General features: G+C 36.0%; 6 protein-coding genes and 1 pseudogene across 14 annotated transcripts; 4 read left to right on the forward strand and 3 right to left on the reverse strand.

Annotated features, from left to right (window-relative positions):
• Window positions 1-14,280, forward strand: part of LOC109077110 — a 17,788-nt pseudogene extending 3,508 nt beyond the window's left edge.
• A 15,520-nt stretch (window positions 14,281-29,800) lies between these two features.
• LOC109084387 (proteasome 20S subunit beta 7) lies at window positions 29,801-34,483 on the forward strand. 2 transcript variants are annotated; one of them, XM_042748065.1, is made up of 9 exons: window positions 29,801-29,956; window positions 30,805-30,898; window positions 31,042-31,139; window positions 31,252-31,392; window positions 32,203-32,318; window positions 32,565-32,623; window positions 33,442-33,593; window positions 33,923-33,949; window positions 34,255-34,483. In XM_042748065.1, the coding sequence occupies exons 1-9, from the start codon at window positions 29,895-29,897 to the stop codon at window positions 34,364-34,366; spliced, it is 861 nt and encodes a 286-aa protein (XP_042603999.1). In that variant the 5' UTR covers window positions 29,801-29,894; the 3' UTR covers window positions 34,367-34,483. The 2 variants fall into 2 exon arrangements, with proteins under 2 accessions (XP_042603999.1, XP_042604000.1); XM_042748066.1 differs by lacking the exon at window positions 33,923-33,949.
• Window positions 34,484-35,142: 659 nt separating this feature from the next.
• LOC109084383 (serine/threonine-protein kinase Nek6-like) lies at window positions 35,143-45,324 on the reverse strand. 2 transcript variants are annotated; one of them, XM_042747983.1, is made up of 10 exons: window positions 45,171-45,324; window positions 39,626-39,703; window positions 39,295-39,435; window positions 38,981-39,043; window positions 38,785-38,895; window positions 37,984-38,092; window positions 37,778-37,885; window positions 37,533-37,627; window positions 36,713-36,826; window positions 35,143-35,868 (listed from the first exon to the last, which is right to left on the reverse strand). In XM_042747983.1, the coding sequence occupies exons 2-10, from the start codon at window positions 39,686-39,688 to the stop codon at window positions 35,758-35,760; spliced, it is 915 nt and encodes a 304-aa protein (XP_042603917.1). In that variant the 5' UTR covers window positions 39,689-39,703; window positions 45,171-45,324; the 3' UTR covers window positions 35,143-35,757. The 2 variants fall into 2 exon arrangements, with proteins under 2 accessions (XP_042603917.1, XP_042603916.1); XM_042747982.1 differs by lacking the exon at window positions 45,171-45,324 and adding an exon at window positions 44,930-45,070.
• A 6,393-nt stretch (window positions 45,325-51,717) lies between these two features.
• LOC109064730 (LIM/homeobox protein Lhx9-like) lies at window positions 51,718-53,957 on the reverse strand. Its single transcript, XM_042748120.1, is given in 5 exon segments — window positions 51,718-51,933; window positions 51,935-51,958; window positions 51,960-52,047; window positions 52,582-52,766; window positions 53,319-53,957. Coding segments are annotated over 5 exon segments (531 nt in total). The 5' UTR covers window positions 53,337-53,957.
• Window positions 53,958-54,756: 799 nt separating this feature from the next.
• Window positions 54,757-72,616, forward strand: dennd1a (DENN/MADD domain containing 1A). Of its 7 annotated transcripts, none has more exons than XM_042748404.1 (24): window positions 54,757-54,911; window positions 56,023-56,087; window positions 57,574-57,617; window positions 59,557-59,606; window positions 60,553-60,672; window positions 60,792-60,861; window positions 61,232-61,312; window positions 61,409-61,462; window positions 61,684-61,794; window positions 61,888-61,988; window positions 62,943-62,988; window positions 63,144-63,245; window positions 63,392-63,517; window positions 63,741-63,842; window positions 64,252-64,339; window positions 64,457-64,494; window positions 64,617-64,688; window positions 64,849-64,905; window positions 65,026-65,142; window positions 66,017-66,103; window positions 66,591-66,661; window positions 67,695-67,823; window positions 68,708-68,990; window positions 69,899-72,616. In XM_042748404.1, the coding sequence occupies exons 1-24, from the start codon at window positions 54,895-54,897 to the stop codon at window positions 70,886-70,888; spliced, it is 3,021 nt and encodes a 1,006-aa protein (XP_042604338.1). In that variant the 5' UTR covers window positions 54,757-54,894; the 3' UTR covers window positions 70,889-72,616. The 7 variants fall into 7 exon arrangements, with proteins under 7 accessions (XP_042604338.1, XP_042604342.1, XP_042604340.1 ...); XM_042748408.1 differs by lacking the exon at window positions 69,899-72,616 and having other exon boundaries at window positions 68,708-68,754; window positions 68,841-68,985; XM_042748406.1 differs by lacking the exon at window positions 67,695-67,823.
• A 611-nt stretch (window positions 72,617-73,227) lies between these two features.
• Window positions 73,228-93,323, reverse strand: LOC109064732 (protein crumbs homolog 2-like). Its single transcript, XM_042748403.1, has 13 exons — window positions 93,002-93,323; window positions 81,262-81,921; window positions 80,740-80,935; window positions 80,373-80,512; window positions 80,119-80,289; window positions 79,781-79,894; window positions 78,732-79,706; window positions 77,874-78,454; window positions 77,614-77,779; window positions 76,563-77,433; window positions 76,147-76,263; window positions 75,911-76,037; window positions 73,228-75,768 (listed from the first exon to the last, which is right to left on the reverse strand). Exons 1-13 carry the CDS (start codon window positions 93,069-93,071, stop codon window positions 75,547-75,549), a joined length of 4,410 nt encoding a protein of 1,469 aa, XP_042604337.1. The 5' UTR covers window positions 93,072-93,323; the 3' UTR covers window positions 73,228-75,546.
• A 4,633-nt stretch (window positions 93,324-97,956) lies between these two features.
• Window positions 97,957-100,387, forward strand: LOC109076849 (caspase-7-like). Its single transcript, XM_019092497.2, has 6 exons — window positions 97,957-98,319; window positions 98,408-98,493; window positions 99,238-99,372; window positions 99,450-99,628; window positions 99,717-99,840; window positions 99,944-100,387. The coding sequence occupies exons 1-6, from the start codon at window positions 98,291-98,293 to the stop codon at window positions 100,180-100,182; spliced, it is 792 nt and encodes a 263-aa protein (XP_018948042.1). The 5' UTR covers window positions 97,957-98,290; the 3' UTR covers window positions 100,183-100,387.
• Window positions 100,388-144,179: the final 43,792 nt, after the last annotated feature.

Here is a 144,179-nt window from a genome sequence, read left to right on the forward strand (position 1 = left end):
GCAGGAACAGAACTCTCGAAGCACGGTGGCCAATCAAGAACAGAACACACGTCTCGCTGCTAAACAGGAACGGCTCAGCACCTTCGGCCTGATGTGCCACATGGCCGATCAGACGCTCTTCTCTATAGTGGAGTGGGCGCGGAGCTGCATCTTCTTTAAGGAGCTCAAGGTAAGTGTGAACACAAGCGAAACTGAATTAAAGGGATAGTTCATCAAAACATGAAATTCTGCCATCATTTACCCCCCTCATGTTGTTCCAAACCTGTATGAGTTTCTTTGTTGTGCTGAGCTAAAAAAAAATCATATTGCATCATATTTGCTGAGCAAAATCCACAATTTGTATCCAACTAATTTTGGGGTGCTGATTCAAAAAATATAGTCTGTTTTGCTCAAGCACGTCCCACCTTCTCACAATATATGATGCGTTTTGTTGCATGTTTGGTTTTAACAATCATTTGTAAAGTGAAAAAGTCTTGTATTATCCCTAAATCACCAGAAAAACTGCCACAAAGATTCCTATCTTCCTGTAAACCAGGTTGCAACTATTTGTTTAGTTCTCAGCCATTTTCCACATGTGTAAATGATTTTGAAGACACTAGTCGATGCCTAATCCTGATTTCAAGCTCAGAGTTATGGCCAGCGACAAGAAAATGCAAACATGCCCCAGAGGTTTTCTGCTAAATCTGTGGGTGTTTTACATCCAAATGGTGATGTAAGATTACAGATTTTGTGAGGGGGGAAAAGATTATTTATTTACACACTTGTGTTCATGTCAAGTTATTTGACATTAAATGGAGCATTTGAGGCAAATAGAGCAAACTTTTTTATTTTTTTATTTTAAATACTTCCTTTTGTCATTTGTAACCTTTGAATTTTTGAGTTTTTGGCTATTTTAATAAGTGGAAAGCTGATACATATATATAAACTTAAAATTTAAAATCTTATTTTGTAAAAAAAACTTTACTTTATTGAAGTTTTTATTGATATTTTGGAATCCAGTATCATCAGATTAAGTAATATTAGGCCTTTTACACACATAAACACACATAAACACACACAAACACACACAATGTTTGCATGACCAGAGCGGATACGGTTGGCATGATGAAACGATGCTGACATGTACGAACAGGGAATGTGTGTGTGTGTGTGTGTGTGTGTGTGTGTTTCCAGATGAAGAGACCCGGCCTGCTGTGTTTGCTCTGGCTCACTGTCACGTTTATATCGGCTCTAACATGCGGACAGTGATGTCTGATGTGATTCAATCAACAGGTGTATTTGAGGAAATTATTAGCCGTCTGGTAATTTTATGAGGTTTTGTAGCATAAATGACTGCATTGTAATGATGCTTTGAGCTGGTCCTGAGCCTGTGAATAATGATAATGATATTATAATAATCATTATAAGGCATGTTTTGTGCACACTTATATAAATTACCATTCAAAAGATTGTGGTTGATAAGATTTATTCATGTTTTTGAACATAAGAAGTCTCTTTTGCTTAACGTGTCTGGTTTTATTTGATCAAAAATACAGTAAAAACAGTAATATTGTGAAATAACTGTTTTTTTTATTTGAATGTATTTTAAAATGTAATTTATTTCTCTGATACAAAGCTGAATTTTCAGCATCATTACTCCAGTCTTCAGTGTCACATGATCCTTCAGAAATCATAATTTGCTAATTTGCTGATCAGGAAACAGTTTTTATTATAATCAATGTTGAAAGCAGTTTATTTATTTATTTTTCTTTTTTTGTGGAAACAGTGATGCATTTCTTTCAGGATTCTTTGACGATTAGAGATTTAAATTTATTTGATTTAATTTATTTGAAATAGAAATATTTTGCAGTATTAAAAAATAGAATAGTCTTTACTGTCACTTTTGATTAATTTAATTCATGCTTGCTAAATAAAACTATGAATTTCATTAAAAAACAAATCTTACGGACCTCAAACTCTATTTCTTTTTTTGAATTAATACCGGATACTGAAATGAATTCATTTAATAGCAATTTTGCAATTATGACAAGATTATTAAAACTGTAGAATTTTCATGAATCTTGCATTAATACATTCTGACTTTTGCATATTTCAGCTGGAAGTCTGGATTTACTGTTAATCCGAAATGCTGAGATATATTTAAGATTCATTTCAAAAGGCTCATTAACTTTTTCAGAACAATCTTAAATTGAGAGCTCCTGCTATATTGTGTCCATTATAACCTGTGGCATTGAGGGGTCTTTACATAAAACACTTGAGTTTGGTGGTCCTGAAGAGCTCTTTAAATAAACTCAAGAGTGTTTGTTGTCTTAGAGGAAATAGAGGATACACTCCTTTCTTTTGTCCATTCTGAGCTGCTGTCACTTTCTGTAGTGTTTCCAAACCCTGCTGACAATGCGGCATAAACACAATCACACGTTACAACATTTCAATCACACACACAATATACATAGTAACACTAGCTGTTATTCACCCACACAGACACACACACACACACACACAGACAATGGTACTCTGTGAAATTACACACACATAACAGAATAACCTTCTCAACACACGCACACACATACACACAAATAGAGATAAAACGGAGGTAGGAAACAAAGGCTTAGTAAACAATAGGAAGGCCAATGTAAAATTTGAAAGATTATTATTAAAATCTGAAAGTGAATGAAAACATTTTTAGTTTCAATTAAAAATACAAGATTACAAAAAATACAAAAAACACATGATAGTCGCTTCTGAAACTGATTTAAAACAATTGTTAGTGTCTGCAACAAATATAACTGAATCTTTTCCTTTTAATTTCTTCATTTTTAGTGCAAACACCGCAATTTCCAGTCCTTTACTTCTCAGTACCTCTGTGTGTGTGTGTGTGTGTGTGTGTGTGTGTGTGTGTGTGTGTGTGTGTGTGTGTGTGTGTGTGTGTGTGTGTGTGTGTGTGTGTGTGTGTGTGTGTGTGTGTGTGTGTGTGTGGGGGGGGGTTTAGCAACAGCATTCCTCTCCAGATAAGGGGAGAATGTGAATGCTTCAGTGTCCGTGCACTCAGTCTGCCTGAAGATTTTTCTTATTCAACAAGTCTCACTCTTTTTAATTCATCAGATTCCTCCAGAAAATAGTTGTTATACTCAGCTGACTATTATTCGCTCCTGAAAAGATTCCAATTAGAAGCAAAGTAGTTTTTATATTCTGATGTAATAAGAAAACCAATATTAACCTCTGCTTTTCAATACTTTCTAGACAGTAAATGCATCTACTGTCAATGTTTAGTCTGAGCATTTAATGAATATTTATTTTGTTAATTTAAAATCCAGTAAATATGCTTCTCTGGTCCATCAGTTTGATCTAATCAATTGGCAGCACCTACAGGTCTAAAGTGTAAAGTCCTCATGGTATCAGTTAGTAATACCATAGTACTTTGATATATAGTCCTATTCCAAAATACAATATTCACAAACGCTTTAGTGAGACCATGGTATGTTTTGTAAGTGACATAACATACTGACTGACTAATAAAGCCACTGAGGCAGGATGCTGCAGTACTAATACCATCATCACTTCCTCTGTCTGTGCTGATGGATTGTTTCCACTTCACACTATTACCTGAACAGGTGTGTTCACACACACATATCACACCCACACATACGCCGGATGTGAACTGTTAGTTTATTAACCCTCTGAAGACAAACATATGCAGTGTATGTCTGACAGTTTGAAAGATGTTTAGGATGGTGTGTTTGCATCTCAATCTACAACCAGTCTCTCTAGTGGTGTTCAGTAAAGCATACTACCATACTTGCAGACAGTGTGTAGAATGCACGTGTGTGTGTGTGTGTGTGTGTGTCTGTGTGTGTGTGTGTGTGTGTGTGTGTGTAATACACTGATGATTTCAAAAGTTTGGGGTTGATATGCTTATTTTTTTATATTTCTAAGTCTTTTAGATTGACTAAGGCTGCATTTATTAATACAGAAAAATACAGTAAAATCAATAATATTTGAAAACATTATTACAGTTTCAAATAACAGTTTTATTTTTGAATATATTTTAAAATGTAATTTATTCCTGTGATGCAAAGCTGAATTTTCAGCATCATTTTTAGTCTTCAGTGTCACATGATCCTTCAGAAATCATTCGAAAATGCTGATTTTCTGCGCAAGAATTATTAGCATCAGTGTTGAAAATAGTTGTGCTGCTTTTGTGTATTTGTGCAAACCATGATACAGTTTTTTCAGCATTATTTGATGAACAGAAAGTTCAAAGAACAGCATTTTTAAAAAATCATTTATAACCCTATAAATGCCTTTATTGTCACTTTTGATCAGTTTAATGTGTCCTTGATGAATAAAAGTATTAATTTCTAAATAAATAAACCTGACCCTCAGCTGACATTAACAGTTTGATAATTAAACCTGCCATGATTTTTAACATTTCCTTTTAGATTTACTTAAAAACTGGCAAAGTTAAGACATTCTAACAAAAAAAAAAGTATGTAATTAAAAAAATATATTTTAAATGAATGATGGATACTTCTCAAATATTTAAACTTGAAGCCATGTGAAAAAGCAGCATATTAACATTTGCATATTGTCTGTTATTGCAAAATGCATTCTATTTAAAATAATTTAACGTTAACAAGAAAAGATAATTGACCATATTTATTTTCTTTATGCATGTTTCTGGTTATATTTGAATCAATTATTTGATCATGTTATTACATGGTCATTACATATATATGTATGCATATGTGTGTATACACACAGAAGTAAACGTCTGTATTGAGCAGTAATATAATATATAGTTTAAACAGTAAACAGCTATATTGAGCAGTAAGCAGTACACTAAAACTGAATTCTAAATGTAGCTTCTGTCCTCTGTGGTCTGTTTGTGAGTTGTACTTCCACATTCACACAGCTGGACATCTGTGTCCTTCTAGGTCAAAATCAAATTCCTGCAACACAAAAAGAGGCGGGTTTATTCTACAAAGATAAAACGGAGAGAGAAATAGCAACAAGAATAAAGCCTGTGTTGTGGAAGTCTGGGGCAGCGGGCAGGTATTATCGCCGATAAATGAGGGTTACAAAATATATAAAGCACTGACAGGGAAGTGTTGTGGCGTTCAAGTGTGGATGTGAATGTGTGCGCGTCTGTGTGTGATTTCAGAGTCAACAGCTACTGCTGAGAAATGGACAAGGGTCTTGTTTTACTCATAATCTTTTCAGAGTAAAGCTTTTTCTCTGTCCCATATAATAGCCCACACTGGGGTGCCAAGGGCATCTGACACTCTCCAAAAGCGGCCTCGCACAGCACTTATGGTGAGGACAAGCTGAAAAATGCTAGTACGCTAGTAATGGTAGTAAGTCACAGGTTCAGTATTCAAAAGGGAAGTTAGTTTTTCTCAGAGTCCTTATTGTAGCACTTAGTATCATTGATTGATTTGGTTTATTTATTTACGTTTTGTCACTTTAATTGATAAACCTTTTTTTCTTTACCTGTTTTGTCTTGTGAAAGTCATGTGAAAATAATGTAGCTATTAAAGGAATAGTTCAGTCACAAATAAATTTGCTGAAAATGTACTAACCCTCAGGCCATCCAAGATGTAGATGAATTTGTTTCTTCATCAGAACTTGAACTTGCATTAGCACTTGCTCAGCATTGCAGTGAATGGGTGCCATCAGAATGAGAGTCCAAACAGCTGATAGAAACATCACAATAATCCACACCACTCCAGTCCATCAGTTAACATCTTGCAAAATACATTTTTTTAACTTCAAACCATTGCTACCACACAAAACATGAATGTTTTATTCATAATAATGCTTCTTTCAGTGAAAATGTTCACCCCTTGTTGTCCTCTCACATCAAAATCAACCAATCAATTTATTTAAAACAGTTTTAGACTATTTTTTCTCGCTTGGTCTATGCATATTTTTCTCCTGATTCAGATGAGACCACTTTTTCACTGAAGAAAGCGATATTATAAATTATAGCTGATATTGATAGATTTATTATAATAGGATAGATTTGTTCCTTACAAACACTCTCCTTTTTTGCTGTTGATTGATGGACTGGAATGGTTTGGATAATTTGTAGATTTTTGTGATGTTTTTATCAGCTGTTTGGACTCTCATTCTGACGGCACCCATTCACTAAGAAACAAACTCATCTAAATCTTGAATGGCCTGAGGGTGAGGACATTTTCAGCAAATTTCTGGGTTAACTATTCCTTTCATATTTCCGTATGGTACATTGTTTCATACTATTTTCTTACAAATTTAGATTTATTCATTTGTTGAATTATTTGCATTCCAAATACAGTTTTAATGAGAATGATGCTTCTGGGTGACTAGTTTAGGAATAGGAAATATGGACATTTTAACACTGTTGGTCAGAGTGCATCTCTCCTGATTATCTATCGTTTACAATGCATCATTTTGTGGTGTTTTCAGAGAGTACATTCTGGTTGTCCAGTTTTGCGGTAGCACTTGTAATGTGATTCTGACCTTGTTGTAACGTTATTTCTGAACTTATTTCTACTTGAGCACTTTCATACTATCGTTTGAGCGTACCTTGATTCTCCAAAGTAATAGCTAGCATTGCTAACAATAGTTTGCAGCAGGTTCACTTCAAGTCAAATAAAACCGTGTTTCTATGTTTATTCATGAAAGCAGCTGTAAATGCAGAAAGTTGTTTTTCTTTTCAAGATTGAAATGACTTGCTTCAAAAGAGCTTTAGTCTGAAGCTTTTTCTTTAACTGTCATCAAAACATTCACTAGCTTTAGCTACTTCAGGAAGCTTAAATAAGCTAGCATTACTTTTTATTAAAAAAATATTCAAACACAAGGATAAAGGATATATAAAAAATGAAAAATCACCATTTACTCAGCCTCATGTCATTTCAAACCCTTATGTGTTTATTTCTCTTTTGCATTTTGAGTGAACTATATATGATTTTGATATTTAATAACACTAGTTGCTTGCGACTAGTTATCAGCTGATTACATAACTACAAAAAAAATTTCTTTTGAAATGATTTGTTTACAGTACGGTGAAATGGTATTTAATAACATTCACCTCAGTATTGATTTATTTATTTGCATAGAAACCTTTGCATGCTTGTTTTTGTCGATCGTGTAGCACATTGTGTACCTGTGTATCTACGGCAACAGACAGACTCCAGCTTCCTTCACTGTGTGCAGAATGTGCCGTATGATCTCTCGTCATGGCAACAGGAGCATGGCATAAAGGGAGTGATAGAGATGCCGTCCAATTCTATGCGCTTTAAAAAATAACTAGTGCATTCCTGCTGCAATTAACTGTTCCGCCCCGTGAGGCTCCTGAGGGGTCACGAATCTCATATGCAACAGTGAGCTGAAAGTTGTTTCATCCACATAATTGGCTATTTTCAATTCAATTCCACCTGCTTAATTGGAGTCTGAATATGCACAGTAGCAGCCGGCTATTGAATGAAGACTGAATCACATCTCTGCTAACCTGAATGATGGTTCAGTCCATTCTGTTCCATTTTTATACAGTGACTCAATGCTATTGTGTTGGTGGTAGAAAACTTGCAGCTTTCTGGAAATTTTGTGTGGGTGAGGCTCCTTTTAAACGTGCCTGAATGTACTGTATGTGTGTAGGCACAATGACATATTCACATTGTATTGCACCGAATATGAAAATATGTATGTATGTGTATGAGTATTTATTTATTATTTATCTATACATGAAATGAAAAATGAAAGAAATATCAAAAATAGGATCTCTTAATAATATAATTTTTTTTTTCTAAAAGCAAAAATAATTTCTGTCTCCTCTAGAGATTTAGAAGAAACTCAAATTTTCCACAATTTTCAAGAAATAAATAAATAAAAATTAAATACTTCTCATCAAATAATCTTTTCCTTTCATATTTATAAACCTCTATACTTTTATATTATATAACTGACTAATTTGTTTGCATCTATTTTTTAATCATTTATAGAGAAACAACTGAGATTCACTAATTAAATCAAATATAGCTAATATAAACACATACAAAATATACATATGATGTAATTATAAATAGTATTAAATAATAACAAATATCAATAGATATAGCTTAAGTTTCCTGGGCTATGAAAGAGCAACATTTGAGCAATAATATTTTATACAAAATAAAAATATATTAAAATTCATTTTAATCAGATTTTTTTTTTTCATTACAAAAATATCTCCTCTAGTTGTCAAAAAGCAAATAAAACACTTCTTATCATAGACTTTTTTTTTTTAAAGAATTTAGAGAAACAACTCAGATTCACTTAATAAATTATATAAATAATATAAAAATATGATAAATATCAATAAATATGATAATTAATATAATAGAATTAATAAAATAGTGTAAAAATCTACATACATAATGCATAATATAAACATATTTGGAATAATTTTGTCTACTTTCATATTTATGTTCTTTCTGCTCCACAGGTGGGAGATCAGATGAAGTTGCTGCATAACTGCTGGAGTGAGCTGCTTGTGCTGGACTACATCGCCAGACAGTTGCATCATGGGAAAGAGGACAGTGTGCTTCTCATTACTGGACAGGAGGTAACACACACACTCAAATCAGACACAATATAGGCACAAATATACACTTGACGTGTTGATTTTATGTAGTATATGTCTATGTGTGTGTCAGGTTGAGCTTGCATCTTTAATGGCCCAGGCAGGGGTCACTCTGAACGGGATGATACAGAGAGGTCAGGAGCTGGTGCACCGCCTACAGGAGCTGCAGCTGGACCGCAGAGAAACCGCCTGTCTCAAATACCTCATCCTCTTCAACCCTGGTGAGAATTTTGACTTGAACCTCAGTTACTCAGTTTCTCTGTTTTGCAAATAGGCCAATTTTAGGGTTTAGTGTTCTTGAATAAAACTAAAGAGTTAAATGTGATTATTAAACTTGGGGAAAAATACAGGGAGATATAATTGTCTGCACATATAATGTTAATCAAGTGCACTAAATGCATTCATAATTTAGTTCTACAGTTTTTCTGATCTTTTTTCTTTTTAACTAGTGTTACTATAAGACTTCCATATGTAAATGAGCTTTGATATGATTGGCTGATGTCTTTCCATGTGAATTATAAGGTTTGCGATGCACAGGTATATACTCTACAGGTTAAAAGTTTGGGGATTTTTCTTTCTTTCTTTCTTTAAATTATTACAATTTAAAATAACTGTTTTCTAATTGAATATATTTTAAAATGTATTCTTCGGATGCAAAGCTGAATTTTCAGCATCATTACTCCAGTCTTCAGTGTCACATGATCCTTCAGAAATCATTCTAATATACTGATTTGCTGCTCAAGAATAACTTTTCTATTAACATTACTATCAATGTTGAAAACAGTTGTGCTGCTTAATATTTTTCTGAAAACTGAGATACTTTTTTCAAGGTTCTTTGATGAATAAAATTTTAAAAACAGCATTTATTTCACATAGAACTCTTTTTAACATTATGTCTAAAATAAATAAATACAATTTTTAAAATAACTGACCCCAAAAACCTTTGAACTGTAGTCTGTGAATGTGCTTTTGTTTGTGACCTTATAACCAAGATGATTTTTGCAGTTTATATTTTCAGTTTATATTTTTCATTTGCAGTTATATTTTCAATAAATTGTAAAACTTTTTATTTCAGAAGAGCAAAAAAAGTGTCACATTTAATTCAAGACTTTTTATTAACCTAAGATTGTGTCCTAAAATTTCGTTAGAGTTTTAAATGTTTTGCGGTTGGTTGAATGATTGATAACAGCTAGGATGTCTTATCATTTTTATTTAAATAATATTTCCCTTAATAAGTTCTGCTAAATTGTTTCGAGTTCTTAACTAATTCCAGAGGCCAAAACGACTTCTCATTAATGAGGAAGAGGTGTGAAATCTCCTCTTTCTGTGTCCGTCTCCCTCCGTTCAGCAATGCTGCTGCGGATGTTTTAATAGTTTCATATAAAAGACATTTTCATAGGCTCGGCGTCAGCGCCCGTCACCCCGTCCTCCGCGTCTTATTGAGCGTATCTATATTTCCTCCGCCGGGGTTTGACCGAGGCTAATTAACTTCTCAAAAGATGAATATTGCATTGATTTCGAGCCCCGCTAACGAGGACGCGCGTGTATCGCGCTATTTGTCGTGAGCGGCAGCGTGCTTTGTGTGGCGCGGGGCGCGTGGTAACTGGGTAATGGGCTTAATTAAAATGAAAAGCTGCTGAATCGCTCCCGTTTACAAAGGCAGGGAGCCGGACCCCGTATCCGCTCGCAGACGCACACACGCCTTCTATAGCGAGACTCCGGCTCAAAAGAAGTTTAATGGATTGACCCCATATTGGTCCGCGCCGCCGCGCCTCTCTTTCTCAGCTTCAGGAGAAAATGCTCCTTTATTGTTCGCGTTCGCTTAAGTGAGAGCAATTTAGCGCCGACAAAAGCTGCTTTTCATAATAAGAGTGCTTGAGGGCTGTGTGCGTGCGTGCGTGTGTGTGTGTGTGAGAGAGAGAGAGAGAGAGAGAGAGAGAGAGAAAGAGAGCAGGTTTGTATTTGTGTGCGTTCGGAAAGTGCTTGAAAACCCATTTTCCACTCATGCGGTCTTTATTGAGACTCTGTTGGTGCATCTCTGTGTTATTTTAGTACCACTGATATACTGTTTTTTTTGTTTGTTTGTTTTTTTTTATTTTTTGAATAAGATTATATTCTCATATTTTCTGTTTTCACTTTAGTTTTATTTAAAGTTGTCATAATTTTGTTGTTTTTTCACATTTTTATTAGATTTTTTTATTTTTTTATTTTTATAGTGTTTATTAATTTTAGTTAGTTTTAGTTAGGCTATTTTGCTTCAAACTCAAATGGCAACTAGCTGAAATTAGCTAAAATGTTTATTTTTATGTCTATATAGGCTATAGTTTTTAATCATGTTTATTTATTAATCATTATTAATCATTTTTGTTATTTTAGTAGGCCTAAATGAAAATCAGCAATGTTACATATAGCTAAAATTGTTAGTTTTTAAAACTAAGTCTACATAGTATTTATTAAATATACATTTATTAGTTTTAGTTATTTTAGTACTTCAACTGAAACAAAACAAAAATGAAATATGTTGCATTGGCAACTAGCTGAAATTGTTTGCCAACATATATAAAATATATTTTTTTATTTATTAGTTTTATTTTTATTTTTTTATTTAAACTAAACCATAATGAGAAATATTGATTTTGAAGCTGATTATTATTATTATTACATTTTTTAATATTCTTGTTTTATTATTATTATTGCCAGTTTTAGCTTATTTAGTTTCAGTTATTTTAGCACTTCAACTCAAAATGAAATTAAAATAAATGTTGCCTTGGCAACTAGCTAAAATAAAGCTGATTTATATATATATATTTTATTTCAGTTAACATTTTATAATTAATATTTTATGTTCAATTTATAAATGTGTATATTTTTCTACATTAACATTATAAGTAATGTAAATGTTTTTATGATTTTAGTTTTAGTTAACACTTTTAGTTAATAACCCTGCTGCCCTGCTCTCTCTAACTGCAGATGTGAAGCTGTTGGAAAACCAGCCTTACGTGGAGAGCGTGTACGAGCAGGTGAACGCCGCGCTGTTGGAGAGACACACTGTGTGCATATCCGCAATTCCCCGGACAGGTTTAGCCAGATTTCTGCTGCGCCTTCCCGAGCTCAGAGCACTGAGCACACAATCCGAAGACTACCTGTGCTACAAACACCTGAGCGGAGAGGTGCCGTGCAACAACCTCCTCATAGAAATGCTGCATGCCAAGAGAACCTGCATCTGACACACACACACACATTTACAGCCCTGATTCCTTTGCAGATGACCCATGTTATTGACCCTAGACGTTTTGCAGCAGTCGTCTTTCGCACACAGAAAACCTCATCAACCATGCCACTGTGTTTCTGAAAGGAAAGAGGGGAGATGTCAGTGTTATTGACTGTGCTGCGGTGTGATGACGTATTTTTGTAGGCCATACAAGAAGTCAGCATCACCCTGGTTTCTTTGACAACAAAAATCCAACTACAATTTTTCTATTGGTTTTTGCAGAAAATTAAGCTCTGTGACTTCTTAGCAAATTTTGTTCACAAATGAACACACAGTTTGAAGCTTGAAAAGTAAAACGCTAACGCCAAAGTCTAAACACAAGCTACAGCACCAGGGGCCCCCCGGTCGCATGACTTCAGCTCTTTCAGTCCGATATTTATAAAACAAAACACATTTTCTCTTGAAAGTTTAAGAATACTTTGCAAGAGTGCAAATTACAAACACAGTGAGGCTGTGAAAAGTGGTGAGTGAGTAGATGAGTTAACTTATTTGGCTGCCCTGCTCTCTCTAACTGCAGATGTGAAGCTGTTGGAAAACCAGCCTTACGTGGAGAGCGTGTACGAGCAGGTGAACGCCGCGCTGTTGGAGTACACACTGTGTGCATATCCGCAATTCCCGGACAGGTTTAGCCAGATTCTGCTGCGCCTTCCTGAGCTCAGAGCACTTAGCACACAAGCTGAAGACTACCTGTGCTACAAACACCTGAGCGGAGAGGTGCCGTGCAACAACCTCCTCATAGAAATGCTGCATGCCAAGAGAACCTGCATCTGACACACACACACACATTTACAGCCCTGATTCCTTTGCAGATGACACTGTTATTGACTAGATGTTTTGCAGCAGTCGTCTTTCGCACACAGAAAACCTCATCAACCATGCCACTGTGTTTCTGAAAGGAAAGAGGGGAGATGTCAGTGTTATTGACTGTGCTGCGGTGATGACGTATTTTTGTAGGCCATACAAGAAGTCAGCATCACCCTGGTTTCTTTGACAAAAATCCAATACAATTTTTCTATTGGTTTTTGCAGAAAATAAGCTCTGTGATTCTTATACATTTTGTTCACAAATGAACAACAGTTTGAAGCTTGAAGTAAAAGCTAAACGCAGTCTAAACACAAGCTACAGCACGGTCGCATGACTTCAGCTCTTTCAGTCCTTATTTATAAAACATTTTCCTTGAAAGTTAGAATACTTTGCAAGAGTGCAATTACAAACACAGTGAGGCTGTGAAAGTGGCTAGTGAGTAGATGAGTTAACTTATTTGATGTGATGACCTTGAATGTCCTGAACAATCTCTGTAGTCTCATTTGGCAAATAACCTAGTTAGCTTGCAACTTTTTCAATCAAAAGGGTATTTAATGTTGTAGAATAAAACATGAAAATATATTGTGCTTGTGTTCAATACCCAAGAAAACCCAGTTTAAAACCCACTGACTTTAGAACGATGGAACCGGAAATGCTACGTTAAATACTTGTTTCCAGGATTTGGCCTACAAAAATATGTCATCCCTTCAGCACTCTATTTAAAAAAAGCAACAGATTGTGCCTTCCCTCTAAACACACACGCACACACACACCAAAAAGCACTTATTCCAGTAATCAAAAGATAAGGTGAGACACAGTCACAGCCAAGAACCGCCCACTTAGACAGAAAGCTGCAACATGTCTGTCATGACAAGTGAGGTATTTCAATAATTACAAATTAAAGCACAGTTGAAATGATAAGTTGAAATCTAATGATTTCCTCAAGAGAGGCCAGTAAACGAGCTAAGCAACCTTCATTAACATTCCCTTTTTAAGATGGAAAGCGAGAGGGAGAAAGAAAGAGGGAAGGCCTCATTCAACACAAAGCACACCCATAATAGCTCTAACCTAGTGAGCTGCCTACATAGACAGCATCATATACGCTTCTTATGAAATGTAATCTCAAGGCAGCACACTAGGTTTTTATTCCTGTATTTATCAGACAATGCACACTTAAACACCAGAAGATTGTACATTTAAAAAGAGCTGAATGTGTGTGTGCATATGCTGAGGAAAGGGGAGGTAAATTAGGACTTGCAATTCTGCCTTAACACTAACACTGTTGATCCTGTGACGCTGAGAGAATCAATGGGCATAAATAACTATTCAGATGTGTTTGTGTCTCTATGCGTTCTAATGTGTGAGTATGTAAGTGAGTGTTTGTGTGTGCGCGACTGTTATGAAATGTCATCTCAATATATTAAGCCCCTCTCAAGCTTAGGCCAAGCTGATTATGATATCTCAGCATGTTTCATTTTTGTATAGTGGAGTGTCTGATTGGTCAAGTTCTCTTTCATGTGACATGTTTGTGTTAATGACTTTTGTTATGAATGTGCTTAACTGTATTGTTTCAAATGAATAAATACAAATTATTTAAACCAGCAGATATTAGTTTCCCAGGGCGTGGGTTTGATTTTGCCATTGGTGGGGACATTTAATTGTTTGATCAAAATTATTGCTTGGGATAATTTAGAAGTCGCTGGATATTGGTTGGGACATGTCATAGCGTCCCTACTAAATTCTTGAAAATCATAACAAGCGATGTGTGACTTTGGAAACTAGTTCTCTCTTTAAATACGAAGAAGACAAGCAACAGATTAATGAATTATTCCTAATTTCACAAAAAAGCTTAGATGCAATTATGTCAGACATCGAAGTGAGTTGCTGTTTTTGCCACTCTTCTGAGGAAGATGTCATTCACTTGTTTTGGCAATGTACTCACAGAGGAATTTTGGTCAGATTTATTTTTAATGTTAATCCAGTCTTATCTTAGTTTTAATGATGTTGAAAGAGAATAAGCTATAGGAAAATATAAATTAATTTGTGTTTTCTGCTAGCTAAATTTCACATACAAAAAATCTGGCTCTAAACCTTTCTTTTCTTTATTCAGAGTTGATCTAAACAAGTACATGGAAACTATCCAAAGTCTTTATATTCATCCAATTCTTACAGTGAAAAAGGTTAGGTTACTATAGAGTTAAACCATAGTTTTGCTACACTAACCATAGTTTAATCATGGTAGGCTAAACTACAAAAAAAGGTTTTTTTTTTACTGTAATAAAAATAAGTGTAAAAGACTGTGTGCGTCAGCAGCTGATTTTGGATTGTTCGTCAACTGAGTCTTCCTCGGTCAGAAGGAATAGGCAAATCCAATGGTGCAGTTTGAGAATTTATTGAGGAGGAGTCAGGTACATGGAGATGATGAAGGTTTGCAGGTATTAATATGACAAAATAGGTGTGGTTGTGTGTGGGTGTGTGGTTATATCTTAAGAACGCACACAGCACTTCTACACACTAGCGCAGGATTAACAGAGGATGGCAATTCTCTGCACCGTGAATACTGCTCTCATGGCCCTGGACCACACGAAAGTGAAAGCGCCTAGCACAACATGAGCGAGCAGAACTACCTATGAACACATGCATTATGGGTAACGTAGTCTATGTCAGGGCACGGACTTTTAACAGCCGCCCCTGTATTTGCCTGGCAAATACACTCATTCAAAAGTCAACTAGTTTGAAGATGTGCCATTTAAATCCTCAGGCATTTCAGGGAGTTCCACCAGTTTGGTTACCGGGCGCCTACACTACAAGGTCTTTAACCTTCACCTCCGCAGCTCGAACAACACCATCTGTCCCTGGGAAAATCTTGGTGATGGTCCCAACAAGCCAAAGCCCTCTGGGAAGGTTGGAGTCAATGATCATCACAATTTGTCCCACAGTAGCATTATCAGTGGATTTCCTCCATTTATGTCTCAGCTGAAGCCCTGGAAGGTAGTTCTGGACAAAGCGTTTCCAGAAATGATCACTGATCACCTGGCTGTGTTTCCATCTTCTGTTGGAAAGGGCATCATGAGGGCCGTATACTGCCTGTGGTAATGCAGCGTCGCGCCGCCCCATGAGCAGCAGGTTCGGCGTGATGGGGTCCGGATCAGCCACATCAGAGGAGGCATATCCGAGTGGTTTAGACTTAAGGAGTCCTTCAACTTCTATGAGAGCTGTTAGGAGCACTTCCTCTGCCACAACTTGGTCTTTCAGGATGCCTTGCAGGGCTGACTTAACGGATCGGATTTCCCTCTCCCAAGCTCCCCCGAATTGAGGAGAGTATGGTGGGTTGAAGTGGAAGTGGATAGTCTGCTTAGCCAGTTGCTGCTGCAGCTTCGGTGCCATGCTCTCAAAAGCGCTCTGTAGTTCTTTATGGCCGCCCCTGAAATTGGTACCCCGGTCGGACCACAGCTCATATGGCTTCCCCCGGCGTGCAATAAACCTGCGTAATGACATTAAGAAAGAGTCAGTATCAAGGCTAGAGATGAGTTCTAAGTGGGTGCATCTAGTGGTGAGGCATTTGTAGATGATTCCCCAGCGTTTCTCTCTCCTACGCCCAATCTTAATCAGGTATGGTCCAAAACAGTCCATGCCTGTAGACCAGAAGGGTGGTTTGTATAGTCTCAGCCGAGATGAAGGAAGGTCGGCCATCTTTGGTGTAGAGGGTGAGGCGCGCCATCTCCTGCAGTCCACACACCGGTACTGATGTTTCTTAATGGCCTGGCGACCTCTGAGGATCCAGTAGGTGCGGCGTAACTCTTCATAGAGTCTCTCTGCACCAGGATGAAACAGCTGAACATCATAGTGCTTTATAATGAGTTGAGTCAGAGGGTGATCGGGTGATAACACAATTGGGTGGATGCTGTCAGGGTCTATGTCTGTAGCTTGACGCAGACGGCCTCCCACTCTGACTAATCCACTGAGGCTGTCATACTCTGGGGAAAGGGCACTGAGACGACTGCTTGGGCGAACAGAGTTACCTGCTTGTAAGGCTTGGACCTCCTCTGTGAAGCTGTCCTTCTGCGCAGATTGAAGCAGCTGGGTCTCTGCCTCCAGGCGCTCACTTGCAGTGTAGGAGGTGGTAGCCGCCCCCTGCAGGGATTGGTGGGTGGCCAGAATCAAATCATCTAAAGATGTGTACTGTGCTGGATCTGGCAGACTTGGTGACACATTTGTAAGTCCACAGAAGGCGGTCTTTCTGAGTTCTTCACTGCCACATTCTGAGAACTCTGTCGGGGGCTTCGGCCAGGTGTCAGGAGTCTGTGTGAGAAAGTGTGGGCCCTGCGACCATCGGCTGGAGACCGTGAGCTCTGACAGTGATCTCCCTCTTGTGATGTCATCGGCTGGGTTATCATCAGAGTTCACATACCCCCACTGTTCCGGAGAGGTCAGCTCCTGTATCTCACAGATCCGAGTCCCCACAAAAACTTTGTACCTGCAGGAGCTGGACTGAATCCACTGAAGCACTGTAGTGGAATCTGTCCACAGATAGACTGAGTGAAGGGGTAGTGAGAGCTCAGTTTGGAGTACCTTGGTCAGTTGGGCTCCAGTGTGCGCAGCACACAACTCCAGTCGGGGGTATCGACACCTGCTTGCGGGGCGCTACTCTGGAGCGTGCCATGATAAATGAGGTGTAGATGTGAGCCTGCTGCTCTATGACTCTGAGATAGGCCACAGCTCCATACGCCTTCTCTGAGGCGTCACAGAAGATGTGAGCCTCATATGTCGTACTATTGCTGTTGTGAAGAGGAGCGTAACATCGGGGGATGGTGATATACTGGAGATAAGACAATTCCTTTTCCCATTCGAGCCAGGGACTGAAGCAGGTTTCCTTCTATGGGCTCATCCCATCCTCTATCTGTGCTCCACAGGGCCTGCACAATGAGTTTTGCTCTTGTAGTGTAGGGGGCAGATATAACCCAATGGGTCATACTGACTGGCCAGTACTTTGTAAACATTGCGCGCAGCGTCACAGTTGTGTAGGTTACAGGGCGGTGCTTGTATCCCAGAACATCAGTAGTGCAGTGCCAACTGAGACCCAGTGTTGACTCCTGAGGATCAAGGCTTTTAAGGTTTAGCCACAGTTCACAGCTATCTGATCTGGCCGTACCTGGCAGATGAGCGACCACCTCAGGCATGTTGCTGGCCCACTGGCGTATCTCAAATCCACCTTGAATAAGCAGCTCTCTCATTCTGTCAATGAGCAGTTTGGCCTCTTGTGGGTCAAAAAAGGACTGCAGGCAGTTGTCCACGTAGAAAGCTGTGTGGGACAGAGTCGTAGATGTCTTTATAGGTATCCCTGTGCTCCCTTACATGGCTCTGAAGGGCAAAGGTAGCACAGCAGGGACTACACGTTGTCCCAAAGGGCAGGACTCTCCACTCATATACATCTGGCAGCCTCTCAGTTTCACAGTCTCTCCATAAGAACCGCAGCAGGGGGCAGTCTTCAGGGAGCAGGCGGATCTGGTGAAACATGGCCTTTATATCTCTGCTCACTGCTACAGGGATACTGGCGGAAACGCAGGAGGACACCCAGCAGTGTAGGCCCAAGGGGGGGTCCTGGCAGGAGGTAGTGGTTAAGAACGGTCCCCTGGAACTCAAAGGAGCAGTTAAAGACTACCCGAGCTTTGTTGTTATGATGTACAATGTGGTGTGGTACATACCAAGATTCAGCAGAGCTATGAATCTCTTCGGGAGTCAGCTTTACCACATATCCAGAATCTATCAACCTCTTGATCTCCTGGTTGTATTTGAGTGCCAGGTCAGGATTCCTAGCTAACTTACGCTCAGTGGACCTCAGAAGGCCTTTAACTACTTCAGAGGTGACATGCATCTGTGGGAAGTCCTTCTTCCTGAGCAGGGGGGTGGCGTATCGCTCTACACCATCCACAGGTACTCTGATGGTCTTGGCCTCTAACATGGCAATGGCTTCTCTGTCCTCCTTTGAGCGGGTGACCTCCTTCCCAGGTCTATAGAGGGGAGCATCTAGTTGCCATAGACGCTGTACATCCTGTTGAAGGGCAATGGCAGGAGAAAGGCATGATATGTTCAGGCAGTGCGCCTCCGTCTGCTGTGTAGGCATACTGCAGCTCGGACCCTGGATGGCCCATCCGAGCTTGGTGCAGACGGCGACAGGTCCTTGGGCAGAACCTCGCAGGATAGAACGAACAGGAGTTATGAGGTGAGCATTGTCAGAGCCGATTAACACAAGTGGCTGTATCTGATTGAACCCTTCAAGCTGCACTCGCTGTAGGTGATGATACTTCTCCTTTAAAAGCTCCACTGGGCATGACTGTTCAGCTAGGCTGAGCTGTTAGGCGGTAAAGGCACGTGTTATCTTGTAACGTATTTTCGGCTTGGCCTTTGGGGACACCTGGAAAGAGACATATCCTCCTTTAATATGGATCACATCTTGACGAATAGTACGCAGAGATAGAGTTTCCTCCTCCTGGATTAAGCCTAACAACTTGACAGCAGCAGGGGAGTATAATGGTTTTCTCTGAGCCATCATCAAGAAGAGCATATGTGTCCAGAGATTTACTTTGATGGTGTAACTGGATGGGTACAACCTTAAGCATTACACGGCTAGAGTGACTGATAGGAGCCAAAAAACACTCGGCTAGTGCTCACTGTTAGGATATTCGGGTCCCTCCTCTTCGCTTCAGCTAGGTCATGAAGCACTAATAAGTGCTGTTCTCCACAGGTGCTGCACATCTTCTTAAGAGTGCACTGCTCGGGGGTATGTTTACGGCCGCAGCGCCAACATTTGGATTTTTCCTTTATCCAAGAAGCTACAGCTTTGAGGTCTAGCTTCTTAAATTCTACACAGCCACTGAGGTAATGCTCTGTCCCTTCGCAGTATGGGCAGTATGGCTTAAACTGCTTCTTCTTAGAGGAGGGAGAAGGATTAGTAATATGGGCCTTAGTGTCTATCCTCGGCTGTGTTTTTGAGCAGGATCTGAGCCATAATAGATGGATGTAGACTTACTCTGTACCCTGGACCCTGCAGAGGCTCTGTTGTTGCCCCTCTCTGGGCGTGGTCTGTCTGAGGGCTGTGGCTGAATGGCTTGCCGTGATAACTGTAAAACTTGGGACTTGCGCTCGAGCCACCCTGAGAAGTCGTACATATTATAGGTGGAACTGCTGCCAGTGCGTATGATACCACGTGTGATGCAGTGCTCGATGAAACTGTCTCTGTAGCTAGGCGGAAGCTTAGTGAGTAACCTGTCTACGTGTGAACCACACTGGAGCTCACTAGCTGCTACATCGTCCATAGTACTGAGGAGGCCCACTAGGCTAGACACCGCCAGGGAGAAATCTTCAAAGGCTTGAGGATCACCTGGCTTAATAGGAGAGCAATTAAGTATAGCACTCAGTTCACTCTGGACTAATTGTCTGGGTTGCCCATATCTCTGCTCCAAAGCTCTCATTGCACTAGTGTAGGGAGTGCGGTCGTGAATATAGCGTCTGGCCACTTGTAACGCACATGGATGTTCTAACTGATCAATCAGGATGTGATATTTATACTCCTCTGTGAGATGAGCATGTGGCCCAAGGAGGCTGTCCAGTCCTTTCTTCAGTAATACAAAGTCACACTCTCTGCCTGATTTGAATGTCACCAGTCTAGGCTTCGGGATGCCATATGAGGATGCTAAGATCATCTCCATCAGGTTTGGCTGGGTGGCTTCAGCTGCAGGAGGTACTGTGTCTTGTGCAGTATATGCAGCAGGCAGTGAAGGGTAGGCAGAGACTGATGGATAAGCAGCAGAGTAGTAGCGGGCTGAATCAGTAGGTGGAGCGGCATAAAGCTGGCTATAAGTCTGCGGCGCTGATATCCCCGGTGGTGGCTGATACTGTGACACTGAGACTGCAGGGAAGTCATGAGATCGTGCAGAGAGTACCTGGATGGAGCTGCCTGGAGGCTGCGGGTGTTGGTACCTGTATAGGGGCTCAGCCTGACGTGGTTCAAGCCTCCCGAACTGTACTGATTGGGCTACTTGATTGACAGGTTGTGGAGCCGGCTGAATCACTGGATGGGCCACAGGGATTCTCAGCTGGGGAACAGGCTGTGGCGCGGGCCAAGGGGCCAACTGACCTGCGGGCTGAAATGCAGTATTCACCCTGGGCTGCAGCACTGGCGGTGTCACTGGTGGTTGCTGAAGCACAGATTGAGGTACTAGCACTGCGCCTGGCTGCTGTGCAGGTTGAGCTACAGAGTTAGGGGACAGCGGCACTGTCTGAGTATTTGAAGTAGGTTGAACAGTAGGGCTTAAAGGTAGTGAAGCTGATTTTGGTGCTGAATGGAGAATGGGATTTGCATTTTGCAGTGGTAAAGATGCAATAGGTTCTTACTGGCCTTAACAGGTTCACGGGCGTTCTAATGTCCTGCCTCTCTGCTGGTGCCAGGACGTGTAGCTGATCAGTAGTATGAATGCTGCTCATGGCCACACTGCTATGCTGTGGTGTTTGAAGTAGAGCAGGAAGCGAAGCAGCTCTATCTTGCTGTTGAGCATCACTCTGAGTAGGGAGAGGACTGCATGAATTGCATACACGCTCCAGTTGTTCCACACGCTTGGTTAATGCACCACTGGTCTCCTTCATAGTGATTTGCATCTCATTCATCGTTTTCAGTACACTGCCCCAAGCTGCCTCCATTCTCTTCCATTTTTTTCATCTCCTTCTTCTTCTTCTCATCAGATTCCTCTGAACTGCTGCTGCTTGAAGACTCTGTCTCCTCTGGATTAGGTAGGTCGTGCTCATACTCCTCCAGATGTCCTGGAAGCTTTCTATTCCTTCTTGGACGGGAACTATGCTTCGGACTCTTCTCCTGAGGAACTTCATCTTGTGGAGTTGCCATCTTGTTGACTCAGCCAATAAACATCCGGCTCGAAGGACCACTTGTAAAAGACTTTGTGCGTCAGCAGCTGTTTTTGGATTGTTCGTCAACTGAGTCTTCCTCGGTCAGAAGGAATAGGCAAATCCAATGGTACAGTTTGAGAATTTATTGAGGAGGAGTCAGGTACATGGAGATGATGAAGGTTTGCAGGTATTAATATGACAAAATAGGTGTGGTTGTGTGTGGGTGTGTGGTTATATCTTAAGAACGCACACAGCACTTCTACACACTAGACTAGCGCAGGATTAACAGAGGATGGCAATTCTCTGCACCGTGAATACTGCTCTCATGGCCCTGGACCACACGAAAGTGAAAGCGCCTAGCACAACACGAGCGAGCAGAACTACCTATGAACACATGCATTATGGGTAACGTAGTCTATGTCAGGGCACGGACTTTTAACAATAAGGTTAATTTCCTCAAGGGATTTAATTTGTATGTTTTCTCTTTCGTTCTTTTTCTGTTTTCTTTTTATAACTGTATTACCGTAATGGTTTGATCTTTTGTACTGTTAAATAAAAAAAAAAAGAAAAGAAAAAAAAAAAGAAATAAGTACCTGCTCTGAAGTTTCAGATTGGGACTTCGGAGTGTAGATTATGAATCATTCAATTCGCGAAATGATTTGTGAATCTGCTCCAAATATCTGATCTGAATCAAAAGATTCACGAACCCGCTCTGAAGTTCTGATCTAAATCAAATGATTGACAATCTGCGCTCCGAAGTCTCGATCTGATTAATGATTCGCAAACCATCATTTCAGATTAGTTTTGTGTAGGCTATTTTTACAACTTTGGAGCCCCCAGAGATAACTGAGAAATTCACTTTTGTTAATATACAGTATCACTGTCGTAATTAGCTTACAGTGGGTAGCTGTACGCATGTACTTGTTGCCGTAAAGCAACCCGCCCATTTCACGGAATTGGGCTAAGTTACTTTAACACTGTTGCGGCGGGTTGTTTTTCATGTCCACTGGTTGAAGCGACACAAATAACGTGATATTTAGCCCCTAAAATGCGAATTTTACTAGGGGAATCCCACCAAAAAACGTGTATTTTATCCACCAGAACACGATTTTTATCGGGGGAGCCCCCCCCCCCCCGATAATTGGGCTAGTTTTGGGCTAGTTTTGAGCAGCAATTGGGCAGGTTTTGTTGTGAAAACCTGGCAACCCTGCAAAACTTTGGCTTTACAAGTCAGTTTACCAACAGAATGATTTTGGAACTGATATTTCAAGGTTCTGTAAACCAACAGTACTTACAGTAGTTTGCATTAGATAACACTATAAAGCAATAGCATTTTAAACATATTTACCATTTAAATGATCATTTAAAGCCATCAAAGCATTTTCTGTAAAGTTTTGCCTGAAAACTGAGCTTATGTTGTTTTTTTTCTTCTTTTTTATTAATGGTGGTTAGTTTTTTTTTTTTTTTTTTGTGATGTGATTTTTTTTTTTTGAGTGACTTAACTGTCCACATTCTTTTTATAAAGAAAACATTAGCAGAAGTAGGCTACAGCATCTATTCTAAAAATTAAAACCAAATTATTTCATGCAGTGCAAAATAGATAGAGAGAGAGAGAGAACACAAAAATAAAACAACATATTATAAAACATAAAATAATGTACAAATCCTTCATTTTCCAGAAACATTTAAATATACCAAAAAAAATAATAATAATCATTTAATTGAAAGGAAAATACATTTTAAAAATTAGCAAATGCACCATATTTCTAAAATTACATTTATGAAATAACATGAAAAATAAATTGAATGAAAAATAATCAAGAGTACAAAAATAAAACAACAATAATTTTCCTGAAACTTGTGAATATACAAATAAGTAAAACAAGAATAAATAACAAAACAGTTTTCTTATTGACTTTACAGATTCTATGATATTTAAATGTAAATAATATTAAGTAAAACAAAAATGAATAAAAATATGTGAATAAACATCCAAGTCAATACAAATGAATTTCTTTCCTTTATACTGCACTACAATCTAACACAGAGCCTTTGCAAGGAGAGGAAGAAAATCGAGAAAAGGGGGAGAGCGGGAGAGCACAGCTGGGTCTTTTGAAAGTGCAAAATTAAAATGGAAAAAAAAATCATTTTTCTTTTCACAGATCTTCAAAGAGCTGTGTGTGTGTGTGCATGGTTGTGTATGTGCATGAGTGTCTGAGAGGGTTCAGTACTGCACCTGAGAGAGCCGGACTGAAAGTCAGGACACAATTAACGTGAGAGCTTCTGGTTTAGTGCCAGGGCAGCGTGTGTCTGTGTGAGAGAGTGGACGTGGGAACAGGTGTGTGAGTGGCTGATGTGTTAGAGAGCCATAAAATGGGTCTTTTCAGCCAGTGTGTGGATGTTTGAGAGTGTATGTGTGTTTGAGGGAGGGTGTGTGCAAACACGACACACTTAAGGGCCTCTTCAGCTCCATTAATTGGTCATTTGACATGAAAGACCTCATACCACCTTTTTCACACGGATGCTTTCCAGAAGACCCAAAAACCTTCACCCTCAGAAAGGACACACACAAACAGCAAGATACCTCTGCTAACATCCTCCTGTATATCACATCTCTGTCCTTTTTATAGATAGTTCTTTTTCGTTGTCAGAACCAATGATGTCACATCCCGTGACCTAGGCTGGAAGTGATGTCAGAAACGTTCATGTTTAAATGTTCAAATTATGTACTGACCCTCATGTTGTTCCAAATGAAATATAAAATATAAATAAGTCAATAATTATTTGTGTGTTATAGCTGATAAGTGAACAAATTGCAGATATTAAAATGATATACTGTTTTTTTGCTTAAATGTTTTACTGCAGAGGGCCAAAAATCAAACTTGATTGAACTATATTATAAAAACTATATATATATATATATATATAAATCGAATTGACTAATATTTTCTACATTTGGATTTAAAAATGAAAAAAGTAAAACAAAGATTAATGAGCAATTAGTAAAAGTAATTTTTATTATTAGTTTGAATTAGTTTTTATATTTAAATTTCAGTGTTGTGTTTTTGTTGATCCTTTTTTTTATTAATTTTTGTTTTAGCTTTAGTTTTAGTTATTTTAAAACATCAAGCTAACTTATTGAAAATGTTTCCTTGGCAGCTAGATGAATTAAGATTTGTTTTTAAATATTTTATTTCAGTTATTGTTTTTTTCAAGCATTGTTTTAGTTTATTATTCTTATTCGCATTATTAATTATTATTTTATTTAACTGTAATATTCTTGCTTCAGTGACATTTTTTTTCTTCTTCATATTTTGTACCCCTCTTATGAAATTGCATGCCCAAATCTCGGTTCTACATAAATTTAAAATAAACACTGAGAGCTAAAATCTATAATTTAAAATGCTACAAGTTAAGTTAGGCATCATATCATTATTATGTACAGTATAGGAAACACATTTTCATCTTGATATTTGTTGGCTAAAGATTATGTTACTAAATTATTAGAGTTTTTAAAGATGAATTTTAGTGTTAATTAGTTCACATAAATACAAAAATAGAGGAAATTAGAATGTAAATTAAATATCCAATATTCACACATAAAAATATCAAATACAGGTTGATAATCAATATGACACCCATACTTTAATGGTGCTAACTAACTCTTTTAATGACAGTAAAATAAAGAGACAGCTGTGGACTGTGTTCTTATTTTAATTCACAACTTTTAGATGTTGATGTAATTTTCAAGATGTTGCAGACATTCCCTTCATTGTCAGTAAAATGTGGCTTGACTGTCTTTGAACATCTGAGCTGCTTGTCAGATTTGACTGACTATAAATTTAAATACACCAGCATCCATGTGGCAGTTGTGTGTGTGTGTGTGTGTGTGTGTGTGTGTCAGCATTAACCTTGGGTGTATTTAGCTATCTGATCAGAGAGTGCCCACCTGCGGTTGTCCTAAGTTACATCAAAAACTTAATGGCCTTGTCCGCTCCGTGCCACCTGCCTGGCACAGGTTACCATGACAACCGTTTGCATCTGATCAAACTGTTTGATACCGGAGCATTTGAGCTCATCCCGTCAGTTTCTCCAGTTTTTGTTTCTTTCAAACAGGCACACACACATTTGAGAATCACCTCCGGGATCCCAGTGAAACCTGTGGCTTATAGATTTGTTTGGGTTAGAGTTCAGGATAGGGTTTGGATTTAGCAGTGGTTATCATGACAATTCTTCATACACTAAGGCTCAGTCAGTGTATGAAGAACTGTCATGATAACCAGTGCTAAATTGCTTAGTGACTAAGCTAATGTCCATAGATGTTTTTTGTATATGCTCCATTACAAATCAGTGTTTGCTGCGATTACATCATATGATCAGATTACCCATCATCCTTGTGGAAACTGAGAGATCAAAATGACCCAGGACAGCTCAACAACTTAATAACCGCTTTCCCAGTGTCCTGGTTACCATCTCACCAGTAAACACATATTCTAGTTAAGCGTAAATGCCATTTAATTTACTTAAAACCAAAACCTAAACTAACCTAAACCATTTTTTGCTTTGAAAACACTGCTTTGATAAACACTTCATGTGCGAAATGCAAATCGATACAGTTTTGTAGTCTGCCGCTTTGAGTTTTTTAAAGTCAAGTGGATTCTGATTGGGTGTCAGTGTTTTTATCTGGTAACAAATCGTTCTCCACGACATCGTTCATATGCCGTTATTGTTATAATTGAGACTTTGTGTGAACTACTCTATTCTCATAGAATTAGAACGACTTCTAAAAAAAAGTGATTCTTAAAATTCTTTCTAAACAATCACTATATGGCAGAATGGATAAAAGAACAGTTAAATAGACATGTTACTTGAAGTGTAGCGCTTGAGTGTGTGTGGCATACAGGCAACACATCAATGTCTTTGTAATCCCAAATGGTGTGCCTGGCACAGCAGATATTAGTTACACTGTTAAAATATTTTTTTGTATGTATATTTGTTTTTTGAAATGTAAGTATAGGATGAGTCGAGTGTCTTAAATCTGTAGGTGTACACAAGCTTTTTCTGCTCTCTGCCTGAACTGATAAGGCCTGTTCCTAACACTGCTTTCATTGTCTGAAGACACTATATTAAACCTGTGTGTGTGTGTGTGTAGTTTGTCCCACACATCCTGTGGATCCTTGTGGGAGTGACACTTATCACATTCGTGAGGAAGAAAGGTCTTCCTCTGGTGTGCTTTGTGTGAAGAATCTAACGTGTATTTATGAAGTGCATAACATGCGCATTACTGAGAATATGTGTTTGTTTCATCATAAAATACATATTTGTGGATATACTGCAATAGAAATATATATAGACAATATTTGGCTAAGTGTGTTTTTTGTCTGATGTGTATGTTTTTCATGTTCTGCCAGGAGGACGGGTCAGAGAGAGGTTAGACTTTGTTTACCCATCATCCCTGTCTATAAATCTTCCACACGCTCACATGCAAGTGTTTTCTCATGAAGAGTAATTTCCTGTGTTGTTTAATTAGTGATCGGACTCTTACATCTGCCCCAGAACTGCTCATTAATTCTGATTTACTGTAGAAAAGGAAAAAGAAATAGAGAGAGTTAGCCAGAAATCTATGTATTGCAAGTGTGTTCTTGTATTACTGTAGTGGTAAAAATCCTCAGTACTCAAGGGGGCTGTAGAGTTTGTGCCAGTAAATAGAGGCTGGGATGATGCATTTTTGTAGGGAGCTGAAGTTAGCATCACCCTGGTTCTCTTGACAAAAACCCAATAGTTTTTTTTCTATTGTTTTTTATTATTAATAAGATATTTATTAATAATTTTGAACTCAAGACTCACTTGCTTTAAAAACTATATTGTTGCATCACTTGCTCTCCAATGGGTCCTCTTTAGTGAATGGGTGCCGTCAGAATGAGAGTCCAAACAGCTGATAAAAAAATGCCACAATCACAATAATCCACCAGTAATCCATATGACAACCGTCCATTAACATCTTGTGAAGTGAAAAACTTGCACGATTGTAAAACAAACAAGCAAACAATAATTTAAAGTTAAATTGCTTTAATGATGGATTGGTTTCTTACAAACATGCAGCTTTTCCCTTCAGAAGATCTTAATTGATGGACTGGAGTCGTGTTGATTACTTGTGGATTATTATGATGTTTTTATCAGCTGTTTGGACTCTCATTCTGACGGCACCCATTCACTGCAGAGGATCCACTGGTGAGCAAGTGATGTACTAAATTTCTCCAAACCTGTTCTGATGAAGAAACAAACTCATCTACATATTGGATGGCCTGAGAGTGAACACATTTTCATGGGTGAAATTTTTTGGGGTGAACTATTTCTTTAAGAGACATTCAGCAAACTGAAACATAGGGTGCACAAAATAATTGTGTAAGATTGCAATATGCTTTCCTTAATAGATAAAATACTATTTTTGTCTGATTAAAACATAAGATTTAAAAAAAATAAATAAAAAAAATATACCAAATCTTGTAGTATGACTCTATCATTAATGCACAGAGCATTTAGCAGAGCTCTGTATAATAGTGAGGAAGCTCAGTGTGAGATAGCACACCTTACACCTGAATCCTCCCACTGAATACTGTCTCCATGACAACCATGTAAAAGTATGTCCTCACTGACCAGTTCTGACACACACAAACACATGCATTCACACACATTCTTTCAGAGCACTAAAAATGCAAAACATGATTATGATTCAAAGTATCCTTTCAGACGGAATTGGAATAAAAAGGAGAATGTGTGGTGAAAAAAACTAATGAAAGGAAAGCTGTCATCTGTTTTTTTCTTCGATCACACACGCAGTCTCTGCAGTTTGCTGGACTATTTGAGCTAGTCTTTGTTTCGTCTCGTTTCGAGTGGATGAGAAGAGCGCGTTTAGATTGATGGAGTCTTTTGTGCTTATTTCTCTTTATTGTATTCAATTCTCTTTCAAAGGGAAGTATTTAATGTTTTTAAACATTTAGTGAAGTCTCATCTAATGGCTGGAGAATAACTATAGGCATCAAGTCATACAGCATACGGAAATCTAAGTTATTAACAAAGCCACTTGTAACTGTATTTTGTGTTCAGGAAAGAGTAAGATGACAAAACTGGCAATGCATAGCTCAAGAGAAAGACTACATACACCATCCTCAAATCTCCAGTATAATCAGGGAGATGTGCAGTATGGAAAAGTTTGACTCTTCCTTACACTGCTCCACTTGGCATACTTAGATCTGAGTGTATACTGCCTTCTAGAGGACACGTGTAGAACTGAACACTAAGTGTTATACACTCATCAATCCTAAAAACAGTTTAACGGATCATTCCTGTTATGGGTAATTATCGTAATATTTCTGAATATAGTGGATAAAACGTTAAACTCAATGTTTGTTGGTGTTGGAATTTTGTTGGATGTTTTCATGTTTTGAATACAAAATATCTTTGTATTATACAGTGGTAGCCAAAATTATTAGCACACTAGTATTTTCTCCAGCTAAAAATTGTTTTAAGCCAGTTATTTCTAACTTTTGCTGTAGTGTGTCAGTAGGAAATATCAGTTTACATTTCCAAACATTCATTTTGCCATAAATTGTAATAATCCAGTGAGCAGTAAGAATTTTGTTTGCACAACGAGTCTGACAACAACCACACAGAGATCTGATCTGGTCTGGATCTGGAATGACTTGAAGAAACAGAACAACAGACTAAATACAGAAGAACTGCGGCAAGGTCTCCAAGATGCTTCAAGAAACCTGCAAAGCTAAAGTAGCCTACTTTTAAAAGTTTTAGGCAGTTCTGTAAAAATGCTTTTGTCCTAGGTCTCTTAAAGCTTCTCTCTCTCTCTATGAAATTAAATTATATATACAGTATATATATATATATATATATATATATATATATATATATATATATATATATATATATATATATATATACATACATACATATACACACACACACACACACACATTACATTTACTTTAAATAAATGTCAAAAACCAGGTCCATATAGTACAGTAACGGTGGTTATATTACAATAACTATAACGTTTCATGGTGATTTTGGGAATGTAAACGCTGATGTCGGCTGTTTCTAGAACCTGAATCTGAACGATATGGCGAGAGCGTGGGGCAGAAGCACGTGTTACATGATATATATTCCTGCTCTATAGGTTCCTACCGCGCTTATGCTATAGAAAGCATAGGTCTAGAAATGAGGTGGGGCGCGGAAGCTCAAGCGTGTAACACAGAGGGAAGCTAGACTCGCGCTTCCCGGAAACGGGACCGCAGAATCATGGCGACCGTCTCAGTGTGCAAGTATTACCCCGGTGGTTTCAGTTTCGACAACTGCAAGAGGTGAGATTTCTCGCTTTATATAAACAGGAATTAAGCCGGTGAAGTGGGGTAGTTTTTATATTATTAAATCCGTGAAACAATAAAGAGTTTACGTGTATTTTAAAGGCCTTTTAGCGATCGGTTGAGTCACGGCCTGTGTGAATGACTCAGGAGAATTTATCCAAACCCATTTGAATAGCGTCTTTATTTAATGAAAAACACATACATTTACATAATATGTTATGTATAAAATTCAGAAATATGTTTTCTAAGATTAACGTGTTTTTGTTTATTATTGTTGAGATTTTGTTGATATCGGTGGGTTTCGACCCCGCGCTTATTATAGTCTATTTCGCAAGATCAGTCTAACATTTAAACTCTAAAATTACACGCGTTTATTAATTTTTACATTAAAAACAACGTCTTTTAATTCATCAAATCGTTCTGCGATTTGTATTTGATTAATAACTAAGAGAAAATTAAGAGTTTGATAGGTGATAACTTACATGACTGAGTCTTGTAACAATAAAGACGAAGCTTTCATTTGTTGTTTTGTAATGTAATGAATGCTCTCTGTTATACAAACCTCATTAGTTTGGCTTCATTTGGTTGTTTCTTCATAAAAGTAAATATTTTTTTTTTATCAACAAAAGAGTGGTGATGTTATAGTGTTGTTTTAAGTGTGTACTATTTTTGTGGGGAGATTTTTGGGTATGTGTGTTTTTTTGATGTTGTTATAAAATAGCTGTTTACCTTTTTGTTGCTAATGTAGAATCTTATCCAAGTTCATAAAAGAGCGAAGATGAAATATAAAGGGCTGAATAAATATTAAGTTGGGGGAAAAATATGAAATGTTTGTGTTTTTATAGAAATGCTCTTCTGGAGGCAGACATCAGTAAGCTCGGTTTCAGCTCTCCTGCTGCTCGTAAAACCGGCACCACCATTTGTGGAGTTGTTTACAAGGTAAGAAAAAATCATAGATGAGTGTAATACCTAAAAGTAAATGGTTTAACTTCATAACCTCATGTCTTTCAAAAAAAAAAAAAAAAAAAAAAGGTGACCTAGAAGGAAGATTGCCTCATAAAACTCACCTCTCTCGCTCTCAGGATGGTGTTGTTTTAGGTGCAGACACTCGTGCGACTGAAGGAATGATCGTCGCTGATAAGAATTGCTCTAAAATTCACTACATCTCTCCCAACATATAGTGAGTGCAAACACATTGTTATAGACTGTTTAACAATTAATGATTTACAATGCCTGAATTCCATTGCCATTGTTCTGAAACCGTCTGGCTCTCTCTTCCTCTCGTTCTGTAGCTGTTGTGGAGCCGGTACCGCGGCGGACACCGAGATGACCACACAGATCATCTCCTCCAACCTGGAGCTCCACTCTCTGTCCACCGGCCGTCTCCCACGAGTCGCCACCGCCAACCGCATGCTCAAACAGATGCTCTTCAGGTAATGAATCATCACAGCGCTCCATGATGAATAGTTAAGGTTTTTAAATGTTTTTGAAAGAAGGCTGGATGTTACTGATCAAAAATACAGTAAAACAGGTATATTGTGAAATATTATTACAATTTAAAAGAACTGTTATCTTTTTGAATATATTTGAAAATTTAATTTATTTCTGTGACGCAAAGCTGAATTTTCAGCATCATTACTCCAGTCTTCAGTGTCACATAATTCTAAAGATGCAAATTTGCTGCTCAAGAAACATTTCTTGTTATCAAAGCTGAAAACCGTTATGCTGCCTTTGTTTTTTTTTTTTTTTTTTTTTTTGTTTTTTTTGTGGAAACCACAATACACTACCATTTAAAGTTTGTAAGATTAATAAAATATTCATCAATGAAGACATTTATAATGTTACAAAAGACTTGTGCTTCAAATAAATGCTTTTATATTCATCAGAGAATCTCCAGAAATGTATGATGGTTTCCACAAAAATATTAAGCAATTACATTTTTTTTTACTACGGATAATAATAAAAACTAACAATTACTAATAAGGATCATGTGACACTGAAGACTGGAAATAATGATGCAAAAATTCAGCTTTTTTTGAATAATGTACGGTTCTAACAAAATTCAAATAGTAAACAGTTATTTTAAGTTGTAATAACAATTAACAATATTATTGTTTTTATTGTATTTTTTGATCAAATATATGCAGCCTTGGTGAGCATAAGAGACTTATTTAAAAAACATAATAAAAATCTTTGTTCCAGTCTTTTGATCGAGAGTGTATACCCTGTGTTTTCATATGTAGGTATCAGGGATATATTGGTGCTGCATTAGTTCTCGGGGGGGTTGACTGCAACGGTCCACACTTATACAGCATCTATCCACACGGATCAACAGATAAACTGCCCTACGTCACTATGGGTGAGTTACACTTACATACCTATGAGTCATCTTCCCACTCCACCAAAAGAGGAAGACATTGTGTTTCTGAAAAGCTTTTGATTGGTGCCAAAATAGATGTCTCTCTGACTGACTGACTGGCTCTGCTAGTGTGCCCCATATGATATGATAACAAGCATCATTTAATGGATATCTGTTATTGCAGAAGATGATCCTTTTGTTTGGCTGTTTCTCACTGGTAACATTAGCATGTGTTTGTCTCATCAGGTTCTGGATCTCTGGCAGCAATGGCAGTCTTTGAGGATCGCTACAGGCCCAATATGGAGGTAACCCTCCCTCGTGTGCAATTACGTGTCTTTTTGGCTCTTTTTTTAATTTGTTCAGAACTTTGATTTATATATTTTTTTAAAGACATTTTTAGTTTTATTCAGCAAGGATGCATTAAATTGATAAAAAGTGACAGTCAAGACATTTATAATGAATGTTGCAGAATGTTTTTTAAAGAATGGTGTTCTTCTGAACTTTCTGTTTCTCAAAGAGTCCCGAAACAAAAAAAAATGTAACACAGTTTCCACAAAAATATTAAGCAGAACAACATTTATAGAAATGAGATAATTTAGAAATGTTAACAGCATTTATAGAAATAAGCACTAATCAGCATATTAGATCAAATGCTGATGGATCATGCGACACAGATGCTAAAAATTCAGCTTTGAATCACAAATTACATTTTATAATACATCAAATTAGAATTGTAATTACATTTCACAATATTATTGTTTTTACTGTATTTTTAATCAAATAAATGCAGCCTTGGTGAGCATAAGGGACTTTTCAAAAACATTTACAAAACCGACCTTAAAGTTTTGAATATTAGTGTATATATTCAGGATTCAAACAGATATGGACAAATTTACAATATCTGAGAATTCCCCCCAAAACAGTGGTTTTTAAACTAAAGTCACGGGAGCTAATCTTATTAATTCTTAGAAATACATGCATGGTAATTTTGGGTTTGATATTTGAAATATGAGCTGTAAATTGCTTTTTGTGAATGCAATATTCCTGTAAATTGGTTAAAACACATGGGAACAGTTTAATCCATTGCAGTTCAAATAATGATGCTGCTGCTTGTGTTGATCAGGAGGAAGAGGCCAAGCGTCTGGTGCGGGATGCGATAGCGGCCGGTATCTTTAATGACCTGGGCTCAGGCAGCAACATCGACCTGTGTGTGATCACCAAGGGGAAGGTGGACTACCTGAGACCTCATGACGTGGCCAACAAGAAGGGAGTCAGGTGAGCATCTGTCCTGCCAGAGGAACATCACATCATACACACCTGTCTAAACTTTGCAGTCACACTTGTGCATGACGGCAGTGATGAAATCTGTGTAATCAGTCTAATTCACATCTGAGTGTGCTTTTTAAAAAGAATCGTAAACTGACATAAATGCTTGCTTATATGATTAAGAAAAGGCATGTTATGATTATTACATAATCAGCGTATTAGACACAAATGGTCAGTATGATTAACAATCTGTTAATGCAGGGCCATCACATATGTGCATGATATTAATCAGAGATTGAATCAAATGAAAGGCTCATGCTTCACTGTTCCCTTTTAAGGGAGGATAAGGTTTATGGACACCCTGTGTGAGTAACCCGTGTGTTCAAACGTACACCACATCTAGACAAAACTGTAACCTGCATGTGTTTGACTAACCAGGCGTGAGTTTGAAGTAGTTGAGTTGTTCAAACTGACAGGATGTTTGGTGATTTGTCTCTTACAGTCTTCTGCTAACATCATTATACATGTTTTTGTAGAGCACCAAAGTGATTGGTTTTATTTGGTGAAAAACATCATTGTTTCAGTCCTGATTAGAGTCGTGTGTGATTAAGCTTTAGTTTCTTTGTAGGAGTTGAATCTTCTTTAAGTTGGTTGTGTATTTTTCTCACAGGACCGGAAGTTACAGGTACAAGCATGGAACTACCGGGGTTCTGACGAAGACCGTGACTCCTCTGAACCTGGAGGTGGTGGAGGAAAGCGTGCAGACCATGGACACCTCCTGAGATGACACAACCCACCACACTTTGATCTGTTTGTTCCCCCATAACCATTGACCTCAAGTCTTGTGTGGTGGTTTAGTACGTTTTCATTATTTCCAATAAAAGACGTTGCAAGTTGAAGTTTGTGTCTTTCTTGTGCACCCATTATCATTTATTTTAGATAGCCTATTATTTTGTGTTTTTAATATAAAAGTATGGCAGGCAAATTACATTACTTATGCTTACACAGGCTGCATTAATTTGATTAAAAAATCAGTGTTACAGTAATATTGTGAAATTTTAATATAATTTAAAATAACTATTTTCTATTTGAATATATTTTAAAATGTAATTTATTCCTGTGATGCAAAGCTGAATTTTCAGCATCATTACTCCAGTCTTCAGTGTCCTTCAGAAATCATTCTCATATGCTGATTGGCTGTTCAAGAAACATTTCTTATCAATTTTAAATAAGTTGTGCTGCTAAATTTGTCTTTATGAATTCTTTGTTAAGCTTAAAAGAACAGCATTTATTTGAAATAGAAATCTTTTGCAGATGTGCTCAAGTTACAGTAGCTAACGGTTGAAATTCAAATAAGTGTATTATGTTTTATGTGATAAATGATAGTACTTGTTATATTTGCTTATCACCAGGGGGCGCTAAATAGAAACCCTAGATAATACAAATTCTCAATTCATAATAATTGGGGTCTTTTTCTTCAGAAAATCTAATATAAACAACACTAATGGAAATGATTTAAAACACTTCTGATGTCCTTCACAACAAAGCTGTCACAAAGTCAGTATTTCCAGTTACATTTTATTGTTAATTACACATTTAAACATGAGCAAATGCTTCCAAAATTCCTTCAAAATAACATCTCTTTGGATATAATGAATACTTTCATATGGTAGATATTTGACTAGAGAACGAACCTGCTGAACCCACCATCCAACACAAGTGTTTCCTTGTAAAACACTCAACAATTGTGTGTGTGTGTGTGTGTGTGTGTGTTTCAGAAACATAAAGAGAGATAAGTAACAAACTGTAAGGCCCTTTAAATGCTGTTATGAATATAAGCCTACAGTAAAAGTATGTATAAATGGAACCACCTTGCTTTGACATCATCAACATGAGGCACTGGTCACCCGACCTGACCAACTTTCTCTAAACCAATCAGCATACAGCACTGCGACACATCATTCGAAGGCTCAACAGAATATATCGGCATTCCTATCAATACAAATCTAGAGAAACGCTCAGCTTAAAGCAGTATGGACACTGTTGGCATTCTCTCCTTACTCAATTCTAGATCTTTCTATATCTTGATCAGTTGGACTGAGAGAGCAGCAGAGATCACAGGTTTGCACAATGGTTCTCCTCATTGCTGCAGGTGTGTGTGTGTGTGTTTGTATCAGGTGCTGGACGTCCACAGGTGCATCTGTTTGGCGAACTGCAGGACGAAGCTGATGTCTGGCCGCTGGTCAGGATCTGGGTTGATGCACATACTGACCAGATCTCTGAGCTGTAACACATACAAGGTGTGTAGTTTACATCACTGTTCATATCCTGTGTCTACATGATATGATTGTTGAGATAGGCTGTGTTACAAAACCTAGTGAGCTGACTACCTAGACAGCATCTTCATAATATTTCTCATATTTTTAAACACCATTGTTAAAAAGTATGAGGTCAGTAAGATATATATATTGGAATAATGATGCTGAAAATTCAGCTTTGATCACAGAAATAAATTACAATTTAATATATATTAAAATATATTATTTTAAATGATGGAAGTATATATTTAAATATTTTCTTTTCTTTTTTTCCTGGACTTGCTAATTTATTGTTTGTTTGTTAGTTTTCTATTACTGTTATAAAACTGTTTTTGCCACAGAATTACAAAAAAAGGTAATTGTGATTTATATATATATATATATATATATATATATATATATATATATATATATATATATATATATATATATATATATATATATACAGTATAGTGACGTTGTGATCTCACAATTCTGACTTTTTCTTTCAGTTCTAAGAAATTGCAAGATGTCAACTCAGAATTCTGGAGGAAAAAAAGTGTAAACTCACAATTACAAGTTGATAACTTTAACAGTAACATATTCGGAGAAAAAAAATCAAAATCACAAGGTAAAATATTTCTGTGGTAGAAACATTTAAATAATTGCATGCTTTAATGCATTAACTATTGCAAATACATCATAGTGACAATAGCTCCAGTAGCTCTAATAGCTTTACAGCATCATGCATGATTGTGCTCACTGGAGTATTGAGATGTTAGCTCATGTTTTTCATAACAGAGGCATGTAATGCTGCGTGTGTGTACTCACCTTCTGTGAGTAGTGCTCTGAAGGCAGAGGAGGGTAATCGCACTGTTCGATCTTGTGGCACAATGAGAGCAGGTTCATCTTGTCGCTGTAGAAGGGGCTCTGCAGAGCTGCCATCTAACAGAGACAAATATCAAAAGATAATTATGCTTTTTTCTGCTGTTCTTGCTTGTATTGCTTACTATTTGACAGTTTTATTGTTCCACTATTCTTGTGGCTGTATTTCAGTATTTATTCTAATATAGTGCCTTGCCATATACTTTGATTGCAAGTGCATTTCTGTAAAACAATTTGTGTTTGTTTATACATATTAAGGGGCAAATTAAAATAATTTTAAATGGTAATCAACATTTGACCTTAATTTGTACTATATTTTATTGGTAATTTTAATCATAAAATTACAAAATATTTCTATTTCAAATAGATGCTATGAACTTTCTGTTCATCAAAGAATCTTGAAAAAAACAAAAACATATTTTCCTCAAAAATATTAAGCAGCAGAAACTGTTTGCAGCATTTGTAATAATCAGAAATGTTTCTTGAGCAGCAAATCAGCATATTATAATGATTTCTGAAGGATCATGTGACCCTGAAGATTGGAGTAATGATGCTGAAAAATCAGCTTTGCATCACAGGAATAAATTATATTTTAAAACATATTCGTATAGAAAATAGTTATTTTAAATTGCAATAATATATCTCAATTTTACTGTATTTTTGATCAAATAAATGCAGACTTGGTGAGCATAGGAGACTTCTTTCAAAAAATACATTCAAACTTTTGGACGCTAGTATGAACAAATTACTATATGTGTTTGTGTACCTCATACAGCAAGCAACCCAAGGACCAGATGTCTGATTTGAAGTTGTAGCCGTTTTCATGAATCCTCTCGGGAGACATGTAATATGGAGTTCCAACTGGGAAAGACGCAGATACATGTTAAGCAGGTATGCAATTCCTGTGTATTTGCATATTTGAATTGACTGGGTGGTTTTGGTATTTCACTCCATTCAGTACATGCATGAAGTGTGTGTTTATTTGAGTGATTGTGTGGAGGTCAATTGTACCTAGAGAGTGCGCTGCAGTGGTTTTGGAGCTAAAGAATCGACCTAGTCCAAGGTCACCCAGTTTGACCTCTCCAGTAGCTGTGATGAAGACGTTGGCTGGTTTTATATCTGATGCACACACAAACATTTACAGAAGAACAAAATTAATGAGGGCACATTGATGGGAAAAATCATATGTGCCTGTATTAGAAAGAAAGTGAGTTTACCTCGATGCATGACTCTGCGTGAGTGCATGTGTTCCAGCGCACTGCACAGCTGCACAAAATACTTCCATATCGTTCGTTCGGGAATCAACCTCCGCTTCTTCTTAAAATACTACACACATGCCAGGGTTATTATCCTTAACTAAAACTAATAATAAAACCATAAACATTTCCTTTGCTTGAAATTAAATATTAACTGAAATAAAGTATAAACAAACTTATTTTATTTCAGCCTTTTACAAAGACGTTTAGTTTAAGTTGTAGTACTAAAACAGCTAAATAAGCTAATACTAAAACTGATAAAATGACTAAATAAAAATGAAAATAGAAAATGATAATACTAATAATGCTAAAAAAATGCAACTTAAAAACTATATATACATATTCAAAAAAACTAAAACTATTAAAATTGACCAAAACACATAAAATTGCTAAAATAATGACTAAAATTAAAATAAAAATAGTTACAAAAATAAAATCTAATTCAAAATATTGAAAGAAACTAAAATAAGAGTATAAGATAAGGCATTATATAAATAAACTTAATACAAAATACATTAATACAACTTAATAAAAACTATATATACATTTAAAAAAAAAAACTAAAAATGACTAAAAAACAACAAATTTACTAAAACTTTAACTAAAATTAATATGAAAACAGAACATCCAAAAATCATATTGTATTTGAAACATTAACAAATATTATTAACAGATATGAACAAAAATTATATTAAAATAACACTGACACATGCACATTTAATTCCATTTTTTGGGTCATTGAATGTGTTGCCTAACACTGACCTTAATCATCTGGGAAAGGTCACCAGCGCCTGCTAACTCCAGAACGATATTCAGCTCGTTTCCTTCTATAAACGAGTCCAAATACTTGATGACGTTTGGATGGTTCAGTTGCTGCAATCACAGAATGAAAATAAAACCTCACCAAACTCTAAAAAACAGAGACGCTTGTTTGAGTTTAAAAACACACGCTGCTAACCTTTAACAAGTCGATCTCTTTAATGCAGTCCTGCCGGGCTTTAGCATCCATCATTTCAAAGAACTGAGAAAACAACACAATATTACAACATCCACCCAGGCGCACGGTTGTGTCAAATTTGGTAATTTAATGTTGAGCAATGGATGATAAAATATGTTCTTGGTTCATGCGTCACACTGGCAATGTAAGATAAGGTCAAGTGCATTGCATTATGGACAGTTTTCTCTGGTTAAACACTGCACATTTTGCATACATTAGTATACAAGCTGCAACAGTATGAGTAAAATGCAATTTAAAGACCGGTAAATCCTCACCTGTACTTTCTTTAGTGCCACTTGCTGGTTGTCCAGTAGACAAGTGGCTTTATAAACCTCACTAAACTGACCGCGGCCAATCTTTTTCTCAATGAGGAAGTTGGACATCACCGAAAAGAATCCATATCCTAACATGTTCCTCTGAGAGACAGACAGAGGAACAGAAAGAGACAGTGAGAGTCAGAGTAGTGTGGTAATATAAGCATCATCACTGCCATGATTCATAAAAGCTTCTGTCTGCAGTTGTAATAACAGTGTTGTGCCCACGTGAGCCCAGGCCTGTGCCCGCAGCTGCACGTGTGTGTGTGTGTGTGTGTGTGTGTGGTCAGACCTGGTCGTTCTGTACTGGCACTGTGTAATTTTGATTCTGATCTTGAAGGCTGTTCTGCTCCATAATGACATTCCAGACCTGCAGGCAAACACAAAGGACAGAGTCAATCAAAAGGCGTCTGCTTTATCAAACGGGTCGTTTCATTTCCAGATGGCTGCTTTGTTTAATTCTAGTTTTTCAGTAACGATAAAAACAATCCTTAGCTTTTCAAACAAAGCCTGAGATCAAAGAGCAGCTGTCAGTGCTTTAAAACAGCAGTGGATTATGAAAGATGAGAGCAAAATTAATAATTGAATTTTGTGGTATAAATCATCCTGCGTTTTTGTTTAAATTTTTGGGATCGATAAGATTGTTAACTGATTTATTTCTTTTTTTCTTTTTGCGGCTTGAAGATTACGTAATCGTTCAAAGTCCACGTTATTCTGCACACACGTTTTTTCTTTCTACATGTTCTCTTAAGGGTTTTTCCATTGTTTTAGTTTTAGAATAACATTATAATACCATTCATGCTTTTTTTTATAATTTAAAGAAACCAATCCGATGTATATTTGACATTTGAGGCCTAATACTATAGAAAAGCACTAAAGGTTTTTTCAGTTAGAGTGTTTTCAGCTAGTTTATTTTCATATAAAATACGGGATGCAGTTGCTTCAAACAATGGTACAAACATCATTCAATGTAAATTGTGAGAATCGTAATTAATAATCGCAATTACAATTTCAAGGGAATAATCGACAATTATGATTTTTGTCATAATAGTGCAGTCCTAATGCTCACCAAAGCGCCATTTGTTTAAAAAACAGTTAAAACAGCAATATTGTGAAATATGAATATAACTTCAAATAAGTGTTTTCTATCTATTTTAAAATGTTATTTATTTCTGTGATGTAAAGCTCTTCAGTGTCAGATGACCCTTCAGAAATCATTTTAATATGCTGATTATAGAAATATCAGGAAAATGTCTTATTATTATCAATGTTGAAAGAAGTTATGCTGCTTCATATTTTTGAAGAAAAAGTGAAACTTTTTTGCAGGAGTTTTGGATTAATAGAATTGTTTTAAAAAGCATCATCATCATTATAAATGTCTTCACTGTCACTATCACAATTATGTGCATCCTTGCTAAATAAATGTTTAATTTCTTTAAAAAACAAAACACTTACTGAACCTAAATCGATCAGGGTTGTCCACTGTTAAATTTAAAATAGCCTACATTTTTAAAATGTTAAAATATTTAATTTGTGCTTATTTCCAAATGTTCAAAGCACATGAAATACAGTATTTTTTCTTTACTAAATGAAATGTTGCTTGCTTAATTTTATATCATATTGTGAATATTCAATATATCACCCAGAGCTATGCTGCATTCAATAAAGTCCAAAACTACAAATATTTATGCCACTAAAATATGAAGCAATTTTTACTTAAAGAAATTAAAAACACTAATCTTCTGACACTAATCCTGGCTCTGAGCAATTAACCCCACACCCCCGTCTCCCAATTTATGAAGTGATAAGCAGCAGGAAATGATTACAAACATGCATTTAGACAAATTCTTCCTGTCTCTTATCACCCTGTTTTAGCATTTTATTTTTTCCAAAACACCCACTCTCAAAATACTAGGGAAATTCTTTAAAACTTTCTCAGGTACTACATGTAGGACATGAAACGCATTACAGATCAAAAGATAAACCGAGTGCACTGAAGTGTGTGACTTCTGGAGAAATGCAAGAATACACCATTCCACTTTATCCTGATAGTCATCCTGATACCTGCAAGATGATGCTTTACATAACAATCATGCCTAACAGACTGGATCAGTTGCATCTGACTTAAATCTAACCCAATAAAAAAGGTCCGTTTTAGTTTCAGTACCTATCCAGGTATCAGATTAGTGTAACCTGATTAAAGTGTTCCAGAGAATACATTGTAAGTGTGCTGTATGTGCACAGACGCATGGGAACAGGGGTGTGTATGAGGGTGTGTATGTCGTCTTCAGGGCACATGTTCTCTTCCACACTGTACGGCTTGACATGTACAAACAGCTCCTGTTCTATTTTAAACAAACTCCAGACAAACCTACTGACCCACATTCACAAATACACACAAACACAAATTACTGTTCCTGTAACATTCCATGCCTAAGAGGCTTAATAAAGACTAATTAGCAGAATGAGCATGTGTTGAATGCATTTTTAAGTGTGTTTGTGTGCACGCACACACACACACACACACACACACATATATATATTAGTGCTGTCAAATGATTAATCGTGATTAATCACAACCAAAATAAAAGTTTTTGTTTGCACAATATATGTGTGTGTGCTGTGTATATAAATACAAACACATGCATGTATAGGCCTATATTTAAGTAAAATATGTTATGTTTATATATTAAAAATGAATATGAATATATAATATGAATAGAATATGAATATATAAATGTATATGCATGTAAATATTTCCAAAATATATACTGTATATGTGTGTATTTATGCTATATATACATAATAAATATATATATATACATATACACATACAGTATATTACAAAAACTTTTATTTTGGATGCGATTGATCGTTTGACAGCAAGCACTAAAATATATATATATATATATATATATATATATATATATATATATAAGGTAATATATATATATACACACACACACACACACACACACACACACACACACATAAAGATAGATCTATCTATCGATCTATCTATCTGTTGATATAAAGTTATATAAAGTAAGATAAAGCTATTTTTGGATCTAGATAGATCCCACTAAAAGAGAACAGACTGAAGGACTGTGTAAACTATCTAGTCAATGTGACTTATTACTGTAGCTAATAATATATTAAAATTGATTGCAGAACACAGAGCACATATTTTTCTCATTCAAAAAAAATCTAATAAAAAAACAAACAAGTCAGTTCCTGCTTACAGGGATGGAGAAAAACAGGTCCTACAGAGGGAGAAAAAAAGAGAGAGATTGTGGAGGGGAAGGAGAGGGTGGTCCTGTACCAATTTCCTTCCATTCATGTGAAGAAAAATGCAGAGGAAGAATTCTATCCTACCGTCTGAAACAGTGCCACTCTTCTCTCTCTCTCTCTCTCTCTCTCTCTCTCTCTCTCTCTCTCTCTCTCTCTCTCTCTCTCTCTCTCTCTCTCTCTCTCTCTCTCTCTCTCTCTCTTTCTCTCTCTCTCTCTCTCTCTCTCTCTCTCTCTCTCTCACACACACACACAACGGAGAATTATAACAAAGAGAAACACATCTGAATGTGCAGTATTCTGTTCAAACACACACCACTGTGTTTGTTTCCAAAACCACACTGCTTATGTGTGCTTTCGGTGTGTGTTTTCAGATGGGTTAGAGGTGACATTGAAGCACATTTTTCTTAGAATCCCTAGAATACTTAGAAACCTGTCAAGCATCATATTGCTGATTCTTATCTACACAGGATTTGTACAACAATGGCTATATTTAGAATCACATATGACACTACTCTTATAAAAGAGTATACTGTTTCTAGCATGTGACTTTTCTGGATGGAAAAAAGGGTGTAGTAGATGGATATAAAAATTTACTTTTTACAGAAAAAAAATAATGTACTTTGTAAAAAAAAAATACACTTTTACTGTGTAAAACATTCTACAATAATAACATGTTAATTGGTTAGCTGTAAGTTACCTTACCTTGCCTTGGGAAAAAAAAAAAAAAAAAAAAAAACATGCTTTTTTTGCATGCAAAAACTATGAATTATCATATAATTTATGGTGAAAAAGTATTTACAGGCCACCTATAGAATGAACTCTGACTCAACATGTGGTTTTCTGTTTTACCACCTGTATTATTATTAAAATAGATTTTAGTATAGGTATTAACAGATAGTATAAAAACTATAGAAGTCAATGGCTGCCGTCCACTTTTTGGTCACCTGCATTCTTCAAAATATCTTCTTTTGTGTTCAACAGAGGGTTGACGGTAGCCATTGTTTTGAATAATTAGAGAGTGATACTTTAGTTTGTGATTGGGTATTGGGGATTTTTTTTATGGGGTTGTATTGTTGAAGTAAACTGCGCGCGGTTCAAGCCGTTTGTCTTCCTCACTGGTGAGTCACGCGCATCTGTTTCCGCCCGGTAAAATGCTACAGATCTAACAACTCAAAAGCAGAAACCCCCGTCACATATCCACAATCTCACTTCCAAAAAGCCCCGAGCAAGTACAGAAACTCACACACACGTGTCTGATCAAACAGACCTGCATGATAATATCATTCGATTTGGTGAAAGAGGCCCACATCAGTTCTGCATCGTAACCTGTCACAAAAATTAACACCTTTGAATTGTTTGGCACTGATCTACTGTGCTTGGATGAAAACAACATAACGTACATTTAAAGTCATTAATCATATGCATATACTCACTACATGCCATAACTAGGCCTAATTATTCTGAAACACCTAAATATTTTGACAGGAAGAGAAGCCGTGAACTTGATAGGCGACACATAGTGTCAGCTAGGCCTACTTAGTTACTCAAGTTTATGCTGTTTTAGTAATATTGTTAATTAATATTCTTAAGGTTTGCTTGTTTATTGCGAGTTCCTGAATTCCACGTGATTTTATAGCTATGTAAATGTGTTATGTTATCTTAATTGCATGTTTAATATAAATGCTTAATTTTGTTTATTGCTAGCATGCAGTTTTTTTTTTTTTTTTTTTTTTTTTTTTTTTTGCTTAACAAGTTTCCTGTAATTGTATGAGTCATCATAATAAAAAAAAAAAAATAGGGGGGGAAAGCTATTTTGTGTCCAAAAACACGTGAATGGATACAAACAAACAGTGTGTGGGGGCGGAGTCAGAACTGCAGCTTTTCCTTATAAAAAAAAAACAAGCGCTCTTCAGTGCGATCATACAAACACCGAAACATTGAAAGCGACTTATAATCAGAATAAATAAACCATAATGACATGCAAGTGTTGATTCAGAGCAGTAAGTTATATCTGCACATATAATCGAAGTTACAGTGTGAAGGTGGGTGTTTCCGTTTAACTAGAGGAGCATTTGTTTATACTTAATGTGTTTTATTCACTATACATTCCCTATACAACATTTCCAGTGCGATGCGATTGTTTTGGGTATATTTATTGCCGTTAAATCTTCTGGAAACATATCAATGAGCGGAACTAGGCCCATGTATTCAGAAAACAGATGCATGAACTTTTAAAAACAGATCTACTTTCCGCGCAAGAGCATTAGACGTGAACTAAAGCATATGCGAGACTCGCACTGCCTACCTTGCGTCGTTTCATGTATGTTAGTTTAATCCAAAGCAACTGAACAGCCTTGTGTTCATTTAGATTCTCTCTCTCTCTCTGTCTTATTGCAGTACTGCGACATTATGCACCCCACGAATAATAATTTGACACGATATCTTCTTCTACATGAGCACGTTGTGCAACTGTAATGCCATATCGCGAGCCTCACGAGCATTTTCACAGCAAACTGGGTTAAAAGTCACGCAGTAGTTCCACTTACCTCTCCAGCGCGGTGCCTCAAACATTTACAGGACTGAAAAATGCTGCGAAGCCCCTTTGGTCAGTTTCCAGACTCGCTAATGTCACGGGCCACGCAAGTTTGAGTCACACCCCGCGCATCACATGGCTGTGATCTGTGACTACAGTAACCCACTGCTCGTGTCCTTCCCTTTCTCAGCAAGGAAAAAAAAGGTTTGTAATTCAGATATTTTCTTTCATGGTTGGGAGCATAAAACTATTATTATTATTGAATGATAATAATTATTGTAATAATTATTATTTTAGATATTTTTATTTAAATGTGACAGTAATATCACCACTTAATAATAACACTACTGCTAGGCCTACTACTACTAATTATTTAAAAAGTGCATTGGTTTTATTTTTTTTATATGTGCCAATCATTTCACAAACACATAATAATAATAATAATAATAATAACAATAATAATAATAATAATAATATATTTTTTATTAGTAGTAGTTGTATTTACAGTAAGTCATATGAAATATTATATTTTTTATTTTATTCAATTGACAATACTAAAACCATATAATAATAATAATAATAATAATAAATTAGTAAATAAATGAATAACAATAATAAGGGATCTGATAATTATTTTTACATTATTTTTTAATTTAATTGACAATAATATCACAGCTGCTTCATAATAATAATAATAATACATGATAAATAATGATAATAATAATTATTTTATTTGTAATCTTACTAGTAGTATTTACAGTAAGTCATTATTTTTTGTATTATTTATTTTTACTTAATTTACATAATAATACCAAAACCATATAATAATAATAATAATAAATGAGTAAATAAACAAATAAATAACAATATAAGGGGTCTGATAATTATTTTTTTATATTATTTATTTAATTTAATTGACTATCTCAACTGCTTCATAATAATAATAATAAAAAATGTTGACTTTTATATTTCTAATTTTTAATAACCTATTAGTAGTAGTGGTGGTATATTGACAAAAAAGATGTTGTCTGTAAGAAATACATAAATAAAGCTCTGCAGCCTAATACGTCCCCAACCTAACCTTTAGGATGGGTAATTCAGACAGGTCTATGACAGCATCATGACGACATTTGTTTCAGTATAACCCCATGTGCAATAATGGTATGGCAGCAAAAACCCCAGACTTTTCATGTGGTCTGCTATGGTTTATGGAAAGCGGACCCACACCTTTCTTGAGTTTGCAGCCTCTCCCACCTCTTTCGGTCTCTTGCACGCACACACGCTCATTTCAGCTGAATAGTTGTCATTCTTGTGGGGAAATTATGAGCAAATACCTTTCCAACATGTGTCTGCCTTTAACACACAAACACTCACAGACACCTTGTCAAAGTTTGCTGTTGCAGACAGTCGTATTTGACACATGTTGTACTGGAGGAAGTGGCAAAATCAGTTTAGTGGCATAAAACTGTAGAGTGTGGAAGACTTGTGCTTTTTCATTTTATTTGTGTGTGTGTGTGTGTGTGAGTGTGTGCATGTAGACAAACTATTAATGAATGTGTGGTTTGTGGATTTTTATGATTCTTTCTTGAGCAGTCATCAGGCATTTCAGTAATTTAAAATCCACTAGCGCCCCCTCGAGGTCTCAGACAGTGAAGAGAGAGAGACAGAGAGAGAGAGAGAGAGAGAGAGAGAGAGAGAGAGATCTGCCCTGATCTGATGTTTCCACCACATGTAGATTATATTATACCATATTACTGTATTATATTACTTAAATGTATATTTTGCCTCTGTAAATCTAATGCTATATCTTATTTTATTTTATTTCTAACTTATACACTTACATACACTAATTCTTTTTTTTTTTTTGCACTACATGCTTAATACTTTTTATATATTTTTATTATTACTATTATTCTTTTCCTTTCTGTTAATACATATGTGCACTTTTTTTGTAAGCAGCCCAGCTGCAACTGCTTTGGCAATACAAATGTACAGTTTTTGTCATGCCAATAAAGCTCACCTAAATTGAAATTGAGAGAGAGAGAGCCTGTTATTGCCATCATATTTTTGGACAAAGAATGCCATGAATACAGTAATCATTCAGACCACGACTAGCTAGTGAATTTGTGGGATCACTAGGCAAGTTTAAGAAAATGGGTGTAAAAATTATATTATACAATATACTTTTTATAATATATAGCCCATATATTATAATATATATCATAATACACAATGTTAATTTAAGTACATTTATTTACATTTTACTGTTGATTTTTTTTTACATTTTTTAAAATTTTTTGTGTATGAGAATGTGAGCTTTTGTTAATTTTTTAGTTTAAGGTCTTAAAATAAACAAGTAAATAATTACAAAGATAGATATACACTTAAATCACGTGTGTAGGCCTAAATGCTTTCCATGTAAGTGTCTGTAGTGGTCTGTGGGAAGAAGAGCAGCGTGTCCTGTAATCTCCCATCCATAAAAGCACACATGCGTAAACACAAACCAGACACACAGTACACACGTGCTTCCTCGTGGTAAACACTTGGTCGAACCACAACCACAAGCATGAAATGTGCAGCATATAGAAATAGTCCAAATCAAACACCACTCCTTCATTATTTCTATGTTCTTCTTCCTCTTTCCACCTTCCGGATGATTTTTTTCTAGTCGACGACTGTGCATAATTTTAAAGAACCCCTAACGAAGAGAAATTCCGGTAAATATTTTCTGCAGCACAAACCTAAGACTTCATTAGCAGCTAATAAAAACTGCGGTCATGGAAGAAAGACCGCAGCGAATCTCTTTCTCTGTTTGATGCTGTGACCGCGCATCTCCGCCAACCTCTCCAGCTCTGGCTGACTTCAGTCTCAGCTCGTAACTGCACAATGCACACCACAATCACCTCAGTACGGATCAGGATAATTACACTGGACAAACTTTACACACGCAAACACTCACACTCACACAAAATAAGAAAACAACGCACCAGAGTAAAAATAATCAAACGCCACACACTCCAGTGCTGAATAAACAAACATCTCTTTTTCAGAATGTGAATACTTTATTTAAGCCTAGTTAATCTTGTTCAGAGAGTTCAAATAAAAGTTGCCACATCTGATTTTCCTTTGTGCACATATGGGTGTATGTAGACATGTTCAAGTATGTTTACTGTTCAGTTCAGTCTTGATGATTTAGACTCTTAATGACTTGAAATTAATAACACATTACTGTTCAAAAGATTGGGGTTGGTAGGATTTTTAAAAATGTTTTTGGAATTAAGTCTCTTTTTTGCATTTATTTGATCAATGATACATTAAAACTGTAATAATGTTAAATATTATTGCAGTTTTAAATAGCTGTTTTCTAATAAAATATACTGTAAAATGCTATTTATTTCTGTCATGTCAAAGCTGAATTTTCAGCATCATTACTCCAGTCTTCAGTGTCACACGATCCTTCAGAAATCATTATAATATGCTGATTTGCTGCGAGAAACATTTCTCATCATTGTCAATATTGAAAAGAGTTTTTTTTTTTTTTTTTTTCAGCTTAATATTGTTGTGAAAACTGTTTTGATGAATAGAAAGTTTGAAATGTCTTTACTGTAATTTTGGATCAGTGCTCTTACAAATGATATTAGACATTTATATATAAACAATTGGATAAACAGTATGCAGTGCATACTATGCTAGCATTCCGAATTCCATTCCAAACCAAATTGAAATGGCATGACAGCAAAAGACAGTGCTGGATGAGGCCTTTCTTTTACTGTGTGATTCTCTTTCCTTCAGTTAATGAATGATAGTTATACACAGATCTTAAGGTAATATAACAATAATCCAAACAATGTTTAAGAGTGGTAGAGGAACTCAGAAGACATTGGGGAGTTTGTGTTGTGACTGTGTTGTGCTAATGTGTTTTGTGCGTGTTGTGATGGAGAGGTGCCGGTGGGGCTGGATGGGCTCAGAGATCTGTGGGACAGTTGGGGTGAAGGCACTGATGGAGATGTGATGGTGGAATTGTCAGAAACATTGTCCACTCCCACGCTCTCCTGATATAGACAGCTTCTCCTGAATTTTGCACGGGTATTTTGGAACCAAACCTGCAGAAAATAAAGATAACAATAGGTTTTGACAAAATTAGACTTCTTTACATATCATCGGTGATGGAAGGAATGAAAGATTTCATATTTCAGTGAAATTGAAAACAAGAACATCTGAAAGGAATCACACGATCTATGTTGTATTTTTACTTTGATTAGTGGCCTAGAAATAGTGCCAAACCTCAAATATTTTGTATTCATTTTTCATCATAATATTCATTTTCTAAACCCTACACTATATGGAAGCCAATTTTCCACCATGAAATAAAAAAATAAATTTAAATTTAAATAAAAATAAACTTTTTATCTCATAATTCTAACATTGTCTTACAATTGTACGTTTACATCTCGCACTTCTGACTTGTTTTCTCATGATTGTGAAACATTGTTTCACCAAAAAATAAAAAAGGTAATTGCAACTTTTGTTTCTCACAGTTCTAACCTTTTTGTCTCAGAATTTGAAGTTCTAAACTCATAATTGTGAGTTCACAACTTCACATCTATCCTTTTTTTTCTAATTTTATCGCAATTTTATATCTCACACTTTTTTTTCTCACAATTGCTTGTTTAAATCTCACAATTCTGACTTTTTTTTTCCCAGAATTGCAAATCATAATTTTTTAATAGCGAGTTTACATCTTAAAATTCGGACTTTTTTTCTTGTAATTCTGCAGGAAGCTTGTATGGGCTTGAAGGAAGATTGTATGGGCTAAAAAAAAAAAAAAAAGGTAATTGCGTAAGATAAACCTTTTTTCTTTTTTTGTTGAGTTCAGAATTCTGAGAAGAGAAGTTTGAAGTGTGAGATGTAAACTCATAATTCGTCATTAGGATTTGACAACATTAGAAATTGTGAGATGTAAATGAGATGTAAATGCACAATTACAAGATATAAATTCAGAATTCTGAGAAATAAACTGAAAAAAACAAGCTTCCATTCTAAACCTTTCTGTTTATTTCCATGCTCAAATGCCACATTTTCAATGTGGTCTCAGACTTTGGGATCCCACTGTATATCTAACTCAAACAGAGAAGAGGTCCAGAGATTTATGTTTTTTTTCATGCTCAAAAGCACACGTTTTGGCGGAGGCCGTTTTCTGGGGGGCGAGCTCTTTGAGGGTCTTTGGCATCTGGATTGTGGTTGGGGTGAAGAAGTTCTGCATGCTCCGCAGCTGGTGATGCTTGAAAGACGTTCTCATGCGTTTGGACTTCTGACAGCTCACTCTCTCCGACAAGTCCACACCCATATCACTCACATCTAGAGTGCACACAAACAGCTAATCATCACTGATATGACTCACACTAAAGGCCGGGGCATTATACTCAACAATAGCAAACATTGTCTTCTCATTTTCATCTTTTGCATGCAAATACTTGAGAACAAAAGTACCAGAACTATGACAATTTGTTCTTAAAGACCCTTTTATATAGAAAATGGTTTACTACAGTCAATCTATAATATTTATAGTAATAATTTATACATTTGTAACAAGTTTTGCATATATTATTAATTAAATTCTATATTTTATATATATATATATATATATATATATATAGTTTTTATATTATATATAGTATTTTATATATATATATATATATAGTAGTTTTTTATATAAAGTACATTTAGATATTAATATAAGTAAAATTAATATTAAAATAACAATTGCATTTTACATTTAAATTATTTTTTTATAGGATCTGACTTTGTAATTCTGACATATAGCCTATACTACTGGTCAGTATTTTTATTTATTTTTTATTTTTTAAACATTAAATGTATCTTTTGTTTTTTTGTGTTGCATTTGTTTTGATTTAATTTGATAAAAATTTAATAATATTTATATAATATTCATTAAAGGCAATAATATTGTGAAATATTAGAATTTAAAATAATGTTTGAGTATACAGTGAGTATATTTTGAGTATTCAGAGTCACATGATCTTTTATAAATCACTTCTAACATGCTGATTTGGTACTTAAATATTAATAATGGTACTTATTAACAATGTTGAAGCAGTTTTTACTGCTTCTGGAAACTATGATGCATTTTTTCAGGATTCTTTGATGAATAAAAAAGAAAAAGATTTCACCTGGAACTTTGGTACAGTATCTTGGTTTAAATAAATAATCAAACAAATAAATAAATAAATAAGCATCTATTTTTACAGCTATTTTTAACAGCTTTGCCATTGCATGAAAAAAAATACACTTAAAATATAGAAAACAGTTACTTTAAATTGTAATATCATTTTACAATATTACTATTTTTTTTACTGCATTTTAAATCAAATAAATACATATTTTGTGAGTACAAGAGACATTGAAAAACAGTTACTTATTCCATACTTTTGAGTATACATGTAGTGTAAAAATACAGATTATGAAAATATATACAATTATGCTAATATCTAAAATGCTTATAAGCAAAATGGTCAGATCCTCTCGTGCATCACAGTTTTTCACCTCTTCCAGGCCCGTCCTCTGTGCACAGGTGTCCCTTCACTGCATGTGCCGCTCTCAGGGTTTGGCTCTCCTGGAGACATGTCTGAATAATACAAATCTGTATGACATTCTCTCTGCAGCATCATCTCGAAATGTACCCGGCAGTACACTGAAGTCTCTCTCATCCCGTAGTGATCTCCAGTGAACAGCACTTTGCGCCAGGTGTGGCACAGGGAAGAAGCAGCTCAAGTGGTACACTTACACCAGATCCACGGAGGACGCCATACAATACCTCTGAGGCAGAGATTCCCAGGTGGCACCGCGCACATCTTTGCAAAGAAAACCTCCTCTTAAGAGATTATTTATTTATTACGTATTTATTACGGGTGTAAATTTGAATGTATTTGTTTGGAAATTCTCGTACTTTTGAGTGTATGTGTTTGAAAACTCTGGACAGGGTTGCTGGGGCATATTGTCACAAAACAGTGGTTCAGCATTTAGCCAGAATCTTTTGCATTTCTGTTGTTTCATGAAATGTGTTTAAATAATATTTTTACATTTTTGTCGTATTTTTTTTTTTTTTTAATATTTTTTTTTATGTTATATCTGTTTTATTCATTTAAGTCTGTGTATATAAGCAGGTTGTTCATTGTGGTAAATTGCACCTTATGTGGGGACAAGGCCATAAGGTCAATGTTCGTTAAATGAATTGCATTTTTGTTCTGGTTATTATTTGTGTGGATTAAAAAGAAACCTGCTCTGACAAATATTATTGCGTAACAATAGCCCCTGTATGAAGTAATATCAGCGCGGTGCCGGTGAGTAACAGTCTCGTTTCGAAGTTAAATAGAGAAGTTTATCTAAATATACGTTTATTTTACCTGTAATAGTCCTCCTTACAGTAAATGTCTCCGTGTTTACTGAAGCACGTGAGCTCTGACTCCAGGTCAGCGTGACACGCGCTGCATTTCAAACAGCGCTCGTGCCACCGTCTGTCTGCCGCGAGCAGGTAGAAGCGATCTGAGATCAGCGCGCCGCAGCCCGCGCACACCGGGGACTCACATCCCTGGAAGGAACACCACAGCTAAACATTTATCGTCGTTATCAAACATCCTGAGTTTAAGCTGTCATATATTTACCAAAATCGGTTCATTTATAGCATATATGCTGTTTAAGTTCTGCTTCATTTTCAAAGACTATGTGGATGCGTGAGTGATTTTTTTTATTAATTAGATTGGTTTTTTTTTTGAGGCTGTTTGTTTATTAATTAGCTTAGAATTAATTTATTTTATTTGTTTTCTGTACTAATTTTGCCATGCAGAACTTGCCAATGGTCTTAAATATAATTTAACACTTTAAAACAACTGTCATTTTTCGTATGAATTAATGCTAAATATTATACTGAATTTAATATTCAATGTCTTGTGCAAAACTAAAAAAAAAAACATTCTCTGGCAACTAATAAGATAAAATAAAAAGGTATTTAATATTGTAACATCTAAATTAAAAGGTTTTATAAACACAAAACTACACATTTTCACTGTTTACATTGCTAAAAGTTGAAAAAAATGAAATATGATTTATATTTACATTACAAAAGAATAAAATTAATTCTTACTGATTCGTTGCTTTCCATGCTGTTATAGAGGTCCTTCTCTCCCGCGGTGCAAGGATGAATGTCTATATTTTAACTCTGGGTCAGTGAAATGATGAGATGTCTCCAAAGAGGAGGTTATCCATGTGCTCGAGGATGTTCCACCTGTTCTATCTATCTATCTATCTATCTATCTATCTATCTATCTATCTATCTATCTATCTATCTATCTATCTATCTATCTATCTATCTATCTATCTATCTATCTATCTATCTATCTATCTAAAGACATATTTCACTCATAAAATGTATGTCATCTTTCACTATAAAATGCATTTGAAGGTATAAACGTAAATAAAGGAAAACTAGTGACTAAACTGTTTAAAAAGCGTGTCTAAAACGAACTTAATCATAGAGTCTAAATAAACTGCAATCAGAAACTTTGTTTGGAATAACAGATTCCCAGTGAGGATGTTTCTCCGTCTTCAGTTGCTCCCTTTTCTTTTGAGTAAGAGTGGACGGGATCTAGTTGCATTTGCGTAGACTCAGGGTTTGTGGAGATCCGTTAACTCGGTCAGGCTTTTGAATGAGGTTACATCAGACTCCGTGCGCTTAGGGACGGGAGGAGGTTACCGCTGTTTGCTCGAGTGAACCTCACAGACAATCGTATGGATCCTGAATCATGTTAATATTAGGCTACTGAATCATCGTGACTACAGTATTTAAAGGCAACTAATTAATGTCATTTTAGGAGAAGCAAGAAATAGCAAGCTTTTCCATATTCTATTCTATTCTATTCTATTCTATTCTATTCTATTCTATTCTATTCTATTCTATTCTGAAACGGCAAACGTTATTCAGAAATATACAGTACAAGCCGTTAGGCCTATAAGCAATACAATATAGCCTACTGGTACCCGTCCTCTTACTGAATTACACAATAAAATGAACATAGAAATAACTGTCATCAAGTCTGTATCTGCAGCATTTAACCTTAAATGTATATATTTATAGCATATGCATTTATATCCTATATATATATATATATATATATATATATATATATATATATATATATGAAAGAAAGAAAGAAAGAAAGAAAGAACAATAACAGTACCAGCAACCTCATCTTAAGTTTATTTCACATGCCCCTTAGCAACCCAATCAGCAAAACATCACAGTATATTCTACTTTCATAAATTACACCACAGTAGTTTTAGACTCTGACTCAGTCTGCACTCTTAACAACAAACACATCCGCATCGTCCATCTGCCATACAGCTGTGACAGTTGTTATTGCAATTCATTGTTGCAATGTCCAGACTTCATACTACACTCCCTTCTGTGTCAGGCGACTCTTACGCCACGGCTTTTTCGCTATCTGGGAAATGTAGTTCGGCGTTGTTTCTGTCGACAGCCGGAGACACGCCCAAAAAACTACAACTCCCATAATTCCCCAAGGCTGTAGTACCGTGATCTGCGCGTGGAGACCATGGCGTTCCTGTGCAGTATGTGACGGGGATAACGGCAAATATAACTCCGACAGCGGGTTGTTGTCACATTATTCTGAGGAACGGATTGGATTTAAATTAAGGATAAAATGGGCTCTCGTATCAAGTAAGCGTCAATGTCTCTATCCCCTTTTGTATCACATACAGTGTTGTTATAAATGCGAGTTTTGACCTCCCTAAAAGGCCTGTTTAGACTTGTTGCGACAGAGAGAGACTGTGTTTTGGGGATTTAGGTGTTTATATTATTATTTGCTTAATGAACGTAGTACTTATTTATGTTTTGATGTATTATATTACCCGGAGGCTTGTGTATTTGTACAGTACTGTCTTGTAGGTGGAGACACACGAAGCCCATGTCACTGATCATTATTTACATGTTCTCCAGGAATTAATTTATGTTACTTTGTTATGTTATTAAGCAACAATCTTCACAAAATGATCAAACAAATGCATATCTATGTGAATGAGTTTTGGAGACTACAGTATTTACAGCTCAGTGACACTTACTTGCTTTGGTAATTCAATGCACTTCATGAATAAGACATGATAGAGGCCAGTCAGTGCCAGTGTGGTCACAGGGTTTTTCAGGGTTTAAAATCGGCCCATGATAAGGTTATATTTTGCTGAAATATTATCTTTACTTTAATAGTATCTTTATCGTACTTACTCCGTATTCTGACCAAATTTTAGTTAAAATAATTTCTCACACTGGTTTTTGCAGTACTTGTAAAGGTTGTTGGTCAGTGTTTTATTTTTAGGTGACTCTTTCAATTTTCATTTACAAATAGCTGAAAAGATTATCTTGTGGTTTCTGTTTTGGTAGTCAAATAGGATCTTATTTTCACTACAGTAGAAAAGCCTACTATATGCAATGTGGGGAATGTGACCATATTCATCTCACCTTTGACCTCACATCAGATCATGGTCCCTTAGCTATACGACAAGAGCAATTTAGTTACATTTTTCACATGGTAGGCGGACTTTATGACTGGATGTTATTTTCGCTGAAGGCATATGTTTCACACGCTCACATTTACCACTTTTCCACCAACTTGGTACCAGATCCGGTGTTAAATTTTTTTCTTTAAGCTTAAAAATTAATATATAAAATACTAAACTATGCTAATTTTTTCTGTTGTCTTTCTTAGTAGTCACATTCTTTAGAGTGTATTCATATGTGACCTCTGACCCTTGACCCTGTGTTATTTCTGCTTCAGGGAGAGCCCTGGGTCACCATTTGAGGTGTACATGGAGGTGGTGCATTCTGGGACGGCTGGCTCTGGTGAGTCCTCTCACTCTAACAATAGGTTAATGTTTCAGAAATATGCTTCTACTAATATGCATGTCGCCCACACATACTTCCTCAGAATACAGCTATCCATTGTAGTTCTGTTTAATTAGAATTATGTTTCCTTTTCTAGTAGGGAAGAGAACTAGATTAGAAAATGAGCAAATCCTAAAAACAAACAAACAAACAAACAAAAAAAGCCCTTAAATGAACAAAGGCTACTAAAGTACTGATCACAAAATTTAAATTTATAAGTTTTAGTTCATTAAAATCTTTGCAAGAGATTCAAGAGTTTTTTTGTTGTTGTTGTTATTGTTGTTGAGACATTTAGTAGCAGTAAACAAGATATACTACATTCGTAAGGTTGGAGAAAGTAAGATTTTTAAAATGTTTTTGAAAATTCTTTTATGCTAACTAAAGCTACATTTATTTGATCAAAAATACAGTAAAATAATAAAAAATTATATTATTTCAAATAACTGTTTTCTATTTGAATATGTTTTATTTTGTTTTTTATTGTTGTTATTAAATGTGATGCAAAAGCATCATTACTCCAGTCTTCAGTGTCACATGATCCTTCAGAAATCATTCTAATATGCAGATTTGCTGCACAAGAAACATTTCTTATTATTATCAAAGCTGAAAACAGTTTGTGCTTAATATTTTCGAGGAAACACTGATACAGTACTTTTCTTTTCTTTTGGATGAATAGAAAGTTCAAAAGAACAGCATTTATTTAAAATAGAAATATTTTGTAATATTCTAAATGTTTTTGTCACTTTTGACCAGTGTAATGCATTCTTGCTGAATAAAAGTATTAATTTCTGTCAAAAGACAATCTTAACTGACCTCAGACTTTTTAATGCTTGTGTATGTAGTATGTACATGAGCTGTGTGAATTCCCACCATGCAGACCCCTAGGGTTACCGTTGCTTGGTGACCGCATGGTTTGATGATGGCAGCAGGAGCAAAGCATCTTGGGTCTGTTCTCCTGAGACAAACCCTCCCACAGTGTTGTTCACACATCCACAGAGTCTCATATATCCCACTGAACGAAAGCGGAAACCCTTTCAGAGGGACTTGTGTGTCAATATCTGAACCCCCATTGAACATATTTGACAGTGAAAACGTGACATAAAGTAAAGCTGTTTATTTTTACCTGCTGTCACTATGCATGGTTTGTTGTTTTACAAGTTTGGAGTCTGATAATAACATGTAAGGTACTCAGAGATGCATAACATGGCCAAAAGTATGATAAAATCAAAACTGATGCCTTTTACTTTCTATACTCTGTCCATGTTCCTGGTCTTATTGTATATGGTTCATTGCTGCATGTAAAACTAAAGAAAATAATAATGTCTGATAATGGCGATTAAGTGGGCTGGCAACATGTGGGGAGACCAAACTTATATAGCAAAGCTATTCTATCTGTGTGTTTGATTATATAATGTTAATTACATGATTTCTGGGTTGTTTTCAGGACCAGAGGTACGAAGGAGTTTCCCCGACACATACACTGACCAGGTTTGCACTTCGTTATTTACTCTGTCTCTCTCTCTGTCTCTCTAGGGATGTTGGGGTGGGGATCTGGTAATTGTTGTTCACCTCAGTGATAATGCAGTGAGCACCTGTTCTGACAGATGGAGTTTAACCACTAGAGAGTGTGTGTCATTTTTCTGAGGGCTCTCTGGTACCACACACCCTCTTTATGGAGTTTTAACCAAACTTGCTTAAGATTCGGACTCTGGCTTCTTTGGAAACCAAAAAAAGATGTTACTCTATACAGTGAACGACATATGGGGAAGTAGCGGGCAAATATGTATGCTGATGTAAATAATGTGTGCCTCTGAAATTAATGACCAGCAACCATTTTATGTTTCCTTTAAACCATATGTCCATAAATCAGTAATAAAGACATTTACTAGAAAAGACAAATTTGTTATCCACAGGTGATAACTTGTATTTGGTCATTTGTATTAAATCTGAACAATAGTGTTACCAATAAATAAAATAACAAACAAATGAAAGATTTATCATTGTAATTTTAATTCTATAATTATAAATTATTGTATTAATTAATTAATATAAACTAACAAATCAAAAGTTGTGAGTCTGCAGATTTCTCTTATTCTCATCAAGGCTGTGTTAAAAAAAAGATAAAAACATAATTTTTTTGAAATCTTATTACAATTTAAAAGAACTGTTTGAATATATTTTAAAGTTTAATTTATTCCTGGGATGCAGAGCTGAATTTTCAGCATCATTACTCCAGTCTTCATTGTTACATGATCCTCCAGAAATCATTGTAATATGCTGATTTGATGCTCGAGAAACATTTTTTATGGCATTACATTTACATTTAACTTACAAATGAGAACAATAGAAGCAATCAGACCAGCGAGAGAGCAACAGCAGTATTCAAGTGCCATGACAAGTCTCACTTAGTCTAGTACAGAACACATAGCTAAGTTTTTTTTTTTTTTTTTTTTTTTCTAGAATAGAATAGAATAGAATAGAAAAGAAAAAATGTAAGTACTAGTATTAGTTGGTCAAGTGCTGGCGAAAAAGATGTGTCTTTAGATGTTTTTTGAAGATGAGTAAAGACTCATTGAGATTGGGAGGTCATTCCAGCAGCTGGGTCCAGTCCAGGAAAAGGTCCGTGAGAGTGATTTTGAACCTCTTTGAGATGGTGCCACAAGGCGCCGTTCACTTGATTATTGTCAATAATAGTTCAGTTTAATTCAGCTTAATATTTTTGTGGAAAAAGCTTTTACAAATATGTATAATATAGATATAAATTGTTTGTAATTTTCTTACCATTATACTTAAATTTTTTTTTGATGACTTAAAAATAGCTAGATAAAAAAGTCAGGAATTAATGAAGCTATAATGCATTAAATAGGAAATGGGGAGCGAACAAAGCGACCGTTTTTAAACTTCACCTACTGAAGCAGATGTAATTCTCTGTGTGTGCATAGAACTGGAACAGATGTGTGTATCTGTCCACTCTATATACCTGTTGATTGCAGTTTCACACACTCCCTCAGCACACACACACACACACACACACACACACACACACACACACACACACACACACACACACACACACACACACACACACACACACAGCTTTACTCACCCTGATAGTTGGGTCCATTGGTCCCAGAAGGCATTCTTGGTGTCGGCCCAGTGGTGAAGCCCTGTAATCTGGGCTGTGTCCCCTCCCTCTTCTCTGTCATGCTATTGTTAGGGATAATCCCTAACTCCTGACACAGATGAGGGCAGATAAACACTCACGTACACACCCCTGGGGGCTCAAGTCCATATGGAGGGGTCCCGAAGCAACAGCATAGTCCCTCACGCACACAGTTTGTTCTGTACACCGTGGTCTTTTGTGTGAATGAAGCTAATGGTTATGTTTCAGTGTATGAATTCTTTCTTTCTCACAATCTGTTTTCAGGAAACGTTACAGACTATCCCAAAGTTTTGTTTCCCCTTCAATATGGACAGGTAACATTACAATATTTAATTAAATCAAGTCACCTTTATTTATACAGAGAATAGTTCACCCAAAAATGAAAATTTGCTTGAAATTTACTCACCCTCAGGCCATCAAACATGAAGATGACTTCGTTTCATATTCAGAACAGATTTAGAGAAATTTGGCATTGCATCAGTTGCTCACCAATGGATCCTCTGCAGTCAATGGGTGCCGTCAGAATGAGAGTTCAAACAACTGATAAATACAACACAATAATCCAAAAGTAATCAACATGACTGCAGTCCATCAATTATTATCTTGTGAAGCAAAGTGCTGTGTGGTTGCTCCATAATCCATAATAACTAAAAAAAAAAAAAGAAAAGTCTCCTGTTGTCCTCTCACATCAAAATCCACTGACATTTTTGTTTAGAACCGCTTTGGCTTATAAACAGTGCTTGATCTGTGCATATTTCACTCTTGATTCTGCCGAGGTGACTTTTTCACTGGAGAAAGCAATATTATGGATAGAGGACTTGTATTATAGCTGGAAGTTTGAAGTTAAAAATATGTTAATGATGGATTTGTTTATCACAGACATGCAGCTTTGCACTTTCACAAGAGATTAATTGATGGACTGGAGTCATGTGGATTATCATGTTTTTATCAGCTGTTTGGAAACAAGCTCAATTCAGCAACTACTGAATGTGACTCGACTACTGTCTAGTGTTGTTATTCAGCTTGAGTCAGTTCAGTGTTGATTCAGTTCACTCATAAAAAAAAAGGTCAATTATACACAATTCAGCTGTAAAGCATCTCTACAAAAACCAATAGTGTCACCACCCAGCTTGATTCATTTTGTGTTGTTCTCGTCTGATTGTGTGAGTGCCATCATTTCATTTGATTCCAGCACCTTTTGAACCTTGAGTTTATATGATCTGACCAAAAGTTTGTTTTTGACCCTGTCCTGTCTTCCAGTATGACAGTGGGCCAGGTGGGGCAGAACTTCACATTTGTCCTGACGGATATCGAGAGCAAACAGCGCTTTGGTTTCTGCCGGCTCTCATCAGGAGCTCACAGCTGCCACTGCATCCTCAGGTACAAACTGTTGGGTTTAAAAGTACCAGTTTAAATTTTAACTTAAATTGTCCTGTTTTCATCATCCACTTACTTTAGATCAGCTGAAATCTAATTGTAGTCTAACCATATCTATTCAGCTACCTGCCCTGGTTTGAGGTGTTTTACAAGCTGCTGAATATCCTGGCAGACTATACAACCAAAGGACAGGTCAGTGATGCACATACAACGCTCAAATGTCGCTGTGTTTTATACACAAAGATGTACACGTACACATTTACTTAGCTGTGTAAAAGAGGATTTCCTGCTGATTTCATACTTTCCATTAATTTGAAAATTACAATTATCTTGAAAAACTTTAACCTGACCCTGCAATATAGCTTTTTACATTTTGTATAAAGAAATAATTTTTAATAAAGGCAGGTAAATAAGGATGGGTTTAATATCTACAATTTTCCCTTAGACAAAGTTAGTATTCTTTAGATTTAAACTACTGTTCGTAAGGTTTGGACAGTCTTTTTGAAACTTGCATTTGAAATTGTATTTGAAATGAAACTTGCTGTTTTTATTTGTGTTACAGGACAGTCAGTGGAGAGAGTTGTTAGAGTCTCTACACACGTTAAACATCCCTGACCCTGGCGTGCCTGTGCATTTGAGTGTGGTAATGTACAGTAACATACACAACACTTTATCAGACAAGATGTTCATATTACAATCAATTTATTGTATAAAGCTAATTATATTTCTCTCTCTCTAGCATTTGTTTTTCACAGTGCCTGATCCTAGGGAATTACCCAGTATACCTGAAAATGTAAGTCTGACTTATTACATTGACCCTGTCAGTCAGATTTATACATAACTATTCGGTTGGGACTAGTTATAATTTTAACTAAGGACGTCTGAAAATACATGTTTGAAATGACTGTGAAAATTGTCAAATTTACCTAGGAATATTCAAGGTAATTTATCAATCCATATAACTCATTGACACTCATTAAAAAGGATGTATGATTTATTTTTATGCATTTACAGAGAAATCTGACAGAGTATTTCGTAGCAGTGGATGTGAATAACATGCTGCATCTGTACGCTAGCATGCTGTACGAAAGACGAATCCTCATTAGCTGCAGCAAGCTGAGCACTGTGAGTAACATCTCTACCATTATCTCTCTCTCTATTGTTGGATGTTTCTTTACACATTTTAGAGGTATTAATAAATCTTATTCCCCCTCTCAGTTAACCGCATGTGTTCATGGTGCAGCAGCCATGTTGTATCCCATGTACTGGCAGCATGTTTACATTCCAGTCCTGCCACAGCACTTAATAGATTACTGCTGGTGAGTGCGCGCACACACACACACACACACACACACACACACACACACACACACACACACACACACACACACAACACACACACACACACACACACACACACACACACACACACACGCACACACACACACACACAATAACACATACATACTTGTTAAGAACTTCATATTTATATTGTTTTCAAATTAAGTAGCTAATTACTTGACTTTAATTTGTATATTATAAAAAGGGCATTATTTGGCACATTTAGGAGGATTTAATATATTTACAAAGGGTTTTATTGAATTCACATATATATATTTTAAGATCAGTCTCTTGGGGCTTACTCATTCATATTTATTGAAAAGGCAAGAAAAACCAGTTTATGTAGGAATTTCTTGATTTTCTCTTCTAATAGAATTTCCATTTTAAATGATATTAGACATTTTGTTTTATTCAGAAAGTATATTAATGACAGTTTTAAAAAGGTTTCTTTTTGAATAATTTTAGAATTTTAATCATACATTAAATTGAAAGATTCTATATAATTGTTATTATTATTATTTTAGGCATATGTTTTGTACTTTGCATGTATTTTTGTATGTTGGTTTTTTTAAGACAAAATGTTTAAATTATTGTAAACAATGTATTAAAATTATATTGGAATCATAATTGTTTTTTTTTTCAGTTTAAAAACTATTGATATGGCGTTAAATCATATATAAACAAATTAAATATTATTATTAACTTGTGTTTTTAAAATATTTTAAAATAGAATTCAAACAGATTTCATACATTACTGATTTTACTGTAATTTTATTGAATAAATGCAGCCTTGCTCAGCATAATATTTAAAAATCATAATGTTTTCAAACTTTTGAGAAGTACTGTGTATATATATATATATAACATAATCATATATTAAATACATTTTAAAAAGCAGAAACTGTACTGAAATATTGTTATTGTTTTGTTAGTGCTCCAATGCCATACCTCATCGGAGTGCATTCCAGTCTTATGGAGGTGACTGATTGCTTTCTCTTATTTTAGCTTACCTGCATATTCATATTTAAATCACAGTGCTGTTGTATTGAGTTACTTGTTTTAGTGTAGCAGACTTCTAGGCTGTATTTAGAATATTTCGTGTGTGTCTGTGTTTGTGTGTGTTGTCGTAACAGAAGGTGCGAGGTATGGCTTTAGATGATGTGGTACTTCTCAATGTAGACACAAACACTCTTGAAACGCCGTTTGATGACCTGCAAAGCCTTCCTAATGATGTGGTGAGTAAATAAGCATAAACACGACCTGCCCTGATCTCCAAAAAGTGATCTGTTTTGGGCATGGTGTTGATTTTGATATGTCAGTGATGATCTGATATAGAAATATGTTTATGAAGGTTGCAGCAAGTGATATATGTGTGTTGTAGGTTTCATCTTTAAAGAACCGCCTAAGAAAAGTTTCCTCGACGACAGGAGATGGAGTGGCCAGAGCGTTTCTGAAAGCGCAGGCAGCTCTGTTTGGTAGTTACAGGAACGCGCTACACATTGAACCGGTGAGAGAGAGTTTGAAGCATTGATGTGCTTATGGTTTCGAATGAAGTTCAGACTCATAAATGTTGGCTCTGAGCATTTGATGAAGTATTTGTTAAGCTGGCCATGCAAGTATATGCAGGATGACTGTGAGACAGTGTCCCCTAGTGGACAGTCCATGTGGCTTTATGAATATAAATGCTCTGGTTGACATGTTTTTGACTTCCCATGTGTCCATATGTTCAGGAGGAGCCAATTACGTTCAGTGAGGAAACGTTCATCACCCACAGATCCAGCACAATGAGACAGTTTCTACAGAACGCTATACAGCTACAGTTCTTTAAACAGGTATTACACAAACATCTCAATTAGAGCATACAATATATTTGTATTGTTTTATATAAAGCTAATTATAAATACAGCTTCAAATAAATATTCCTTCTTTTAATCTATACACTTGGAAGTTTATCATTTGTTTTATAAAACAGCAGCTGTTTTCTTTTTACCAGTGTTTATAGTACTTTTCACGCATATTAAGGCACTTCCATGTTATATCAGGACCTTGTTTAGCAACATCAGACTTCAGTGTTGTTATTGTTAACTAAAACTATTAAAAAATCATTTTTGGCACTTTGGCTAACCTCTTGTAAAGCTTATTTTAAATGGAAAATCGCATGTTTATTTTATAAAGCATCACAGTAGTCCCTCTCATGTGAAACTTACATAAAGATCATTGCTTTAATGTGTGTGTATGCAGTTTATAGATGGGCGTCTGGAGCTGTTGAACTCTGGTGAAGGGTTCAGCGATCAGTTTGAGGAGGAGATCAACATGGGAGAATATGCTGGTAAGAGACTTTTAATTTGTCTATATTTACTTTAAAGCTAATAATTTCATGTCATTTTGTGTTATTACTGTCTTTACATTCACTCTTCAATGTGAATGTTTAATATTTGTGTTACAGGCAGCGATAAGACATATCAGTGGCTTTTCACAGTGAAGGTGAAATTTTTTTTTTTTTTTAATGTGCGCTGGAGAGGCTGATTTATACTGATTCTTTGTGTATTTGCTTATGAGCTTTTTCCCCTCATTCTGATGATGTCTTTTTCACCTTTGACATACAGAAGGGTAGTGGGGCCATCTTAAACACAGTGAAGACAAAGGCAAATCCTGCGATGAAGACAGTTTACAAATTTGTATGTATATCCATGTGTAAACACTTTCTTTCTCAGTTCTCTATGCGTGAGTGAACTCTAGTTTTGTCTGTGAGAGAGTTTCTTCAGTTGTTTTCTCTTTTTCTATGAGAAATTTCTCTGTGCTGCCTGTTTAAGGGATCTCCTCATGTTTTCTCTACAGGCCAAAGATCATGCCAAGATGGGCATCAAAGAAGTAAAGAGTAGACTCAAACAAAAGGTGCTCATACAATCACGCGTGCACACACAAAAACACAATTATTCATCATTTTTACATATACATACTGTATGTACATGCCTTTTTTTAATAATGTGCAAGCCTCTGTGCATTTAATTGCAGGAGCTTACAGAGAATGGTTTCTCAGAAGACCCTGGCTCCACCCACCTACCCTCCACACAAAGTAAAGACTCCCTCACCTGGGACCAGAGACGTCCAATCACAGTTCACTTTGGACAGGTGGGTGTGGGGTATTATAACTGATTTGGAAATTACAAAGGTTCAGCAAAGGGCATTAATATAGTGTAAATTGTTGATTTCAAATGATATAGTATATCACTGTAATGGACATGTACGGTATTATAATCGTGGCAACTTCAAAATAATGTAATAATTATAGGTAACTTTTATTATTCAGATTGTTTAGCATTTTGGAACATACATTAGCTACTCGTCCATAAACTGGACAAAATTTAGAACACTGTGATGCGCAACTCTGACATGGAGAAGAAAGACAAACAAAGAGTATTTACATTTTATAGCTATTCAGATTTTTGTATTCGCTATGGGGTTTATCAACAATAAATGCTTAATATTTATTTTTACAAACTTGTTTGCACTCAGACATTTTAATATGGGCTAAAGACCAGCTTAGAAAAGATGTCATGAGATTCTCTGAAAATGTTTTGATTCTTTATTGTAATTTTTTTCATAGATGTGCTCTTTTGCACTTCAATCAGTTTGAAACATTTGTTTACTTTTTAGATTTTTATTCTGTATTGTTTTATTGTATTTAATGGTAAGTTATTTGAAAACATTGTTAAACTTGTAATTAAGAGGCTAGCAGTAAAGTTTGCTCATCTTTTTCAACCTGTTTTTAATGTAACATTTCAATATCTGATAAAAACTTCAGCAATTATCGTGATATAAAGCTTTGATATTGCCACATGCCTATTTCAGATGGAAAGTTTGTTGACATGGACGTAGTAATTAGGATTCAGTCCTTGTGTTAAACTGTTACATTTTAGAAAGTGAGTGCGAAAGAAGTCATATTTTCACAGATAAATGTGTGTGTGTGTGTGTGTGTGTGTATATGTATGCATGTTTGGAGCAGACTGAGCAGTCACGTTCCCCACGGCCCCCTCGGCCACAACGTCCCCCTCCCCCCCATCCCTCCAAACTACAGCGCAGCACACTACCAGTGAGTACAGCACTCTCATCCCTGACCTCTGACCTGTCACCCTGAGCTCAAATATTCCCTTCTGCCCTGGCTGCTGCACTGGAGTGTGTTATATTTGTGTGTTCTGACAGGATACTGTTTATGTGCATGTGTGTGTGTGTATTTACATGCCTGTGTGATGTAACATCAATTATTTTTCTACAGAATACTGCTCACTCACACATGGATGAGTTTGTAATGTGTGTTTGCACTTACTTTTCTACCGCACAAACTTTTTTCATTCGGTTTAAAGGGTGTTTTATTCTGTCTGCCACTCTTCAGGTCTTGGATACCGCATTTCTGTTTACATTTGACAGGATCTTGACCTCTGATCCTTGCTGTCTAAAAGGAGCGATTGATTTCTGACTTAACAGTGACTGCAGTGACATCTACAAGGATTTAACAAATCCAGAACTTTTTAAGACATTGGTATACTGTTTAAAAAACCTGTGTTTGCGTGTGTTTGCAGGCTCGACCTCCTCGGCCTCTGGTGCCAAAGAGACCACGAAGTAACATTGGCATAGAAGGAAGCCCTGAACAGTAAGACTCAAACATTTAACCTTTCTCACATGCAATTGCAAAACACATACAAATAGACAATGGTCTTTGTGTTTCTATCTAGGGAGCATTTTACTTCACATTCATGGCATTGGTCAGATTTTATTGTTCAATACCAGCTGAACTTTATATTTGTCCATTCAAAAGAATTGTGAACAGGTAGATACACAAAGATCTGGATGAGTGAACTTAAAATAGAGGATGACATGATAATTTGTAGCTATGCGTGTATGCAAAGTAACTTGTTTTGCAGATTGGTAATATATAAAGCTAATACTGTATTATTGTATCAGTGTTTCTCTTGTTGTTAGGCAGATTGTTTAAATCGTAATGAACTGTGTCGCAGAATACTTAAGCCAGATTTAAATAAAGATAATGAAAAAAATCAAACTCAAATCTATTTCCTTTATTTATTAGATTAATATCAATGTAATAAGTGGGATAATGTAGAGCCAACAGATCATTATTGCAAAATAAACTCATTCGGTTTTATACAAAACACCTCTACTTTGCATCTGGTTGCTGTTCTTGTTTTGTTTGCAATAGTGGCCAAGACCAAAATATTTGTTATAATTTTTTTGTATACTGTTATAGTTTTTTTTACTTACTAATTAGATTTAGATTTAGCTAATTAGATTAGTTTGTTGCCAAAACAAAAATCGTAAATCAGCGTTTTCAATATTTGTGTTTTATTTTAGTTAAAAATTATGTTTTTGTTAGTTTGATATTTTTAATGGTTTTAGGCTATACATTATCCCTCAAATATCTATCACATACAAATCAGCACAGTAAAAATGTTGTGGTCTTGATTGTGTGATGGCATGTCTCACTTACTCTTTCTTTTTCTCCTTCACTCTTGTGTTTTCTCTTTCACACTGGGATGGCCGTTTTTGTGATTTGTGTTTGTGTGTGGTTACACCTGATACTTGCCTGTCTTTGTCTCTGCCAATTTGTTTATGCTTTCTTTTTTTGTTGCTTCTGTGCATCTCTGTATGCATGTGTGTTGACGCTGTAGTTACGTGCGTCCAACCCGTCACTATACAGTGTTTCTGTGCGAGGATTCTTCGGGTGACGAGCTGTCTCAGGATGACGACTCCATTGCTGCTTTTCCTGAACACTTCCTGCTTTCTGCTCCTTTTGAATGGTCTCTGTTCAAGTGGTTTTCATCCTTGATTTCTCTAATGTCCATTAGTCTTAAAGTGAATATTTGATGGCTTTTTTACATACTATGCCCGCAAAAAAGAATTTGGACACACTAAAAAATGTAAAGATGTCACTGCATTAGGTTACAAAATATCAAACCAAGTGTTAAACGATTAAATATACTCATACTGTTCAAAACACATTGTAGTTGTGGAACTTATTTATAGTACTGCAGAACCAATTTGTCAGCATAAATTGTATCAACTGTACATAGAGATACCCCAGGGCTTGGTGCTTGGCCCCCTAATCTTCTACCAGTGTTCCTTTAGTTGACCTTCGTACATAGGCATGTAATACAGAATGGGCCAGCGTGTTTAGTCTCCATTGACAGAGTACTTAAAACTAACAAACTTTTCAGATCTAAGCATGTCATACAGCTTCTTGTCCAAACTGTTGTCATGTATGCACTATTAAAGTTCTGCATATAATCAAGAATACAGCAAAGTGTTTAGTCCTGGACCAGGCCCAGAGGGCAATATGTTATCTAATGCAATGACAAGCTCATTTTCAAGTGTCTCAAGTGTCTTTTTGGGGCCGCTGTACGCCATAGTATTTAGTTAAGTTGTGGCCTGCTAAATTTGTTTTTGATGTTGGCTTAAATCAAATTTTATTGCATGGCTATATTTAATGAATGAATGTCTTAGCCTGAGATATGCAACCGCTTATTTATGTAAAGTGATTTTGATTGTTTTGTTGATCAAATCTGCCCATTTCAACAGCTCTTCATCTAACACGAAAATTATAATTGTGCGTCCGTGTGCTTGTTTGTGTGTTTTTGTGGCGTGGATGTGTGCGAATGTGTTTTTGTTTGCGTATGTGACCTAGGCCCAAGCAATACAGGTCTCTGAAAGAGGCAGAGCTTGTGGAAGAAGGTGAGGAGGTTGGGGAGCGCTTCCAAGGTAACACTGCTCCGTCCAGCCCTGTGCTAGACAAGTTCTCTGACCTGAGCCTGTTGCAGGATGCCTTCCGTAGTCAGCAGGGGGAGCCAGAATGTACAGAAACCACAAATACCACAAAACCCTCTCACAGCACACACTCTACACTCAGTTCCGCCAGAAGTTTGGAGGAGCTTCGAGCAGACCCACAACATGCCAATTTCAACTACCAGGTTAGATCGTGCTGCAAAGTTTTGGGAGTGACAGACAAAATTTTATGCACGAGAATCCTGTAAATTAGTGTTTCCCAACTTTGTTCCTGGAGGCACACCAAAAGTACACATTTTTGAACTCGTTGGGCCTGTTTACACCTGGTCAGTTAGTGCATTTTCTCTGATCAGATAGCTATCTGATTTATTAAAGCGGTTCCTTTTACACTTGGCCACATAAATGTGTATCCACAAAACGGAAACAAAACCGATCCTCAATTCCTGCGCTATATGCAAATTTAACGGATTTCACCTCAGCGAAAGCAAAAGATATGCGCTGCATTTTATGCTGTTTTATACATCAACAGTTAATTTCAAGATCAAAGACCACAACAGGAGAGAGTGCGGCATAAGCACTGGAAAGATAAATCTCGCTACTTTTAATAAAGATGACTGTGTGTTGAGCGTCTGCGACTTACTTTAAGTTTTATTTGTGGCAGTATGAGCGTCGGCTTGCTGAAGAGATACTCAGCTACTCCTCTGCGTTTCATCTGGAATGCGGCCCAGACCACTTCCTTAAGTGATTTGAGCGATCGGATTTAAATTCCTCTTGAAAGTGTTTCAGAGGGCATTTACACTTGGTCTTTTCATGATTGGATAGCTATCCGATCAGAGAAAATGCATGAATCAGGTTTGAGAAATGCTGCCCTAAATTAAAGTTCCACTTGTAGGGAATACAGGAGACTCTGCCAAACTCAAAAATGTTTTTGACGTTTTGTCATCTTTTAGGAGTTGATTACTGTTGTCACTTCTTCAAGCACTCAATCTCTAGGTGTACAAAACAGGATTTTAAGCACTCACAAGCAAACAAATTGATCAGTGTATATGGCCTTTATCTATCTAAAAACCTTTTCTAATTGTTTGTTCTCTAGCGGATGGATCTTACTTCTGGTGAGCGCACACGCACACTCCCTGGTCTTAAAACCACCAATCCGTACAGCAAGCTCTGGAGCCACAGAGAAGACCCATCCACGTTGCTTGGCCAAGAGTCACCTTCCTGGGAGAGACCTCTCTCCGTGCCACCCTTGGAACCCCCAGAGGCACTGCCACCCAGCAGAGAGAGTTCAAATCCCAGTGGAGAGAAGACCGAAGGGGCTTGTATCACAATCCCTCGTCCCCAAGGTCGAAAAACACCTGAGCCGGGTGCAGTTCTGGCACCCGCTGTGACCCTGCTGCGCGGGGTTAAACAGACCAGCGAAAAGGAGGGAGGAGTGTCTGCTGGAGGGCAAGAGTTTCGGCAAGCACTGAACATGTCTCCTCACTCCCAATCACAAACTCAAACGGACTTGTTGAAGCCCAACGAGCCGAACGAGGGACAGGACTTGCTCAGCTTGTTGGACCCTCTGTGCGGAGCAACGAAGAATGAGGCCACCCCGTCCCTCACTAAACCCCCTATACCTCCTCGACCCAACCCCCCAAACCTCCCTGCCTTGCCCCCTCCAGTATCACTGAACCCCTTTACCCAACCACCCCAGTACCAGCCACAAAGGCACTATAGTCCTGTTGTCCCAGGTAACCCTTTTGCCCCAGCCTACATGCCTCCCCCAGGTGCCAACTACTTTCCCACTTCTGCCCATCCGTTCTCAGTATTCGTTCAATCATCTGCTGTGGGTGTGACCCCAACTGGAGGGGCGTGGCCAGTTGGACGCGTTCCTCCATCCTCCAGCAGTAGCGGCTCTCTTTCAACCCTCTTGGACTCACCTGCTCCTACTACTCCAGCCCAGCCTGCGCAAGTCTCTAGAGACGAACCCCGTGACCCATTCAGTGACCTTCTTACTATGGCAACCACACCAACTGTAATGACCACGCCCCCCAAAAAGAAAGTAGATGATTTGCGAAGAAGGTGGGAAACGTTTGACTAGCTGCGCCCACATCTTTCCTCTACGGCTGCTACCAAACAGAGAGGAACTGCAAATTAAGAGCCAGTGGGTATTTAAGATTGTGCCCCTAGTGGCCTGAAAGCACTGTTGGACATTTTCCCTCTCAGAGTGTATTGTGCTTTTTTTTTTTTTTTTGCATCTAGCTCACACAATTAGCCTTATGCACACAGATGCTAATGATGTATTTCCCCTAGCATCCGGATGAACCATGTTGTTCCAGTAGCAGCAAGTTTAACACTGAAAAACCATATAAGCAGGATAACACTGTATTTTCTGTAGCTAGCAGTCTAGTTTCCATAGGGATCAGACTACAACACTAAAAATACCACACAGTAATATGACCCAAGTCCTACACTAGCGATTAGACTGCTATTGTTGCGTTTATGGCGGCAATTGCACATCCTCTTAACAATCAGTACTGTTTTAATAAGAAGCTTGTTTTTTAACCCTACACACATATTAATTCAAACCGTTACACCTTAACATCCAATTTCTTGTACGAACTTCTACATACAATTGTTAAATTGGCATTTATAATGCATCTGAATACAAATATTTGCTAATCCCTAGTAGATGGCATACTACACATCCCACACTACTTGTTACATGACACAAGGGCATACTACATTCTGGACTCTATAATACAAATTGCATATAATGTTATGATTGCAGTATCTGCCGTGTACTTCATATTTGCACTACATTACATACAGCATACAATAATGCATACTGCTCTAGATATCATGCCCTAGTAGAAGCTGTATACTACTCACTGGTTAGAGCATAGAGTGTGATAAAGTGCAGCTGAATGGTAGTGCTCAGAACGGGTCGGAGTAAACAGCCCTGTAGAACACAACACTGCCCACTAGAGGTCTGAAGTCATAGGTCAAAAATGCAGTATGCATTTGATGCATTCATTTTTGACCAAAAAAAGTGTAATATGTGTACAGTAGGTAAACCAATCACGAGTGTGTTTTTAGGTCAAATACTGGTACCGGCTTTACCTATAGTTCTGCTTGCCTGCGTGTCAGTCCAAAAGTATTAAAATGGGTCTTATGAAACAGGGTTCTGTTCGGTTTCAAAATAGTTTAGTTTAGATGCTATAATTGTCCACGTGCTTTGATTTGATGTTAAAGTTCTCGTTTTATTCTGAGCATCACATGATAGACTTACAGCTTTCATAAAGCGACCAGTCACCACCCTTCTTTTTAGCACTACCATTTCCATCTAATCTGCTACTGCCATGCACTCTGCATTATGGGTATTTATTCTAATAGAGCCTTTTTGCGCATTTTAAATATACATTATGCTATAAAATGTGTTAAAATGAATCCTTACTCTAACAGCTGGTTTTCTTGTCATAGACTGTGCCTGTTTTCTGGGTTTAGTTCAGCACTATACACAATCTGTGTTGGAGGATCTTTGTTTCTTGCCATTTTTTGCTATATTTTTGTCTGAGACTTGCAAGTATAGGAGAACACTGTTTGTGCAAATCTTGACATGGAAAAGAATTGTGTACAACCAAACACTCAAATCCAAAAGAAACATGTTTTTGTCCATGTCAGGGAACATCAGGGAGTGAACTGGTGTCTCTTCTCTGGTTTTATTGCTGTATTTAAAGATATGAAATAATGTTATTTGTGTTATTAAAGTGTTCTTGAACATCTCTATTCACCCTGTAGAGCTGTTAGAAGATCACGTTTTCTGTTAGTTTATCCGTTTATATCACCTTTCGAATTTGGCCTTAAATGAGAGTGTGTGCGTGTTGTGTGTGTAAATTCAGAGCTGTTTGTGGTGAGAGGTTTGTTGTGTATTCCTAGTCTTACTGCATGGGTTGTTCTGGTGTTTTGGTTCAAATTGTGTCTTAATGTTAAAAATATGATTTTTATATTTCACATCAGCTGTTAGGTTGAAATGTGATTGCTGGAACACTGTCCTTGGTCAGTAATCTATACTGAAAGTTAAAAAAACTTTATTTTTGAGTGGCAATGGAAGCCAGTACACCATCACAGAATACACTGAGCGGCATTGCAGTGGAATGCAGTGAGCTTTTACTAGGGAAACTTTAATAATGTTTGACAACCACAAAACTTAAAATGAATTACAGCAAGATGTGTGTGTGCATATTAAAGTGCTACTTAAACAGAAAATATTTTGAAATATTTAGTTACAATTAATTGGTTGACTCAAAACAAGGCATTTTTTAATTTACAAAAAACATTTGCTAAGTATTGTTAAAAGTACCTACACATTTAACTGCAGCAAAGTTAAAGTTTTTTTTTTTTTTTTTTTATATATATAACTTTTTTCTTTTTAGAGAATCGTCAGATGAGTTGAAGCTGTGATATTTTTTCCCCATACAGTGACTCAACTGGCAAGACATCCAAACATGTTTAGTGTTAAAAGTTGTTCTGGGTGAAGTATTGTAGATGACATCACTGCACAGCAGTCATTGAGGCCGGTCACTAAATGTGATTGTATTTTGTATTCCAGCGGAAACGTTTCAAATTATAATCTACTATGTCTGGGTAAAAGAGGTTTTGAAAATATGGCTGGCATGGATTTAACAAACATTGTAGGACCTATTTTGACAGGATCCTTTGAGGTTTCTCCGCTTGAATGGTAGGACAGTGCGGCTCTCAACAAGGTTGAACTGTCAAGATGTGTTTCTGATGTGTAAAATACAATTTTCTCTTGGAATGTATCCTAATGTGAACTCATATCCTGTTATTATCATCTTGCACTTTTTTTTATTTTTTAATTATTATTATTTGGATGTTATTATTTGTGTTTGCCATAATTAAAAAAAGCACATAGTATATTCATGTGAAAATGGTGAGTTGGAGCTTTGTTTTGCTCACATTTATTCATTTATTTTTAACCGTTCTCTTTCCCAGTATTCTTGCGCATATCTTATTTTTTTAGGACTGTCAGTTTAACGTTAAAATGCATGTAACTTTTCCTAATTATTTAAGCTGTAACTCCTTTTAAACATTCAAACACAAACACTTTTATTAAACAATTTTTGCACATTTACACATTCAAAAATATATTCCTAAAATGTTGTAGCTTACACTTTACTGTTTAGTTTTAGTAAATCCTATGCATGCATTTGAAGAAAGTCTGACTGAAATGCGACCCAAAAAAAAAAAAGAAAGAAAAATTATAGCCACAATTTACAATATATACACTCACTCAGTTTTTACAGCATTTAGACATCAGCAAGGATTTGTTCTTCTGTTTATCTCTCATCTCTTATTTCATCTTCACACACAGGCAGAATATTATTTCACCGCTCATGAGATCATATTTGCATGTGTATGCAGAGGTAAGTGTGTTTAAATGACGGTGGTGTTTGTTTATCTTTAGTAGTATGAACACATTCCTAAAAATGTCAAGTGCAGTGATTGTCAAACAGTAACATATTCACAGTTTTTCCAATAATGGTCTCAAACAGGAAAAAAAAAAGTGTTCACATTCTGTTGGAATTACCATAATTCCTTTTTTGCTAATACCAATTTTGCTCAGATTCAGCTTAAAGCTGTTTGCCTTGTGACTCCACCCATAACAGTTAAATAGCTATGCAGCTTTGCTGTCTATGATAGCAAAAATGTAATCACTACATTAAAACACTTCTCGCTGTCTCATATATTAAATACTGGAAGTGCAGGTTATTGGCTAAAAAATAGCATTTCAGACGAAGATGTGCTGACATTGCTACATAACTATCATTACTTGCAGTCTTTTTGGTTGTTTATACTGTACATGATGTAACATCAGTCAAATAAAGCCAGAGATTTTTCTGTTCAAAATTCAAAGGTTTTGTTATTTCTTACAAACTTGTGATTGTGCGTTCAGCAAAGATATAAATAGTTTTTAGCATTTGGGAACACATAATTAGGGTAATTCTGACACAATGTGAACACAACAATGAAATGAATTATGCAAAGCAGCAACGCCCAGTTTTTCTTTTAAAAAATGCATTACTTTAAAATGGTAATTAGTTTCAGTTGTTTTCCACCCTTGAAAATTCTAATATATGGCTAATTGTTCATATTGGCATGAATATGAAGCCACATTCCTCAGTGTTGATTATCATATCCAGTGTAGCCTACAGCAGGAATAGTAGCTCGTTAACAGTCTTGCTACATATATACCATACAGACATTGTACATTCAAATGCTGTGAATTTTTTATCTTATTAATTTTTTTATTCAAAATGTTGTGCACTCCTTCATTAGCACTAAAGTTCTTATCTTTGAGAGGGATTGGTTAAAGATTTTAAATGCTGTGGGAAGAATGTAAACTCTTATTTCCATCTCTTTGCAGTATTTGTCAAAGCCGTTCCGGCATACAGTACCATGAGGTAAATAATCACCAAGTTCAAGTTCAACTACATTTGAGAGAGTTGCTGGTAAAATTCCAAAGTTTTAGGTCTCCACAAAAGATTAACCGTATTTAATGCCTTCATGTTTTTCCTCTTACACTCGTATTACCATACATCTTCATGTTGCTCGTTTGATGTAGCACTTGCTTCTCACTGTGGCTCTGTAATACCACAAGGTCTTGGAAAGTTCCAGTGTAGTTCCAGAGTCACACAGATAATATTAGAGCCCCTTTATCTACATCTGTTTGGGTGTTCAAATTAGTCGCTCTTCAGGTGGTACTTTCAGCATGCTATCCATCTCCAGGCGTGCACCAGCAATCTCCTGATGACTTGGGGAATAAGTTCCTTCAGATTGCCGCTTCCTGCGTGCTGTCATCAACATAAAAATGAGTCCAATGGCCACCAAGAGGATACAGCCACATGCCAAAGGAACCGCTATTGCAAACCATGGTATATGTTCTTGCTGAGCTTGTTTCTGCAGAGAGAGATTAAAATTGTTATTGTTGGTAGGTAAAAAATAAATAAATAAAAGTAACAATCAGCACTACTGTACAAGTTTGCATTCTCATTTCTGCTCCTAAATTACATGCTTATTATTTTACTCAGTGTTTACTTACATTTGTTTCACAGAATTGGCCACTAAAGCCTGCTGGGCACAAACATTGAAACCGTTTCAGCCGATCCAGACACGATCCACCATTTAGACATGGGCTAGATGCACACTCATCAATTTCTTTCTCACATCTGTGGAAATAAATATGTACACAAACACATATGCACTTAGTCATCTATATTAATATATTTGTATATTCAATTTATTTCTATTGGACAGCGATGTAAGTGTTAATTCCACCTGTCTCCTGTGAATCCTGGAGGGCAGGTGCAGTTTGCCCCCCATTGAGTATCATAACAAACGCCATCATTTTCACATTCAACATCCAGTTCACACTTTAAAGGAGGGAAGTTATACCTGATGCACAAGAACACAAACAAACAAATGGATAAACCCCCAAACTTCAGTATCACTTGTTCATTCAAACTCCGGTAACAAGAAATAACTGTTATGTGAAAGAAAGTGGGAGATTTGAAAACATTAATAATCAAGTATATGATATTTTTTTCAAAAGGCAATTACAATTGCAACCAAGTTTGCAGTTGTCTTTCTGATGGCCACGTTATTACCCCTGTTCTCTATTGAAAGGCATATGTATTGCAAGTTACCACTGAGTCAAATCTAGGCATCAGTGTGTGTGATATGTAGGAACTCACTGACAACGTGTTCCGCTGTACTTAGGTGGACAGATACAGGTGAAGTCATTAACTCCATCCACACAGGTTCCCCCATTCTTACACTTCGATCCTTTGCAGTCGTCTATGTTTTCTGAACATGTAGGTCCAGCATATCCTGGATGACACAAGCAGTCAAACCCATTAAACTTGTCTTTGCACTTGCCATGAAGACAGGGTCCTGAGATGCACTCGTCTGTTTCTTTCTCGCAGGTGATCCCTTCCCAGCCTGATGGGCACTGGCAGCCAAATGTATTGAAGAGATCCACACACGTACCACCACGTCTGCAGGGATGAGAGTGGCACACTGGAGCACCAAAGCAGCCTATGCGCACACGCTCATCTTGTCGTCGCCAAAACCGTGATGTTTGTGGTGATTTGGCATTGTCTACAAATGGAAGGTAAACCTCACCCACTCTGACAGCGCCTATACATCCTGTGTATGTCTCTGCCAGTGCAACTTCACTTGACAAATCTTTAAGAAAACTTAAGCTACCAGCAAGTTCCGGTGCACTGCTACCGTCGATGATGCCATCCACCAAAATGAACCACTGCGATGCATCATGTTCTGGACTGGCCATGGCAACCAGCAGGTGATGCCAGTTTCCATCTGCAATCTGTCTCTGTCCAGAGAATATCACTGGTTCCACGTTGTTTTCGGTTTGGAGCTCCACATGAATGGCTGAATCCACAAGACCAATCAGTAGAAGCTCCGTCCCTCTCCATGCACGAAGTAATACGGCATTTTCCTGCCTTGTACGGAGATCCATGGTCACGTTGGTCACCGAGTAAACTAGAGATCCCTTAGCACTGTAGTGTAAGGGTGTGTTGTCAAAAGTCGCATTAGCAATGCCTGTAAAAACAAAACAAAAAAATGTCTTATAATATCAATTTACTGTTTTTTTTTTTACACACATTTATTTTTACTACATGATGATCAACCTTTACACATTATATTTCTGAATTAATTATTTTGCTAATAGGACCTTTAGGAAACTGTTAAATATCAACTGGATGTTTAATATAAGCATACACTCAAAACCATCCAACAGATCCATGCAGCGTCCACCATTTACGCATGGGTCACTGACACACCAAACCCGAGTTTCACATCTCTTTCCTGTGAAATCCCATGGACAGAAACAAGTAAAGTCATTCCATGTGACTGTGCACTCTCCACCATTTAAGCAAGGCTCCATCTGCAAACCAGAAACACAGCATCAGCTCTTTCCAGCTGCAATGATCAATTTAAACGGATCTAATGGGATAAAAGCAACATTTGTGTCCACATACCTTGCATATGTCATCACTTATGCATCCAGGAAGCACATTTTTTGCATCACTGGAGATAAAAAGAGTCTCACTGAGGGTACTATTCCAGACTTCCACATCCAGATGCACATCATCTAGTCTCAGGTCCTGCAGGCAGCCCTTAAAATGACCCCCCCAATCAGCTGCACCCTCTTCATTTGGAAACCCACCAACATACACCAGGTCTCCTTCCAGAACCTCCAAGTCAGGCAGAAAGCCAAGCCCGTAGCGCAATCCACCATGGCTAAAGAACACCTGACCCTCCTGTATGTCTATCTGAAGCATTTGTTTCTCTCCATTACAGACAAACACCGGTGATGATAGGATGGGTGACCCCACCACAGAGGTCACCTGTACTCGTCCCATTTCCAGGTACATGGTAAAATAAGCATCATCCTCCTCTGTCCGTTGATGTCCTGCCTTACGTAGCTGAAATAATAATCCACTTGATTTAAGAGATCGTAGGAAGAATGACACACTAAAGTTCCTGCCAAAATCAGACAGCAGTACAAATGCAAGATAGCTAGTCGAGTTCTCATGACCGAATGTCCAAAAGGAGAAACCTGTGGAAGAAAGAGAAATAGAGAAAAAAGTCAAGCATGACAATGTTTTGTTTATTATTATATAGGTTCCCCTACAACACAACTTCAGTCCTGGAGGGCCACTGTTCTCCAGAGTTTTTGTCCAACTCTCATCTTGATTAGTTTGTTCAGGTATTTGAGAAGGGTTAGAGCTAAACTTAGCAGGAAAAATGTCCTCCAGCACCAGAGTTTAATGCCCCAGCTCTAAACATTACCACAAGAAAAGTGTTTGAGTGTATGAGCATATGTGTATACATACCTTGGCTGCAGTCATGGCCATAATGAGGTCTATAACAGTCACAGCGGTAGCCCGTCCAGAGGTCGATGCAGTGCCCTTGTTGAGAGCAGGGATTTGGGTCCACCTCGCACCATTCCGTCTTTACGCAGCCGAACTCTACGCTCACCTCTTCATCTCCAAGATCATGTGGCAGAACAATATGGCCATCCACCTGTAGGTCCTCCATACAACCCAAAAAGCCATGACCACTTAAGGTTAGCTCCATGTACTCCTCTGGTACTCCCCCTACATACAACTTTGTGAGGCTGTCACGGTGCAAGAAACTTTCTTGACCATCTGGTAGCTTGTGTTCAACTTTGCATGCTTGATTGTTACAGCCTGGACCTTTAACTTGCAGCACAAGTCTGATATCCTGATCCCATTCATCAATGTTCACCACTGCCTCATGCCAATCTCCATCACTTATAAGCCCTGGTAATTTTGCCTCCAGCGACCCTCCCTCTTTTGATAGCACCTTGGCACGCAGCTCACCCCCAACAATTTCCAGAGAGAGGAAGAACTCAGCATTGCCACGAAAGAACAGCAGCATATCAGGCAGTGTGGTGCGGAAGCGTAGGCGGACCCCGAGGGGGTGTTCCTGTTCTTCTATGTCTCTCTTTCTGCGCTCGAGTGGTGGAACTTCAATAAGAAAGAACTTTGGTAAGGAGAAGGAGAATGTGGTTGGTGTTGAACATACGTCATCATAGAATCCAGGTGGACAAAGACAAGTATGTCCGTGCTCAACATTCAACCATGGCAAGCAGGTGGCACCATTTTGGCATGGATGGTCAATGCAACCAAGTAGCTGCACAGTGCATTGGGGTCCCCCCCATGGCAAGAGACCTTCCTCGGCTTCTGCACAATGGCACTTATAGTCAGCCACTCCATCTTCACATACACCTCCATTCAGGCAGGGGGCGCTCTCACACTCATCTATGTTAACCTCACATTCTACACCTGAGAAAGACATAACAAAGTTAACAATACAAACAAAAACACATGCAAACTCTTTCCCATATGCAAACACCAACCTGCAAACCCCTCCGGGCATACGCATTTGTATCCGTTTACCAGATCCTCACAGCTGCCTCCATTGTGACATGGCTCAGATACACACTCATTTATGTTCACTGAGCAGTTCTCTCCTGGGGAGAACAAACAAACAAAACAAATAAACAGCATGACAATGCTCTTTTCAAGTAAAACATTGCATCAATATTTGAGTAACCTTGACCACCCATCACATATTGGGCTGCAAAATAGTTAGGCTCAACTCTGGAACAAGTTTTTAAAATGAAAGCTGTTGTATTGTTGGATGTATTGTTTTATGATCTGTTGTTTTAAAATACTGTTTTTATGTTGCCAGTACCTGTGTATCCTGGTTGGCACTGACAGATGTAACCTGCAGCTGTGGCGTAGGTGATCTCCCAGTCTGTTTCCCAGTGTTCTGGTTTTGACTTCTCAAAACATTCCCCATCATTCTCACACGGAGTATCAGCACATTCATCTATATCCACCTCACAGTTATCCCCTTCAAAACCTATACACACATCAACATCATTTATGATTTTTGCAAAGTTAATTTAAAGACATGAGTGCAGTTTTTGGATAAAGGAGAGCTACCTGGCCAACAGGTACAATTGTAGTGGTTAATGCCCTCTAGACAAGTTGCTTCATGTTGGCAAGGATGTGATGCACACTCCGGAATATCCTCCTCACAGTGGTCTCCCATAAACCCAGTGCCTTCACATTCACACCTATAACTGCATACAAACACACACCAAATCAGACAGTCAGTACCTATATGGTCTTATTTATTTAATGATCAACATAAAATCAGGTCTGCATAGCAGCTTTTTCTGTCCAATGACCAACTACTTATACAGGAAGAGATATTTTTAACAAAGTGAGTAAGTGATGAAACAGTGGGCAGTGCTGGATATGCCATCTGCATGACATGGTCATTCCCATAATTCCTTAGTTACCTTACCTATCGATGAGGTCGTAGCAGATTCCTCCATTCTGACATGGATCACTCTCACATTCATCGATATTGATTTCACAGTCCGAGCCTTCAAACCCCTGCACACAGTCACAGGTGTACAGCCCCACTAGGTCATGACAGATGGCTCCATTTTTGCAAGGATTTGACTCGCATTCATCGATCTCCATCTCACAGTTTACTCCTACAGAGATTTAGAACACAATAAATGACTAACACTAATTTGCAAATTATTGTCAGTGTGAATATCCCTGTAGACAAGGAGTGCCCAATCCTGCTTCTAGAGGGCCATAATCCTGCAGATTTTGGTTCCAACCCTAATTAAACACATTTGAACCAGCCAGTCAAGGTCTTTAGGATTACTAGAAACTTCGAGGTAAGTATGTTGGAGCTATACTTTGCAGAACCTTGGCCTGTCAGGAGTGGGATTGAGCACAAATGCTTTAGACTGTTAATAATACAGTTACAAGATGGTTGAGACATACAAGTTCACACACCCACACAGATTACCTGTATATCCCAGCAGACATTCACACAGGTACTGGTCTTTTCCATTAATACAAGTTCCATTGTTCCAACAAGGTTGTGATGCACACTCGTTTATGTCAATCTCACAGTTGTGTCCTTGGTATCCGGGTACACAGAAGCAGTGATACTTGTTGGTGTCATCCACACAGATTGCACCATTCTGACAAGGATGTGAATCACAATCATCCACATTCTCATCACAGGTCTCACCACGAAAACCTTGTGAACAGGTGCATTCAAATCCGTCCACTATCCGTCTACAAGTGCCATTGTTGAGGCAGGGTTCATCAATACAGTCTGTGATGTGATGACTGCAGTCCTCTCCTCCAAAACCAGGTGGGCACAGACATTTGTAGCCATTCAGCTCATCTACACACTCAGAGAGGGCACCTAAACATGGTCCACTTTCACACTCGTTGAAGTCCTCTGGACAGGTGTACTGCTCCGTGCCAAGTTCAGTCTCACACCCTTTGCATTCAGCAAACACACAAGCATTGTACAGCTCATCACACTCCTTCCCAGTGTACCGCACTCCTTCCCGTGAACATAAACACACATAGTCGTCCATTGTATCCACACATGTCGCCCCATTTTGACAGGGTGAAGATGCACACATGTCAGATGAACCAGAGCAGAATATACCTGGAGAAAGAGAGATGAAGTAAACCTTAGTGATGCATTACTCCAATGGGGAAACCCAAGGGTGCCCAATCCTGTTCTTGAAGATCTACTTACTTGCAGAGTTCAGTTCCAACCCTGCGCCTACATCTGTCTTGAGTTCTCAAGTGTTCCTGAAGATCTTAATAGATGCTTCAGGGTTGGGTTTAAACTTTGCAGGAAAGATGATCTCAAGGACCAGGATTGGGTATATCCGGGGTAACACAATATGTGTATTCCAGTTGACATTTTTTTTTCCATCTTATTATTTGTGGTGCTCACTCAAGTGTTTAATCTTTGATCATACTTGTGCTTAGGGATCTGAACAAGCCCCTAAACCCGTGTCTTAAACATCCTACACATTTGTCCTACAGACAATAAAGATACTGTACCTAAAATTGTGTGCTTGTTGAGAAGTGTCTCACTAATTTTTTTAGGCAAACAGACACATGATAGTTGCCTATTTGCCTTCACAATAAAACAGAAAATCTAAAACATATCTAGGGACCACAATATCATAGAAACTTGGAGGCGGGTTCCTTTGTTTGGGCCAGTAACCAGCTGTCTAGCAGCCACTTTGCAAAGTATAACAACCCAGTAACCACATTGTATCACTCTAACATAGTGATTATGAGTTATGTGCACTACTCGTTTTCTTTATAATAATTTAAAGATTTTGTTGTATATTACTATGATAGCAAAATAGAAAACAGACATGTACCATCTGAGACATAGGTAAGACTGACATCAGTTAATAACAGGCTGTTGATCCCAAACCTTAATCCTGGGTAAGACTGACTGAGCCTGAGGAATAAATAGAGAGAATCTCTTCAAAGTCAGCATTACAAATACCAAGCCCATCTGTGAGGTTGATTATTTGTGAGGTTCAGCATTTTTTACATTTCTCAAACCCAACAAGTCTTTAAAAATCTACTTCAGACCTTGAACTAAAAGATCAAATTTGAGAAATCCCCGTAAACTGTGACCTTATCTGTTTCTGAGTATTGCAAGTCAGATATTTTGTTTGTGCTTCTGAGTGCGGTATGGAGTATTCATGAGGATTTTCTCATACAAATTGGCCAATCGCATGAGAGCTCTTTGAGTCATTCCAAATTCCTGTTATCTGCATGACCTCGACCCTCAACCCCCACCGCGCGTCCAACTTGGATCCATTAATGTGGCCCACCCATCCTTAACCCTCGTGGGGCCCCTCGGCCCCCTAAACTCCACTCCCCCACCTTCTCTAAACCACTTTGCTGCCCTGGCCCCCTCAATGTCGCTTTGATCAGACCTTCATCCCAAATATTCATTCAGGAGGAAGATATTAATGAATGGGCAGAAGGAATGAGGTGCTGTGTGTGTGTGTGTGTATCTGTCCGTGTGCGCATGTTGAGCATTGAGTGTTTAGCAGGGCACTATAGCAGGTCACATTAGAGCCTTTGTCCCAGACTTTACCAAAAGCCAAAATATCAAAAGAAAATATCTTGAAAAATATTATATTATATTATTTCATTTTTTAAACTGGCTGCATGGGTGTAATCAGTAGCTGCTAATGTGTTTTGAAAGTTGCTTAAAAACAACTATTTGTTGCAGTTTCCTGGTATAGTCTTATTTCCTGAATTTTACAATTTAATATTTGTTTGTGTTTTCATTTTTTGTTTTTTATTTGTAGATGCCCCCCCCCCCCACACACTTTTTTTGTGCTAGAGAAAACAAGTCTAAAAGTCTAATACCACTAGGGAAAATGAATCCATTTTGTATTTTTCTGAATATATATCATATTTAACATTATATAGCAAACTGTAAATTGTTTATCTGCATGCACTTATATTCTAAGTTGTGCTTATTTATCTATTTATTTATTTTTATGTTACATTACATATATATATTTCTTTCTTTCATGTATTTATTTATTTACTTGATTACTTACATCATAGTGTTTCTTATTTCTTTTACATCATAATGTTCCTAAATGATTAATTCTTTCCAGGTTTAAATTAGATTTTAGTTTCAGACTTTTGGACCCAATGTGTTTGCCCAGACACTTTAATCAGCATGGACGTGTTACTTTTAGAACAGAAACATCTTATCGGTCTCAGAACACACAGACTGTTCTTACACAAGTGAGAGCTTACACACTGATCTTAGTGTGAAAGCACTTGCATTGATCTTAGAATGGAAATGTGGCTTACACAATGATCTTAAAGCAAACAAAACAAACATGCACCACAAGTGGAACTTAAAAGAGTAATTGCTTCTTTCCTCCCATATGGACATTATGTTCTCCTGTTCATGCAAGAAAGTGGACCAAAACATCAAAATCAGTTTTAAAAATACTTTGATTTTAGTATATTTCTATAAACTGTGTAGGATGCAGATACGTCTGACACCCACACAAGCATTCATTCCCCACCCCCGGCCTGGGAAAACAAGCTCCACGCAGACTGACCCAGCAAGTGTCCACTGCAGTGGGTCTCAGTTTCCATAGTTACTTCTAAGCTAATTTGGCCCTGAGACGAAGAGATGCTGACCTCTGTGACCCCAGATCCACCTCCTCTCTTTCCTCCTTTCCATTTATTTTCTGTCGTTCTCACTGTGTTGGATCTCTTTAACACTCCTGTCATTTCCTTTCAGTTTAGCCTGATAAGTAAAGAAGATTTACCAGCTCACGCTGTCATAGATATGAACGGTCACTGATCCAGATGACACATAATGATGTCAATCACAATCATCCAGTCGGCACACATAAAGTGACTTCTCTAATTTCCTTTTTTACTTTATCTCCCTCAAATTCTCTCCTTCCTGTGACTGAAGGACACCGATTATCTGCTTTCTGCTCTGCCTTCTGTTAACCTGTATATTGTGTGGCTCGTTAACAGAAAATTAAAGTGGATTACACTGTCTGTACCTCATTAAGTTTATGTTCTCTCACACAAACATATGCTTGAACACTCACTGACTTTCAGGGTATTTCTGGACACCTTGAATATCATCACCATTCATTTTAGAATGAATGTTTTACTCTTTGTCTTTTACAGAATAGACTATTTAAAGTCCATTAGATGTGCGTACTGTCAGAGAGAGCAAGTAGGCCAGTGTCTTCACGTACTGAGCTGACTGTAATCCTCTCAAGAGTGGTGTGTGTAAAACAGGACAGCTTTAGGTTAGTCTACACTGCTTAGCCAGCATTTGTTACCTCAGGATACAGTCCTCTGCCACTTTGTTTTTAAAGAGATTACAAAGAGTGGCTATTTTCCATTAACATAACCATGTGTTAGATATGAAAACTGTGTGAAACACAATGAAAACTAGTTATTTCTATCTTTTGCTGAAGTGTGTCAATGGAAAATTAGCTTACATTTCCAAACATTAATTTTGCCATTAATTGTAATAATCCAGCAAAATTTTTGTTTGCACAAGGAGTCTGACAGCAGCCAGTGCTCCACACAGAGATCTGATCTCATCATCATCCAGTCTGTCTGAAATCACATGAAGAAACAGAACAAACTAAAATAGACTAAATCCAGATGAATTGTGGCAACATCTCTTGATGCTTCAAGACACCTACCTGCAAACCTACAGTACACTTTAAAAAAAAATCGTAAAATTTACGGAAAAAAAAACGGCAGCTGTGGTTGCCGGAATTTTACTGTAAAAAATATGGTAGCAACATTTAAGGTTTTACTGTTTTAACTTAAATTTACAGTTAAGTACTGTAATTTCATTAACTGATATAATGTTAATATACCAACCTATAGAAGTACTGAAATCTGTTTTGTACCTTTGTAAGACACTGATAACCACCAAATACAGGTGGTGATGAGAAAGTCACATGATGAACCAAAGCCAATCACAAGTTGCTTTTAAATACTAACATATATAGAAGGTGCACAGTGTCATTCACACAGACACTAAACACCATCATGGTGTAAGACACATGAAACTGAAATAATGCAATAAACCTTCATTTATCAACATTAGGTGTAATACACAACCCTGATAAACAAAACTAATAAGAAAAAAACTAAGAAACATAGTTATTTCAATAAAAAACATCAAATTTGAAATGTAACGCAGATAATTCTGGGAATGTCAACTTACGTTTTTTCACTGTATATAGTAGGGGAACCATTTACCATTTAACAGGTTTTTACTGTAGCATTTTTACAGTCTTTTACCGTTTATTCACAGCCATTTTTTACAGTGTACTGTTAAAAGTTTTAGGCACTTGTGTAAAAATGTTGTAAAATGAGGATGCTGTCAAAATAATGACATAAATAGATTTTCTTTATCAATTAAATTAACTAAATTAAATCACCATTTGGTGTGAGCATCCTTTGCATTTAACGCAGATTTTGCCCTAGGTGCACTTGTGCATAGTTTTTCAGTTCGCTTTGCAGGTAGGATTCTTGAAGCATCTTGGAGATCTTGCCACAGTTTTTCTGGCTTTAGTCTGTCTTAGTTTGTTCTGTTAGTGATCAAAAGTGTCATTAAAGACATTTATGATGTTACAAAATCCGTATATTTATTATTAAATGTGGTTCTTCTTAAATCTCTATTCACCAAAGAATCCTGAAAAAAAAAAAGTTTCCATGAAAATATTGAGCTGCACAACTGTTTTCAACGTTGATAATAAAAAGAAATGTTTCTTGAGCAGCAAATCATTATATTAGAATGATTCCTGAAGGATCATGTGACACTGAAGACTGGAGTAATGACATCAATTTCAAAATATATTAAAATACAAATCAGTTATTTTAATTTGTAATAATATTTCACAATATTACTGTTTTTACTATATTTTATTAATTAAATGCAGCCTTGGTGAGTATAAGAGATCAACCCCAAATGTTTTGAATAATTTAATATCGACTACCTTACTGCTGCTATATCAAACTGCCAACAATAGCAGCTTGTCACCTTTTCATCTGGTCATGTCCCATTCTTACACATATTCTTAACTGTGATCTTGCTGGAATGTGGACAGCAGCCAAATGTAACACATTTAGGCTCCAGGTGGAGACAGGCTGTAGTGGATCTGATTATCCAGACTAACACTGAGGTCTGCGAGTCTCTGGCATCCCACGGTTGACAGAGACATTATCCTGACATCTGTCTTGAGCACTACATCTTTCTCCATGTGTGTGTCAGTGTTTAATGTTATCTGCGCGAGACCACTGGAAGAATGTTAGCCATGCAGGTTCTGTTTTAAGAGCTAGAGCGCTGATACTGGCTGTCAATCAAGCGAAACTCCTCCCCTTTAGTTTACATCACTGTCAATCATCCCTGCTTGTGTCTTACTTCCTGCTGTGAGAGGGTGTGACATGTTAGTTTTACAATTTAAAGGGGTTACAGATTGTTTTAGAGGGGTCAGGTGGGGAACTTTTTGTAACTTTTTCTGTGTTCAAAATTTGCAAAATGAATATAATGAGCCAGTACATCATAAATTTGTCACTGCTGCGGAGTAACACATACCTGTGTGAATCACCATAGACGTAAACTTTAGGTTAGAATGTTCTTCCGCGGGATGCGTGCAATTCTGTTTATTAACAGCTAGGGGGCAAAATTAGGTAATTGCTGGATCTCACACAATACACACTTTTTTTATATTTATATTTTTATATATGAGTTTATATTTCATATATAATTATATATTCTATGATGGCATTTTCAGAAACAAAACAAAACAAAGTTAAAAAAAAAAACAACAACAAAAAACCCCCCTCCAAATTCAGTGAAAAAAGGTGAGAATTACAAGAGTTAGAATTCAAATCTTTTTTTCTTTCTCTTGAGTCTTTGAGTTTGTGAATTTTTTCCACCTAAACTGTGAGAACTAAACTCTGAATTGCAAGGAAAAAAGTCTTAATTGTGATATAAAATGATTATTATTATTTTTGTGGTTGTATTTGTAGTTTTAATTTCATTCGTTCAACAATAATAACCGTGTAAAACACTGTATGGATCTTGTAGTTAAGAGCCCTACTGTCTCTACAATGGCTGTGAAGTTTGTCACAGGATTAATGTCCCAGTCAGATCTGTATGAGATAACACTCACTTAATATGCATCTGTCCAGAGATATGGGAGGGAACGGACAGGTTACAGAGAGAATGAGAGTGAGTGGGACGTGTGTGTGATGTGTGACAGGACTCTGTGATAACCTGTGATCTGTTTATTTTCACAGACACAGGAGAGCTGTTTCAAGTGTTTGTCTGTCTGTATGCATGCTTAATTCTTCCACGTGAACCTAAAAATAAGAGTTCTGAGATTAATAATTGAACTTTTCAGACTAAATATAAGTGATGTTTTGACTCCTAGTGAATATAAGAGTATTAATAGCTGTTGTTAGTACCAACATGAACTCAGACTTAGCAAATCTTTGTCATCAGCTCTAGACTCAGACGCTAATTAGCTTTATTCCCCACTGCTCCTAAAACTAAGACACAAAGTTTTAACCTTTAAGACTTTATAGGTGATGCTTTTGAGTGTTACGCCACATGAGCATCAACACGAGGATTTTAGCATTAGTTCCGGCCGAAGGACATGAGCTTTATTTTTTCACATGCATCCAACAACAGAACATAATATTAGTGCTTTAAAGAGTTTTATCAACCAAATTTGTGGCATGATATCTTTCTTACACAGGCAGATATAGTTCTGCTTGTGTTAAATGATGTGAGTCCTGTGAGTGGGATTTTCTCCATGTAAACTAATTGGCAAGGTTGGTAAATGAACACTAGCTTGGTAAGTGATTCTTCTCATTTTTTTCCTTTTAGTCGGAATTATTTTCTGTATTCACAAATGTTGTTCACAGAATTTACTTGTATATTATTTTTATTATCTTACTCATTGTAATACTCTATTACCCAAACATTAGCATTTTTTGTCAATAAGCCTACTTATAGTAGTATTATAATTATTACTTATTATTATTTATTCTTTATATATATAAGTTTATAAGTGGTGTGAAAAAGTTTTTGCCACCTTCCTGTTTCTTTTTTCTTCTTATTTTTTTTTAATGTTTTTTTATATTTGTCACTGATTCAGATCATCAAACAAATTTTAATATTACACAAAGATAACTTGAGTAAATACGAAATGCAGTTTTGAAATAATGATTCCATTTATTAAGGGAAAAAAGCTGTCCAAACCTACCTGGCCCTATGTGGAAAAAGTAATTGCCCTCTAAATCTAATAACTTGTTGTGCCACCCTTTGCAGGAACAATTGCAGTCAAGCGTTTGCGCAATGAGTAACTGGCAATGAGTATTTCACATTGCTGTGGAGGAATTTTGGCCCACTCTTTGCAGAATTGTTTTCATTCAGCCACATTGGAGGGTTTTCGAGCATGAATGGACTGTTTAAGGTCATGCCACAGCATCTCAATTTGATTTAAGTCCGGACATTGACGTAGCCTCTCCGAAACCTTAATTTTCTTTTTCTTGAGCCATTCAGAGGTGGACTCTCTGGTGTGTTTGAGATCATTGTCCTGCTTCATAACCCAAGTGCACTTGAGCTTGAGGTCACAGACTGACGGCCGGACATTCTCCTTCAGGATTTTCTGATAGAGTGCAGAATTCATGGTTCCATCATTTATGGCAAATCATTCAGATCCTGAAGCTGCAAAACAGCCCCAGACCATCACACTACCACCACCATGTTTAACTGTTGGTATAATGTTCTTTTTATGAAATTCTGTGTTGCTTTTATGCCACATATAATGGGACACACCTTCCTAAAAGTTCAACTTTTGTTACATCAGTCCACAGAATATATGCCCAAAAGTCATGGGGATAATCAAGATATTTTTTGGCAAATGTGAGACGAGCCTTTATGTTCTTTTTGGTCAGCAGTGGCTTTTGTCTTGGAACTCTCTCATGGATGCTGTTTTTGCCCAGTCTCTTTCTTATTGTTGAATCATGAAAACTGACCTTAATTGAGGAAAGTGAAGCCTGCAGTTCTTTCAATGTTGTTCTGGGATTTTTTATGACCTCCTGGGTGAGTCGTCAGTGCGCTCTTGGAGTAATTTTGGTTGGCCGTCCACTCCTGGGAAGGTTCACCACTTATCCAAGTTTTCTCCATTTGTGGATAATGGCAATTAATTTTTCATGTAAGACTAGGCAGGTTTGGACAGCCTTTTTACCTTAATAAATGAAATCATCATTTAAAACTACATTTTGTATTTACTTGCATTATCTCTGTGTAATATTAAAATTGGTTTGATGATCTGAATCTTTTAAGTGTGACAAATATGCAAAAAAAAAAAAAAAAAAAAAAAAAAAAAAAATATATATATATATATATATATATACACACACATTTAGTCATTTCGCTGATGCTTTTATCTAAAGCATAAAACAAGGATAATAATATGCAAGTGCTATAACAAGTCTCAGTTAGCTTAACGTAGTACACATAACAAGTTTTTTATTATATAATAAATAAAAAGAAAACAGATTGAACAGAAATAGAGCAAGCTATTGTTAGAGGCCTTTTTTGCTTTTGTTAATTGTATAATAAATAAAAAGAAAACAAATATAGAGAAGCTAGTGTTATTTTTTTATTTTTTTTTAAAGAAAACAAGCAGTTAGTAAATGAATAGTGTTCAAGTCTAAAAGGGACAAGTTTAATTTTTTTTTTAGAATAGAATTAGAATAGAGAGTGCTAGAGTTAGAGGGTGAAATAAAGATGGATATATGTACACACACACACACACACACACACACACACACACACACACACACACACACACACACACACACACACACACACACACACATATTTTTTTTACCCAACTACCCAAAACATTAATTTAAATATAGGTTCAGTTTTATTAGCAGAATCTTGACTGTGAGACTGCGGTGGACTGTGTCGTGTGAATTTATTCTTCCCTCACCGTGTTCTTGTTGGGATTAGGGTTGGGGGCAGGGTCCATTGTAGACGTTTTCATTGAAAAAGTCATGTGAATTCCAGGATCCCCCTCGTTTCCCTAAGCGCCTGATGTCACATTTGCATGCGTGATTTGACATGAACTATCAGCTCAGTCAGAACATCAGACCAGTTTCACCCACTGTTCCTCTCGTTGAGTTTCCCCATTGACTCCCATTAGTCAATGCAAATACACTACAGATGCATTGTTTGTAATTGCCATTCCACACTTGAGACCGGGATGGCAAGATATGTAATGATATTAGCATGCTGTTTGTTTAAATTTCATTTAACTGAATCTTTGTCCCAGTAAAACTTATTAATATTGCTCTCAAAATTTATTTAAAGTGGAAATATGTGTTGTGTAAAAAAATTGAAAAGTTTGCACTTACATTATCAGAATGCTAACAGACAATTACACACACTATTTACTTCTCTCTCTCTCTCTCTCTCTCTCTCTCTCTCTCTCTCTCTATATATATATATATATATCTTCAGAGAAGCTTCTATTAATACTTTAGACTCAAAACTCTTCCCTGGATATGATCATCATAGAGTTAAATGCTCAGAGACAGCCTGTCTGTGCAGTCAGATGAAAGAACGTTAAGCCTACGGGACGCAAAAGCAAACAGAGCTCGTTAAAAGTGCTTAACACAGATTCCACCCGCACACAACGTCCAAATGACTCAGCCCTGGTGTCATAGCAACGGGACACAATGGAACCCACCCCCTAAAGTTTTTCAGTTTTTTTTTTCAGACAGCGTCCTGAGAGCGAGGCAGAATCGGACTGGATGGATGGAAGGAGGGAAAATAGATGAGAAACCTCCCCCATATACTCCCATCTGTACCATGCACCAGTTATATCCACTTTAGACAGGAGGAGGGAAGCAAGTAACACTCCAGTGCACATCTTTGGGAGGGCCAGATAACCGAAAATGACCACAACACTACACTAATGCGAAAAAAGAGTGCCAGGAATTTGTGTCACCATAAAACAGATAAAGCATAAAACAAAAGTAAACCCGAAGGCGATATGATACACTCTTAAAAAGGTTCCAACGGGTGCTTTTTGCAGTGATGCCATACACTTAAAAATTAAGGTTCTTTATTGGCATCTTTGGTTGCATGAAGAAACTTTAATATCCATGGTACATTTCTATTCTACAAAACGTTCTTTAATATGGAAAAGGGTTTTTAGATTATTTAAATGTCCTTTACTTTAAGAAAATGTGGTTCTTTTAAGAACTGTTCACTGAAAGGATCTTTGAGGAACCAGAAACTGGTCCAAACAACCTTTCAGTAAAGATTTCCAAACAAACAAACAAACAAACAAACAAACAAACAAACAAACAAACAAACAAACAAACAAACAAACAAACAGCATTTTTTTTATTCTAAGTGTGAAGAACATTTAATTAATCTAAAGAACCTTTTTGTGGAATGGAAAGGTTCAGTGAATCTTCATGGAACAATAGATACCAATAACCGTTATTTTTAAGAAATAAAAATATTATATCTTGTAAACTTAAACTAAACTAAACTAAACTAAACTAAACTAAACTAACTACATTTTTTTATATATAATTTTTTATACTAGAACACTAGAGTATTGGGTGGTTGCTAGGGAGTTCTGAGTGGTTGCTAGGGGGCTGCTTACTGGTACAAGTCAAAAGAGCCCATCACTCTAGATATAGCATTATTATAGAACAATTATTAATAATATTTTTGTTTTTTTTATAGTGTGGATAAAAGCACATGCATTTGCCTTGATTTACCTTATTGCAAAAATAAAACAAAAAAGAGGCAATAGAGCCACACACAACATCCAACCTGTTGCTCTTGACTCTAGCATATACATATGTATACGATAAAACTCGACCTGACTCAGAATAAAACACATCTAAAGGACCAAATATCAGCAAGACGTTACATTCTATTGCTATTCTCAACAGCTTTTAATGAGTAGTGTCCCATACAGGGAGACAAATTTTTTAGCATGTAAGAAGTTCCGTCTTTCATTTAACCATGTGTTGTTCAGGATTGCCATGTAAAATATGTATTTATGAAAATGTATGTTTATAAAATATTATATCTTTTTTTTGTGATTTCTGTAGTTATTGAGAAAGAGAAAAAAACTCACCCCATTTGAACATCATCATGGTCAGTAAAACTGTCCCGGGGCATTTCAAATGCACTTTCCTGATCTCCATGGTGATGTAAAACAACCAAACTGGAAATCCTTTAAGCTTAATGCCTCTTTGAGCCCTTCATATTGGAGCAACCTTCAAATTAAATGTTCTTGGGGAACATGAAACATCTGAGTTCCTGCATGATCTCGAAGTCTGCTCTGTCTCTTAATTCCTATAAGCGTCAGGTCATGCAGTTCATATAAAGTTCCTCTGTCCAGCATCGGAGTGGTCAGGCTGAGAGTAGTGGCTCATTGTACATGCAGTAATGAGACTAACTCTCTCATCCAATCCCGCTGCGGTTTACCACACTAATCATCCTGAGAGGGGAGGGTCGGGAAACCAGAAGTGGACTTCAGCACCAGGATTCCTGTGTGAGTGTGTGTGTGTGTGTGTGTGTGTGTGTGGTGGTGGTGGTTGGTGGGGGGTGGGGGGTGGGATATACTTAGCTACACTTAGGAACAAAACTGGCTACCTAACCTTAACCCTAACCCTAAGAACAGAACTAAATCCAACAAAACATCCCATTGGGGACTTCCAGGGATTTCCTCAAGGATAGAAAACATGGTTCTTTTTAAAAATGCTATAATAACAAAGAAAACAGCTTAATTAAATCACAAAAAGATGTATAAAAAAGTTTTCTGTGAGGGTTAGCATATAGACAATATAATTTACTAATATAAAAAGGATAAAAGTAAATGATATAAAAGCAAATGTATTTTTATTTGTGGGCTAACTCAAAACCAACAAAATATACTCATTTACATTTACATTTATGCATTTAGCAGACGCTTTTATCCAAAGCGACTTACAGTACATTCAGGCTATACATTTTTTTTTTTTTTTTTTTTTTTTTTACCAGTATGTAATCACATTCATATCTTTTTTTGTGTGGTTGCAAAGCGTATCTTTTGTCTTTTTTATGCATTATATTCAAATGTATTGTTCACTGTACAAAATTTCTTCCGAGGTTGTAAATAAAACAAAGAATAAAACAGAAAACAAAGTTTTTCTACTTAAAAATGTTACATTTAATTCAAAGTTTTATTTGCTGTTTCTTTGTAATTAAATTTGTAATTTACAATCAGTTTCTGAAAGAATAAGTAAGTTAACTGATTCATGTTTGGGATTTTTATTCCTAAATTTATTTTGTAAACTACAAATAAAATACGATTATATTTAAAATGCATTTCCTACAAGTTCTTCTTGTTCTTTATATTATCACAATTAATAATTTATGCATAACTGCCTTTGCTCTTTTCTAAATCTTTTACAAACATCTTTCTAGAGGCAATATAAACAGGTGGACATCAGACAATGAAGGGTCATGTAAGGTTAACCACCGTAATGTAATGTTGGTAATTCAGAATTTGTTTTGCTAGAAAACACTAAACCCAGCTGGATATTTTCTTTCACATATCAAGACAATCAAGAAACCTTTCCTAAGTGATTCCCTGCTGATTTTTTCCAACAGTGTATAATGAGCTGGTGAGACGTTTTATCCTGCTGAGTTCAGCAATCACACACTCCATTGGCATTAGTCATTCAAGGCTGCATTTCTTTATACTTACTAAACCAACAACGACCTGTTTTTATGAACTATGCAACTTGTTGATCCAACACCAGCCTCTGAATCATGCTGTATTTTCTAAAAATATTCCAGAGAATATTTGGATTTCACTTCTCCTTATTGATTGTTTAAAGAGTTTGACTTAAAGCCAATTAATCAAAATCAACACACACACACACACACACACACACACACACACACACACACACACACACACACACACACACACACACACACACACACACACACACACACACACACACACACACACACACACACACACAGAAAGCCCAAAGATTAGCATGGTGTTGTTTGGGTTCATTTTCTGTTGTTACTCCTGTTGTGTTTCTGCCAGTCACTGTGATGTAAGGTGTTATTGGTGTGTGCTTTTTTTCATGTTTTGAAACAAATTCACTAAGCTTCTTATGTTAAGTATTAGTTTTGAAAAATTCAGTGCAGCCATTTAAAATAAAGCAATCATTAAATATGTGAACATAATGCACAGTTAATCATTTTCACAATATAAAAATAATGAACCTTATGTAATGTGTACTAAATAAATATGAAAAAATGCTTTTTTATATGTAATGTGATCTAAATGTATGAGTGTGTCTGCACAAGCTCTTGTAAGGTTCATACCACAAGATATACAGATTACAAAAAGCACTCCTGTTTCATGCATTTCTGACTCGTCACACATTGTGTTTATCAGAGGAATTTTTTTTTTTTACACAGTTTTGTTCTCTGATCCAGGAATAGCATGTAGTGTCCTATCTCTAAATGTTTGTGCACATTTGACCGGATGCTGACTTTGGAGCTTGTGACAGTGTGTCAATTCTGGCCTTGAGATATGGACAGAAGTTTCTCACATTCATTCACGTACATCTAGCATGTCTTAAAGCTGTCATTTACAAAGCCTAAATGTAGCTTTACAAGCTAACAACATCATCTCTGTGCTACGAGAACATTGTCAAGACAAATCCATAAAGTTAAACGGTGCCAATGCAAACACATTTAGTCTCATACTGATTTAGCATTTCAACTCTGACCCATAATGTACTCTACACATATGATATCTTAAAACTTGTACAAAAGTACACCTTTTATAATAATATTTTATAATATTTTGTTAGCCCTTTTTGGAGTCCATATAGAAGCACGGAAGAAAGACTTCTCCTATTCCACAGAAAAAAGTATGTCTTACAAGTTAGGAAGGACTTGAGGTGAGTTAATGACAGAGCGTTAATTTTTGCCAGAATGGTTACTTGAACTACTTTAGATGTGCTTTAGTGGTTCTTGTACTATATGGCTATCCTTGTATCTAAACCACTGTGCTCCTATTGATATCCAGTGCTACTTGTGATATACTAATGAGATACCTGCGTTTATCTACAGCATTTTGATCTTTATAGCATGGCTTTCAGCTCTAAAGCCTAAATCATGTTAGAACTGTAGATACATTTGAGTACATTTTAAGTGTAAAACCATTAGTGTTGGAGACGTGCTCTCATGGACCGTGTACGACCGCAGGTGACCCGAGGCCAAGATCAAATCATTCCTTTATCACCACCCTTCTCCCCATTGTTTCCTGTCTTTTTTTTTAGCAGTACAGTTGATAAAAGTGGCAAAAGCCCAAAAAACAGTAGTAGTTTTTCAACAAAATGAAATGTAACAACATCTTCGGTTACCCTAATACAAAGTGTGAACTGGTGGATGATGTAATCCTGATGTGTGCTGATTTAAGTGGATAAAATGGTCAAGTATCTGATTGGTTACCAGCTCTGCTGGATGTGGGCATTTAAGTGGCTCAGCAAATCACATCTTTATGTTATGCAGGTTTGAGAAAAACAGGATTGTAGCTTGTTGCATCATGCTTTGTCATTGAGTCTGCCTGTGTAATGTTTACATTGGGGTTTTTGTCATCATATATGTACTACAAGACAAACATAAATATATGTAAGAAAAATTAATGCTACCTATATAATGAAAAAAAAGATGTTTAACATTCTATGATATAATATTTTCCATGCTTCATCGCTATTTAGTGATGTTTGCTGATGTGTTTGTTAAGTTGACACGTAAATGGTGCAGTAACCTAAACAGAAAAACGCAATTAATTTTTTTAATTTGGGTTGCTCATGAGCTCAGGATATGCGTCTCCATTTGGAACTTTAATAAGATTAATATGCACTGAAATTACAATGAGTTACATTCACCCCCAGAAAACTAATCAACACCCCCTAAACGACCATTGGGACTTTAAAACTGGCACATATGGCTGGAACAAAAGAGTGCGCCCTCATTGCTGTAAGACCCCCCAAGATGTAACCCTAAGTGCACTAATAAACAGTAATCTGTAGCTGTCTGTATTACAACAGCACATGCACACAACTCTTGTGACCACAAGCAAGGCTTAGTACAGAACAAAGAGTGTGATTGGATTATGAGTCGCAAATCTTTTTGACAGCACACAGACCACGAGCACGTAACTGCACTATCACATGTAATGACATGAACCACTTTATACAGATTACACCTATACAGTATGAATGTATATATGTTTTTAATGCAGTATAGTAATTACAGAGCATTTTGTTTTTTCTGCAGCAAGTTGTATTTGGAATGAATAAGGAAAACTCATGATTTCCAGATTTAAATCATACAACATTACAATTAATTTTGTGTGCTTATAAGTAATATGTTTATAGTGTCATGTTGAGAAAAATATAAAAGACATTAAAGTGACTATATGATCAATGTATCAATATTTATCTATATCATTTGTTTTTCATTCTTTCTTTCATCAGAATAGTGGCCTTTGGAGTAATTACTGCAAATTCCCAGCAGAGGGAAGTATACAGCAATATTCTGTTTTGATGTAAGTTTTAGAACATCACAGTAATTTTGTATAACTTATGAAGCTTTTTGAAACTGTACAGTGTGTGAATACGATGTCATAAAAATGTTTATAGTCGTGTTTATAGTCATAAGATTGTCTCCTAAATATAGGCCTACAGTTTAGCCTTATAATTAATGAAGCATAATTATTGCTATATAATATAGGTAGCCTAATTGTAATAACCCATGATCTTTAAAAGATCTGTAGTGACATTTGAGTCACAGAAAATTGCATTGAATTTAGAAAATGTAAACAGTTTGATGCATTTTTTGAAATTAGTCATTTTAATATTTACAGTAACTGATGACTCACAGACACTGTAGGCTACTGTCTCTTGTCTCTGCTCAGCAGTTCAAATTGCGACACGCGCAGTTGGTCTCCTCACAGCGCCATATAAGGAAAAAAAGGAGGTGGATAAAACCCGCGTGTTTGTCAAACGAAATTTGAATATGCACAAAATGTAACAACAACGTGCCACCGTAAATGAGACGCAAAAGGTGAAAACAATTAAATATACCGAATTGTGATACAGTGTATACACTTTCCATGTCATTTAATAACAGATTGGGTGCGAATGTAAAAACCATATAAAGTCACGGATCCTGCTCCGCCTGCTCTGCCGCCGGTAGTAACGCCTCCGTGAGGCAGCGAACTTTGAAATCCTTCACAGTAAAATGAAAGCAAAAGGAGAGGAAAATTTAGAATGAGAGAAATAAGGTTGTAAGAAGCTTGACTTTCTTGTGCAAGACTCAGTGGTGTGAATCAGGTCTCAGAATGAGTTCACAAGCTTATGAAGATCACAGGTAAGACTCCGGCTGAAGTCAAGCTTTATATTTAAATACATTTCTCAACTTCTGTTAAGGTGATTGAACTGTCATGTTGTGTTCACAGTGCTGTCAAGGTGACATGTGCGTTTGAGCCTTATAAGAAGCATAAAAACATGGGCAAATGTCTAATCATCAGTAATGAGCACTTCTGTGAGTATTAGCCTGTATTAGCCAGGTTGAAGTTGTCTCTGACGTGCTTCCAGTATTTGGAACTCTTCTTTGATACATATCTACCCTTCTGAATGGCTACAATAACTCTAATATTGAACCTAATGCTATACTGTAACTCTATTCTGATTTTTAACTTAGCTAAGTGTTAACCCTAACCTTTATTCTTGCTGACTCCAGCTTTTCTTTTTTGAGCTCTTATACCACATCTGCTTACAGTCTAGAGTTCTTATTCGTGTGATTTGTATCATGTAGGTTTAATTATTGTTTTGTGGCATTCTCATATCCGTTCCTGAAAAATAACCCTCCAGCATTTTCCTGATCACCCTGTCAGGGTTTATTTTGTGATAATGAATGTCTGACTGTAGCATTATATCCACTTTTACATGGTTACTTATGAAATAAATAAGTAGCTATGAGTCGGAATTGTTAAATGATTGTTTTTCAGTCAAAAAACTAAAACAAACAAACAAACAAAAAAACCTAACCAAAAAAACAATCAGTTATTGGGTTTAAATCAGTCTAATGAATCATGCACTCACTGATTAAGTCATTATACTAACATTTGAATCATTTATTGAACTCAAAGTCATTCTTTTCAGTGTTTTCAACTTCCTCAATAGTTCTATTTGACCATCAGTGGAATTGTTAAGTGGAATTGGAACCAAAACCAGAAATGCTAAATTCCTTACATATCCATTCCCTAGTTGCTTCTTTTTCCCCCAGGCTCACCATATTTGCAAAGAAAGGGCTGTTCAGTAGATGAAAACTTCCTGTCAAACACCTTCAAGTCCCTGGGTTTTCATGTACAGGTGGAGAAGAACCTGTCAGCTAATGAAATGATTGGTGCACTGAGGAAAGGTACAGTATGATGTCATTTCCAGTATTCTGGATGTGTTATTGTGCCTGTATGAACTTATATAAACATGGTGTTTCAGTATCTAAGGAGAACCACACAGACAATTCCTGCTTTGTGTGTGTACTGATGAGCCATGGAGAGGAAGGAACAATCCTTGGATCGGATGAGCGCAGGATGCCTGTCAAAACTCTGACCTCTCTCATGACCTCTGACCTCTGCCCTAGTCTGAGGGACAAGCCAAAACTCTTCTTCCTACAGGTAGCGGTCACCTACAAAAAACATGGAGCATTTCATAACATTTTGTCTATTGTTTGACTATTTGTTGTTGTTTTGATTACATGTTCAGGCCTGCAGGGGGCTGGAATATGACCCTGGTGTTGAGGCAGACAGCGTAGAAGAACCGGGGGAATTTTTTGGGATATCTGACGTTCCCGAGGCAGATTTTCTCTGCTGTTATTCCACAGTGGAAGGTTTGCATTGCACTGACATAGTTGCAGCAAAGGTGGATTTACTGATTTTTATACTCTATCCAAGGGCACTCATGTATTTAAAAACACATTTATTTCTCAACAGGGTACTACTCTTGGAGAAATCCAGAAAAAGGCTCTGTATTTATCCGTGAACTTTGCGAGTTGTTGAAGTACTGTCATCTAGAGATTATTCAGATTCTGACAAGGGTAAACTATCGTGTGGCCAATCACTTCCAGTCTTACACCACAGACCCGAATACACATAGAAAGAGACAAATGCCTTGCTTTGCCTCCAGACTGACCAAGGATTTTTACCTTTATGTGCCAGAGAAGAAAAATTAATTTTATTTTTAAATGACTGGCAGCAAGTCAGTGATAAGGTTTGCGAGGCAGAAATGTATTGATATGTCAACTCTTACATGCAAATACTTTTCATTCAGTGTTCTGTAAGATATATATCGGTTAATCAACTGATGTATAAAATATCAGATCAAAATTGTAAAACTGTCTAAGTGCATGCAAGTAATTAAATACTTCAGGTACTTCATTTATTTGTTTATTTTGACTTTTTATTTCTAAATAAAATGTTCAAACCAAAAGATAAGATTATTCACTATAGGTACAGTAAGTCTTGCAGCTCATCTAACTATGAATATCTGTCAATGTTTTTTTCACTCTTTGTTTAGATTATTCATATCATAGTTTTAAAAAAATATAATTATATACAGTTAAAGATTCAACAAAATCTATACATACAGGGCAGTTAATTTGAACATTATGAAAGCATGATAAAAGTAAATAATAAAGTTTTATGTTAAGTTTCTAGGCAAGGCAAGTTTATTTATATAGCACATTTCTTACACAATGGTAATTCAAAGTGCTTTACATAAAAGTAAAATAATCACAAAAATAAAACAAGGAATTTAAAAACTGAAAATGATTTAAACATTGATTTAAAATGGATTAAAGACAGTTAAAAATAGAAAAAAACTATTTTACATAAAATACAGTGAATACTTAAAATACAGTGCAATCAGTTCAAATTTCGTACACAATGGTTTTTATAAGTGCTTTGCTTAGCAGATGAGTTTTGAGTCTAGATTTAAAAGTGGTTAATGTTTTAGCACATCTGATCTCTTCTGGAAGCTGATTCCAACCGCGGGCGGCATAATAACTAAAAGCAGACTCCCCTTGTTTTGTGTGAACCCTTGGTATTTCTAACTGACTCGATCCTAATTATCTGAGTGGTCTGTTAGGTATATATTCAGTGAGCATATCTGCAATTTATTTCGGTCCTAGGTCATTGAGTGATTTATAAACGAGTAAAAGCACTTTATAATCAATCCTAAATGTAACTGGAAGCCAGTGTAAGGACCTGAGAACTGGTGTGATATGCTCAGATTTTCTGGTTGGGAAGGCCGGTAAGGAGACCATTACAATAGTCCACCCTACTGGTGATAAAGGCATAAACAAGTTTTTTTTAAGTCTTGACTGGAAACAAAACATCTAATTCTTGCAATGTAGTTACTGCTTTGACATGACTACTGAAACTAAAATCTGTCTCCAGAATCACACCAAGATTCCTGACTTGATTTTTAGTTGTTTGACCCCTAGAGTCAAGGTATGCATTCACCTTGAAAACTTCATCTTTGTTTCCAAATGCAATGACTTAAGTTTTTTTCTTTGTTTAACTGGGTATAGCTGTGCTAGGCAATTTGATTCTGTCTCATTATTTGACTTAGTGGGAGCATATACAGGCTAAAAAAGAGCGGTGCAAGAATTGAGCCTTGTGGGACTCCGCATGTCATGGACGTCCACTTAGACTTAGGGTGCTTTCAAAAGTGTTGTTTAAGTTACTGTTTATAAGGTTTGAGAAGAAACTCTGTCTAGCTGTGGCTAGTTCCACATTGAAAGCATGAAGGCTGTCTTTATAGATGCTATAGTGAATTTCAAGTTTCATCTTCCACCACATCCACTCAGCTTTTCTGCATTGTCTTTTCATACTATGAACTGCTGTTGATTTTCTCCAACCTGATTTCTGTCTGCTTGTTTTCTTATTGACTATTACAGGAGCAATATAATCAATAACATCCTTAACTTTTGAGTTAAAGGAATCAAGGAGAAGATCAACAGAGTCTGCAGAAATGCTTGGTGTTAAAGATGTAGCCTCCATAAATAGCACACTAGTGTTCTCAATAATGCATCACTTTCTAACAGAGACAGATCTAGATACAGTAGTAGCAGAGATCAATAAATCAAAGAAAATACAGAAGTGATCAGATAATGCTACGTCCTTAATAACAATGGATGGAATGTTTAGACCCCTACTGATGATTAACTCTAGAGTGTGTCCACCTTTGTGTGTGGGTCCATGCACATGCTGAATCAACTTGATGGCAGTGCTTTGTGTCTTTACAGCAATCTTAGTTTGATGCATAATAGGCCACAGATTAGATGAGTTAGCCCTTCGGCTTGAGTGATAAAACAGAAATAGATAAAACAGTGATAAAACAGAAATAGAGAAAGCTACAGGCACACTGGGTTGCCACTTGTTCTGTAAACATTTGTGAATGTTGCTGCTATTATAGTGGGAACCCGATACATATCACTGAGAGCTGCTATCAGTTGTTTTAGGCTGACCTACAGCAGATGGAGGGTTTGGGCACTGGCGTTGTGGCAGCGGTCGGAGAGCTCTCAGAGGAGCAGGGCCCAAAGGCTTTGGTGGTTGGGGGGCCCGCCATTTGTCCTTGGGTGCTGAGTCTTGGAGCTGTTTTGATTGATCACAGTCTGTCTGTGATGAGCTTTGTGGGCAGGGCTCAACCGGGATAGTGTCCATGAGCAGTGCTTGTTGTGGCTGCGTGGTGTTTTCAGTGTCCCCTAATGGGATGTGTCAACCACATGATGACTCCGTACAGGTGTGTGTGCTGAATGGATTGACACACTCTGCTGAAGGATGACGGAGGTAGAAGTAGATTTTGTCCTTAAGCACTGTAGCACCAAGTTTGTTTGGGTGGAGGCCATCCAGTTTAAACAGTTGTCTATGGCCCCAGAAAAGATAGAAGTTGTCAATGAAATTCACTCCTTTTATATTGCAAGATCTTTGTAGCCATGTGTTCAGCCTAAGCAACTGTGAAAACATTAGTTCCCCTTGCTGGGAGTGGTCCACTGATGAACTACTGGACTTTGAGTCTTTGAAGTGTTTCAGAGTTCACTGAAGTCCTTCTTAAGGAGTTCTGACTGCTCTTTCCGAATATCATTCTTCCTCACATGGATGATGATTCAATTTGCAGTCTTGTGCTTCATCAGAATGTTCCGAAGTTCCTTGTTCACAACAGAGTCCGGTTGCTTGATGAAAGCAGCATATTGTTATATCTCTGCTACTAATGTTTCTGATAATAGAGTCTGATAATACCTCACCCACATTCATTAATGCTCCAAATCTGTTTTCAAGATGTATAGGGTGTGGTAGAATACCAGTATTCATAAGCCTTGTCATAGCCGAATCTAGGGTAGAGAATGCTATGGCAGCAATACGAGAAACTCGTGACAATCTGCTGTCTCGTGTGCCTTTGGGTCTCGCTCCCTGTTTGTGCCATCGATTAGTGTGGCGATCAGTTTCAGCTTTTTCCTCTACACTTGGTATAAACTGTTGAGATTCACTAGATTCATGGGACTCATCGGCTGTCCAGCAAGTAACTTTGTTTCCAGAACCACAATCCTTTGTAGAAGTTTGCAGCAGTTCATGCAACAAGTATATTCAACGGGAGGCATTTTCTCTCTCTTCTGTTAAGGCAGTTGTTTTCCTGTCTCTGCTGCTGCTGCTGGCAGTGGGAGTATTATTACAGTCCCAAAGAGTTTTTAGTTTTAGTGTTCAACAAAAATCTGTTGTTTGAGCACTGTGCTGATCACTGTGCTGATCTACTGAAGTAAAAATCTTAGAAAAATCTGAGAAAAGTACAGAAATAAAAAGCAAAGCGCAGAGCAGTAAGCAAGAACGTTCGAACGGTAGCGAAGCCAGAAGCTGGACATCTACTAGCTTTAATTAAAATCCAGCTCTGACACATCTGTGTCCATACTAAAGAAACACTCATATATCTTTTAGTTGGAAAGTGGAAGACAGCTATTGACTAGGGCTCAGAGTCAGTGACGGTGCTACACCGGGGCTGGGGGGGCTATAGCCCCGTCAGAATTTTTAATAGCCCCGGTTTAGCCCCATTTCTTTATAAAGTAACTCTGACGTCACCAATATAATTTATTTTCTTAGCACCCCCACATATTGGTCTACCCCCCCATAGCACTGGTAAAGAACAAATTCTGGCGCCATGCCTGATATGAGTAGGCAATTCGGTGATATGTCCGTTGGCTCTTTCCGGTGATTATAAGTGTTTTTTCTTCTTCTTCTTTTTTTTTTGGACAAAGGCACACCGATACATTTTCATACATACCATCTGGAATGGAAAACAAATCAAGTACCAGGTAATTGTATTTATTGGGAAAAACAAACCTTTAACAATCCTTACCCACCACGCTTTTGCAGTCCTATTTGATTTAAATGAAAAGAGCAAAGGTGTTACATATTTAGCCTGTTTTCTCTCAAACTTTATTATTATAATTATTATAATTATAATGATAATTATTATAATTGGCCTATTATTAGACTATTATCCTTATGTATTTTTAATTATATTATTTATTTATAATTTTCTTTGAGGTTCTTTGTTTACATTAAAGTATATTGGCCGTTACTAAAGAGTAAAATGTAAGAGTAAAAAAAAATAAAGAAAAAAAATAAGGTAAACACCCATTCGGTCTCAGGTAGACAAGGCATCCCGGAATGACACTATTAACTGAACACAAATGCTAAAATACAAAAATGTCAACACGTTACCTAATATATCATTATGACATAAAACAAGACAAACATTTTAAAACTTTGGTTAAAAATCTTTCAGATTTTTCAAATTGAACCTGCAGGTGTTGATCTTTATTAAAAAGGTTTTTTTTTATTTTTTTTTTTTTTTGCGGATTTGTTTACAACTTGGCTAAATATTAATTTCGTCCATTATTCATGCCTTCTTTGCATCTTAAAGGGGTCATATGATGCTTTTTTAAAGAACATTCTTTTGTGTATTTGGTGTAACAGAATATGTTGACATGTTTTAATGTTCAAAAAACATTATTTTTCAAATACTGTCCATTAATGTAGGTCCTCTATGCCGCGCCTCTCTCAAAAGTCATTTTCTACAAAGTCCCTCCTTCTGACAAGTGCAGTCTGCACTGATTGGCCAACTGACCCAGTGCATTGTGATTGGCCGAACATCGCAAGCACTCGTCGGAAATATAACGCCCCTTTCCATAATCGCGAGCTTCAACTTTAAAAATAAATGCAAAGACAGTTAATAATGTCCTTAGTTTTACCATCTGTTCAACCCTGAAAGGGGAACAGAGTTGCGTGACAGACACAGTCAGGGGCGTTGCACAAGATCCCGGGCCCTGCATAGGCAGTCCTAATGGGCCCCCGTGCTCCCCCCCCCCACCGCCATGAAAATATCCAGGTAAAATAAAATATATTCCAGACTTTTCAAGGGCCCTCTCTTCCTTTGGGGCCCTGGTAATCAGTACTGGTTTTACCCCCAGTCCGACGCCCCTGGACACAGTGATGTCGTATGTATTTGCAGTACACAAACCATGGACGGTTAAGACAGCTCGTATGTATTTGCAGTACACAAACCATGGATGGTTAAGACAGCTGACTCCACTGTGTGACCCTGTCTCTCTCTCTCTCTCTCTCTCTCTCGCTCACACACACACACCGCGAGATGGTCTTCACTGCAGAACACAAGATCCAGGGGGCGTGGTTGGATCCAGATCCAACTCCTCCTACCTTACATATACCTAAGCCTACCCGTCTCCACCCCCTTATCCCTAAACCCACCCTTCTCCACCCCTTAACCTACCAATCCCCAACCCCCTAGATGGGGATCCAACCATGCCCCCTGGATCTTGTGTTCTACAGTGAGGGGCTGCTGCACAATGCGCAAAACTCCGCATTTGAACAGTCAACAGCAAATACTTAAACTAATAAAAAAAAATACTTACAGTAGCTGATTCAGAAGCGCCAGATTGTTGTAGCAAAGTCAGAATTACCTCCTAGGTTCATGAAACGGTCGTCCACGGTGCATTGCTGTTCTATTATAAACAATCTTAAAGATTCCTAAATGGATCTACTTTCAGAAGGCCAAATAAAGTGCTTTTGCTTTCGCCTAGAAACACACAGCATCTCCCTGACATGGCTGCTTCAACACTAACTGTGGATACTGAAACCATGCCTTCTTTCTTTGCGTGAACATTTTGCTGGCATTACGCAAATATTTCCACATAGTGACGTATATATGTGGGGCCTTGTTAGAACGAGCCGTTTTAGGGGGATGTGGCAGAGTCTTAACTTTGATAAAGAATATCTCTTTGGATTTGAGACTTTAGTCTTTGCAACTTTACAGATCTTCTTCATGAACCAAGAGCTTGCAACACTCCAAAGAGAAAGGAAAAACTGAAATTGCATCATATGAACCTTTTAAAACAGTGGTTTTCAAATGTTTCAAATGCAGAATCCACGTTAGTCTAGGATTGTGAATAACTGCAAGTTTCCTTTTGAAAGCAGACCTTTTCCTTTTCCACAGACCCCATGGCACGCAGTGATGCTAAGTAATCAAGCAGAAAAGATTTTGACAAATGAACTGTGGTGTCTATATTGTTATTGTTACTGTTTTTGGTGTGCCTTAAACAGTAGGCCTTACTGTTTAAGGGGCCTTAACTTTTATTTATGATGCAAGGACTCATACATTTAAAAATATCCTACACAAACTATGACACATCATATCAACACATTTTCATAAGATGTAGGCTATAGATTAATGTCATACAAAGGAGACTGACATGGAAGTTTTATGAAAATCAGAGCAAAGGGGGATTGCTTTTATTTGGATACACACAATCAACATGTTATGTAATTCAAAATATGAGTTACCAACGAAAAGGGTTAGATCAGCTATGGAGACCTACAGAAAGGCAGTTTGCCAACCCTGTGAATGAAGAGAAGAGGCTGCACAAAACCAGGCAGAAAGAAACATGTAAGACTCAGTGATTCTAGCACACGGCTGGCAGGTATTGATAGAATATATTGTAACGCTGTGATTGAACTGGGGACATAAGTGATTACTAAAATCACAGTAGTTATTAGAATGATTAGAAACGCTTTTCTCTTTATGTGATTTTCTTCATCTCTCTGTCTTCCTCTCTCTCCAGGTCCGGGCTTCTTCAGAGCTCTGAGAACAGCCAAACAGCAGAACAGGTTTATGGCGAGGAAAACTGTGAAGTGTACCAGGTACAGGCATTTAAAAATGTGCATAAAACACGGGTTTACAAATTGAAGAGAAAACACACAACATGCAAAAATCATTATCCAGGTAACAATGGAGCATGCCACTTTGTATCTGAGATGTTTGAACTTCAGAAAGGTTACAGGATGAACCACTGCCAGGTAACGCTCAACACAGATCAGACACTGAAAGAAACGGGCAGTGACGACAAATCCTGACAAAAACATCATAACACTCCAGAACTTTAGATATACATTGCCAAGCACAGAACTGAATGAACGCAGACATAACATAATCTCACAGACAGAGATATTTAGAGTGAAGAATTCAGATGCAATTCCTTTTCCTGTCCCTTTGACAATAAGCCACAGAATATAAGAGTGTGTAGGAAGACCAAACAGGATATTGATGGTATGTAGTACAAGATCGTATGGTGCATTATAATATCTGGACAAACTGATTAGGTTACATGCTTCATTTGTTGGAGTAGCAGCAGTTTCATTTGAGATGTTCATCATCCAACTGTCTTTACAGTCACCTGAACAAAAATAAGGAATAGAATCAGCCTTTAATCTGCAGAAAACAAAATATAAATCTACAGTGTAATACAAATGATTAATCAAACTTTTAATTTAACGAAAAAAGACAGAAAAAATAAATGTTGTAAACATCTATCTTGACCCAGCATCTGATATCAAGGTTTCATCAATCAGAATGTATTGGTTAAATATTAGTCTAATAATTTTATACATAAATTATAATGTATATTATATTATATTGTATACACATATACACTTCTAGCAAATTCAGCATATAATCACGTATTAAGAAATGTAAACTGACTATAGATCTCACAATTTTATCAAATCATATTTTATTTTTAAATGTTTTATTTGTAAATCTAAAAAATAAAAAAAATAAAAAATGAAGAAAGATAATTGGTTACCGTAATATTAATAGTCAAATCTCTCCACTCTCTCAACAGAAATGTAAGGCTGTCTTCAGTGCATCAGTGATCAGTGCAGTTCTCACACAAAATCTACAGTGCTGGATATGTTGTATGTCAGTTTTATTATTCTATGCAAATTTGGCATTGCTTGCACCATGCTTTACTGCATGAGCCAATGCTTTACATAGGACATCAATAAATAATTTTTGTGGACAATGTAATGTTCAGTAGGGGTACTGATATAAAATTAAACTAATTTTGCAAACATATTTTATAACATCAGTTATATTTTAGTTTATAGAGTAACTTTTATTTATAAATATGATGTGATGGCTCTTACAATACCATTTAAATGAACTACAAATACAGACATTTACACACCAACACATTTTCATAAGATGTATTAATGAGTATCGTACAGAGAAGATTGACAACTTCACGGCAGCTGTATGAAAATCAGAGGACAGGGCAATTGTTTTTATTGGAGTATACAAACATTGAACATGTTATGTAATTCTTTAATTATTAAAAAATTTAGTTATTAATGAAAAGGGTTAGATCAGCTATGGAGACCTACAGAAAGGCAGTATGCCAACTCTGTGAATGAAGAGAAGATGCTGCACAAAACCAGGCAGAAAGAAACATGTAAGACTCAGTGATTCTAGCACACGGCTATAAGGTATTGATAGTATATGTTGTAATGCTGTGATTGAACTGGGGACATAAGTGATTACTAAGGTCACAGTAGTTATTAGAATGATTAGAAACACTCTTCTCTTTGTATGATTTTCTTCATCTCTCTCTCTTGCTCTCTCTCCAGGTCCGGGCTTCTTCAGAGCTCTGAGAACAGCCAAACAGCAGAACAGGTTTAGGGCGAGGAAAACTGTGAAGTGTACCAGATACAGGCATTTAAAAAGACGTACATTACACGGATGAACAAGTTCCAGTGAAAACACATTACATATAATGATCATTATCCAGGTAACAATAGAGCATGCCAGCTTTGTATCTGAGATGTTTGAACTTCAGAAAGGTTACAGGATGAACCACTGCCAGGTAACACTCCACACACATCAGACACTGAAAGAAACGGGCAGTGGCAATAAATCCTGACAAAAACATTCTAACATACCAAAGCTTTGGAAATACACTGGCAAGCACAGAACTGAATGAACGCAGATATAACATAATCTCACAGACAGAGATGTCCCTTTGACAATAAGCCACAGAATATAAGAGTGTGTGGGAAGAACAAACAGGATACTGATGACATGTAGTGTAACATCATATGGTGCATTATGACGTTTGGAAATATAGGTTAAGTTACATGCTTCATTTGTTGGAGATATGGCAGTTTCATTTGAGATGTTCATCATACAACTATCTTTTTAGAATCAGACAGAAAACAAAATATCAAGCTACAATATAAAACAACAAATTTATCATATTTTTAATTTAACACAAAAATTACCATTTCAGCCCAGCATATGATATATTGATTTATTTAATTAAATATATTAAAGTGTTGTTTTATATATATTTATTATATATCTTTGGGTAGACAGCAATTTGATTTGATTCACGAGTCACAGGTTTTCGATTTGATTCAAGAACGATTTTTGCAAATTCAGAGCGATTCAATCCAATTCGATTTGCAATTAAATTTGATTCGATTTGATTAATGATTCGATTCTGCATTATTTAAGTGCATTCACAGGATTATTTTAATGCTTCCCCTAAATTCTTTATGTGCTTAGACGGGGCAAATTACACAGCAGCCTTTATGGTTAGAGAACCATAGGTTACAGAAAAAACACTTTTGTCCATTGTTTATTTCTTTATTGTGTTTATTGTTTTAACGTTTCAGTTCATTCTGCTTTTTATTCAGCTTAGCTGCAGATATAGCCTGGCACGTCTTAAGTTCTATAAGCGCGAGATCACTTCTCTTTCAGTGAGAAAGCTTCTTTATCTCATTTTTATAAAATAAAATGCTATAGTATTTAACTTTTACACTCCATCGGCGAATGATGGTTCTGAGAGAAAACGCGCCCGATGTCTGTTTGCTAAAGCAACGAACAGCCGCTACTTTCATGCATCTGATTATCAGATAAACCTTGCGTCTTTTTTTAAGGTTGTTGTTAATGATGTGGTTATTTTAACAGTTTCCTTCATACATTTGGTTGAACGACATTCTTAAAACACAAATGTTTTAAAAATTAATTTAAAAATGAAGTGGTTCTCAAAGTGTCAGGCTCCCTCTAGTGGTACGCAGAGGAATCACTAAATTAAATATAAATTAATGTTAATACATTTCTATTTAATCTTTGTTTTTTTTTTTTTTTTTTTTTTTTTTTTTACATTTAAGTACAGTACAGTTATGTAACTTTTGTAATAACACATTTTAATTTATTCTTTAAGTTTTTCAAATGTTAACTTTATTTTATTTTTTATTTTTTTATTTTAATTTTTATTTTTTTAAATCCGGATATAGCTGATGTTGTGGCAGCTGCATTCAAAATGAGAAACTGAACTTTTGAACTCATTACGCTTCAAATAAAGATTGTAGGCCTATTATTTTAGCATCCAGTGACTGTTAAAATGCATTTGACATCTAATTCATTCAGTCAAGAGATTCGTTTAAAAACGATTGAATCAAGTTCATTCATTAATTTCAAATATTGTTTGAAAAATGTATTAAGTCATATCGTTTAATAAATAATATCTGGCATCTAACTAATATCCCACTATTATTACTGTTTCTAGCTTATTAAAATGTAGAGGATGTAAAATGTACAATCTTACAGACTTTATGTAGTACCAACAAGGATTTGGTATATTTATAATGCATTACAATGCCGCTTCTCATCCAGTGTGCAAAGTTCTGCACCCCCCCCCCCCCCCCGATATAATATATTCTGTTGTATACACACATATACAGTACTTCTAGCAAATTCAGCATATAATCATGTATTAAGATATGTAATCTAACTATAGATCTCACAATTTGATCAAATAATATTTTATTTTTAAATGTTGTGATAAAAAAAAAAAAATAAATTGAAGAAATATAATCGGTTACCATAATATCAATAGTCAAATCTTTCCACTCTCTCAACAGAAATGTAAAGCTGTCTTCAGTGCATCAGTGATCAGTGCAGTTCTCACACAGAGTATACGGCATGGGATATGTTGTATGTCAGTTTTATTATTCTATGCAAATTTGGCATTGCTTGCACCATGCTTTACTGCATGAGCAAATGCTTGACATAGCACAGCAATACATACTTTTTGTGGACAATGTAATGTTCAGCAGGGGTACTGATATAAAAATAAACTAATTTTGCAAACATATTTAATAACATCAGTGATATTTCAGTTCATAGAGTAACATTTTCATAAGATGTATTAATGAATATCATACAGAGAAGGTTGACATCTTCACGGCAGCTGAATGAAAATCAGAGCTAAGGGCAATTGTTTTTATTGGAGTACATAAACAATGAACATGTTATGTAACTCTTATATCCTCACAAACTGAGTTATTAAAGAAAAGGTTTAGATCAGCTATGGAGACCTACAGAAAGGAAATTTGCCAACCCTGTGAATGAAGAGAAGAGGCTGCACAAAACCAGGCAGAAAGAAACATGTAAGACTCAGTGATTCTAGCACACGGCTATAAGGTATTGATAGAATATATTGTAACGCTGTGATTGAACTGGGGACATAAGTGATTACTAAAGTCACAGTAGTTATTAGAATGAGGTAGAACGCTCTTCTCTTTGTATGATTTTCTTCTCTCTCTCTCGCTCTCTCTCCAGGTCCGGGCTTCTTCAGAGCTCTGAGAACAGCCAAACAGCAGAACAGGTTTATGGCGAGGAAGATTATGAAGTGTATCAGGTACAGGCATTTAAAAACACGTACATTACACGGATGAACAAGTTCCAGTGAAAACACATTACATATAATGATCATTATCCAGGTAACAATAGAGCATGCAGCTTTGTATCTGAGATGTTTGAACTTCAGAAAGGTTACAGGATGAACCACTGCCAGGTAACACTCCACACACATCAGACACTGAAAGAAACGGGCAGTGGCAATAAATCCTGTCAAAAACATTCTAACGTACCAAAGTTTTGGAAATACACTGGCAAGCACAGAACTGAATGAACGCAGACATAACATAATCTCACAGACAGAGATGTTCAGAGTAAAGAATTCAGATGCAGTTCCTCTTCCTGTCCCTTTGACAATAAGCCACAGAATATAAGAGTGTGTGGGAAGACCAAACAGGACACTGATGACATGTAGTGTAACATCATATGGTGCATTATGACGTTTGGAAATATAGGTTATGTTACATGCTTCATTTGTTGGCGATATGGCAGTTTCATCTGAGATGTTCATCATACAACTATCTTTGATTTAACCTGAACAAAAATAAGGAATAGAATCAGACAGAAAACAAAATATCAAGCTACAATATAAAACAACAAATTTATCATATTTTTAATTTAGCATGAAAATGACAAAAACAAATGTTGTAAACAGCTGTCTTGACACAGCATTTGATATTATGTTTTCATTAATTAGAATGTATTAAAGTATTGTTTTATATTATATAACTGTATTATATTATATTCACACATACATCTCTAGATTTAGCATTTCATAATTTTTTAAGATATGTAAACTGACCATTTAGATTTCACAGTTTAGTTATATTATGCTTTATTTGTAAATTATATGACTATAAATATAACATTTTGAAGAAAAATAATTGGTTACCGAAATATTGGAAGTCAAATCTCTCCACTCTCTCAACAGAAATGTAAGGCTGTCTTCAGTGCATCAGTGATCAGTGCAGTTCTCACACAAAATCTACAGCGCTGGATATGTTGCATGTCAGTTTTATTATTCTATGCAAATTTGAATATGCATTTGGTGATTTGTGAGTGTTAACATAGAAAAGTTAACCACTTATTCCTAGATTCTCACATATTCGTATTTAAAAATACTTGAGGAAGGTAATGATTTCTTATTTACCCGATAATAGCAGGATACTATAGGTCTTTATATACTTAATAAATAGACAAATAATTGAGAATAAATAAAATAGTTATATTATTTTGTATGACATTTGTGTTAGTATCTGTATATGTCTGTTCACACCTGTTCAGCAACATTTTCATACTGAGAAGATTGACATCATGGAAATCAGAACACAGGACATTTGTTTATTTTCGTTTATTTTTTTTTTTACTGAGAAAAACATGACATGTTGTGACATCTGTTACCCACCAGCCACTTTTTGTGCAGTGTTCTTAAAATAGTATGGTAATAAATCAAAAGGGTTATGCAACTATCGAAACCTACAGAAGGACAGTTTGCCGAACCCGTTTAATAGATTAAAGCACAGCAAAACAATCCGAAGGCCATCTGTTGTGATGTTGCTGTAAGATTGAACCTCAGGTGAGGTGCTCAGAGCCTCTGATGACCGAATGAAACAATCAACATAGCAATCCAATCTTAGCCAGTCAACAAAAGAAACAAGCTATGTTGTTCACACATTTCTCACATTACATGAAAAGTGTTGTATCCAATACTGCAAATTTAGTATTACTGTTAAACAATTTTCAATCTGAATAATAATAATGCATTGTTTGTCACCTGAAGAGTGAATGTCGTCTCTGTGGTTCACCATAAATCTTTAAACTGACTTGGATATTTATACATGCTGTAACGAGGACGGTGTTGAATGTCAAACAAAGCAAAGTTCACAAAAACCAGGTGCAGGTATGTTTGTTTTTTTAAGTATTATAAAAAGAAGCTATTAATTAATATGTATGAAATATCTTTTTTCCCCCTGTATATCTTGTGGATCAGTGGTCTCTTAAGAAATAAATGTGTATACTGCTAAATTGGTTTTAGACAAATTATTATTATTTATTTTAATTAATATATGAAGCATTATATAATAACATACTGTTATAGTGACAGTTTTGAAATCGGTCTACAAAATACTGAACAGACATATAAGTTGGACCAGAGGGACTGGACTTTCTCTTTTCAGGTGACAAACTTTTTTTAAGTTTTTTTTTTTTCGTTTTCCTTAAGGTGCAACATATGACACTGAGATCAGATATTGTAAGAATTATGAGAATATAGGGTTAAAACCAATCAACATTCCCAGCAGTTTTATACGGATAAATAACAAAACTTCATAGAAAGTAGTGCAGTTTGCTTGTATATGTTTCCTCCCCAACTAAGTCAGTGCTTTAATGCTTTATACGTATTCTTTAATTTACACTCTATAAAGAACAGAGGCAGAATAGTTCCCGAACCTGGAGCAGATAAATACCAGGTTGGACAAAAACAGCCAAAATAAAACAACGACTAAGAAACCAGAAAAGTGAAACCTCATTCTGTTCTTTATGTTCCAGAACAGTGAGGAATCCTGTGAAAATGAAAGGTGCAAACATGACAATGAAGGTTACAGCAGTTATAAGAATGTGATGAAATGCTATTCTCTTTATGTGGGTTTCCTCTTCTCTCTTTCTCTGTCTCCCTCCTGGTCCCGATTGCTTCAGGGATCTGAGAACAACCATGAGACAAAACAACTGGACGGAGAGGAAGAGAAGGAACTGCAGTGAAAGGAACCATGTATATACCTTCACATTCAACAATCTTAGTATACTCATGATGCCCAAACAGGATCCAAGAGTGATTATCCAGACCACAGTGCAGCAGATCACTCTATATCTGAGAGGTTTGTACTTCAGAAAGGTTACAGGATGAACCACTGCCAGGTAACACTCAAACTGATCAGACACTGAAACAGAGGACGACCAGTGATGCCTAGTCCTTGTAAAAACCATTGCAGTAACACTAGATGCGTGACATTTTCTAACAGATATAGGAAAGTAATCAGAGAGTAAATTAAATCACAAACTGTGAGAATTCTAATGAAATTCTTCTTCCTCAAGCAATAAGCCACAAAACATACGAACTGCAAACAGTAGATTAAAACAGAGCAAAACCAGCCCTGAAACCATTCAGTACCAAATCTTCATATGTTCTTCATATATTTCTCCAGATGTAATCTACAAAGGAGAAACCAAGAGAAAGATGAATGTTGGGCAAGACAATAAGGGTGTGATTGAATAATCAACACTTATTCAGTCACAAAAATCTACATTTTATATAACGTGTACAGTTGAGAATATAATATCAGCACATTGTATTCAAGATTACACAAGATTAGGTGTAAGAGTAAATAAGAGGTAATAAGAAACCTTTTGGCGTTTCAGTAGTGTGTTAAATTTGAATACTCAAATTAATTCATCAATTTATACAATAGCGAATGGATCTAAACTAATCCAAATTTAATGAGTTTATTACCTGAAGAGTGAAGTCACACCAGACATCCACCTCTGTGCAGTGTTCAGTAAAATGACTAAAGATATTAAGAGCATGATTACATAAACACCTAATGTGGCATGCAAATATTTAGATTTCTCAACATAATGTTCAAAAAGACTAATAACGCTCTTGAAAAAAACCTTTTCAACATTTAAAAGGAAACATTTTTTGTGGAAAGAGTTCTTCTTGTTTTAGGATTTTGCAAATATATACAAATATAAATAAACATTTTCAATGGTTTAAGTTTGGTGTAGAGAAAATGACCAAATGATTATGACAATTTGAGAAAGAGTTTTAATAAAATACCAAACTGAAGTGGCTGCTAAATTAATAAACATAAATACATTTATATATGAAGCCTAATAATGTTCTGTAGAATTTGCTTAGAAAACAACACAGTATTTTTGTATATGGATTTTCTTATTTGAAAGTTTATACATTTGAAATAATAAAAAACAACAACTTACACAAACCTTAATTTTAAAACATAACACATGCAAACCAAATCCTTTTGTTGTTTTTGTAACATTTGTAAGCAATCTTTATGTCACCTTGTCACTCATTGATATTCAATTTTGGTAGGTGAGAAAGGGTTCTCTATTAATTCTAGCATGTGTTGCAACAATTAAACAAATAGTAGCTGACTGTGACATGCCCATTTAAAACATGATAATCTTTAAATATTTTCGATATATTTTTATTTCAATTGAAAGTGAGAGTGAAAAAAGTAAATAAACTGGGGTCTTAAAAAAAAAATCATGTCAGTCACGGTCATGAAAAGAATATGTCTGAATTCAAAATATTCACAAAACATAGGTGAAAAATACCTGAATAATTTACTACTACAGATTCTAAACTGCACGTTTGATGGACACTTTACTATCCCAGGAGGCCACGGGAGAGGATTTGTGAATGGCAGTGAAAAGCGACGCAACATACATCACTTTTCACTAATTAATTCCATTCAAAAGTGAGGATCACTATATCCTCACTCCGAAGGGCAGAACATATTTACAGTACATTAATGCAAATCATCTTGTGGGATGTGATGCATGCACACACACATAAATAAAATAGGGAGAGGTTATTATTGATATATGTAAATAAATGTATAAGCTGAAAGTCAAACAATACAAAACAACAAAAATGACTTTGGTGTATTTTATCTTAAACTAGAACAAGCACACAGACGATTATTAAATTAAATGATAAAACATGAGTGTAGTAATTCAAAACATTCATAAACAGCATTAAAAAGCTACTTTATTTGAAACTATTTTAGTATAATTTGCATAAATATAAACAATACAGTTTGTTGAAAGTTTACAATAGTAATAACTTGTTACACACAAAAGAGTTTTAAACAATAATAGCAATAAACCAGAATAAAGTTTACACAAACCATAACTAACCAAAATCAATAAAGAGTAAGACTTCCAAAACAAAAAGTGACTAATAGACAGTAGTATATATAAATTAATATATTTAGCGACTGTTTTTTCTAAAACAATGAAGAACAGAGGCAGAAGAGTTTGCCAGACCGGTGCAGATAAAGAACAGGTTGCACAAAACCAGTCAGAATAAAACAACAAAGACTAAAAAACCAAAACAGTGATACTTCTTGATGTTCTTTTTGTTTCAGAATAGTGAGGAATCCTGTGAAAATAAAAGGTACAAACATGATAACCAATGTAACAGTGGTGATTAGAATGAGATAAAAAGCTCTTTTCTTCATTTGGTTTTCCTCTTTTCTCTCTCTCCCTCTCTCTCCTGGTCCTGACTGCTTCAGAGCTCTGAGAACAGCCACAAGACAAAACAACTGGATCGAGAGGAAAGGTAGGAACTGAATGGAAATTAACTGTGTATATGTCTTCATGTTAAATGACAATAATGTGGCCATGGAGATACAACAGGATCCAAGAGTGATTAACCAGACCACAGTGCAGCAGATCACTCTATATCTGAGAGGTTTGTACTTCAGAAAGGTTACAGGATGAAGCACTGCCAGGTAACGCTCAACACAGATCAGACACTGAAACAGAGGACGACCAGTGATAGTAATTCCTTGTAAAAAACGTTGAAGTAAGTCTAGACTTTGGAATCTTCGTGAAATATAAATACAAAAAATCAGAGAGTACATTATTTCACAAACTGTGAGATTAACATTAAAGAATTCTGATGGAATTCTTCTTCCTCGAGCAATAAGCCACAGAACATACGAGTGTGTAGGAACTCCAAACAGTAGATTAAAAAAGAGCAAACCAGCCCTGAAACCATTCAGTACCAAATCTTCATATGTTGTGAGATTTGCGGAGGGATGAACCTCAGGTGAGGTGAAGTTCTCAGTGAAGACGTTCATCATCAGTGGCTCGTTAATATGTAATATCTATTTGTGTAATTGTAATCTACAAAGGAGACAGAAAACTAAATGTCATACAAGACCATACAGGGTGTGACTGAATGAATAAAATCACACTCAATTAATCTGAAAATTAAATTAAAAGAGAACTGTATGAGAGATTATTATTAATTTAAAACAGGAAATGCTAATGTTACATTTTGGTGCTTTTTGAGATGTTCTAACAATAATGATATTTTAATAACCACCATGATATTATAATATATCAAAAAGAGTTTGTTACCTTAAGAGTGAAGTCACCCCTGAGCTTTTCTACACAGTGTTCTGTTGACTGATTTAATATATGAGCCTGGTTACATAAACACCTAACATGTGACATGCAAATATTTAAATACAAACATAAAGCTCAAAAGTCATGTCCTTTAAAAAAATAAATAATACTAATTTTATACATAACAAAATTGTATTTAGTTTTTTATTGTGAGTGACGACACATTGACAGTTTTAAGTTAAGAGACACGTCGACGTGACAAATCTATCTATACATTTATCTAGTTTGTGCTGATTTTTACCTGGTCATGAAACCAGAGCAGGGTTAGCAGTGCTTTTGCAGTGTTAATCCTGCATATAGCAGTGTTAAACTTGTACAGTTTGAAATGATGCTGTGTTAGAATGTTACCTTTAACCCACAACCATTCGCATGCCTCCTTATCACATGCTTTGGGCAGAAACACCTAACAACATCGTGTTATATAAACTTTTCAACAGTGTTAGGGGTAACGTGAGTTATGTAATCCGATTAACTATTTTCAAGTAACTAGTAAAGTAATGCATTACTTCTTAATTTACAAGAAAATAATTACTTTTTCAAATATGTAACGCCAGCAACTTTGTTGTCTTTGCTGTTGAAGTTCATGTCTAATTAATCCATACTAATGACTTAAGATAAGCATAGTTTTTTATTTATTTTTTTTTGCTGAAGAGTGTTGAACTTTTTTTTTTCCTGCGTCCTGTTCTTCATTCCATCCAGAATGGCAGCATTACGGTGGCCAAGGAGTGCAAAATAGATTACGATTCTGAAAACAAAATAACAAATTACAAACGCAAAGCAAATCTAAAAAACAAAATAACAATACAGAAAACACAACAACAATTCAGAAAACATTATAACAAGTCAGAAAATAATGACAAATTCAAAAACAAAATAACAAGTCAGAAAACACAACAACAAATCAGACAAACCAGAAGAGGTAGGTATAGTTTGAGACAGCCATTATTTTGGGATTAATCACCGCTGACTGGACGAGACATCTGTCAATCAACGTATACAGAAAGAACCTTCTTAAGAACAGCAGAGTCGTGGTAGAAAGTTCGGAGATGGTCTTAAAGTAGCTCAGGTTACATGTATTGTAAGAATTGCGCTTACTATGGAATAAAACATACGGAGTTTCTATTTACACTTTGTGCAAATAACCTGCCCTATTGGCAGTAACTCCACTCTCCAACATATGTCAACACTTTAATAGTTGAAATTAATTAGTTCCAATGGTGCAGGTGGTTAAGTGTGTGTCTTTGGCTTTTTGATGTAATTGACCCGGGTTCGATCCCACCTTTTGCCGAACTTTTTTCTCCCTTTTCAAATCTTGTATCACATTGTAAAGGCATTTATTTTCAATAAAAATTAAAGAAATAATCAAAAAGTTGAAAATAAAGTATAGGGTAGGTTTAAGGTAGGTGTAGGGAGGGCATTATTGTACCAATAAGGTGGCATCCATTTAATAATTTGAATTAAAATATAATTTACACTCAATACGTTATTATTGCATACTGTTTTATAATGTACTAAAATACCGAAGTGCAGATAATTGCCACTATTTGCACTATTTGTAGTATAGATAGCAGAAAATCCTGCTATTTTAACATAGTGTAAATAGGTATTTGCACTTAGTGTAAATAGCATATTGTTAAAAATCCTGCTATTTTCACTTAGTGTAAATAGAATCGATTGCTAATACGAGATTTGAAAATGGAGAAACAAAAAGTTCGGCAAAAGGCAGGATATAGGTAGGGTGGATGGATCCAAAAATCATAAAAGCACACTTAACCACCTGCACCACTGGAGCTGATTAATTTCTGCTGCTATTAAAGTATTGAAACACATTGGAGAGTGGAGTTACTGCCAATAAGGCAAGCTATTTGCACAAAGTAGCAAATAGACACTTCGTATGTTTTATTCCATAGTAAGCGCAATTCATACAATACATTTAAACTGAGCTACTTTAAGACCGTCTCTGAACTTTCTACCACGACTCTGCTGTTCTTAAGATGGTTCTTTCTGTATACGTTGATTGACAGATGTCTCGTCCAGTCAGCAGTGATTAATCCCAAACCAATGACGCTGTCTCAAACTATACCTACCTCTTCCGGTTTGTCTGATTTGTCATTGTGTTTTCTGACTTGTTATTTTGTTTTCGAATTTTTCACTGTGTTTTCTGACTTGTTATAATGTTTTCTGAACTGTTGTTGTGTTTTCTGAATTGTTTTGTTTTTTAGATTTGCATTTGAGTTTATAATTTGTTATTTAGTTTTAAGAATTGTAACCTTTTTTGAACTTCTTGGCCACCGTACAGCATAGCTGAAAGGGTTGTTTGAGCTGCACCCTCTACACTACAGACGAGAATTTATTTTTCCTTCACCCCGAGGCTTATTTATTTCATTTTTTGGAGTGGTTACATTCACCAAAATATAATTTTTATACTAAAAACAAACAAGCACGCCCAGCACAGATGGAAAAAGTACAGCAAAAGTAAATTAACAAATTATTTCCTATAAAAAAGATACTAAGTAACACAATTATTTAGCTTTTTTAGGGAGTAATGCAATATTGTAATGCATTACTTTTAAAAGGAACACTACTTTTCAGCATTTGAAGGGAAAAGTGTCAAATGGAAAGACAAATGAAATTGGATTGAAGAAAAGACATTTTCAATCTAAGCATTAAAAAAGTAAATTCTGTAAAACTTCATAGTAAAGTCAGCAATATATAATAAGAGGATGTTCAATGCTAGAGCCGTTATGTAAAAAGGTTGCGTGCTGTGTTCGTCTAATATGCAAATAAGGATATGAACCCAGGTTTTAGAAAAGTACAGTATGAAACGATTAACCATGTTTTTGCCACACTAACCATTGATTAATCATGGTATTTGTGGTTATACAAATGGTAATCCATCTGAACCATGGTTACTTTACTATAATAAAACCAATGTTCATTATAAGGGTTTTACTGGGGTTAATTTCAAGTGTGAAAAGCTCTAGTCTGAAGGGTTCAGGGCATAACTGTCTTATATGTTGCCGTTTACCATGACTAATCTATTTTGAATCGGAATATTGTAGTGAGAATGCACTGTTCAAATTGAGTGTCTAACAAATCATCCAGTTTCATTAACATATATGGCAACATTAAAATGTAAATTAAAGTGTCAGAAACACAGTTTTATTGACAAAACATACCATATATAATAAACATCAGTAACTGCAATTTTGACTTAAAACCTACAAACATAATAGACTTACATAAAATACATAAAATTAATTCTGTATTTTATGTACACAAGTCACTTTGATGACTCTCAATAAAACATAACTGTTAATAGCTGACTATTATTTAACTAACATCATATAAGCTCTAATTAAAGAATTTAAATGTAATGATTTTTTTTAAAAGTTAACTTAGTAATTCAAGTTAAATATCACTAATGCAGGCTTTATTGAGGACAGAGGCAGGAGAATTTCCCATATCTGTGTAGATAAAGAATGGGCTGTAAAAAACCAGCCAGAGCGAAAAAGATGAAACCAGTGTTCCATAGTACTTGAATAAACATTTGTGCCACAATGGTAAACAATGCAGCGATAACGAACGGTAGATATATGACAAACATGTTCACAGTAATTATTAGAATGAGATAAAATGCTCTTCTTTTAACATGATTTTCCTCCTCTTTCTCTCTCCCTTTCTCTCCTGGTCCTGACTTCTTCAAAGCTATGAGAACAGTCAAACAGAAATACAACTGAATGGAGATGTAGAATAAAAGCTGCATTAGGAAGAACCATGTGTATGTATACAAGTTAGATAACATGGTGACCATGCAGACTGAACAGGAGCCAAGAGTCATTATGGAGACTGCAATGGAGCAGATCACTTTATATCTGATCGGCTTGAACCTCAGAAAGGTTACAGGATGAACCACTGCCAGGTAACGCTCAACACAGATCATACACTGAAACAGAGGACGACCAGTGATGCCTAGACCTATTAAAAACATTGCTAATGATGAAATACCTGGAAACCAATTTGACATAATAATGAACAAACAATTCAGACAGGTACCAATCTCACAAATAGAGAGACTGAGGTTGAAGAACTCTGATGCAACTCCACTTCCTGCTCCTGTGAAGATGAGCCAAATCACGTAGATGTGCATTGGAAGACCAACCAGGAAATTGAAGCTGTACACAGCGATATCCATAATGTTAACTTGTTGTGTTGCTGTGAAGTTCATAGATGCTGCAGATGTGAAGTTCACTGTCAAGTTATTCATCTCCTCAGCTTAGAATCTGGTAAATGATCAATAATGCAGCTGTGATCTAGGGGAAAAGTAGAAATGTACCCAGAATTTTTATTTATTTTATTAATTTTTTTTTGGGTAGAAACAATTTTCACTCTGAAATGGCTATTAAATTGAAATAGTGTTTTCTTTCTAAAATGTACTCCAATAATCTGTTTTGTTTACAACTTAGAAAAAAAAAAGATAAATATATATATATATATAATCTGTTTTGTTTACAACTTAGAAAAAATATATATATATATATATATATATATATATATATATATATATATTTTTTTTTTTACAGTGTACCTTGTAACTAGTGTTGTGAACATCAAGCAATTTTACATCCCATTAGTAATTTACTTAATAATATAAATATGTTAATGTAAACAATAGCCTTTGTTTACATAGTAAAACAAATAATTTTTCTGTCACATTTCCTTTGGATTGTCATCTGTTTGTGACAAATTGAGCTATGCCCTTTTCAAAGGCTTATTTTACATACTCATTCATCTTTATAATCTTTAAGCTACTAATCACAGTAACATAAAAATAAATAAAAATTGTTCAGTGGAAAAAAGTGTCACCTGAATGAACTATAGCTCCTGATCTGCGTCAATTCCCGTGTTGTTTTGTAGACTGATTTCACAGCTGTCACAGGGATTTATATGTATGACCTCAAATACTACACACCACATAAAAACCTAAAATGCAAATATGAGATTAAATATGAGATGGCCACTCTCAGTAACAATCATAACATTTGTCTTCAAATCAATACAAATTGTTCAAATATTTTTCTATATCCTTGTATACAAATAATTATATGTAATTTAAGGCATGTTCTAATCCATGTTTTTCATAAAAATACACTCGTTTCAGAAGACACCATGTTTTTGTGTATTAAAATATGCACCTAAAAACGTAATATACAAATATGAAATAGCCATCTCTTTGTACCAATCTAAGCATTTATATATAAATCAATGCTTGTTGTCCTCATAAAATTTTATATCTTGTATACAAATTGCACATGTAATCTAAGGCATTTTTAATCCCTATTTTCCATTCAAATGTATTTGTGGCAACACCAGAATGCACCATATTTTCATATAAAGGTGGACTTGTAAATGCTGGAGAATGATAGTATTTTCTGAACATTGTTTAAAATAAAAGTCGCTGCTGACAAGTATCTTCATTGTAACTGTTCAACTTATTTTGTTTTCTTTTTGTTGTGGAAAGGAATCGAACAACAATTGCATTCCACTTTTTTTTTATGTTTATGGCATTCCAGAGTATGTGAGTGGTACGGAGTGGACCCTTGTTTTCTATGGGTGAGTCAGTATTTTTGTTTGCTTGTTACGGGTGATAAATTACTTTTTTACATAATAATATGATGCCAGCAGATGCGTTTTACTGTGGAGAACCTAGTGTTGTAGGTACAGCAGTGCAGATCTTAAATGCACTTGTTTTAAACAATCATATTTGCTGGCCTGGAAATGACTAGGTTCAAACTTTACATGAAACTTACTTATCAGTGGAGATTTATAATGTTTTGTCATGGTGACAATTTGACAAAAAAATTTGTAATAACAGTCTAACATTTGTATAGCTTATCTGAGTATACGCTCAAAAACATTGAGCATTTATGTTGAATTGGATATAACATTTCTATCCACTTGGATAGATATCTAATAAACTTAATCTGATGCTTATTTGTGAATCATACAATAAATTAAACTGGTAAGATTTCGGTAATTGCACTAATGAACTGAATGTATATAACTAAGTTTATATATTCATCATCAGTACAATTTGTTGCATTTTAACTAAATGAATATGGCTTGTCCCACAGCTGGCCATATTTGATCTGCATTCAGACTTTTTAATCTTTTTATAGTGAACAGATAGACAAGTAAATGCAATTTGAAAATATGATTATTTAAATAAATCTGGATAGATGCACATAGTTAATAATAAATGTCATTATTATGTATGTGTGTGGTTTGAGATTTTTTAAGTTTATTTTTTTTATTTTGTTGGATTTGTTTAATATGAATGGATATTTGATATGCATTTATATTACATAAATCTTAAATTTAGGTTTCATATTTGTGTACGCTCTGACATAAACAAATAATAGGGGATTTTCATACGGCATCACCTGACATAGAGACTGGTGACCCTGTGTCAGAGATTAATAAAAAAAATTTGACAGCAAGCACAAACCCTATCCTAACCCTATGCTAATTCATATAGTGACTGCAGGACACTGGAAATCTACAGAACAAATCATAAGTTTTATGAATGTTTTTGTGAAAATCTATAATTTATCTGATTAATAAACTACACAACATCAGAATCAGGGCTTCTTTAAAATAAGTAGATGCATAGATGTGAAATGTGAAACTTGAGGACCTTGAGATACATAATAATGCATTCATTGATTCTCTGTGTAACTCTATGGTTATTAGGATACTCACATGTAACCTAAACCATAGTACTGACCCAGAAACACATGCCCTAGACTGGGTGCCATGCTTCTTGCTGTTTCTTTTTATCTTGTATGTCAAACCATGATAAATCAAGCCTAATCCATTAAGTACTCGCCTGCCCGCAGGTTGAAATTCTTTCTTGTTGTTATTCTTGTTTAAGGCCTGGTTTGTAAGCTTATTTCTGTTGTGTCCAGTAATTATAAAACACGCTAATGCATTGGACTACAACTTTCTGAATTGGCTCACACTTGATAACAACTTCTCAAAACATGTTTTGATAATTTTTGTACTTTTGGGGATTGTCTCCCACCTTGTTACATTTGTGGTGTTCAAAAGTCAAAAATGACAAGCCTACAAAATGAGTGCTTATAAGCTCAGATCAGTGAGTCCTACAATCAACCTGTTCCAAAAAAGAAAAAAGAAAAGAAAAACTGTGCTAATTGAAAACAAGATGAAACAAAGATTGAATCCAAGATATGTTGATATCTTCTATATTTTTTTGTAAATAGTCAAGATATTACAAAAAAATGTGTTACTATTAATATTTGCACAAGGGCAGTTTACCAACCCTGTAAATAAATTGCAGAGGTTGCACAAAGCCATTAATCAAGTAACATATAAGAGGCTGGAAATATTGGGGGGTTTTATGACCCTTTGTGTGAGTGCATGGTTTGAATATCTCTGGCAGTCTATACTCTGATTAAATTACAAACACACATGGCATTCTATGAGGAGGTGGTGTACACCAAACAAAGTGTGCATTAATATGATAGGAGACACAATATAGGCGGGGTTACGTTATCTAGTACTTCACTCATAAAGCATGCATAAAACAAAATACAATGCAAGAAATACTATACAAGACAGTTAAAATCATACACACAATGTTTGTCTATGAGTGAAAATGAGTAAAGTTTTTATGGGCATTGCGTGGGTTTCCGAAGGGTCTGTTCTTACTGCACGTCGCATCTTTCACATACTTTTGAGCAATAAAACAGTCTTATCAGATGGTTGGCCTGGTAAGTGAGCCCTTTAGGGTGTACTTTTGGGGGAAGGGTCCATGGAACCTCACAGTTTGCTTGTTGAGTGACGGGGTTTGCTGGATTATTCATTGAATATGAGGAATAAATGAGTGTCTGATTAGACCAAACGCTACAGCATATTGGTTTATTTGAAAGGTATTATATACAGTAGAGAATTTAGCAATAATGCAAGTGACCGTTATCTTTCATAGCGTTCATAATAAAATAAATTGACAAAATTAACAATTGAAACAAGAATGTAGTAAAAGGACTATGGGGCTACATGTTTTGATAGTCAATGTGTTTCAATCTTGCAGTGATTCAAGTTCAGTTCCTGCATTACCACAAATGAAAGCCAGTGTTAACAGGACTATATGGAGCTTTACAAAAAGGTAGTTTTCCAGCCCTGTAGAGGTAAAGGAGGGGCTGAACCAAACCACCCAGCAATAAACACAGCTGACTAATAGACCAGATTTCTGCAATATGCTTATGCTTTAGAAAATAGCTTAGTTCTGTCAAAAAATACGAAACATATATGAGAAGCATTGCCAGTATGATCTTTACAATGATATCAAACGCTCTTCTTTTCAAATGGTTTTCCTCCTCTCTTCTTCTCTCTCCTGGTCCTTACTACTTCAGAGCTCTCAGAACAGCCAAACAGCAGAAAAACATGATAGAAAAAGTGAGCAGAGCAGAGTACCACCACATAAACAAATACATCTGAAACTGAATGACAGATAAAAAATAAAACACACAAGACAAAAGAATAATTATCCAGGCCACAGTGGAGCAGAGCACTTTATATCTGAGAGGTTTGTACTTCAGAAATGTTGCAGGATGAAGCACTGCCAGGTAACACTCAACACACATCAGACACTGAAACAGAGGACGACCAGTGATGGAAAAGCCTGACAGAAATCCCACAACAAGCCAGAGATCTTGAGAATTTCTGCTCATTAGAGAGAGAAACGACTGCAGACAGAAGAAAATCTCACAAACAGACAGATTGAGGCTGAAGAACTCTGATGCAACTCCATTTCCAGCTCCTGTGATGATCAGCCAGATCACATAAGTGCAACAAGAAGGCTGAAAATCAGTCCAGGAGTCTGAAAGTACAGGAATGATGTATTGTTGTTTGACTTGTTTTTTTTTTTTTCACTCTCTCCTTACCTGACATCCAAAAAAATGTTGGTCAACAGAATTTATCTTTAATTATAAATAGTTAGAGGTACAGTATGTTGCATTTAAAAGTGAAAAGTAGTTCACTGATGCTCCAGAAGGAAAAACGATGCATTGAGAGCTGGGGCTGAAAAGTTTTTGAATTTGAAGATCAGGGTAAATTTAACTTATTTTGTCGTCTGGGAAAGTACCTTCTGATGCTTCTGAAGGGCAGTACTAAATTAAAAAATATGATATTTAGGCAAAATAAGAAAAATGTACACAACTTCATTCTGTTCAAAAGTTTCAAAAGTCCCCCCCCCCCATATATATATATATATATATATATATATATATGAACACACACACATATAAAAAACATTGGTTACCTGAATTTAAAATAATTTCAAATTTCAAACTTGAATTTCTGTAGTGTGAGGTGATCAGTGCAGCCCATGCCAGAATCTACACTGCTGGATTTATTAGTTGTTGCTTACACAACTAAATGCAAATATTATAAATCACAGGACAGCCAGGTGAAAATACCATGTGATACTTAAAAGCATAGAACATACTGTAAGAGTGTATAAAACTACTGGACTATATATATATATATAAGCTATGTATTGTGAGATGAACAATGCAGCTCATGTCAGAATCTACAATGCTGGATTTATTAGTTTTTGCAGAGTCAACTATATGCAAATATTATGAATTGAACAGCCAGGTTTAAATAGCATATGACACATATTTGAGTCATACACATCACATTATGTTCATATTTTGTAAGTGTATGCCTTAGTAAATATTGCTGTGAATATAGAATCCTACATACTATTTATTATGATTATTGTTTATTACTTTTATACTTTTTATTTATCTTCATTGTTGCAGTATTGGTGTACCAAATTTTAATCTTAAACCTTCTTAAAATTCTTACATTATCTTTATGTGAGTTATTTCAAGGCAAAGTTTCCATTTGTACCAGGTGCATTTTCATTTATCTGTATTTGCATGTCATTCATTTTCTGTTGACATTCCTTCAGTTCATTTATTTCATTGTAAAGAATGAGACCTGAGGTGTCCATGTGGCCACTGGAATATTAATTCGTATATATACAGTCAAACTTATGTCATTCTTTGCTGGTGTTCATTCTGGTGAGCATCAACACTAGCTATTTAGGATCCACTGGGAAACAGATCATTACTTTATGGTAAACATGTTTTTGTTATTATTTAATGATTACAAATGTCTAAATCATCTGGGTCTACAAATGCAAAAAGGTCTAGCAGTATTTTAACGTCGACTGACATTTTGTATCTAATGCATGATTTTATATTTTTATCTACATTTTTAGTGTTTATATATTATTTTTAATGAACTATGTACATTTTAACATACATCAGCTATTTGTCAAACATAACAACATACTATAATGCTAACATATTATTGTGTTTTTTGTATCAGTCAAGGAGAGAGAGAGAGAGAAAATGAATGTTTTTAATATGTCAGAAAGCAACATCAACAAGTCTGAGTCATCCTTTGATTTTCAAACCCCTGGATGGATCCTCAACCTCATTGTTGCACTTCCTGAAAACCTTTATGTGATCTGGCTGATCGTTACAGGAGCTGGAAATGGAGTTGCATCAGAGTTCTTCAGCCTCAATCTGTCTGTTTGTGAGATTTTGCTCTGCCTTTGGTCTCTTTTTGGTCTATTGAGCAGTGCTTTTCCAAGTCTCTTGCAGGTTATGGGATACCTATTAGGCATTACCATCACTGGTCGTCCTCTGTTTCAGTGTCTGATCTGTGTTGAGTGTTACCTGGCAGTGGTTCATCCTGTAACCTTTCTGAAGTACAAACCTCTCAGATATAGAGTGATCTGCTGCACTGCTGCATGGATAATGATTGTTATTGTCAGTGTGCTTATCACTGTTAATGCAAGTGTATTTCAGATGTATTTGTTCATGTATTTTTGCCTGTGTCAGGCTCTGCTCACTTTGTCTGTGAAATTATTCTGCTGTGTGGCTGTTCTCAGAGCTCTGAAGCAGTCTGGACCAGGAGAAAGGAGGAGCAAAGACAAAGCAAAGCAAAACCACATGAAGAGAAGAGCATTTCATTTCATTGTGATGATTATCATGGCAATGCTTTTCATTTATGCTGCGTATTTGGTGGCAGCCCTCGTTTATGTTCTGACATATCAGTTTATTTCAAAGCTCTGGACTGCTGGTCATTTGTGTTTTGTGCTGGGTGGTTTGGTTCAGCCTCTTCTTTATCTCCACAGGACTGGAAAACTACCTTTTTGTAAAGCTCCATAGTCCTGTTAACACTTTATTCTGCTTACCTCATCTGTATTCTGTTACCACATCTCAAGACATTGTTCAGATATTTTATTTCAAGACATTTGTCCAGTTTTTGGCCTCTATTGTGTGTTTGTGCTTAAATTACTGGTATTTGCGCCATTATTTAATGCCCCCCAAAAAGAATGTCTTAAAGCAGGAGGTAATTTGTACTGCTCTTGTCTTGGTTTATTGTGCTGGTCGTTATGAAAATTAGATGTTGCGTCTGTGTTCTTTAATTTGCTTTGTCAGTAAATCACCCGCAAAAATTTCCATTCCCATCGGTGCTGTTTTGGAACTGCGCTCTCACGTTAATTTGCCCTGTTTAGTAAATCTGGCTTTATGTGTCTTTGTGAAGGAATGTAGGCTAATTTACTGTTTATTTTCAATAAAACATTAATCTTACACATTTTTGTGGTTTCACTTATTCATAGAAACAATACTAAAGTATATTCCCGTGTCAACAGAAATTCTTCATTTAAATATAGGCTACTTTATATTAATATTTTGTTTGGTAACATAAAATAAACTTCATACATAACATCTAAATTAACTGTTCTTATTTATGCAAAAATGACTGAATCATTCTGACAACATTAGGTTATGCTGATGAAAATATCATTCAGTTAACCCTTAAAAGGTTCACTCTTCATATATTGGTAGATAACAATAAAAACGTTCTTTTGTAACCATGTCAATTAGGAAAAAAAGGTAAAATCTAATTAAAATTTCTTGCACATAAACCTAATGACTTTAATGTAACAATTAATAATGGATTCATTCACCAGAATTAATTTTTTCTCATGGAAAAATTGTTGAAACGTAATTGTTGAAGTTGAGGTTAATACTTTTAAGGCAAAATATCAGTGCTAAAATTCACTGTTTAGAATTCAAAATGGGTTCTTTTACAGATGCTTCCTCTCAAGTAAAAGACACTATAAAGTAATTTTTTTCAGAAATGAAGGTATAGATTATTGCAGTATAGCCTATGTTTTGCAAGAAAATGCTATTTTACTCTTTCTACTTCAATGTGCTATATTTCTCTGTAATTATTTGTGAGTATTATAGTAGTATTATCTGAGTATTTTTAAAATACTTTTTCAAGTAAATCATATATGTTATATTTTTATTTTTTATTTTTTTTTAGTATCCTACTCACACACACACTTTTGTCAGTGAAACATCTGGGAACATCTGTTATTTACACTGAAGCCAGATGTGATATTCTTATGGCATACTGTGAATGATGCATTAATATATATATTGTGACGAGTCAGCTGCCTCCTCCCTGATAATCACCGGCACCCCGTCCTAAATCGCCGCCCTTCACCAGGCTCCCGATAGGAGTGGGTGTGGGAGAGAGGAGGGGCGCTGGACGAGTCAGGGCTGGCGGCGTGTGATGGGACACACCTGAAGGAAATGGAGCCTCATCACCGCCGCTGTTTAAAAGCCCAACGTGCCTCTCCTCGGGAGACCGGTCTCTCTCCCCGTGCATGCACACTGGTGTCCTCGTGGGTCCAGGAAGGGTGCGTTGAGGGACTCCCGCGCCACCAGAGACGTGAGCTGCCGGACCCGCGGTCCGGTCGAGAACCGCACCCGTCTACACGGCCGTCGGGCCAGGATGCCGGGCCGTCCATCCCCTGCAAGCGCCGCGGCCAGCGAGGAGGATGAAGCCGCTAGAAGAAGCCGCCGCCCCTCGCGCCCCGGACCGAAGAGGGGAGCGCGTGCGGCCGCCGGACTCCGCCCCTTACCTGGACCCTTCCTCCATGAACACTGCCAGACCCCCACGAACCCCGCAGCACGACGAGGACACCAGATTCCCTGTTGTTTTGGACACTCTTCCCCTTTTGGACACTTTATTCCCCCTTTTTTTTTGGTTTTTTCTGTTAAATAAAAACCTCTCCGAGGCCTGACGCCACGCCCACTGTGTCTGTCGTTGGCTCGTCCCGTCACTATATATATATATATTTATATGTATGTATATAGGTATACTGTGTCTGTATTTGGATAGTCCCGTCACTATATATATATATATGATATCCTCCACAATGACTTTTATTGTGTGTTTTTTTACACAAGAAGCAAATGAAGCAGCTAAACGTGTTAGTATATTCTCTCACTGAGCATGAAATGAGACCACTTTTAATAATCTAAAAAAAGTTATATAAATATATAGACAAAAACCAAAGTGACTATGGGGATTTACAAAAAGATAGTTTTCCAGTCCTTTGGAGATAAAGAAGAGGCTGAACCAAACCACCCAGCACAAAACACAAGTGACCAGCAGTCCAGAGCAATGAAATAAACTGATTTGTCAGAACTAAAATAAACATGGCCACCAAATATGCAGCATATGTGACTACCATTGCCATTAAAATCAGTACAATGATTTGAAACGCTCTTCTCTTCATGAGATTTTCCTTTCTTTTATCTCCTCTTTTCTCTCCTGGTCCTGACTGCTTCAGAGCTCTGAGAACAGCCAAACAGCAGAATAATTTCACAGACAAAGCAAGTAGAGACAGACACAAGGAAACCCACATGAATAAAAAGAACTGTTTTGGAATTACATCAACATTGGCAAACACACAGTTCATAGCAATCACAAGCCAGCCAGCAGTGGAGGAGATCGCTTTATATCTGAGAGCTTTGAACTTCAGAAAGGCGAATGGATGAATCACTGCCATGTAGCAGTCAACACAGATCAGACACTGAAACAGAGGCCGACCAGTCAAGGAAACACCCATCAGAAAATGCACATAAAAATAGACACCTGGAAAAGTGCTGCTTAGCAGAGATAAAGAAGACTGTAGACAGAGAAACATCTCAGAAACACACAGATTGAGGCTGAAGAACTCAGATGCAACTCCATTTCCAGCTCCTGTGACGATCAGCCAGATCACATAACAGTTTTCGGGAAGCACAACAATGAGGTTGAGGATCCATCCGGTGGTGAAAAAATTGAAGGGTGACTCTGTATTGCTTGTGTTATTTGTTGTGATGTTGCCAGAAGAGTACTGTTTTGACATGGCAGAAAGATCCATTTGTTCTCTCAGTTTTTTTACCTGACTTCCAAATAAACAAACGCAACAGAATATGTCAGTAAATCTTATAGTATGTTATTCATGTTAGACAAATCACAGACAAAAAACAATTTTCACACAGAAATGGCAAGTGACACATTTTTATTAGATGCAATTTTTTTTCTTGGACAACCTACTCCAATAATCTGTCGTTTTTACAACTTTGAAATATATATATATATATATATATATATATATATATATATATATATATATATATATATATATATATATATATATATATATATATTTACATATATTTACAGTATAGTAACAATATTAATGTACATGGTTCATTAAAATAAAAGTAAGCTACATATATGAAGTGTAAGTTTATTAGCTATTTTAGTAATGCCAGATAAATAAATTTCAAAGCTGGATAGATCTGCCACAGAGCTTATATAATTCATCATGAAGTAATATTTAATATAAAGTGGCAAGTGGCAACCACAGATGCAGTTCATCTCATTATTACATTCCACTAACATCTGACAACAGAAAAGTTTCTGAATACATTTTTCTAGACACTATATCCTTTTTTTAATTTCAAAACTATATTTGGTTTGTCTAATTTACATTGTAATCGTATCTCATGTGTCCAGATAGCCTCAGTCAAGACTAAAGCAGAAACAAGACAGATTCAATATGTTTTTTTGGTTTGTAGACAACGACATGTAATCATTAAACTATTTAAGTAAGACCTGTTTACCTTAAAGTAAAGATCTGTTTTCCCGGTTAGTCCTAAATAGCTCTATCGTCAAACATGTGGCTTGATGCTCTCGATACAGCGTTGATTTCACCAGACTGAACACCTGCAAAGAATGACAGAAGTTTGACTGTATATTTTAAATAAGAATGAACAGAGAAATTATTACCAGGGATGTGATATTCCAGATGGACACCACAGGTCTCATACTTTAATGGATGTAATGGATAAACTAAAGGAATGTCAACAGTAAATGAATGACATGCAAATACGGAAAAATCAAAATGCACCTGGTACTAATGGAAACAACTTTATGTACAAAAATAACATTCATAAAGACTACATGATATTTAAGCCTTCAAAGGTGACTTCAAATGATAGAGTAAAAGGTGATAATAACCAACTATTAATTAAAACCAATTAACATTTGAAAGTAATTGATTAACAGAAATGATTTGGTCTTCAATCAACATGACTTCAATCAATCTCATGTTTTTCCAAACCTGTATGAGTTTCTTTCTTCTGCTGAAAACAAAAGAAGATTATTTGAAGGATGTTGTTAACCAAACAGTTGATGTTAGCCATTGACTTCTGTTGTACTTTTTGGTGTTTTAAGTGAATTGTTTTTAGTATGTTATTTGTTTGGATTATTGTTGGTGATTTGTTAACAGAATTTTTTAAAGGTTTGTTACAAATTTTGTTTGAGTTTTTGATGACAGAATTTTCATTTTTGGGTCCCTTTAACCTGTTTCCTGTCTTTGTGGTACTCTTTAAGATATTTATAAGTTTTTATCATTATTATTTAAATATGTTGCAAAAAATGTCCATGCTCTTCATGGAAAAATTGTGGAATTAATTTAAATGGCATGTGAATCTCTGAGACTTAGTTTCAAACATGCAAATAAAATCAAGATATGATCCCTCTCTATTACATGTAGGCTACAGGCAAATTGGTTTTAAACAACACAGCATTGTGGAGCATATAGCTGCAATCAAGGAAAACCTTTTTTTTTTTTTTTTTTTTTTTACTACATAAAAAGCTCATTTGAAACCTGCACGTATGTGGTTACTGTCAGTTGTTGCGTCTGTATGAATGATAATTTATTGTCATTTGGTTATTGAGAAACATGATGCAAGACTATCATTTGGCCAATGGGGCACAATACTGATAAACCTTATTCCATTATTTATTCCATGAAGCATAACATGACTTGACAAATGGGTTGTGATGTGCTGTCCGCTACAGTATGTTAAGGTACTTTAAATAATCACGAGTAACTAATAATAGCATAGCTATAACTTAAAAAAAAAAAATGTTGCAATATAGTAAGATGAATTGTTTTTCAAAATGCAGCATGCCTTAGAATGAGAACACATAAAGTACCATATAGCCTACCATACATACGCCTATGTAGTTTTTTTTTTTCCTTGTCATTTCTTAAAATTGAAAGAATGGCGTGTGAATCAATTCATTTGAATAATTAATTTCTAAGAATTATTTGAGCTTTCCTAATAGTGGGGGGCGCTTTTTCTGTTATTTTATTTATGTATTTTTTTTTTGGATAAGTTTGTTTGATTGAGTGATTTTTTTTTTTTTTTTTTACAAAGTCTTGATTTTGTTTTGGGGGTGTACTAGAACAGGTTCTCATACTAGGTTGTTCGAAAAGCATATTTTTCACTTATTTGACATTATTAAAACACCTCTCTCCCAAGTCTGGCATGAATGGCTCAAATTGTCCCTGTATCAAATGAAGGCCTTCCTTCTGAAATACGAAATGTGCTGTGATTGGTTAGCTGGGCCAGTGTGTGTGTTGTGATTGGCTGCACTCGGCGCCTGGTTGGGAAATGTGATGCTCCTTACCATAGCCGTCTGCGAGATTCAGTGTAAATATTGCGTCAAAATCAAATCAATTTGAGTGCAATTTAAACCCAAATGATTGTAACCACTCTAAATTCATCTGCCTTGGGAAAGCTAGTGTATCTTTAACATTGTGATAACACTCATTGCCTTCTCTAGTGAAGCTCAACTAGGTCTTGTCCCATTCGTCGGAAATGTCACAAATCCCAGAAAATATGTATTGCAGTCCAAACGAGTCATTCGTTGTAGTTTTTGAAAAGTGATTTCTGTTAAATAAAACATCTCCTTTGAAGTGGAATTTGAGCTTTGTAACTTTGCAGATCTTTTTATGCTCAAACAGCAACATTACAAACTAACTAAAGTTGAAAAAGTGAAAAAGCATAATAGGACCCCTTTAATGTGGGTCAAGTGAGTGAGTGAAAGATCACGAAAGCTGCCACATTTTAAACTAGCACGGAGCCCACACAAACTGATCATCTGTTTTTCCTGCTAATTATACCACCAAATAATAATGTATGAACATCAGAAGGCATGTTGAAAGAACTTAGTGAAATGTGTCATCATTCATGTAATTGCTCAATTAGCATTTAAAAAACGGAAATACGTTAATAAAACAGCTTGTGAACTACGTCACATGACGTTAAATTTACCCCAAACTTAGTTTGCTAAAAAAAGTACTTTAGAATAGAGCATATTGCTAAAATCATAAATATATTAATAAATATATTCACTATGCATTATACAATATACAGTTTTACTTAACCTGTCATTCATTTCATATTGCTTCAGTGTATAGGTATGTTTGAATAGGTCTCCTAATTCTGTCAATAAAAATGCATAAAATGTGTTTCTGGGTTCAATGACTCAAAATGATGAAGCATGCGAGATATATTTAAATAAAAATAGCTGTTCATTGATGTTTTATCACATTTTTATTATTTGTATTTTTTATGTTTACATGTATTTTATTCATAGTTTACATTAAACCTACTGCTGGATCCCAGTCAGAGCAGTATCAAACACAAACAAATATGGAAGATAAATGTTTCGCGGAATGATAATAACTTGTAGAATAGCTATAATAACTTTCTGAAGTGTAGACTGAGTCTAGTTTAGCTATACATTATGACTAGGTAGTAGCTGGACGAGTTTCACAATAATTGTTCAACAACTGTTTACAAATACTTCTTGCAGTCTGCTACATCACTCATAGATCAAAAAACATGATTGAACTAACTTTTTCCATAACTTTAAAATTGTACGCAGCTCAAACTATTATAAATCTAGCATCATTTACATTTGGTGAAGGGGAGTTTTCCCACCCGATGAAGAAAGAGAAGAGGCTGCACCAAACCACCCAATGAAAAGCTAACTTGTGAGATAATTAAGACTATTCCAGAATCACGAACTGAAATCATGAAAAGGATCACTGAAATTATATAGGGAGCATATATGATAATCATGGTCCCAGTAATTATTAGAATGACATTAAATGCTTTTCTCTTCATGTGGTTTTCCTCCTCTCTCTCTCTCCCTCTCTCTCCTGGTCCTGACTTCTTCAGAGCTCTGAGAACAGCCACACAGCAGAACATCTGGATGGAGAGGTAAACGATGAGCTGCACCACTATAAAACCAAATACCAACTCAATGATGAAAAAATACACAAGCAAAATAAGGACCCCGCAGGAAGCAAAAATTGAAGTCCAGACAATAACAAAGCAGAACACTCTATATCTGAGAGGTTTGAACTTCAGAAAGGTTACAGGATGAACCACTGCCAGGTAACGCTCAATACAGATCAGACACTGAAACAGAGGGCGGCCAGTGGAGGCGAGTCCTTGTCCGGAAAAAATAAGCAGGGACAGTATTACAGATGAGTTGGTGACAATTGTGAAGAGAGAGTTTAAGCAGAGGAGGATCTCGCAGACCGCAAGATTGAGACTGAAGAGCTCTGCTGCAACTCCATTCCCTGTTCCTGTAACTATAAGCCATATCACATAGGAGTTGGTAGGAACACCCAACAAAATAGCGATTATATATACTATTACCACCGGTTCATAACCAATTTCTGGCCCTGTATCATTGAAAAAGAAATGATCAGAAGAGTTGGACTCATTAGTGGTGAAGATCTCATGGGAGATGTTCATCTCTTCTCTGTGTGTAGTCGAAAACAGAACTGTGATCTATGAATGAGAGACACAAGTGTTAGTCCAATAGCACACTCTGGGACTGTAATTAAAATAATAATAAAATTTTCAAGAGACACATGTTCAGTCTTCAGCATATAGCACTTTTAGAAGTAAAGGTACTTTATTGGCATTGATGGTTCCACAAAGAACCCTGAACATCTGTGGAACCTTTCCATTCTTTCTATTGGATAAAGTTAGAATATTAAAATATTCTTCACATTAAGAAAAGATTTCTGATGAGCCCAAAATGGTTCTTCTATGGCATCGCTGTGAAAACCCTCTTTTGGAACTTACATTTTTAAAAATGTGAACTTAAAGATGACAAAGAATGTCTGTCAATGTATTTCAAACAAATCATATAAATCAGCCTTATTACCTTTTCCTGTAGCCTACAATGATGAATTCAGAAAAAAAAATTGTAGTCACCCAAATTTACCTTCCCAGACCATTTGTCTCACAAGAGGATGCAACATATTCATATCTGTAGTCCTGAATGCAAATACATTCAGTGACATCATGAGACAGGGCAGGGTATTAAAGAAGCAATACAGAGTTAATCTGTATACACAAGTCAGTGATGTGAAATGGTTTATCAGGGATTATCTTGAGTAAAACAGGGAATTCTATATGAATTAGACATAAATTGTAAAACAAATAACCAGCCATGGAAGATAAGCATAGATTTACTCTTTATTTGTGCAAATGTCACAACAAAGATTTTTGTTACATTTCTTTACAGTTGTAAAAGAACAGCACATAATGTTAACTAGATTTACATGTCCAGATGGAAATGCCAGTGCATGCAATGCAGCTAGAAGATTTCCTTTCCAAGTGTCATTTTTAGGATTTGTTTATTGTGAATATAAATGGATGAACAAAATATATGACAGGACCACTCAAAATACAATATGCAAATAAATACAATAGAAGACACTAAATATGCCATTACCATTATGACTGTTGGTTACATTCACACATTCAATCAAAGTACAGTAAGTCTGCTTTAATATTTCTTTAAAAAAGGATTATCTAGAAACAATCTGACTAATATTGAAAAAAAGGATACATGTATAAATATTCTATATATCTGAAAAAAAATTGGCATTGAAGCAGTTTTCACTTAGAATTTTCTTGTAAATGTCACGATTAATTACAAAGAAACAGCAAGTAACACATTGAATTAAATCTGAAATTTTGAAGTAGAAAGACTGAAATAGTATTTTCTTGTAAAATGTACTCCAAATATATTTGTTTCATTTACAACTTCAAAAGATCTTTAACAGTGTGGTTAATTTTTGTTAACATATGCAAAGTTAAAGTTAATTGAGATTAGGTATTCATAATGTAATGAACATCCATAATGAATTCTTAATGGAGTCTTAATAAAATCTGTCCTTGCATTTAAAAGGTTAACATCTGCTGTAAATGAAAGGTTTTTTTTTTTTTTTGACAATCAGCGCATCTCATTTTCTGTCGGCTATATGCACTAGAATCAATACATAATAATGTGACACCATTGTTGCAATGTCATGTGGCCATATGGATTAATGTAGGTGAGGCAGAAGAAACCAATATAATTTAGTATGCAAATAATTGCAAGAGAAAAAAAAAACAAGTGTGTATCTATTTTTTTTTTTTTTTTTTTTTTTTTTTTTTTATATATATATGTATTTATCTAAAATAGAACATTTAAGACAAAGTTACTATAAACAAATAAATAAATAATATTTAGTCTCATGGTTAGTTCAAATTGTTTGGCAAAAGTGTAGTTTTTTTTGTTTGTCTGTCATAAATATAAAACATACAACATGATATAAAGGAACAATCTTTTACATCACTCAAAGTTCTTCAATTTCCCCCATAACAAAAAAAAAAAAATAAAAAAATGCACATCATAGAAAGAAGCAATGAAAGGCCATTTGTTACTAGTAGAAGTAAAATTACTGCATTTGCCACTTAACAAAGGGCAGTTTCCCTACACGATGAAGAAAGAGAAAAGGCATCATTAAACCAGCCAAACCAAAACAAGCATAACTAATACATGAGATTACCTCTGAAACGTCTGATGAACTCAAATTAAAGAGAAGTGAAATAATATATGGAGCATATATAACAACCATGGTCACAGTGATGATTCGAATGATTATAAACGCTCTTCTCTTCATGTGGTTTTGTTTTTCTCTTTTTTTTCTCTTCTTTTTTCTGGTGGTGATTGCTTTTTTGGTGTTATGAGAGCAGCAAGAAGAAACAACTGGATGGAGAGGAAGAGGATGAGCTGCGACAATACGAAACCTATAGAAATGTACTTTACGTGGGTTGACGAAACTGTAGTAGCCAGACCATAGCCAGACAAACTTGCCACCCAGACAATAACAGAGCAGATTGCTCTGTATCTGAGAGGCTTGAACTTCAGAAAGGTTACAGGATGAACCACTGCCAGGTAACGCTCAACACAGATCAGACACTGAAACAGAGGACGCCCAGTCGTGGCTATTCCTTGAAAGAAATTCACTGCATTTGAGAGATCTAAAAAAGTATAGCGGAGAAGTTGGAAGAGAGATTGTAGACTGTAGATCATCTCAGAGATGGAAAGGTTGAGACTGAAGAACTCTGCTGCAAGTCCATTCCCTGTTCCTTTTACTATAAGCCATATCACATAGGAGTTGGTAGGAAAACCCAACAGGACGCTTGCAACACATATTACTGAATATAAAAACCAATGTTCCAATCCAGGCCCTGTAGTGTCACTTGAGTAACTGGAGTTTGATCCAATAGTAGTGATCTCAATGGAGATGTTCATCTCTTTTCACTGTAAACATAAAAATGTGGGATACAAATTTTCTGGTAGCAACTTAAAGCCATTCACACACTTTTGCTGTGCAACAATATATGCAACTTTATTTTAAAATAAACATTCAAGTTGCACATAAATAATTAAATAAAAAAGCCTTGTAATAATAGTAATAGTAAATCAAGTATAGGTTATCCCAATGCAAACCTAAATATGGCAATGGATTCTTGCGTAACATTATGACTATAAAATACAATGTAAAATGTTTTGTGAAAAAAAAAAGAATAAGAAAGAAAAATATAATGCCAGCTATTTATTTCTGTCAAACAAGAAAAAAGAAGCAACAGTATTCAGTTTGTTACCTTAGTCCTGTGGTCTATAATGCTTCATGTGATTAAAAAGAAACTGTACATATATGTATAAAAAATAAAACACAAATAAATAAATAAATAAATATGAAGGAGTTATTCACCAGCTGGCTTCTCAGTTAATGTGTCACATAAAGACATAACTTGTACAACTTTACCTGGGTGGGCTTTGAAACTCTGATATGCAAATGTGTGACATGACATCATATTTGGACAGACTGTGTTCTTTTAGTTACAGAAAAAAAGACTAAATAATTATTTTCATCTCTACATACACTAATGGCGTAGATTTGATTTCTTGGGAACCCAACAAAATTAGTAATATAAATGTGTACAGTACCATAAGTAACATATGTCTAATGCATGTAAATATTTCCTTCATTGTCAGCTGTGAAAACAACAGGAGTGCTGTCATATGAATCACTGCACACCCCAAAATAACAACCACCTGCTTTCAATAACCACCTTCAAGCCGTACAAACTGACTCATTCAAAATACTGAAAACAGATACTCAGAACACATTGGTTTACATCAAAAACAACACAAATCAACTACTAAGCTACTAAATCAACTTACATATGAATCAATTTGTTTGAATATATAGAATATTCAAATGTTTTTAAGTCTACTGCAGCTTTAAAACAAATAAGCCTTTAAAACATTATTAGTATCACAAACAGCAGTTTCAGTGAGTAAGCAACTAGCGCAGATGTTTACTTATGAAACACTTTGCAGTCTTCAGGTAATATCATGTGTTTGAATGACACAAACACAGAACTGTGTTTAAACACCATGATGTTTTTATCAAATAAAATGCTTAATATTGTTTTATTTATATATTATAAATAGTTACATTCTGAATATTTGTGTGTCCCTAATCACACTTCCAAAATTCTCACATTAAGTAAAGCATGAAGTTCACAAAGGTCATTCAGGAACATCTGAGTGAAATGCAAGCAATGAGAAGATGTCAAGTACATTCCCATCACACCCCAAATAACAATCTGCTTTCAATAGCCACCAAATTACAAGCAAGTCATTTAGAACACTGAAAACTCAACAACTCAGCAACTCCCATTTAAAGACAATTAAGCTAAAACAACAGATGTGCATGATTTACATCCATTACAAACGATTTCTTAGAATTGAGGCAGGAAATAAATTTATTTGGACCATTTCTACAGCATTGCATGAAGAAGACAAGCATATGATCTCAATCATTTTTTCCCCTTATTTTTACACTAATTTTAGGGTTGACCGCATTTGTCAAGGTCAACCTTCAACCCTGTTACTCAAGTTGTTGCATGAAAAAAAAGAATAAATGAAAAACACTCTAGATGGAACATGGAATGGATCTCATTGATTGCACAGTCAAACTTTTGAAAAAAGCAAAAAAAAAAAGTGCTAATAGAACTTTTTACAGTAGCAACAAAATGAGCATGAGCAAATATAACATGCATTTTAAATATATAACTCTAGACACCTACAATAAAATTTTTGAAAGCAACATTGTATTAGATTGCTATATATAGCAGGTGAATGCGAAAGCAAGAATTACAGAATGTTTACAATGAACACACTTATTGACATTTGATGAAGGGTAGTTTCCCAACCTGGCAGAGAACGAGAAGAGGCTGCACTAAACTAGACAAAGTGAAAAAAGAATGACTAACAGACAAGAGTCTGTGAGTATAATTTGCTGAAATCCATTGTGGAGCTGAAAAAAAATTATATAAGGACCATATAATATAATCAAAGTCACATTAGTTAATAGAACGAGGTAAAACACTCTTCTTTTCATATGGTTTCCTCTTCTCTCTTTCTCCCTTGCTCTCTCTCCTGGTCCTGACTGCTTCAGAGCTCTGAGAACAGCCAAACAGCAGAACAACTGAAAGGAGAGGAAGAATTGTGCAAAGAAACAAGCAAAATACAAATTATAGAGGTACAAACTCATAATACTGAACCCACAGGAAAGAAACCCCGCCACCCAGACAACAGCAGATCAGTCTGTATCTGAGAGATTTGTACTTCAGAAAGGTTACAGGATGAAGCACTGCCAGGTAACACTCAACACAGATCAGACACTGAAACAGAGGACGACCAGTGATGGCAAGCCCATCTAAAAACTCTATGGCTATCCCATGAGAAGTGCTAAGACTGATTCCATATATACTGTATGAGGAGCTCACAGACAGTGAGGTCGAGACTGAAGAACTCTGCTGCAAGTCCATTCCCTGTTCCTGTTACTATAAGCCAAATCACATAGGAGTTGAATGGTATTGATATCTATCAAGGAGGTCACTTCAAAATCAACTTCCACTTCAGTGCTGTTGAGATCAGAGGACTTTGACCCATCAGTGGTGAACATCTCACTGAAAATGTTCATTACTTCAGTGTTTACAATCAAAAAACAGAACTGTGATCTAAATATCTATAAATGAAAATGTAAACCAGAACATTCTGGGGATGTACAGAGTTAATGTTATCAAAACTACTTTAAATAACACACATTGGTAAATGAGTTCAGCAACAGTTCAGTTGCCACGTTCAAAATGTTATTCTAATGAACACAAAATGTTTAATTATTTTGCTCAAACAAGCACCATGAATCAACTCTTTACCTCTTTGCTGTTGATGATATAATTCATGCAATTGAAAAAGTTTTAACTAAATAAATAAATAAATAAATAAATATTAGAAAAAATATTATATTTATAATCACTTATAGCTGGACTGTCTGACTTCAAAGCTGATGTGTTAAGAGGATGCATCTTGCATTTTATTGTATAGGAAGAGTCCTGAAACCATGGTATGCAAATAAATTAGGTGACACCTTATTTGGTTTGTAAGAATTTTATGCACAAGACAATAAAGCTGTAAAATACATCTTTAAGCAACATTACCAGTATCTGCATACAGCATAAGTTAAAATTTCAACATTGAAAGACAAATTTTACAAAAGTCATTCAGAATCAGATGAGTGGCATGGAAAGAAAATGACAAGATGTCACAAAAATCTCACACTGTCACACCCTCATAAAACCATCTACTTTAAATGGTCACCCAATTACAAATAAATTCATAGAAAACACTGAAAACTGATAGTCAGCTCATGGATTCACAAAAACAACATCAGCTACAAAGAAAACCAAACAAACAACAGATGTGATTTACCATGTGGCACTTCCAGTAAATCAATGTTGTGTACTATGACTTATTTTAAAGGCTCAAATCCTATGTTATATAATGAAAGACCTTTATGTACTTTCTAAATATAATCTAATATAAAATTAATCTACAGTACTATGAAAAGTAGCTGGTTATGAACATCATCTATCAGCATAACTTTATAGAATTTTAACATTTTAAGTATGAACTAATTGCACACAATCCTGTTATTGAATGTTTTCTCCATATTATAAACACTTTTAGAATTCCTCAAATGGGGTTATTTACTCAATTACATTCTTGTCAGCATTAAGTCCACGTCATGTCATTCCAAACCCATATGACTTATTTTCTGCTGCAGAACTCAAAAGGTGACATTTTGAAGAACATTTTGGTCCAAACATCACTAGCACTTACTGGCTTTTATTGTATGGGGGAAAAAAATTT

The sequence above is a fragment of the Cyprinus carpio genome, chromosome B21 (genome assembly GCF_018340385.1).
Source record: "Cyprinus carpio isolate SPL01 chromosome B21, ASM1834038v1, whole genome shotgun sequence".
Taxonomy (NCBI): Eukaryota; Metazoa; Chordata; class Actinopteri; order Cypriniformes; family Cyprinidae; genus Cyprinus; species Cyprinus carpio.

Bases quoted from the DNA above. Each gene is read 5' to 3' on its own strand.
- LOC109084387 (XM_042748065.1), top strand. From the start codon at position 29,895: ATGGCGACCGTCTCAGTGTGCAAGTATTACCCCGGTGGTTTCAGTTTC. The intron at 32,624-33,441 runs GTAACCCTCCCT...TGTGTTGATCAG, and splicing joins GCTACAGGCCCAATATGGAG to GAGGAAGAGGCCAAGCGTCT. The intron at 33,950-34,254 runs GTGAGTAACCCG...TTTTTCTCACAG, and splicing joins AAGGTTTATGGACACCCTGT to GACCGGAAGTTACAGGTACA.
- LOC109064732 (XM_042748403.1), bottom strand. From the start codon at position 93,071: ATGGAGATCAGGAAAGTGCATTTGAAATGCCCCGGGACAGTTTTACTG. The intron at 80,290-80,372 runs GTAGCTCTCCTT...ATGTGTGTATAG, and splicing joins CAATTGTACCTGTTGGCCAG to GTTTTGAAGGGGATAACTGT. The intron at 76,264-76,562 runs GTGAGTTCCTAC...CTTGTGCATCAG, and splicing joins TACAGCGGAACACGTTGTCA to GTATAACTTCCCTCCTTTAA.
- dennd1a (XM_042748404.1), top strand. The intron at 56,088-57,573 runs GTGAGTCCTCTC...GGTTGTTTTCAG, and splicing joins TTCTGGGACGGCTGGCTCTG to GACCAGAGGTACGAAGGAGT. The intron at 66,104-66,590 runs GTGAGTACAGCA...GTGTGTTTGCAG, and splicing joins TACAGCGCAGCACACTACCA to GCTCGACCTCCTCGGCCTCT.
- LOC109076849 (XM_019092497.2), top strand. From the start codon at position 98,291: ATGAGTTCACAAGCTTATGAAGATCACAG. The intron at 98,494-99,237 runs GTGAGTATTAGC...TTTTTCCCCCAG, and splicing joins CATCAGTAATGAGCACTTCT to GCTCACCATATTTGCAAAGA. The intron at 99,841-99,943 runs GTTTGCATTGCA...ATTTCTCAACAG, and splicing joins CTGTTATTCCACAGTGGAAG to GGTACTACTCTTGGAGAAAT.
- LOC109084383 (XM_042747982.1), bottom strand. The intron at 38,896-38,980 runs GTTAGCAGCGTG...CTGTGATTGCAG, and splicing joins AAGAGATCGACTTGTTAAAG to CAACTGAACCATCCAAACGT. The intron at 37,628-37,777 runs GTACAATTGACC...CGTCTTTCCCAG, and splicing joins CACTGCAGCGCACTCTCTAG to TTGGAACTCCATATTACATG.